The 144,179-nt window shown below is 40.5% G+C and overlaps 1 protein-coding gene, 1 long non-coding RNA gene and 1 pseudogene across 2 annotated transcripts; 2 read left to right on the plus strand and 1 right to left on the minus strand.

Annotated features, from left to right (window-relative positions):
* Positions 1-20,053: 20,053 nt before the first annotated feature.
* Positions 20,054-30,946, minus strand: LOC101904646 (uncharacterized). Its single transcript, XR_009495814.1, has 4 exons — positions 30,608-30,946; positions 29,971-30,512; positions 23,126-23,225; positions 20,054-20,288 (listed from the first exon to the last, which is right to left on the minus strand). It is a non-coding gene; the product is annotated as an uncharacterized lncRNA (long non-coding RNA).
* On the plus strand, positions 25,882-29,288 carry LOC781964 (AP-2 complex subunit beta-like; annotated as a pseudogene).
* A 5,199-nt stretch (positions 30,947-36,145) lies between the features above and the next one.
* On the plus strand, positions 36,146-73,576 carry MCHR2 (melanin concentrating hormone receptor 2). Its single transcript, XM_024997175.1, is given in 9 exon segments — positions 36,146-36,282; positions 39,169-39,352; positions 40,942-41,019; positions 49,856-50,027; positions 61,917-62,127; positions 67,123-67,317; positions 70,294-70,413; positions 73,233-73,350; positions 73,352-73,576. Coding segments are annotated over 9 exon segments (1,440 nt in total).
* Positions 73,577-144,179: the final 70,603 nt, after the last annotated feature.

A 144,179-nucleotide genomic window follows, 5' to 3' on the forward strand; every position in this document is an offset into this window, starting at 1 on the left:
TATTTAATTTTAATTGAAGCTACCTTAACAACATGCCACATTTACCTCACCACAGTTACTAGATCAAATCTACCAATGAGTTCACCATGCCTGAGCTAGCAGAAAAACACGTTTATGTTTATCAGATATCAAGGTCACTGCAGAATCAGTGCCAGAATTCTCAACTTGTTAATCTCGTTCAATAGCCAAATATATTCAAGGTAAAATAAAGCCAACAAAATTCTAATGTCTCCCTCCTGTGACATGAGAAAACTCCAATGCAAACCTTATGACTATTTTATAATTAAGACATTTCTCCACTTGCTACCATCATTCATTTTTTACTCTTTTCCTGAACTCTTTCCAAAGACAAAGTCTCAAATTTTGCCTTCTTTCCAATCTGAACCCAAATTGTTTTGAACTAGAGGAAGGATACTGTGCCAAAACTGAATTAAGGGATTAGCCTTTAAGGAAACTAAAACATCACTGGAATAAACTTAAAAGATGGTTATCACCTCATTTATTGGGGGTGGCCAAAAAGTTCATTTGGGTTTTTCTGTAAGATATTATGGAAAAGCCCAAACCAACTTTTTGGCCAACCCAGTAGTTAGTTTCTTCATACACATACTTCAAGAAACAGCAAACTGTAAATTGATTTCTTTCCTGCTATAAGTATGGTGGCGATGGCACCTTGAGTTTGGGAAGGAAGGCAGTGGCACTAAACTACTTTTGTTGAAATTGGGCAAGTCATTGGCTACGAGCTATGGTGTTAATGCTGAGACTCTCAGTACTCAGCCTGATATTGGCTGAAGTCAATAGCTGCAGTTATTTGAAATTCTAAAGCCAAATCACACATATAATATTAAGATATTTACTGGTAATTTATTATAATTTATCATGTAAACTAACTTTTAGTCTTTACCACCCTTCCTTAGAAGTTTTTAAAAAAACCTCAATAAACTAGAGCTAAAAAAACATAGAAAAATGTTTTACATAATGAAAGCCAGAGAAAATGAGTTTTAGACATCAATGGAATTTGAAAACAAATCCCTAAATAAGGTCATGAAACACATTATGTTAGAGTTCATCAGGAAAGAGACAGCACACCTAATCTTATAGAATTTGATAGAAGGAATATCTAGAAATTTGTGAACAGGGACTAAGGAAGCCAAAAAGAGATGGTGCCATTCAGTGAGCCCTCACCACTCCCAGACCTGCAAGGGCAATGGAGAAAGAGTGGTTTCCAGAACCCATTGGAAACAAGAAGTCAATTTGCAGAGAGGGACCTAGAGGAATACATACACCAGTCTTTCCTCCTGGCCTCCCGTCACCCAATTGTCTGCATCTAATTGAAAGCAAGAGGACAAGTGTGTCCACAAATGCAGCCCTAGAGCCTCCTGTAGCAAAGAAAAAGGTGAAGAGTGGTGAGTGGTCAGTCGCTCTGTCATATCTGACTCTTTGAGATCCCATGAACTGCAGCATGCCAGGCTTCCCTGTCCTTCATCATGTCCCCCAGAGTTTGCTCAAACTCATGTCCATTGAGTCAATGATGCCATCCAACCATCTCATCCTCTGTCACCCCCTTCTCCTCCTGCCCTTCATCTTTCCCAGCATCAGGGTCTTTTCCAATGAGTTGGCTCTTCATATCAGGTAGCCAAAGTATTGGAGCTTCAACTTCAGCACCAGTCCTTCCAATGAATATTCACAGTTGATTTCCTTTAGGATTGACTGGTTTGATATCCTTGCTGTCTGGGGGACTCTCAAGAGTTTTCCCCAGCATCACAGTTCAAAAACATCAATTTTTCAGCACTCAGCCTTCTTTATGGTCCAGCTCTCACATCCATACATGACTACTGGAAAAACCATAGCTTTGATATGCAGACCTTTGTCACCAAAGTGATGTCTCTGCTTTTCAATACGCTGTCATTGCTTTCCTTCTAAGGAAAAAGTGAGTGGATGTGGAGGGGCAAACTCAGAAAAGCCAGCAGACTGTGTGATTAACAGTATCCAGCTAGGGGTAATAGAAATATGGAGAAGAAAGACTATTCTAAATATATATTTTAAAGTATGTATTTAAAAAGTACATTTTATATTCAGTGACTATACTAAATCTTGAATTTTCAACATAAAGATTTATAACTTTTATTAATTGAAAATCCATTTTTCCTCCCAACAGTAAACCAATATGAAGCCAATAGTAAGATAATTAGTGAGAAGCGGTGCCAGCTATCATTCTGAAACAGAGGAGGGCCCTATAGTCCTTCCCCTCCATGTACCCCATCTGCCTTTTGTCTGTAGAAAAACTGTAGCCCAAAGAATAAATTTAATCAGAGAAGAGAGAAAATGCAGAAGCAAAGGAAAGCAGTCAAAAGGACCAACGATAATCATTTAGTCATTAAGCTAAGTCAAGGACCTGCAGTTTCTCCTCAAAGGCACTCGATAATGTCCTGAGCCACATCCTTTGAACTGTTTTGAGGATACTGAAACCTTCACCAGGTGGAAGAAGTTAACTACATGATGACCAGAACATAGCCATGACATAAGGTACCACAATTCTGAGAAATGGCCTCAAAGAAATGGGAACAAACCACCCCTGGGACTGAAGATTAACTGTATTGAAGACAATCAAGATGAGTGATCAGACCATTGCATGATCAATTTCAGAGCAAACTCTGCTGTTTCTGCATGTAGCCCCCTCCTCCCACTTATACACCCCTGAAACTCTCCTTTACCTGAAACTAAAACTCCAGGTGATGGTGAAGGACAGGGAAGACTGGTGTGCTGCAGTCTATGGGGTCACAGAGTCGGACATGACTCAGCGACTGAACAAGAACAACAAGACATTGTAAATCAACTATACTCCAATAAAAATATTAATATAAATAAATAAAATAAGAGCTCTTTTCCACTGATTGTCAGCTGTGGGGAGTTGGCCTTTGGGCACGTCTTCCCTCTCCCCTGGTTGCATACACAGGTATGCAGGATTAGACAATATACAGAAATTTATCAGAAATAACAATATGTAAAAATGTGTAATATGAGTAATGTGCTTGCTTTTTTGGATACTAGAAAACACAGCCTTAAAATTTAAGGAAAGGGAGTGGGTAACCTTGAGAACATAATTTCTATTAGGGTGATGTTTAAATTCAAGATAGTGTCTAAAAAATATATGAACAGGTAAGTTTATCAGTATGGAGCTTTATACCAGGTGCTTCTCTGAAACTGTGACTCAGTTTCAGTGTCACACTATTCTGTGTGTGAAAAAAGCACTATTCTGTGAATACAAAATTTTATGCTCTTAGCACACATGAAGTGTTTTCAAAGGTACTCAACTCTACTCAAAGGCTTTATACGCTATTTTTCACACACATCTAGCTCTGCCTAAATGATTTTATGTTAAATGCTTTAAATTAAATGTTTCAGATCTCAAAAAGTCATTAGTAAAAATAACTTGTTGACACTGTGATTGATATTAATAGTCTCTACCATAAATAATTAATTTATGTTATTAGAGTTAAAACCATAGATTTGACTTTTAAGGGTTATAATGGTAAAACTGCCCATACCACCTAGAGAGGACTAGAGGGACCTATAATTTCAGCAAAGCCCAATCAGACTGCAGGCAGGCAGTAAGACCAGCAGAGTGGCTGGGGGCCATGGGGACACCCCTGTGATCTCCATAGTTGACATCTGAAGCTTCTTTCTCCTCCTCTGGGTTCTATCCTTCTGCTGGAGTTCTCCTCTGACTTCTGTCCAGTCCCTTAGCTTCTCTATTCCCATGGCATCTCTTTCTTAGTCAGTCCAGTCCTTGACACTACCAGGATGCCTTTCCTAAGTGTATGGCATTTTGGAGTAAACTTGCATGTTTCAGATATAAATAGGTTTCAGGAAACACTTAGGCTTCCCTGGTGGCTTAGCACTGAAGAATCCATCTGCAATGCAGGAGACAATGAAGTTCCAGGTTGGATCCCCTGGAGGAGGAGGGCATGGCAACCCATCCAGTATTCTTGCCTAGAGAATCCCATGGACAGAAAAGCCTGATGGGCTACAGTCCACAGGGTTGCAAAGCATCAGACACGACTGAAGCAACTGAGCATGCACAAGAAACACGGAATAGAATTAACTCAGGTTATCTAGAACAGTGATGCTCTTCTGAGGACACTGTCTTCCCAGTTTGTCTTATTTCATTTCAGTAAAAGAGAGCCCCACCCTGCATCCCAGTAGAACCTTCTTTTTCTTTCTTCATTCATCTCCCTGACTCCCTCACCCTGGATCTCTCCTGTTCTTCCTCCTTCCTTGCTTGTCCTATGTTTTCCCAGAGAAATCATTATCCATTGTCCCCTAGACCTGAGTTAGGACATCATCAATGGGAAATTTCCAACCAAAGAATTTCTTTGCCATCATATAAAACAATGTGACCATTTCTTGATCTTTTTACACAGGGCTGAATGCCATCTAGGGTTTCTACTCTTTACTCAAGCACGCCTTCTAAGAGAATAATATGTAAAGAGACCTTTGGGAGTCCATGAGGATATTCCCAGTTCTTAGCAGGAGAGCCATAGGAACTCTTTTCTTGACAGGAAAGCAACTGTAGATCCTTAAAATTTCTTCTAAATTTCAGAATCCTCATTAAAAGGGTGAATATTTCATAAATTCTCCTGGTTGAATATTCTTCTATTGTTAAAATAAGTTCCAGGATATTTGAATCATCTTTTCAATAATATATTATTAACTTTTCCACCCACATCGAAGTAAGGTGAGAGTCTACTCTTCCTAGAAACTAATTAAAATATTAAAATGATGTTATCATCATAAGAAGAATCCCAGTGAGAAGCCCTTAGACATCGCCATGTCATTTTATGGCAAGTAGGTCCAATTTAAATATATCTGTATAACATGAGTCCGAGGCAAGATTGAACTGGAACCAGATATTTATAAACAGATTAAAGTCTCAAAAGTCATTCCTAAGCCATTTTGTTAAAAATATTTTTACAAGCATCCACTCATCCCACCTGTTGGGCAGAACTGACACACTTCTGCTCTGGTAGCAAATTTCCTCATATCTGTAGAAACTCATAAATGAGAAGTTCATAGGTCTGGGAGATTCCTTACTGAAGAGAAGGAATTGTAACCAAACCATCATCAAACCCTACAATCAAATACAATCAACAGCACTCTGTGGAATCATCTGACTTTTAAAACATGAATAGTGGCTTAGCCTGTACTCCAAAAAAGACCAAGTTTCAGACAAAATGTCCATATGGTAGAATTGATACTACCACCCTGTTTCTGAACTCACTCCCAAATAGAGCCCCAAATAAAGTTAGGACCATAGAGATGGTTGAAAGTGTTTCCAGCCATCTGTTTGTTTCAGAGATGTGTGAACTTAGGATCAGAGAAACACAGCCCTGGGCCCAGGTAGCCCAGGAAGTGGGAGATGAGAGTCCCAGCCCACTAAAAGGGGTGATACTCTTTCCCACTCATGTAAGAGTCACAAGGAGAGTCAGGAGATTTAAGATCACAGTGCTTTTAGCTTGCTTGTTACCAAGTCTTTGTTCAATCTAACTTGTGATACTAAAGTCTTGTTTGTAGAGGACTTCAGTTATTTCAGAAATCAAAATAAATTGTAGGAATATTTAAAAGGAAGATCCAGACTTAAAGACATTTCTTAAGTTCCATGATCCAAGGAAAGACCTGAGTGTTTGAAATTGTATATTCCCCTTCTTTTTCACAGTGTCACTCCTTTCTCTAAATGACATTTCATCTGACAGTTATAAGCCCCCTTCTCGCCAGTTTCTCCCTTACATGTTACATTCTAAATCCTCTGTGGTAGAACAGACAAGACATTCTGAGCTGAGGGCTTCTCCACCACATCTGCTCCCATTAATCTCTGGTCTGCCTCACATCCATGTGTGAGTGACGACAAAAACAAAGGCAGGCCTGCGGCTGGAAGGGGAGTACAGCTGAGGACTTGGGTTACTTGTCTCTCTTTGATGTCCGTGGTTAACAGAAATGTAACTGTCCTACCTCTTGGATTTGCCTCTGTTCACAACTGAAGTGTTCCTTCGCTCCATAATCGACTTTCCTCTGCTGCCTGGTTCTTTACCCTGCTGTCCTCTTTGACAACAACACATCCCAGAGGAAAATGGCCAAGAACTCCCCAGAGTGGACGTGGGATCAGCTCCTCCACAACAGGATGGAAGGAGGGGGAGCCCACTGGGTATGTGGGCTGAATGGGCGGCACATTCTGACTTTTTCTAGGCAGATGACAGAGTCCAAGGGGAGCCCATCTATCTAGTGGGTTGAGCAAAGTGACATGGCAGCAGCTGTACTGAGACCCCCTGAGGCTGTAGCTGTGCTCAGGACAAGCTGGTGGCAACCACATGGCTCATGATGGTCCAGTGATTGGCAGCTTGGGTCCATAGTCCAGCCAGTAGCTGGAATAAAGAGGACATTTCCAGCCCAAGGAAGATAGGAGGCAGGATGGGACTTGGGTCTGGGCCTTGAAAAACTTCCAGGGGCATCATTTAAATTTCATTCTTTGCAACCAGCCAAACCAGGGTAGAACCTAATGAAAAAGAAAAGACTGAGGGACTGGACAAGCACAGTAGGCCATAATACAGTCTGATTTAAGTTTGAAGGGATCATTCTGCCTCTGTGGAATGCAGCCATCAGGAATCTTTGTAAGAGACCCAAAAAAGACCTGAAGAGAATTGATTAGTTAACTTTACTGAAAAGTTCAGGGGAAGAAAGGGCTTTAGGCAGAGTTTGATAGAGTATGTTACTCCATTTCTCTGAGATTCTGACAGCTCTGCCTTCCAGTGTGGTGGCTTCATCCTAGGCTGACTAGTTAGGATGACTGCCAGTCCACACACCCCCATGTTACCTCCTTCCTACAGGGGGAGAGAGCAGGATGGCTTCTACCAACCTTAGGACAAATGCTCTGAGCTTTAAGCTTACTGGACCATCTTGAACCAGTCCCTTGGCCAGATAGGTGTGGGGGCTGACTAGATCAGTCCTGGGTTGTCCAAACCAATTATTGTCATAACACGTCTTGCATTTTCCTGGTAGGCTTTAAATCATCAGGACTTGCGCTGGGGGTGGGGGTAGGGTGAGTCCCACACAAACCACACAGCTGTCACAGTAGAGAGAGGTGATTGGGATTGGTCAAGACAACCACCTTATCCACTACACGGAGGAAGAGAGAAGAGAGCAGAACTAGACAGAATACTTTTGACATCATTGTGGAGTTAAGAGAGGAGAGGGAGTTGGCCTGAGATGTGGCAGGTGGCGCTAGTGGTAAAGAACCTGCCTGCCGATATAGGAGAAGCAGGAGTGCAACCCTTTGGGTCAAGAACAGCCATGATACATGTTGTAGCACTTTCATACCCATTCATTCTGCAATTCTGGGAAATGAACACAGGGGATATTTTTATTCCCTCTCTGCTTAGGTGAAGAGACTGATCCAACACTATTTGGTGCCAGAAGGGATACATTTTATCTAACTATGTAAATGTATGCAACTGGGTGAGACTTCCAAGTAAACAAAGAAATTGGGTAATTTTAATTTTCTTCACTCTCTAACAACAGCATAAGGGGTGAGGTAGTTACTTTGTGATGATGCTGTAGAGAAGGATGAGCATCTAAGTGGCATCCTAATTATCATAAAATCCCTCTAAGGATCCCCAGGTTTCCATCTGCAGAGGACACTGGAGGAGGCAGCACTCGGAGGTGGATGGCTCTGAATGCTAATGGAGCTATTGTTCTCTCCCGTATATGTCCAGGGATTCGTCTGCCCGAAGGGAGGTGCCAGGGAGCCACACACTCCTGCTGTCTTTCAAGGTCAGCTCTAAGGTCATGTTATTCTCCTCCAGGCTGGCACAGCTTCTCTTCTCACCCTGCAGGGCCCCATGCTGTCATCTGTCAAGAGCTCCCTCTAAATTTCAATGCAGATGAAATGCACCCAGACCATGTGTGACAGCAGTTTGAAAACAGTTATACGCGCGAAAGAAATTTCAGCTCATTTGGGCAAAAGGCATTTCTTCAGCACCTAACATCTTCTGCACAAAATGTTAAAAGACAGTTGATTTAAGGCCATGGATATGAAGCATTTAAAACAAAATGTTATATTCCCAAAAGGTAATGCCTCTGTGTATATATACATATGCACACACACATATATATAGCAAAAACCAATGGAAAGTGGAAAACCATATATCAATGTGTTTCCCTTATTTATACCATTAGAAAATAATATCTCCCAAAGCAAGAACCACACCAGCTATGTTATCTTTATCTTTGCTTGGCACCTAGTGTAGTAAAACCAGACAAATGCTATTCACTGATTCAATACAAGTCAGTGTGTTTAAATGAAAGTAGAATTGATTTAGATTGATGCCTATGCCTGCTTTATTCTCTGCCCCCCCCCCCAAAAAAACCTGCAATTATCTGCCAAGAGTGACCAAAACAAATGATATTGTGTAGGAAGATTGACTAAAATTTAAAAAACCTCTTTATCACCATATTGGGCTATTAATTAGCATAAATCCTAATTAGCATGTGCAACAGGTCATGTTATTCCAAATGTGCACAGGAGTAATGTTTGTTGAAAACAAAGTAAGAATGATGTACTTTAAGTGTATGAAATATTTCTTTTCAAATCTAGTTCCTGTGCTTCAAAAATTACTTAGTGGGAATTTTATCTAACATTTTTTTGAAAAGAAGTTATCAACAGATTCTGAATGATTACTTCTTCATTAAAATATCTGATTGTTTTTTTCCTTTACTGTATGGAAAAGAGCCCCTCTGTTGTATATGTTGAATGAAACCTTTCCACATCATGACTAGCATTTATGCCTAAAAGTCCTGTTCTCTAAGACATCCTGGTCAAATAAAAGGGACCTAGGCCACATGTTCTTAATTCACTTTATAACATTTTAAAAACTGAAGAGTAGACAATTCTAGAATGTAGAACATTCTGTTCTACAGACTCTTCAAAAAAGTCAATAATGTAAAAAATGAACTAAAGAAGCCAATGAACTGTTCTAGATTAAAAGATGTAAAAGCAACACAGACACATGCTGTGCATGAAGTTTCATTAGATGCAGGAATTTTTAAAAGGCTACGCAATAAATTGTTTGGGGGACTGCCGGGGTCCAGCCCCGGCTGATCCAGGGTATTCGAAGGAGAGACGGCGTAGGCGAAGATCAGGAAACAATTGCTTAATTAAACGTTAATTAAGGATATAAAGAGTAATAGAATAAGGATAGCTCAGTAGGAAAGTTCAGTGGAGAAAAGAGGCTGAATTAAGGATAGCTCAGTGAGGAAATTCAGTGGAGAAAAGAGGCTGAATAATTCAGCCAGAAGGTAAGAGAAAGAACGACGAGGTGAGACCAAGTTTTGTTGAACAAGGCCCGCACTTTATTTTCCAAAGTAGTTTTTAAACCTTAACTTATGCATAGAGGATAATGGGGAAAGGGGTAGAGTCATTCAGCAAGCCAGGCTTTCTTCCTGCAAACTTATCATATGCAAAAGCTTAGGTGATTTGCATCATCTTCTGGCCTGGAGGCCTGTTAACATTTTAAGACCCTTTCTTCAGAAAACTTATTTTTCTCTAAAGGTGATTGGTCAGGAGCCACCCTCCAAAAGCATTAGATAAAGTTGCATTCCTACAGAGCAAAGGTGTGGTGGGCTATAACAAGAAAAAGAATTAACTCAAGGGTCCCAGGTTACAAACATTAAAGCTACTACTTACACCAATTATATTAATCAATACACTGCCAGGGACACAGCAGGTAAGGGATATGGAAACTTAGCAGCAAACATTGGCCCAACAAGTGAAAATCCCTTCACCAATACAATTTCTAATCAATCTTTTAACTACTCAAAAGAATCTGTGTTTAGACAGTTGAGAACATCTCCTGCCTCTCACAGTTGGGAGGCTCTGAACAATCACATGTGGCCAGAAAAACCTATTCAGGCAGGCTAGAGGATTTCCAAAGGAGTTTGTAGGTTAAACACTGTCACACCCAGGAATTATTAACTGGAACTGTAAGCTAACTCTTTTTTTCAGAGAGAGGTAGTGGGAGACAGCCCCCCGTAAAGTCAGAGGTGTAGGTGAAAGCACAAAGCAGAAAGTAGGCAGACTCTGGTTTTGGGGGTAGATGCTCGAGAATTTCCAGGGGGACTCCTGAGGCTCGATCCCGCCTTTGCGTATGCCGAGCCTCCTTCCTCATGACCTTTGCCATGGGCGGAGTTCCTCACGCTGGCTCCCGGCAGTGATAGAATTCCAGTTGAGCTATTCCAGATCCTGAAAGATGATGTTGTGGAAAGTGCTGCACTCAATATGCAATATGCACTCAATATGCAATATGCCGGCTCCCGGCAGGGGACAGTTGGGAAACTGTGACTACATTTTCCACTAGGGAATTATTATTCATTTTTTGGTGAAAGAAATACGAGTATTTATTATATTGTTCTTTCAACTTTATTGTAGGTTTAAAAACTTCAAAACAAAAAAGAAAAACTTCAAAAAAGAACCTTTCAAAACTTCAAAAAACTTCCCTGGCAGTCCAGTGGTTAAAATTCTCTGCTCCCAATGCAGGGGGCACAGCTTTGATCCCTGGTCAGTGAACTAGGATCCTGCATGCCATGCCGCTGCTGCTAAGTCGCTTCAGTCGTGTCCGACTCTGTGCAACCCCATAGACAGCAGCCCACCAGGCTCCCCCGTCCATGGGATTTTCCAGGCAAGAGTACTTGAGTGGGATGCCATTGCCTTCTCCACATGCCATGAGGTGCAGCCAAAAATTCAGTTCAGTTCAGTTACTCAGTCGTGTCCAACTCTTTGTGACCCCAAGAACTGCAGGACGCCAGGCTTCCCTGTCCATCACCGACTCTTGCTGCTTACTCAAACTGATGTCCATCAAGTCGGTGATGCCATCCAACCATCTCATCCTCTGTTGACTCCTTCTCCTCCCATCTTCAATCTTTTCAGCATCAGGGTCTTTTCCAAGGAGTCAGTTCTTCGCATCAGGTGGCCAAAGTATTGGAGTTTCAGCTTGAACATCAGTCCTTCCAATGAATATTCAGGACTGATTTCCTTTAGGATGGACTGGTTGGATCTCCTTGCAGTCCAAGGGACTCTCAAGAGTCTTATCCAAGTACAGTTTAAAAGCATCAATTCTTCTGCACTCAGCTTTCTTTATAGTGCAACTGTCACATCCATACGTGACTATTGGAAAAACCATAGTCTTGACTAGACAGACCTTTGTTGGCAAAGCAATGTCTCTGCTTTTTAATATGCTGTCTAGGTTGGTCATAGCTTTTCTTCCAAGGAGGAAGCATCTTTTAATTTCATGGCTGCAGTCACCATCTGCAGTGATTTTGGAGCCCAAAAAATAGTCTGTCACTGTTTCCATTGTTTCCCCATCTACTTGCCATGAAGTGATGAGACCAGATGCCATGATCCTAGTTTTCTGAATGTTGAGTTTTAAGCCAAATTTTTCACTCTCCTCTTTCATTTTCATCAGAAAACTCTTCAGTTCTTCTTTGCTTTCTGCCATAAGGGTGGTGTCATCTGCATATCTGAGGTTATTGATATCTCTCCCGGCAATCTTGATTGCAACTTGTGCTTCATCCAGCCCAGCATTTCACATGATGTACTCTGCATATAAGTTAAATGAGCATGGTAACAATATACAGCCTTGACATACTCCTTTCCTGATTTGGAACCAGTTTGTTGTTCCTTGTCCAATTCTAATTATTGCTTCTTGACCTGCATACAGATTTTTCAGGATAGGTCAGGTGGTCTGGTATTTCAATCTCTTGAAGCCAAAAATTAAAAAATAAAATTACAACTTAGAAATAAAAATTTGAGGAGATAGGAACCCAAGGAGGAGGGAGTGAGTGTTCCTCAAGAAATTAAAAATAGAACTACCATGTGTGTGTGCTCAGTCTCTCAGTTGTCTCCAATGCTTTGTGACCCTATAGACTGTAGCCCACCAGGCTCCTCTGTCCATGGGATTCTCCAGGCAAGAATACTGGAGTGGATTGCATGCCCTCCTGCAGGCCATCTGCCCAACCCAGTGACAGAACCCACATCTCTTATGTCTCCTGCATTGGCAGGTGGGTTCTTTAGCAGTAGCACCACCTGGGACACCCCCACAAATGCTGAGGTACCCAATAGACACAGAGTCAATTATAGCAAATATTCTCAATTTCAATGTTTTTTATTTGAAATATGTAAATATTGTCACAGGCACTGTTTCTTGCTCCCATTCAGAGTACAGCTCTTTGACAAATGATTTTTTAAGGAAAAAGAAAAACTTGTGTAAAGTAGCCTCTATTTATTATTCTTCTGAACATTTGCCAAATATCTAAATACTGTGAAATCTAAGTTTTCTCAATATCTGCAGTTACAGTTGACAATATAAATTTATCCAATATATCTAAAATCTATCCAAAAAATAGGAGCTCCATGAAAATATTCTTTCTGCAAGTCAAGTTATTTAAAATCTCAACTATAAATTTCAGAAATAATACCTGCACATACTATTTGAGTTCTTCATAGTGTCTTCAATTTCTCTTTGGTTTTATAGGAATGAATTTCAGTGTCTTCCATGTTACAGGATCTTTAAAATAAACTTTCTCTTTTAGAGTAATTTTAGATATACCAGAAATCGCAAGGGTAGTCCACAGAGTTCCTGTATACTCTTTGCCTTGTTTCCCCTACTGTTAACATCTCACATAACTGTGGTATATTAATAACTGCATTACCATCTTCATTCAGGCTGCTGTAACAAATGACCATTGACTGGGGACTTTAACATCAAACATTATGTCTCATATTTCTGAAAGCTGAAATCAGAGATCAGGGACCAGCATGGTTGCATTCTGGTAAGAACCCTCTTCTGGGTTGCAGAGGGCTGACTTCTTATATCCTCATGGGGTGGAAAGAAAGCTAGCTAGCTCTCTGATCTCCTCTAATAAGGGCACTAATCCCATTCATGAGGGCTCCATCCTCCTGACCTAATCACCTCCCAAAGCCCCCACCACAAATACCATCACATTGGGATTAATATTTCAACATATGAATCAGAGGGGGGAGACATAAGCATTTAATCATAACAATTACTAAATGCCATCCTTTATTGAGATTTCATTCATTTTCCCTAATGTCCTTTTTCTGCTCCAGGGTATTACTAGAATTACATTAAATTACGACATTACATTTAGTTGTCATGTCTCCCAGCCACCTCTAGTCTATGAATTTCTCAGTCTGTGTTTTTAATGACCTTGACAGTCTTGAAGTCCTGGTAATATATTTTATAAAATAGCCCTCAATTTTCATTTGCTTGATGTTTTTCTTATGAGAACCCTGGGATTATGGGTTCGAAGGAAGAATGTCACAGATGTGAAGTGCCTCTCCCATCACACAGTAGCAGAGGGCACATGACATCAGCATGACATCACTAATTAGGTTAATTCTGATCACTTTCTTAAGGTAGTGTTAGCCAGATTTCTCTACTATAAAGTTATTTTTTTTGTTTGTTTTTACATTTTATTCTTTGGAAGCAAGTCACTAAGTTCAGTCTATACTCAAGAAGGAAAGAATTAAGCTCCAATTCTTAGGGAAGCAGCCTGTTATTTACATACAATATTTGGTCCTCTGTAAGGAAGATTGTGTCCCTTTCCCCAATCTGTCTATTCTTTAAAAATATGTGGGTCACCCCGATGGCTCAGCAGTAAAGAATCTGCCTGCAAAGACAGGAGATGCAAGTTCAATCCCTGATGCAGGAAGATCCCCTAGAAAAGGAAATGGCAAACCACTCCAGTATTTTTGCCTGGGAAATCCCATGGACGTTGGAGCTTGGTGGGCTATAGTCCATGAGGTCACAAAGAGTTAGATATGACTGAACATTCACACACAAAAAAATCTGTGTGTGGTGGGGGGGATGCAAAATCAACTGTAAACCCATAATCAATCTATTTGTCCATGTAGTAACAAAAACATCAGTTGTGAAAGCATGTATTGAGTTGCAATTATTCAAAAGAAAGACTGCACCCAGCTCCCAGATTTTGGTTTCTAAGTAACATTCTCCAAACTATCAATATATTTATAAATATAGAAATATATATATAAATATAGTGTAGACAAGACTTTTAAGGAGCATTACTATGAAAGAAAGAAGATAGGTATTAGCTTGATGTGATCAAAGCAAAGGTTTGAATTGCTGTTTTAAAATAGGAAATGGAAAATAAGCACACATAAATTTCAATTAGAAAGAATAAACAGAGAAGGAGCATTTGATGGTGCCAGGAAGACAAAGGAAACTGATGGATTCAAGCCTCCATTGAGACAGAAGGGCATGAGGCCCAGGGTATGTGGAAGAATGAGGCTCAGAGAACAGAAGGGAAGCAATGCCATTAGGACAAGAGTTTCAAATGTCAGGATGGCTGCAAGAAGTCGAAAGAGTCAATTCCTGATCTTTTCTATTTTCTCTGTGAACTAGGAGATGCTTCCAGGAAAGAATTGAAAGAATTGAAAAAGCTACCAGGGAGAATATGCTGCTGCTGCTGCTGCTGCTAAGTTGCTTCAGTCGTGTCCGAGTCATAGAGACCCCATGGACTGCAGCCCACCAGGCTCCTCCATCCATGGGATTTTCCAGGCAAGAGTACTCGAGTGGGGTGCCATTGCCTTCTCCGACTAGAATATAAGTTGACTAGAATATGAGTCAACTAATAATTGAAAAAAGACCACTGGGCAGTGTGAGGGCCCATTTGCTGGGTAAAGCCTCTGTTCGTACTTAGTGAAGACAGTCAGGGTAGGCTGCTCATCCCAGGGATGCGCTCAGACTCTAAACATGGGGAAAGTAGAGAGTTGGATTGATCTCAGCATGGGGTTTCTTTAAGTGGGTCCTGTATTGTTCAAGGTAAAGATTAAGCAGCTATGACAAAAAGACCCCAACACACAATGGCTTACATACAATACAAATTTATTTCTTTTGCAGCTGTCTTCTGAAAAAAATGCACAATATGAGAGTTGTGAGTCAAGTTTTATTGGGGGCAAAATGAGAACTATAGCCCGGGAGGCAGCATTTCAGATAGCTTTGAGAAACTGCACCAAAGAAGTAGGGGGGGGAAGGTCAGTATATATGAGATTGTGGTGAAGGGGGAGTACACACAATCAAGAGCACATTCTTTCAGAAGATAATTGCTAGTCTCATGAAGGTTGCCGCTAGTCACCAAGAGCAAACATCACATGAAAGATTTTAGTGCTTTTCTAGATAAGAGGAGATGCAAAAAATGGACTCATAAAATCTTCCCCGGAAAATATCTAACAGTCTGAAGGCCTGTTCTGCCAGTTTTTCCCAGAACACAGACTACCTCACTCCTGATCTCCACTCTGAATTCTTTTCAGGATGTGTTCAAGGTCAGCAATGGCAGCAGCTTATGACTTACTTCTTCTAGAGGTAGGTGGCAAATGTCAACCTTTAGTGTGACATACCTCATAATCACAGGTCCAGGAGGCTCTGGCCCATGAGTTTAGGTTGAGCATAGGTTCCCCCCTTCCTGTCCTCATCTGTGCAGTCTAAGTCAGTTACCTGGCTCATCAGTATTCTGCTGCTGCTGCTAAGTCACTTCAGTCGTGTTCGACTCTGTGGGACCCCATAGACGGCAGCCCACCAGGCTCCCCCGTCCCTGGGATTCTCCAGGCAAGAACACTGGAGTGGGTTGCCATTTCCTTCTCCAATGCATGAAAGTGAAAAGTGAAAGTGAAGTCGCTCAGTCGTGTCCGACTCCTAGCGACCCCATGGACTGCAGCCTACCAGGCTCCTCCGTCCATGGGATTTTCCAGGCAAGAGTACTGGGGTGGGGTGCCATTGCCTTCTCCAATCAGTATTCTAGCTCATCAGAAAGGAAGGAGAAGAAGTCTAGAGCAAGGAATTTTCTTTTTAAAAAGGTGACATCCGCAGACATCCCTTTCACTCACTGGTGAGAACTTAGTCCTCTGGCCTCCTTTGCCATGAGATGCTAGAGAATATAGAGGAGGAGAGGGATTGGGGAGGGGGGCGGCCTGCATTTTCACAAGGGGATCAAAGAAGGACAAAGAAGGTTACTGTAGTAAGGGGTTGCAGGATGGACCCTGGAGCCTGGGCTGAATCAAGGCGTAAAGAGAAGAACTCAAGAGTCTGTGGTCTGGGGGAAGGCGCCAAGATGGCGGAGGAGTAGGACGGGGAAAACACTTTCTCCCCCACAAATTCATCAAAAGAGCATTTAAACGTCGAGTAAATTCCACAAAACAACTTCTGAATGCCGGCAGAGGACATCAGGCACCCAGAAAAGCAATCCAACTCCTTGAAAGGAGGTAGGAAAAAATATTAAAGACAATAAAAGAGACAAAAGAGGGAGGGACGGAGTTCCGTCCCAGGAAGGGAGTATTAAAAAGAGAGAAGTTTCCAAACACCAGGAAACCTTCTCACTGCCGAATCCGTGCCGAGCTTTGGAAGCACAGAGGGCAACATAACAGGGAGAAAAAATAAATAAACAATTAAAACTCGCAGATTGCGAGTCCTACGGTAACTCCCCCAGCGGAGAAGCAGCGCAGACGCCTGCATCCGCCATTAGCAAGCGGGGGCTGGGCAGGGAGGCGCGGCGCGGGCTGCATCGCTGAGAGTAAGAAGCTGGCCTGAATACCCTGAGCACTATCTGAGCGAAATAATTTGGGCTAGCAAACCAGACTGTGGGATATCTACCATGCGAAAAGCCAGCCCTAACCTAAGACACCGCCAGCCCGCGCACGGAACAAAGGACTAAACAGAGATAGCCGGCTGCAGACATTCCCCCTCCGGTGACAGGCAGCCAGAGCCGGAAGGGGGCAATCGCAGCCCCAGAGAGACATTATCTATAAAACTGGCTTCTTTGCTAACTAAAACTTATTGGGGGTCTGGATCTGCCTGAGAAGGTGCGCCGGTTTTACACCCAGATAACCGAGTGGCGGGGAGGCGATAAGTCGCAGCATTGGCGCTCGCCAAACACCTCATCACCTGAGCTGCTCGGACCTGGGAAGAGCACAAAACGCAGGCCCAACTGAGTCTCCGCCTCTGAGGACTACCTGAGTGCGTGAACCTGAGCGGCTTGGACCTGGGAGGTGCATGCAACCCAGGGCCAGCCTCGGATTGTTCCCGGCGGAACAACCTAGAGCCTGAGCAGTGTGGGCAGGGAGGCTACACGCGCCGTGAGCGGGGGCAGACCCAGTGTGGCTGAGGCACTGCGAGCGCACACCAGTGTCATTTGTTTGCAGCATCCCTCCCTCCCTCCCCACAGCGCGACTGAACAAAGAGAAGAAATACAGCTCCACCCACCAGAACACCGACACAAGCTTCCCTAACCAGGAAACCTTGACAAGCCACCTCTACATACCCACACACAGCGAGGAAATGTCACAATAAAGAGAACTCCACAAACTGCCAGAATACAGAAAGGACTCCCAAACTCAGCAATTTAAACAAGATGAAGAGACAGAGGAATACCCAGCAGATAAAGGAACAGGATAAATGCCCACCAAACCAAACAAAAGAAGAAGAGATAGGGAATCTACCTGATAAAGAATTCCAAATAATGATAGTGAAATTGATCCAAAATCTTGAAATTAAAATGGAATCACAGATAAATAGCCTGGAGACAAGGATTGAGAAGATGCAAGAAAGGTTTAACAAGGACCTAGAAGAAATAAAAAAGAGTCAATATATAATGAATAATGCAATAAATGAAATTAAAAACACTCTGGAGGCAACAAATAGTAGAATAACAGAGGCAGAAGATAGGATTAGTGAATTAGAAGATAGAATGGTAGAAATAAATGAAACAGAGAGGATAAAAGAAAAACGAATTAAAAGAAATGAGGACAATCTCAGAGACCTCCAGGACAATATTAAACGCTACAACATTCGAATCATAGGGGTTCCAGAAGAAGAAGACAAAAAGAAAGACCATGAGAAAATACTTGAGGAGATAATAGTTGAAAACTTCCCTAAAATGGGGAAGGAAATAATCACCCAAGTCCAAGAAACCCAGAGAGTCCCAAACAGGATAAACCCAAGGAGAAACACCCCAAGACACATATTAATCAAATTAACAAAGATCAAACACAAAGAACAAATATTAAAAGCAGCAAGGGAAAAACAACAAATAACACACAAAGGAATTCCCATAAGGATAACAGCTGATCTTTCAATAGAAACTCTTCAAGCCAGGAGGGAATGGCAAGACATACTTAAAATGATGAAAGAAAATAACCTACAGCCCAGATTATTGTACCCAGCAAGGATCTCATTCAAGTATGAAGGAGAAATCAAAAGCTTTTCAGACAAGCAAAAGCTGAGAGAATTCTGCACCACCAAACCAGCTCTCCAACAAATACTAAAGGATATTCTCTAGACAGGAAACACAAAAATGGTGTATAAACTCGAACCCAAAACAATAAAGTAAATGGCAACGGGATCATACTTATCAGTAATTACCTTAAACGTAAATGGGTTGAATGCCCCAACCAAAAGACAAAGACTGGCTGAATGGATACAAAAACAAGACCCCTACATATGTTGTCTACAAGAGACCCACCTCAAAACAGGGGACACATACAGACTGAAAGTGAAGGGCTGGAAAAAGATTTTCCATGCAAATAGGGACCAAAAGAAAGCAGGAGTCACAATACTCGTATCAGATAAATTAGACTTTAAAACAAAGGCTGTGAAAAGAGACAAAGAAGGTCACTACATAATGATCAAAGGATCAATCCAAGAAGAAGATATAACAATTATAAATATATATGCACCCAACATGGGAGCACCGCAGTATGTAAGACAAATGCTAACAAGTATGAAAGGAGAAATTAACAATAACACAATAATAGTGGGAGACTTTAATACCCCACTCACACCTATGGATAGATCAACTAAACAGAAAATTAACAAGGAAAAAAAAAAAAAAAACATGTATCTATAAAGTTCACTAAAGCAAAGCACAGTAAAATTAAAAAAAAATAAATAAACATGATAATTATTTAAAAAAAAAAAAGAGTCTGTGGTCTTGGAGAGAATACAGCCTTTGCACAAACAATGAAAAGTGAATAATAGCAAGTTTCAGATTTCAGAAGTGCAGACTTCAGGGTGATAGCTAGTTCTGGAATAAGGCCCAGAAAGTGTGTGACCAATGTGGAGTGAAGGTAAAGCGTATTAAAGGGCACTGTGGAAATATTCATTACTGACCTTTCCAGGTGTCATCTAACTATAGGCCTATATCAATGTCATAAAATAGAGTTAGAAATTTAAAATTTTACTATAGCCTCTTTTTCAATTAGCAATGTTTCTTCTAACCCTTGGGGTTGACCTCTTGCAGGTCCTAAAGTTTGCATGCATAGAGATTTAGGGATCCCACATTTCTGTGTACCCTGACTTCTTCAGTTGGCACTTAGTTGCCACTGCCACCAAGTGGCCAGTGCTGAGAACTGCCTCTGGTTCTAGACTCGAGTGTCAGCAAGGCATTTGCCTTTCCAAGACACAACCTTGTATCTGGGGAGGTCCATCAACTCTCTAAGGTAAAACTTGTGTGACAGCTTTCCAGTGAAATGTGAATACATCAGTCCATCAAGTGAGAAATTATATAAAAGGGGCAGCCTGATAGGTGATCTTTTCAAGCACATTCACATTTTTCTCTTGGACAATTTAAAATGGAAAAGGTAGTTTTCAGAATACTGGTATACCCATGAAAAAACAAACTCCAAAACACTGAAAAACAGAAAAAGAATATTGGATTATACCATCTTCAAGTGCTCAAATCCTTGCAAACTTCTCACTATGGACATTGAAACATGGCAGATGGCATGGATATATAGGAGCATAGTCTGCTCACATAACTTTCTCCTTTTTCCTATACAATGAAGCTATTTTTACTCCATACATAAGGATATTGTGTACCTTCGAAATACCCATTTGGAAGACAGGTGAAATTAGAATTGAAAAGCATACAGTAACGCACTGGGTCCTCTCCAACATCTTAACTTTATTGTGTCTTTTCAAATAAAACTAGCTAAAAAGTAAACACTGGAAGCCAAATAGCTTCCTTCATTTATTCAACAACTTCAAAAATTATTTATTAATCCCTCACTATGGGCCAGGTAAGTACTTACCATTTTATGAGTGATGGAGATTCAGTAATGAACAAAAGAGGCTCAAATCCCTTCCCTCATAGAGATTACATTCCAGTGGTCTGAAGTAGATATTATTACCCGTGGATCATAGGTAAAGGACCTGAAACCCAGAAATATAACAAGTAATTGACATCACGTGTTTTAGGCACAAATCCGTCCTACAACAAAACTTACTCTTGTTATTTTTACACTACAAGCAAGGAGTTGTAATTTCTGTCCCAACTGTAAGTCCTGAAAAATCTGCCATAATGATTGTTACAGGGGTTTTCTGACACATGTCATATCCTTCGCACTTAAAGTACCTGTTTAAACGTACCTGATGAGAGTCAGACTTAGCTCAGAGCCTCCATTTTCCTCCGTGACTGTCTCTTTACTGCAATATATTCAAACTAGTCTAGGCGTGTGTCTGTCCCCTTCACTGGGTTGTGAGCTCTTTATGGCAGGAGCAATGTCTTACTTATTCTGTGTCCAACAACTCCAGCCACTGGTAACAGCAAGAACCAGTGGTGTAGAATTGACAAAGACCAGCATTTTTGAAGCGTCCATTGACTAGAAGCCCTGGCCACCTCACCTTCATAGCTATATTTCAACAGATTCTTGATAAATTCTTATTGACCTGAACTTATTTGGCTTTAGTCTGCAAAGAGGGAGTGAAGTTGTTAAAGGAAAGAGAGACAGACTAAGAAGCTCAGCCTTGAAATTAGATGTATTTTATTTCTTCCAGGAGTATAATGCCTCCAAATAGACTGAAGGAAGTGAAGTATTTCCACTTGATAAAACACTTTCTTATATTTAATCATATTTGTTTACCTTGTAAAGTGGGTAGGGCAAGTTTTATCATCCCCATTTTATCCACAATGAGGTTGAGACTCAGAAACATTAAATGCACACAAAGCACACAACTTGTAAAAAACATCCTTAGATTTGATTCCAATTCATACCTAGATTCATGTTTAGAACTGTCTTCCTTCTCACGCTGCTCCTATAATTTTTTTTGAAGATTATATTTATTAAGACTGGTTTTAGATGCTCCTCTAAACTTTAATATCAATTCTTCTATAAACATGTTTTGTAATCTGGAAATTGTCAAGTACCTTATGACATTTTTACTGTACAGTAAAGTTATTTTTGCTCAGTACACAAGGATACAGTGTACCTTTGAAATAAGAAGAGATGAAATCTTCCAGGATTGAGAAGATAGTAAACCAGTGAGTTTTGTTCAGTCTCTCCTTTGGCTTTCACGTGACTCTTTACTGAAAGTGGAATAAATTAAACCACTTTTTGAGTATCTGTATCATGGGGTCGCAATGAGTAGGACACGACTTAGCAACTACACAACAAAAACATTCCAAATTGAAGAGCATTTATAAATTACTAAAATAATAAGTTGGAAATATAAAAATGTGATCTTCAAATATTTCATAAATTCTCTTAAAAATGAACTCACTATAGCTTACTGCAATGCAATTGAGAATTCTGTTCTTCCTAAGAACAGATTCATGAAAAACCTGAGATTGGAGAGGCGCTACTCAGTGGAGTACATGCAAAATGATAGCTCCAGTTGTCTCCCAAAGTCTGGAGGGAGAGAGTTCTTCCTGCTGCTGATGGACTTATTGGGCTGGATCCCTTTGCAAGAATTCTTTTGGGTATGCAGACTGCTAACTACCATTGAGCGCATGTCTGCTAGTATATTTTTATTTGACTAGCTGTAAGTTTGCACATTTATGATTCATAGCAGTAACATTTACATTGTGACTTGTGTTAAGAAGACACACCCAAATGATTGCCTTGCATACATGAGATAGTTTTTCCCTACCCTCTTCTCCACTCACCCTCCAAATCCACTAACCACCACTGCCAAGTCTAATTAGAGTCCTTCCTTAAGGTTTGCCATGCTTTCTTCTGTGGTGTCAAAGAATGTGTGTGTGCGTGTGTGTGTGTGTGTGTGTGTGTGTGTGTGTGTGTGTGTTCGTGAAGCTCATTTGAGGGGGAAATGAAATGATAAATGATAAAACCTTAGAATTCTGAGCTACTGCTCCCAAGGTAGGCAGTAATGGTGCTCCATAGGAAGTATCATGTACCCACATGTCTGCTTTATTTCCAGTTTATACCTAATTTTGAAGACAAAGGGAATCAACCATAACACTCCCATTCCTTCCCCGAAGTATAAGTAGAACACATGGGTGGCTGCCCCAGGGGCTCACAAAGCTGGCATTAAACACTATTAATCATACTGAGACAAAGTCATCAATGAAACTGTCCCAGGCAAACTAAGATATATAGTTACCTGAGTTGTAAGCACCATGTACTTCTCAGAGCATTTTAGAAGGCTTTTATCCCTACAAACACTGAATTCAGTAAAACTTCAGCAAGTGAGTTAGCTGAAACTGAAAATAAGGTCCTAGCATTTCTATCTCAGGGGCACTGGAGACATATCAGAGGGTTACTGAACCTGAGGAAACAGGAGAAATATCAACTGGATTAAACCAGTCAATTTACTTAAATTTGCTACATCAAAGTTTTTCACAAGTTCTTGAGGATAGAGTTGGATATTAACATCTATCTTCTTCTAACTTATACATGGATTATTATGTACAATTATGCTCAGGATAACTGGTTAGTACACAGTATGTAGTTCTCATTCCAAAAATTAAAGGTGGTGGTCCACAGTGAGTCATTGTGGTTGTCATTCTTAAAATCCAAACAAAAGCACCTTTTGGTTTTTCAAAGAATGAAAGTTAGGCTGAGTGTTCTCTGCCTTACTAACCTGTCAAAATCCTGGTCCTTCAAAGGAACATACCCATTGAAGTAGACTTCCTTCAAGAATACTGAACTTACATGTTTTATTTATATCTGGAAATACATTTATTGTACCTCCATTTCATGCTATATTGCAATTATTTATTTATTTTCTCCACAATATTGCAAATATCTCACCTCATTGACAGAATGACATCTTGTCCATCTTTGTTCCCCCAATGCCTGGAATAATTACTGGTGTGTAGCAGGTGGGTTCACTTTTTGGTTGGTTGACTGGCTGCTTGGTTAATTTTCAGGTTAGTTGTTTAGCCAGTTTGGTTTCCCAAGAAAAGAAAATTAATTACCTCATTACAACCCTCTTTAAGCACAAAACTATAACTTATTCAAGGTGAAAAATTACAATTTTACCATATGCTATCTTCAAGAGTATTTGTCAAGGCTTGGCAACTGCACTCAAAACATGATTGAGAGATTATTGAGCAGAATATTGTCAATACTGTCAAGTTCGTCACCTGTCTTTCTACCCTCATTACTTTCTTCAAGTCTCTGAGCACTTTGTCAAATATAAATGGATGTCTTTAAACATGCTCCTAAAAATACCATTTAAATGCCACTGGAAAAAAGCTTTACTAACACTTTAACAGATAAAAATTTATTATGGAAATACAAAAAACCTCGAATAGCCAAAGCAATCTTGAGAAAGAAAAATGGAACTGGAGGAATCAACCTGCCTGACTTCAGGCTCTACTACAAAGCCACAGTCATCAAGACAGTATGGTACTGGCACAAAGACAGAAATATAGATCAATGGAACAAAATAGAAAGCCCAGAGATAAATCCACACACATATGGACATCTTATCTTTGACAAAGGAGGCAAGAATATACAATGGATTAAAGACAATCTCTTTAACAAGTGGTGCTGGGAAAACTGGTCAACCACTTGTAAAAGAATGAAACTAGACCACTTTCTAACACCATGCACAAAAATAAACTCACAATGGATTAAAGATCTAAACGTAAGACCAGAAACTATAAAACTCCTAGAGGAGAACATAGGCAAAACACTCTCCAACATACATCACAGCAGGATCCTCTATGACCCACCTCCCAGAATATTGGAAATAAAAGCAAAAATAAACAAATGGGACCTAATTAAACTTAAAAGCTTCTGCACAACAAAGGAAACTATAAGCAAGGTGAAAAGACAGCCTTCAGAATGGGAGAAAATAATAGCAAATGAAGCAACTGACAAACAACTAATCTCAAAAATATACAAGCAACTCCTACAGCTCAATTCCAGAAAAATAAATGACCCAATCAAAAAATGGGCCAAAGAACTAAATAGACATTTCTCCAAAGAAGACATACAGATGGCTAACAAACACATGAAAAGATGCTCAACATCACTCATTATCAGAGAAATGCAAATCAAAACCACTATGAGGTACCATTTCACGCCAGTCAGAATAGCTGCAATCCAAAAGTCTATAAGCAATAAACGTTGGAGAGGGTGTGGAGAAAAGGGAACCCTCTTACACTGTTGGTGGGAATGCAAACTAGTACAGCCACTATGGAGAACAGTGTGGAGATTCCTTAAAAAACTGGAAATAGAATTGCCTTATGATCCAGCAATCCCACTGCTGGGCATACACACTGAGGAAACCAGAAAGGAAAGAGACACGTGTACCCAATGTTCATTGCAGCACTGTTTATAATAGCCAGGACATGGAAGCAACCTAGATGTCCATCAGCAGATGAATGGATAAGAAAGCAGTGGTACATATACACAATGGAATATTACTCAGCCATTAAAAAGAATACATTTGAATCAGTTCTAATGAGGTGGATGAAACTGGAGCCTATTATACAGAGTGAAGTAAGCCAGAAAGACAAACACCAATACAGTATACTAACGCATATATATGGAATTTAGAAAGATGGTAACAATAACCCTGTATATGAGACAGCAAAAGAGACACTGATGTATAGAACAGTCTTTTGGACTCTGTGGGAGAGGGAGAGGGTGGGATGATTTGGGAGAATGGCATTGAAACATATATAATATCATATATGAAATGAGTCGCCAGTCCAGGTTCGAAGCACGATACTGGATTCTTGGGGCTGGTGCACTGGGATGACCCAGAGGGATGGTATGTGGAGGGAGGAGGGAGGAGGCTTCAGGATGGGTAACACATGTATACCTGTGGTGGATTCATTTTGATATATGGCAAAACCAATAAATATTGTAAATTAAAAAAATAAAATAAAAAACTTATAGACTAACCAGCTATGTGCAAATGTAATGTAAGGAACTTCACCTAAGGAAAGGAAAATCAACTGATTTTTCATGTTAAAACATTCTAGAGCATAATGATTCACAGTTGCTAAGACAGCATACATGATAATCTATGATTATTCTTCAAAAACTTGGAGGAAAAAATATAAATTGTTGCACTGACCTCATTGCTAATGGTTAGTTTTTTACATAAGCACCTGTGAGTGTTTGAAATGAATGTATATGCCAAGGCCCCTTAAAGAATATAAAAGATATCAACAACTCATAGTCACCCAAAATAAAGGGAGTTGTTTCCTGGAACCACTGTATCTTCTTTGGTGCTTGGCATTGTGACGAAGCTTGGGAAACAGCTCTACTGTGTGTGTTCCATCCACCTTTCTCAAAACTGAGGAGAAAGTAATGAGTATTTCTGGTTGTTCATTTTTGGTTTTGGCACCAACACAGTTTCTGAATGAACTTAATAGTAATTTTAATACCAAATATTAGATATCTAATGTTTGGGGGGGAACCCATGAAAGTAATTAAAATTGATCAATTTAATTCATTGGTCATTTATTTTAAAATAAATGTTCTTATACTGATTGTAAAATCATTCTGAAATAGGGCTGGCATCAGCAGTGGAGAATAATTTTTAATCATTTAGAAATTGGGAGCCATATAATACAAGTCACTGAGGTGAAATTCAGCAGCCATGAGAAGGCAAATGGGGACTGATTAATAAGCAAAGTTTAGGGGCTTAGACCTGGAGGAGTCATGACGTGCAGGAAACCATTATAACACCGCTCGGGCTGTGCTCTCTGGCCACTGCTGCCACGCCCGCCCTTGCCTACGGTACACATCAAAGATCCAAAACCATGACTGACTCCAAGTACTTCACAACCAATAAAAAGGGAGAAATCTTTGAATTAAAAGCTGAACTCAACAATGAAAAGAAAGAAAAGAGGAAGGGGGCTGTGAAGAAACTGATTGCTGCTATGACTGTGGGGAAAGATGTTAGCACTCTCTTTCCAGATATAGTGAACTATATGCAGACAGACAACCTGGAACTGAAGAAGCTTGTGTATCTCTACTTGATGAACTATGCCAAGAGTCAGCCAGACATGGCCATCATGGCTGTCAACAGCTTTGTGAAGGACTGTAAAGATCCCAATCCTCTGACTCAAGCCTTGGCAGTCAGAACCATGCAGTGCATCCGGATGAACAAGATTACAGAATATCTCTGTGAGCCCCTCTGCAAGTGCTTAAAGGATGATGATCCCTACGTCCAGAAGACAGCAGCAGTCTGTGTGGCAAAACTCCATAACATCAACGCCCAGATGATGGAAGATCAGGAATTTCTGGATTCTCTGTGGGATCACATAGCAGATTCAAATCCAATGATGGTAGCTAATGCTGTAGCAGCATTATCTGAAATCAGTGAATCTCACCCGAACATCAACTTACTCGATCTATATCCACAGAATATTAATAAGCTACTGACAGCCCTGAATGAGTGCACTGAATGGGGCCAGATTTTCACCCTGGACTGCCTGTTTAATTACAATCCTAAAGATGACCGGGAGGCTCAGAACATCTGTGAGCGGATAACTCCCTGGTTATCTCATGCCAACTCAGCAGTGGTGCTTTAGCAGTAAAAATCCTAATGAAATTTCTAGAGTTTCTACCCAAGGACTCTGACTACTACAATATGCTGCTGAAGAAGTTGGCCCCTCCACTTGTCACTTGGCTGTCTGGGGAGCCAGAGGTGCAATACGCCTGAGGAACATCAACCTAATTGTCCAGAAAAGGCCTGAAATCTTGAAGCAGGAAATAAAAGTTTTCTTTGTGAAGTACAATGATCCCATCTATGTGAAACTAGAGAAATTGGACATCATGATTCGTTTGGCATCCCAAGCCAACATTACTCAGGTTCTGGCTGAACTGATAGAATATGCCACAGAGGTGGATGTTGATTTTGTGTGCAAAGCTGTGCGAGCCGTTGGGTGGTGTGCCATTAAGGTGGAGCAATCTGCAGAGCGCTGTGTGAGCACGTTGCTTGATCTCATCCAAACCAAAGTAGATTATGTGGTCCAAGAGGCAACTGTCGTCATCAGGGACATCTTCTGCAAATACTCCAACAAATATGAAAGTATCATTGCCACACTGTGTGAGAACTTAAGAGTCACTGGATGAGCCAGATGCTTGAGAAGCTATGATTTGGATTGTGGGAGAATGTGCTGAAAGAATTGACAATGCAGATGAGTTACTAGAGAGCTTCCTGGAGGGTTTTCATGATGAAAGCACCCAAGTGCAGCTCAGTCTGCTCACTGCCATAGTGAAGCTGTTTCTCAAGAAACCATCAGAAACACAGGAGCTGGTAAGCAGGTCTTGAATTTGGCAACACAGGATTCTGATAATCCTGACCTTCGAGACCAGGACTATATTTATTGGAGCCTTCTCTCAACTGATCCTGTCACAGCTAAAGAAGTAGTCTTGTCTGAAAAGTCACTGATTTCTGAGGAGACAGATCTTATTGAGCCAATTCTATTGGATGAGCTAATCTGCCACATTGGTTCTTTGGCCTCAGTGTACCATAAGCCACCCAATGCTCTTGTGGAAGGAAGTCACGGAATCCATCTCAAACACGGCAATGCATCACGAGAGCACTGATGCAGGTGACAGCCCCGTTGGCACCACTGCCACCAACCCAGGACAGCCTCAGGTTATCCCCTCCCAGGGTGACCCTCTGGGGGATCTTTTAAACCTTGACCTTGGTCCCCCAGTCAATGTGCCACAGGTATCTTCCATGCAGATGGGAGCAGTGGATCTCTTGGGGGGAAGACTAGATAGTCTGGTGGGACAGTCCTTCATCCCATCATCAGTGCCTGCAACCTTTGCTCCTTTCCCTATTCCTGCTGTGGTCAGCAGTGGTCTGAATGACCTATTTGAACTTTCCACAAGGATAGGCATGGCACTTGGTGGATACGTGGCTTCTAAGGCCGTGTGGCTGCCTGCGGTAAAGGCTAAAGGCCTGGAGATTTCAGGAACATTTACTCACTCCCAAGGGCACATTTATAAGGAAATGAACTTCACCAACAAAGCTCTGCAGCACATGACAGACTCTGCAATTCAGTTTAACTGAAACAGAATAGCTTTGGTGTCATCCCCAGCATTCCTCTGGCCATCCATACACCACTGACACCAAACCAGAGCATTGATGTCTCCCTGCCTCTCAACACCTTGGGCCCAGTCATGAAGATGGAGCCTTTGAACAACCGGCAGGTGGCTGTGAAAAACAAGACTGATGTCATCTACTTCAGCTGCCTCATCCCACTCAACGTGCTTTTTGCACAAGATGGCAAAATGGAGCTCCAGGTCTTCCTTGCAACATGGAAGGATATTCCCATTGAAAATAAACTTCAGTTTCAGATTAAGGAATGTCATTTAAATATTGACACTGTTCCCAGCAAGTTGCGAAACAACGTTTATACTATTGCCAAGAGGAATGTAGAAGGGCAGGACATGTTGTACCAATCCCTGAAGCTCACTAATGGCATTTGGATTTTGGCCGAGCTACGTATCCAGCCAGGAAACCCCAATTACACAGTGTTGCTGAAGTGGAGACCTCCCGAGGTCTCCCAGTACATCTATCAGGTCTACAACAGCATTTTGAAAAACTAATAGACTGGTCCGGTGCCCTCCGGCTACCCTATGATCGGTGCAGGCCAAGAACTCTTAACTGAAATAAATTGTTATTGCCACGTAGAATCTGAACCTGAACACACTGAGGCCACCCGCCAAGGTAGTGACTAGTTTAACCTGTGCTAACGTTAGAGCACTGCCTGTTGGATAGTTTTAGCTTCCTGTGAACGTCTGTAACCACTGCTTCAATCATTTCCCACCTCGTGCCACCTGCTGCTATCTGTCCTTACTTGTGGGCTTCTCCATGCTGCGCTTACAGTGGCTGGCAGTTTTGAGTGTACTTTGATATTCTGTAATCAAGAGTTCATTTCAAAAGCAGAAAAAGACAAAAAAAAAAAATACTAAAGCAAGGAAAAGTGTCACTGAAATGTAAACTGCACTTTATTGTTTTATATTTTTGTACATATGAGAAATTGAGGGAATAGTGTGTGATTGAGAGAAGTGTTAAAGCAACCATGCAGTCTGGAGGGAAGAGATGCAGTTTCTTGCCACCCTGTAGCAGCCTTGTTCCTGATCACTTTTTTCCTCTCTAAACTCCTTTTCCTGTGATTCCTCCTGCCCTGTATTCTCATCTCCTTTGATGCTCTGCAGCTAGGAATAGTGGTCTTCCTTGAATGGTGCTGGAGGGTGTGGGGAATGGGCCTTGACAGTCCGGAGGCTTCGAGGAATGAGAACTTAACTACATTCCTTTCCACAGATCGAATCCGTGAGTAACACTGATGAAAGAATTTCAGTAGAGACGGGAAACAGGAATCAAAACGCCCTCCCTACATCTCCCACTCTGGATTTAGTTTAATCTCAGGTCCAATTCACATCTAAAATCTTGGTTTTAGAGTTGAAACTGACTTACTTCACATAATAACTCATCCAACCTTGTTTTTCTGAAAAAAGAAAAAGATAAAAGACAAACAGGATGTTACTGCCTGAGGACTGTTGACTATTAGGTAGCAGAGGTGGGGGGCTGGGTCTCCAAATCCCAGTCAATGTTGTTCTCACCGCAGGACCCTCTCATTGACTTTCTTTCCTCAATGCCTTTCTCTTACCTTTCCGGTCCTACTCCCTTATGGCTCTCTTCACATTCCAAGCAGATTCTGGCGCTCCATTCACTGGCATCCGGTGGCAGCAGAGCCTCTGTCCAGGGACTTGAAGGTAAACCCTGATGCCAGAATGAAGGAGTAGCAAAGTGCTACTCCTCAGTGCTGGAGGGCAGCAGGGTGGATGCGGGGATGAAGTGAGCTTCCGGTGCCACACAGTCATCCTTCAGCTCTCTGGTCCGCTAGATACTTGTGTTGCTTAGGCTCCCAGGCAGGTGAGATCACTTCAGAGGGCCAAGCCATCCTTTTCATCTCTCAAAAGATCGGGAAATGTGAGAACCCCTTCCCCGACTAGGCACATTGGGTGTGGTCTGTGGAAGAGCGCTTCGTGCCCGGAACACCAGTCTGTTCAGCAGTGTTCGCAGTTTCACCTGTGGTTAACTGCTGCTTCCCGACACTGGGGACTCAGGGTCCATGACCGAGACTGCTTCTCAGACGCCCCTGCTCTCATCAGAGGCGGCCAGGTCCAAGGCCTCATGCAGGATTCAGACCTGAAAGTGAGTCCAAGAGGAGGAATCTTAGAAAACAGCAGAAACTACCCCACAACCGTGTTGCAAGTGAAATAACCCTGCCTCATACCACTTACAAAGCTACGGGGAGCAGGTCCCCCAGACTCCACGAGAATTCCTGGGGTGCAGGACAGGAACCCCTCAGGCACGTGGAGAACACGAAGTGGCAAGGGATGGTGGGTGGGAGGTGGGTAGGTTGGTGACAGGCAGGGTAGAAAAGCAGGTGGGTGAAGCTCCGTGGTTGGGAGATTGCTCGTGGAGTCAGTGGGATACAGCAGTGAAGAAGGTCCCCACTACAAACGCGGTGTTCTCGCCTCAAAGCAAACCGCAGTTCCAGGCAGCAGAGCTCGTGGCAGGGTAAGCAGACAGTGTGGTACCAAGAAGTGTCCCTCCGCCTCTGAAACCCGGCGTCTCTCAGCCTCCCCGGCAGTCATGGGCAACAGCTGGACTATTCAGCTGACCTGACAGAGCTGGTCTGCCAGCCCTTCGCTCCTTGGAGAGGCTCCCTCCCGGTTTGCCTCTGAGCAGCTGGGGAGGGATTCTGCTCCACCGAAAGAACCTCTCTCCTGAAGAGACAGAGCCTGTTGCCTGCACCGCAGTGTCCCTGGGGGCCCATTTCAAGCTTGGCCGAACTGGGGGATGAGTAGAGGTTGCCCTGAAGTCCTCTATTCGCCACCGCAGCCTGTCTCTGTAACGTCAGCCGGTGTCTCACAAAGGGCACGGGAAACGCACACACCCACCCAGAACTCTTGCTGGTAGAGATTCGCTGAGTGTCTGTCCTCGCCCGAGCTTTTTCGTGTGTCTGCGTTGCGAACCTTGGGACTGGAGAGGAGGAGGGGGCTAAGTGTTGCCCTAAAAATACTTACCATTCTTTTGTTGTTAGGATCTGTTCTGGGGGAGGGTCGGGGGAGGGGAAGCTTGGCTTTGTCTTTGTCAGTAAACTCTCATTTACACACACACACAAATAATACATAAAAATAAATAAGTAAGCAAAGTTTGAGAGAGTCCAATTGGTTGGTAAGGGCTTAAAAGTCATTGCCAACTGTTCTAAGAGTTCATTTCAGGTTTATAGCAAGTCTAGGATTTACACAAACTGCCCTGAATAACTTAAAAGAATTCCAAAGTGTACGTACTATAGCAGGGATCCCCAACCTCCAGGATCTAATGCCTGATGATCTGAGGTGGAGCTGATGTAATTATAACAGAAATAAAGTGCACAATAAATGTAATGCACTTGAATCATCCCGAAACCATTCCCCTGCCCTCGCCCATGGAAAACTTGTTTTCCACAAAACCAGCCCTTGGTGCCAAAAAGGTTGGGGACAACTGTTGTATAGGATATTAATTAGGATTCTCCTTTGTGCTCAGTCATGTCCAACTCTGCAACCCCATGACTGTAGCCCAACAAGCTGCTCTATCTGTGGAATTTCCCAGGCAAGAATCCTGGAGTGGGTTGCCATGCCATCCTCCATGGGATCGTCCCAATCCAGGCACCAAACCCACATCCTTTGTGTCTTCTGCACTGGCAGGTGAATTTTTTACCACTGCACCCCCTGGGAAGCCATTTTATTTATTTATACAAAAATAAAATGAGTTTGGGAAGACATGGGTTAATGCAGTCCTTCTCAGAGCCTTTAATCTATCACTGTGGATTATGACTCTGAAAGAAGGAGTGAGGGAATTACATAACATACAATGTGCCTCAAACTCTTTTGACCAGTATAACAGTTATCTATTTCCACAATAATTCTGGATGAGCCATTCTAAACTCAGTGACTTTAAACAACCATTGTTTGTGCTCACAGACCAGCAGTTTGACTGAAACAGCTCTGATTCAAGTTGCAGGTTTATGGAGCTGGTATTCCATGCTCCTCTTGCTCTCCTCAGCCCAGCAGCCTTCTCCTCAGGCAATAGCAGAGGTTCACATGACATAGTGAAAAAGTATCTCTTAAGTCCCAGTCTGAGGATCATCACAGTATCTCTCTAATCTACACTCAACGGGACAAAGCAAGTTCACACAACCAAGCCCAAAATCAAGAGGTGATAAAATATGCTCTGTCCATGATGACATCATTGCAAGGAAGTGGTTCTAAAGAGAAGTAAAAGATCTGAAACCAACCAACCAACCTCTCATAATCATAGAATCCTTTGTTTATAGATCATCTCATGGCAGTAGAGTTCTACAGAACACACTTTCAGAAACACTGCGATATCTCATTGGTGTTTTTGCAATGTTCCTGTTAGTGGGAACAAAAACAGCAACATCCTGAGATGCAGCCATCTGAGAAATGTTTTTAAATCTCACAGTCTAAATGGGCATCTGTTAGATTCCTAACAGGAAAGAATTCTTCCATCTAATGGGACTTTAAAATCCCTCCTACCGTCACAACTCACTAGGAACTCAACCCCAAGAGTGAATACGAACACAGTACGTTCAGTTGGGAGACAGCACTCCTCGATAGCACCATCCAGAACACTGTCAAGGCTTTGGAGGGAGGCAGATCCTTTTATAGGAGTGGATGATTACGACTCACTTCTCAGAAGCTGTGCTCAAGTAAGTGTAAAGTCAAAGACCAAGTTAACAGCAGGTGGATCTAGGAGAGAAGAGACATCCCAGCCCAGGCCAGGGTCCTCAGAAGAAAGCCACACTAGGTCTATGAATAGTCCCTTATGTGGAGGAAGAGACCCCAGGACCCTTTGTGTGCCCTTGCAATTCATGCATACACGTGTGGAGTAAAGTGAACCTCATTTGCATCAGCATGTATGGTCTATCATCTTATTCATTTCTTTTATTTTTTTTTACAAGACCAGAATCAATAGACCACACCAAAAATTTCTGAACCAGATGATAAGCACAGTCAGAAGTCTGTGTCCTTCTGGGACAAAAAACAGTAGCACAAAATCAGGTCAGCAGCAGCTCCTACACTAACCACCAGTTCAGTTTCCAGCTTAGAAAAAAAGGCAATAATATCCAGGGGCCAGGTTTTAACTCTGAATCCCAGCTCCCCTCCTGCTCTTTAAAGGAAGTAATACCATCAAAAGAACTCACACTTAGGGTAACAACCACATGGGATTCTATTCTACTTCACTGCTTATTGTCTATTTAACTTTAAGCTCACTTTCTTTATCAGCAAAATGGGTAACACTTATTCTGTGCACCTTCCAGCATTGTTACAAAAATAAATAATATATGTAATGACACTTTTCAAAGTATATATAAAAGTGCCACCATAATGTTAGATAAGGTCACATATCCACCATCAACATCTATGGAACTGTCAAACATAAACAAAGGTGTGATTTAATATCATATGGTGATGTTTTCCTGAATAGTGGTCTCTCACACAGGCCTTTTAGCTACCAATGCCAAGTAAAACACAATGCAACATATTGGGCTATTTTTTTAAAATGGTTTCTTCACTTTTACAATATGGCAACAACAAAAAGATTTATTCATCCCTCATTTAGAGTACACAATCAGATAGAATTTGATTGTCATCATCATTATCAATCACTGGTAACAAGAATTGGAATGGCAAATATTATTGCAGAGGCCCCTGTTTTTTTTAAGAGAGATGCTTCCAGGTAAGAACTATAAGACAAGCTACCCTTGAGTTGACATGGAAAAGACTCAAAATCTTGTCAGGAATAGAAAAGTTGAACAGAGAAATAAACTTCAAGAATTTAACTTGGAGAAAATGTAAGGTTTACAAACTCATAGTGGACTACATTTTTATATTATCAGAGAAATAGAATATGCTTGTCAACAAGGGTATTGCCATAGACATTTTGATAACAGGTAAGAACCAACCTAAGAGATAGATCAGGTGGTTGGTTTCTTTTCTTTCTTCTCAAAGATGTTGTGATGAAATCTTGTTTATCATACTTACTAACAATCCTCACATCCTTCTAAAATCTTGGCCATTATGTCTCCCACTTTAAATTCTCTTAAAGTTCTCTTTAAATTCTTTTTCTCATTTTCATTCCTTTGGTTTTCTGTGAGAGATTTTAAGGCATGTACTCATTTAAAGGCAAAACTTTTTTTTTTTTTTTTTGCATACAGCACTAACTCTAAGGTCACTTCCAGTTCTAAAATAATAGAACTGGAATATAATCAGTGACACCACACGTGTTTTTTAAAAGTCTGATCTGTTGAATTTCTGAGTTTCTTTAATCTTTCAAGTTTTTCTGATTTTTCTAATTTAATGTGTAGACACATGACATTTCATCACATCATTCAGACCACTCAGATTACAGAAGGAGGAAAGATTGTAAAAGGTGCTGCAACTCCCATCATATCACTTGTGGAGTACTTACCACAAGCCAGGTCTGGTTTAAATGCTTTTGCACATGTCATCCCCATGAAGCCTTCCAGCATCCAGCGGAGGGAACTATTATTGACAGAACCCTCATTTTAAGGAAGGAGCAGTTGAGGATTAAAGACATTAAGGAACCTGCCCAAGGATATATGCCTAATAGTAAATGACAACACTGGAATGGATTTGGGGCTGCCTGTCTTCAGAACCCCATGAGGCTCTCTTGGGCAAAAAGTGGTCCAGCCTCAGCTTTATAAAAGCCAGCTTCTTTTCTAAGTAGCCACTAGAGGTCAGTAGATTTGTTCAAAGAGAAAACATGAAGCTCAAGCAGTTTTTCTGAGTTGAGTTACTAGCGGTTCGGTTTTGTTTGCTTTGTTGTTGGTTTTTGTTTTTGTTGGTGGTGGTGGTGGTTTGGTGTTTTTGTTTGGCTCTTTTTTGGAGATTTAAACTGGTTAAGCCAAAGTTCCTAAAAAGGGACTAACTCCTTGGAGACATTGTAAATTTCTTCTTTCCTCCTCCCCTCCCTCCTTCCTTCTCTTTAATCCCTTGGGACATCAGCAAACATTTGTAGAAATAAAAACAATCTCGGATTTCTGTTCCTTCACACTTCAGCTGAAAACATCCAGAAATGTTCACAGGAACTTGTGTGACTATCAGAGTGACTGATAACAACACAAGCTCCGCGAGAGCAGAGATATTTTAATATTTTATTCGCTACAGCCTCCCAAGCTCCTAGACGGGCGCCAAGCACACAGCAGGCGCTCAATAAAGATGCTCTGATTGGATGAAGCCAACTTTAAGTGGCAAGTGTGAGCCGGTCCTCTGGGACTCCAGCCCGCTTCTTGATCCTGACACTCCCTTTAGAAATGGAGACGGGGTGGGCTCCCTACCTGTTTTAGACCATGCTCTGGGTTCCAGAACCTCCCTCTCCTCCCCACCTCTCCGCAGCTGGAAGCAGCTGCGCGCGGTCTGGCCACCAGAGCTTGTCTGGTAGGACTCCAGTCTCCCAGAGGAAGGGCGTTCCAGGGGAGGACAGAGAGCACTCAGGTTTCCGCAGGGCCGGAGCTCCACGGCCGGGGCGGCAGCACTGGGCCGGCCGGGGGCCTCGGAGCCCGCCCGGGGGACCGAAAGGCCGGCCTCCACCCGCCGCTCCTCCCAGGGGCGGGTTGACCGACAGGTTTCGCATTGCACTGAGCATTTTCTCTCCACCCTCAAGGTAGAGTGGGCTTCTGCGGAGGCGCCGGCGAGACGGAGCGGAGAAGGGCGGGTGGCCAGTGGGTTTCATACACAACAAAGGAAATGGATACACAGATGGGAAAAGAAAGGCAGAATGGCTTTCAGAGAAGCAGCAGCCGCAGCTCAGAAAGCTGGAGCGCGCGGAGCTCACGCATCCGGCGTATTTCCGAGAGGAAAAATGCTGAATCAGAACCGCGAAGGCAAGGCATGCATCGCTGGGTTATGCTTCCCTAATCAGGGGTGCAGGATGCCTTTTTTAAACTAAAAAAGCCAGAGTTCCTCACCCAAGTTGATGCCCTCGGCCCCTCAGCCCACACCGTGTTTGCGCCTCTGGTCTCTTGGTTAACCTTGCATTACTCATCTGTCACATGGCGCGTGCAAGGTTGTCAGAACTCTGCCCATGCCCTTAGGAAGTTAGTAGCTGTCAGGGAACCGCAGAGAGCGGGGAGAAGGGAATGTGGGCTTTTGCACATCAGCCCAGAGCTTCTCAGAGTCCTTGAGAAATTCTAAAAGTTCTTTCTTTAGCAATGAGAGAGAAACGCACTCTCTTAAACTTCTTAGCAAGGTTTTGCCCCAAAGTTTTATATCTTTATTTGTAGTGGAATCTTATTAAAAGGCCCCTGAAGCTACTACTAAAACAGGCATAAACGTGCAATTGTCTTTATTTCCTGTATGCACAGAAATTTCACAGAACTTAGCTCAGTGCAAATGTGGGGGCCAGGTGTTTTCAATGAATGTTTTCTAATTTTTCTAATGTTGCATTTTCTATTTAACCTGTTTCCTAATATAATTTGTGGGTAGAGATGTGGAAAGAGGGTACAACCTAACTGGCATGACAGGATGGGGAGCCCACTATTTGTTTTTCATTTGGATCATGACATCTGTTTTTTTTTTTTAATTTATTTTAATTAGAGGCTAATTACTTTACAATATTGTATTGGTTTTGCCATACATCAACATGAATCCACCACGGGTGTACACATGTTCCCAATCCTGAATTCCCCTCCCACCTCCCTCCCCATACCATCCCTCTGGGTCATCCCAGTGCACCAGCCCCAAGCATCCTGTATCCTGCATCAAACCTGGACTGGCGATTCATTTCTTACATGATAGTATACATGTTACAATGCCATTCTCCCAAATCATCCCCCTCCTCCCTTTCCCACAGAGTCCAAAAGACTGTTCTATACATCTGTGTCTCTTTTGCTGTCTCGCATACAGGGTTATCATTACCATCTTTCTAAATTCCATATATATGTGTTAGTATACTGTATTGGTGTTTTTCTTTCTGGCTTACTTCACTCTGTATAATCAGCTCCAGTTTCAACCACCTCTGTTTTATGTCACCTTTGAATCGGCCTTTTGCAGAGCAGACATGCCCTCTTCTATTGCCTCGTGGCTATGACAAGATAGTTACAAGGTCAGGATTGCTTGACTCCTAGCCTAGCACAGCTTGTTAAACTGCACAGAGTAATATATTCCAATAAAAGAGTTTGGGGAATAAAGAAGCATCAGTGTGCAGCCCACCCACCAGAAATATTAATGTTGATTGCTAAACAGAAATTGAGATTGAGTAGGAAAACCATCAGGCACTTTAAAGAGGAACCTGGTACAGTCCTATGAGTCCAAGATGCTACGAGGGAACAAATTCCATGTTTAGTGTCAGCCTGCTTTCCTCAAACCCCCCAGAAGTGGATTTGGGGAGAGGATTACTGCAATCTAGTGATAAGTCTAGCATCTCATTAGAGTTGAGCCTGTACCTCTTAACACAAGTGATGGGCTAAATGTGTAAGGTGCAGCAATTGTTCCACCAGACATCAAATTTCCCAGTTAACTAGATTGGCCCCAGAGTATAATATGGGGGTTCCCTCTACAGAACCTTTGAAAGCCCACTAGATCCAGTGGTCAGGGCAGTGTCTGGTCAGAGGCCCTAGGTGCCCTGGGAAGGAGAGTCGCAGCTCCCAATCCACAAAGGACAAACAATGGGACATGCCCTGAAGACACTGGGACTCTTCTACCTGTTACCATGACCCCTCCTGCATGCCACCTGGAAGGAAGCAAGGCTTTCACTTACCTCGCGTCCCACACTCACCCACCCCCAATCTCCTCTGCATTTATTTTTAACATTCTGATCCTCAGAAGTGAAATGAAATAAATACAGGTAGGGGAAATTGGAGAGAGCAGGAAATGGGGAAAGAGGGAGGAAGACTTGTTCATGCCTCAGGCCTAAGGAAAAGAAAGAACTTTTGACAAGAGCCTACTCTGCTTTAAGCAATGTTTGGGTGCTTCATTGTATTAAACCCCCATGAGTGCGATGATAGAGAGTATCATTCTCCCACTTCACCAATGGGGAAACCACGGGTGGGAAAAATGAGGCTCAGAGAGGTTGGTGACTACTTGAAGTCACACAGTTAGAAAGTGACAGGGTTCAGATTAGGCCCTAAACTGTCAGATTCCTCCAGGAAGGTAGCATGCTTGACCTGTGAGGGTGGAGGAGGAAAGCCCGCGTGCCTCTGTCCTCTCTGTATGTCTAGCTCCTGGCTACCCTGAAGAGGGGTAACTTGGAATAAAATGATCAAAAGCTGTGCCCCAGGGATATAAAGAGATACCTGGGTCTCTTACAGAAGTGCTGGGCCTCACAGATGGTCTGCTCCCCTTCTCTCCCTGTCCTCTGTCTCCATGTCTACACTCTCTCATTCCTCTGACCCCAAACTAGGGGTCAAATGCTAGGGAACCCCAAATGCTAGGGTTCCAGAACCACTGACAGGTATCCTTTCTCTCCCTGGGTACCACCTTTTCACACCGTACCTGGGTTTCTTCTTTCTATCCCATGCTAACAGAATCGGGGATGTTATAAAGATCCCTTGACCAGTCCTGGTGTCTGAGTGATTTCCTGGGTCCAGCAAAGGGACCAAGTTTCCAGAGCCTTGAAGACAAGGGCTAACACCCCAAAATATGGACTCATTTTTCCACTCTACCTTCATTGGCTGAGCAGCTGCCAAGAACAAAGGCCACATCTCCCGATACCTGGCAAACAAATGCAGTATTGTCTCATGAATCGATTGCTTCTCTGAGGTGCCCACCAGTGTTTTGGGGGAGAAGCTTCGAGAACAAGTTGAGGCGCAGCTGTCCTTCCATGAGACTGGAGAGATTCCCCGAAAGAATCTGGATGTCATGAAGGAGGCAATGGTTCAGGCAGAGGAAGCGGCTGCTGAGATTACTAGGAAGCTTGAGAAACAGGAGAAGAAACGCCTGAAGAAGTTTGAAAAGGCTGGCTGCAATTGCCCTGGCTTCTTCAGAAAATAGTAGTGCCCCAGAGGAGAGTGAGGAGACAAGTGAAAGACTCAAAAAGAAGAAAAAGTAAAAGCCCCAAGAGGCTCCTCAGGAGAATGGAATGAAAGACCCATCTGTCTCTTTTTCCAAACCCAAGAAAAAGAAATCTTTTTCCAAGGAAGAGCTAGTTAGTAGTGATCTTGAAGAGACAGCTTGCACTGGAAGTCTTCCCAAGAGGAAGAAATCTTTTCCCAAAGAAGAACCAGTTAATGACCCTAATGAGTCAGAAAACAAAAGGTCCCCAAGGAAAAGCAGAAAGTGTCTTCCAAGGAGGAGCCACTCAACAGTGGACCTGAAGAGGCTACTTCCCCCAAGAGCAGCAGCTCCAAGAAAAAGAAAAAGCTCTGAAAGTTATCCCAGGAAAGTTAGAATGGACATCTTCCTAGTGGGGCATAACTTACGGAGGTATTCCCTATCCCATCCCCTAAAGCCCAGTAAAAATTAAAAAAAAAAAAAAAAGATCCCTTGAAATATAGCAGCAGATGCACATCTAAGGCCCAAACTAAGCATGTCTTCAAGGTCTGCAGAGTGTAGGGATTCCCCTGCCTAGGGTGGGAAGCCTGAGAGGGTAGATGACTGGAGACGCTTAGGCAGACTCGGGGGTCTCTCTCTTTGGAAAGGGCAGAAGGAAATGGAAAGGGAGGAGATGGAGAGGGAGAGAGAGAATGATTCTGATGCAGGGAAGACTTTATAGAGAAGTTTTTAAAAATTGGATTCAATTGTGTAAAAATTAATGTTGACACAGTGACAGTCTTTTACAAATTTCCTGTGACTTAGAGCTAATTACCATGCATCACAGTAACAGCTGTATTTCATTAAATTTCAGAATAACTTGGGTACATCTTATTTAATTAATAAAACTCTTAACTCTTTCTGTATATTCAAGTGAAATAGCTGGATCACAGATCCAAGTATTTGGCATGATTACTGATTGCAATAAACACACACACAAACATACATACAAATATACCCACGCACTTCCCTACAAAAGCAACCTGTTTCAGTGTGCCCTGCCCAGCCCTGACAATCAGATGTTCCCAGGTAAGGTGACCTCTCCTTAGCATGAGAACGGTTCAGATTTAGTAGAGGATGATGGAGTATATTGACCTTCCTTTGGTCCATCTCACTCACCCGTGTGGGAGAGTTTGTGGTACTGAGGAAACTCAGACACCTGGAAACTAGTATTTAACAAAGCTCCACAGTTGATTGAATAAAGCTTGCCAGTGTGCTTTTAGAATGCTTACTTTCTCATTAATTTATAGACAAACAATAAAACATAATAATCAGTATATAAATTGAAATTATCAAATTAATCAAAATATGTACGAAACATAGCCACTATATTCATATGAGACTATTTAACACTAGCAGATTTTCAGCAACAGACTCTCTTCTTAAAATAAAAAGCTTATAGATTAGGTAGGCAAAGAGTCAAGTGATTAAAAAATATATTTTTTTTAATTTAACTGTTTTTGCCAAGAAGGAATATAAATTTTTCAGAAATTTTCTTCTTTAATCTTATTTAGGATTATACCCCATATAATCCTTTAAAAGCATATGAAATAAGAGATAAACTGAGGCAAGCTAAAAAGGATATGAGATGGGTTAGAATTATACTAATGAAATTTTAAATTAATAGCAATATAAATAATTATTGTGTGTTATCAAGGACATTTTCTCTAATCAGCATTCTAAGGCAGCTCTGTCCAACAGAAAAATGAGCAACCAAGGCAAACCACATATGTAATTATAAATTTTCTAGGAGCCACATTTAGAAAGCCAAAAGGAACAGGTAAGATTAATTTTAATAATATATTTTATTTAATCACTATATAAAAATGATCATTTCCATATGTAATCAACATAAACTTGTAATTAAGGCACTGATTTATTTTTTTATATTTAGTCAAATTCAAAATGTTGTGTATAGTCTATATTTACAGTGCATCTCAATTCAGACAAGCCATTTTTCATGTGTTCAATAAGCCACATGTAGCTAGTGGCTGCTGAGGTGCTAGGGAAAGGTCAATTTCACATGCATACTGTGCTACTATATTAGGTGATAGGGAAAAAATGATGAAGAAAACATGACTCCTGTCCTCAGTGAAGGCAATGTGTAGGAAGTCTTTTGAGCTAGGAATCTTCCTAGGGGGTCCAGGACTATTAGCCTATATGTACCTTTCTCCAAATTAGAGATTCTCTCCTTCCCCAAGTCACTTCACTCCCATCTGTCAGAAAATGAATATAATATGCTGGTTCTATTAAAATAAGATACTCTACTACCACCGGTCAAAAAATGTTTTTATAAATATATAAATCTATGATGACTACAAAGTAAATGAAACACCTTCCCCTCGAAGTAGGGCTTCCCTGGTAGCTCAGAGAGTATAGAATCACCAGCTGTGCCTGAGACCTGGGTTTAATCACTGGATTGGGAAGATCCCCTGGAGGAGGAAATGGCAATCCACTCCAGTATTCTTGCCTGGAGAATTCCATGAACAGAGGAGCCTGGTGGGCTACACTCCATGGGGTCGCAAAGAGTCAGACATGGCTGAGAAACACTACAACACTACAACAAAACATGACTCCTGTCCTCAATGAAGGCAATATATAGGAAGTCTTTTGAGCTAGGAACCTTCCAAGGGGGTCCAGGACTATTAGCCTACATGTACCTTTCTCCAAATTAGAGACTCTCTCCTTCCCCAAGTCACTTCACTCCCATCTGTCAAAAAATTATCTAAGTCTCAGTTTCCCCCATACTTTGAGATAGGTACTGTTCTTATTACTCTTTACTGAGACTTAGATTCCTCAACTGAAGTTACACATTGCAAGTGGCAGAATGCAGTACAATTTATATAACCATAAACCCTTAAATATTGGGATGCAACTCCAGGAAGTAGAAATCTTATTGGTTTTGTTCTTTGCTATAAACACTGTAATGTAATGAGTGAATGGATGACTTAAAGTTGAGCATACCTAATCATTAAAATAGAGATTGCCCAAACACAGGTTCAGTAGAATTGGAGGAGATGAGTGAATGAGGTGAAAAATAATGAGATCTCCCAGTTAGTTGGGCCACAACTTAGAGAGAAAATCTACACCCTGGACCTCATAGGTATGTGTGCATGTGTATATGGATGGGGTGGAGGCAGGTATATACAATTGTTTTATTTTGTGCTTTGTGGCTATTGAAGCATTCTTAATGATTTTATGACTTGTTAGCAGCAGATTTTTTTCCCCAGCTGATTTTTTTCTGATATTTAACTTGAAAATAGTAACAGGTAGCCATAAACTTGGTTCATTAGATTCATGACTATGGTTACTGAAAAATAGTTGAGGATTATTATTTCAGGATTTATTTCTAAAAATAATCAAAATTGTGTGAAACTGTCATTCAGATGTAAATAAACTCATCATCTGTTCTTTTGATTTATTCTCCACATCATGCTCCTCTTTGCCATGTACATATTCTTATCACTTTTCAGACTTCTTAACACTTTCTTTTTTCTTTAAAAAAGTCTAATTTCCTTGAAACTCATTCCTCCTTTTGCTTGTCCTAGTCATCATGAATAAATTGTGTATGTATGAAGGTGTCAGTGTATATAGATGAACGATGTGTATCAGAATACATTAAACTGACACTGTCAGTCTTCTTTTAACACCAACCTCACAAGCATAAATTTCCTTTTTTTTTTTTAAGAAAAAAAAAATCTTCTTACAAAATGACATTCTCAACTACTTAAGACCAGTTTTCTGGGGTTATATTCCAAGTCAGTATTAAAACTTGCAATTTAATAAATGAGAAAGTTTTCTACCCAGAAAAGTTTCAAGGGAAAGTATTGATTACCTGGGTGGATGGAGTCACTCCAGAGGTACCACGTGAAGAAAGACAAGGATAGTGCAGGGTGTTTCCTGCAAAACAGTTTTTATTAAGTTAGTCTTATTTAAGCATTGGCTTTTTTTTTTTTTTTTTTAGTTGCACCATGTAGCATGCAGGATCTTAGTTCCCTGACAGGGGATAGGACCCAAGTCCCTTGCGGTGGAAACATGGAGTCTTAGCCACTGGACTGCCAGGGAATTCCTTAAGCATTGGCTTTTGTTGTAATATCAGAGGGAGCTGACCTGGATAAAAATGGCCCTTAGATATAATGAAATCATATTTAACAATTGAGACACTGTTTATATAAAAAGTTCTTTAAAATAACCTCTTGAGTAAATATTAATAATATTTAAAATATGAACAATTTAAAAATAATGCTTAAAAGTTTTCAACAGCTAATATTTACCAGCCATCAGTGAATTCATATTTTCTTCCTATATATTTAACTAATGAGTAGTGTCTATTAAGGACAGGAATATAAGTATATGTTACTTTGTGAACCTTGTGAAACACTAAATATTACTGGACACTAGCTTTTCATGTTTGGCTGTCATATAACTGGGGGGCAAGCAGGCCACCACCTGCAATAGCTAACAAGACAAGATGAAGAACAAGGGGATTATTTTCCTTGACATGAATTTATTATTCAACTGATGCATTTCTGAAGTTTGAAATTAAGTGAATTGATCAAGTAACAAATTTCTTAAAAATATGACGCATTCACAAAATTTTACTTAGAATTTTCACAAATGCATCAATTTGCCTTTACTTAGAATTCTAACATTTACAGCAGATGCTAAGTATTGGGTTTTGATTGACAACAGGAAAACAGTCACAGCCAAGATACCAGGGCTTTTACTCTGTCAGATTTTTACTGATACGAGTGAAAATTTTAGATGAAAGGTTGAAGTTTACTTTCAGAGCTCTTTCTACACATAGTATTATTTCATAGATAACTTCCTTCCCCACTCTCTGAAGTCCCCATCTTCCTCAGAAAAGCTGAGAGCTGGGAGATAAAATAAAGCAAGAGGTACAGAGAGATAGAAGGGTGAAGATGAAGAGATTTGCGTTGAGATTTAAATAGCCCAGGAGTTGTCACTAACATTTTTAACATTTGTTAAATGTTTTAAAAAATTAATGTATAGCCATATACATTACACTCCCAAATTTTAGATGTGAGACTGTTAGTCTTGGAAACACACAGTGTGAATGTTGGCTAAAACTTGGGGAGTTACATTCCTGTAGATTCTATTTGGAGGAGAGATATTGAAATACATAAATGATTTGGGAGATGATGGATATGCTATACATAATTCATTGGAAAAAGTTTGCATATGTCTTAAACTTAAATCACTGTTCCCAAAAGTACATATGTTTGCCAAGCCTATTAATTTCAATATATAATCCATATTTTCTTTTTTAACTTTGTGAAAATGCTAAAAAGAAGTTGTCATAAAAGTTAAATTTTCACCTCTTATCTTGAATGCTAGATTTCTGTGTATCTCCTCAAATCACTCTTAAACATCATATTTTTTCATGACCTAATAACAGAATGAAAACTGAAATAAACTAATCATCTAGACTTTTTCAAATAGCCACGTTTGTTGTTTTAAAGACAACATGAGGTCACTGAGTGTGATTGTTTTTCTGCATGATATTTTTCAGAGTTCAGTCAGTCATATATAACTGTTTTGCCTGAAAATACTTCTTTTGCTAAGTTTTTGCATATATTTAGGCATCAAATTTCAGCATAACAAAAGCATAAAGTTAACATTTATATTAGCTGATTTTTAAAGTTTGAAGTAACTGAATAGAAAAGTGGGAAAATTAAGATGAAAATAGGTACTAACATTAAAAAAGAAGAATGAACATAAATTTAGGTTATTGCCTTGAAACTACATGGTCGATGTCAGACTGCTTTGTAAAAACTATTTTTTACTATCAATATTACCTGCAGAGCCATATATAAAACCCTCTCTTTAGCGGTGATCATCAATCTGACTTTTCCAGTTATCGCTTCTTTGCTTTTCTTTATATTTTTACTGTTATTATATGTATCTGTGGAAAATTATTAAAGAGATGGGAATACCAGACCACCTGACCTGCCTCCTAAGAAACGTGTATGCAAGTCAAGAAGCAACAGTTAGAACTGGACATGGAACAACAGACTGGTTCCAAATCAGGAAAGGAGTACATCAAGGCTATATGTGGTCATCCTGCTTATTTAACTTATATGCAGAGTACATCATGAGAAACACTGGGCTGAAAGAAGCACAAGCTGGAATCAAGACTGCTGGGAGAAATATCAATAATCTCAGATATGCAGATGACACCACCCTTATGGCAGAAAGCAAAGAGGAATTGAAAAGCCTCTTGACAAAGGTGAAAGAAGAGAGTGTAAAAGCTGGCTTAAAACTTGACATTCAGAAAACTAAGATCATGGCATTCTGTTGCATCACTTCATGGCGAATAGATGGGGAAACAGTGACAGACTTTATTTTCTTGGGCTCCAAAATCACAGCAGATGGCAATTATAGCCACGAAATTAAAAGTCGCCTGCTCCTTGGAAGGAAATCTATGACCAACCTAGACAGCATATTAAAAAGCAGAGACAACACTTTGCCAACAAAAGTCCATATAGTCAAAGCTACAGTTTTTCCAGTAGTCATGTAAGGATGTGAAAGTTGGGTCATAAAAAAGGCTAAGCACCAAAGAATTGATGCTTTTAAACTGTGGTGTTGGAGAAGACTCTTGACTGCAAGGAGATCCAACCAGTCTATCCTAAAGGAAATCAGTCCTGAATTTTCATTGGAAGGAGTGATGCTTAAGCTGAAGCTCCAATAGTTTGGCCACCTGATATGAAGAGCCAACTCATTGAAAAAGACTCTGATGTTGGGAAAGATTGAAGGCAGGAGGAGAAGGGGACAACAGAGGACAAGATGGTTGGATGGCATCACCAACTCTCTGGATATGGGTTTGAGCAAGCTTCCGGAGATGGCAAAGGACAGGGAGGCCTGGCGTGCTGCAGTCTATGGGGTCACAAAGAGCTGGACATGACTGAGCAACTGAACAACAACAAATATGTATCCCTAATAATACTATAAAGAAAGCTGAGCGCTGAAGAATTGATGCTTTTGAACTGTGGTGTTGGAGAAGACTCTTGAGAGTCCCTTGGACTGCAAGGAGACCCAACCAGTCCATCCTGAAGGAGATCAGTCCTGGGTGTTCTTTGGAGGGACTGATGTTGAAGCTGAAACTCCAATACTTTGGCCACCTGATGCAAAAAGCTGACTCATTTGAAAAGACCCTGATGCTGGGAAAGATTGAGGGCAGGAGGAGAAGGGGGACGACAGAGGATGAGATGGTTGGATGGCATCACCGACTCAATGGACATGGATTTGGGTGAACTCCAGGAGTTGGTGATGGACAGGGAGGCCTGGTGTGCTGCGGTTCATGGGGTCACAAAGAGTTGAACATGACTGAGCGACTGAATGGAACTGAACAATATAGATTAGTTTTGCCTGTGTTTTAAAATTCTACCTAAATGGAATCATACTATATGAACTTTTGCTTTTTACCCAATCTTAAATTGTTAGATTCATTCATGTTATTGTGTCTGTATATATTGTATCTGTTATATATTGTATCAGTTCCCTTCTAGTGCTGTACAATATTTCATTATGTCAATTTATCACTTCTGGTAACCATCATTTTACTCTCTGTTTCTATAAGATCAGCATTTTTAGATTCCACTTGTAGATGAGAACATACAGTGTTTGTCCTTCCCATCTTATTTCACTTAGCACAATGCCCTTGAGGCTCATCCATGTTATCACAAAAGACAAGATTTCACTCTTTTTTATGGCTCAATATTATTCCTGTGTGTTTGTGTATCACATTTTCTTTTTCCCATCAGTGCACACTGAGACTATCTCTATGTCTTGGCAAATGTAAATAATGCTACAATGAACATAGGAGTACACGTATCTTATGATACTGATGTATTCAGACCCTGATGCTGGGAGGGATTGGGGGCAGGAGGAGAAGGGGACCACAGAGGATGAGATGGCTGGATGGCATCGCTGACTCAATGGACATGAGTGTGGGTAAACTCCGGGAGTTGGTTATGGACAGGGAGGCCTGGCGTGCTGCGATTCACGGGGTCGCAAAGAGTCGGACACCACTGAGCAACTGAACTGACTGACTGAACTGATTCATTTCTTTCAGATGTATCCCAGGAGTGGTACATTAAAACTAGTAGTTCTAGTTTTTAATTTTTTGAGGAAAGTCCATTCTGATTTCCATAGTAGTTGCACTAATTTACATTCCTACAAATAGTGCAAAATGATTCACTTTTTTCCACATCTTTGACCCTTGTTCTTTTCTTTTTTTATAATGGCCATCCAAACAGATATGAGAAAATAACTCATTGTAGTTTGATTTGCATTTTCCTGACAGTTTTGTTGACATCTTGTCATATACCTGTTGGCCATTTGTCTGTCTCCTTCGGAAAAAAATGTCTATTCAACTCCTTTGTGCTTAGTCGCTCAGTCGAGTCTGACTCTTTGCAACCCCATGGACTGTAGTGCATCAGGCTCCTCTGTCCATGGGGATTCTCCACGCAAGAATACTGGAGTAGTTTGCCATGCCCTCCTCCAGGGGATCTTCCCAACCCAGGGATCAAACCCAGGTCTCCCACATTGGAGGCAGATTCTTTACCATCCGAGCCAACTAGATTGCTTGTATTTTGCTAGTGAGTTGTATAAGTTCCTTATGTATTTTGGATATAAATCACTTATCAGATGGCTGGTTTGAAAATATTTTCTCCCATTCAGTAGGTTATCTTTTGATTTTGCTGATTATTTCTTTTGTTGTACAGACTCTTTTTACTTTGATATAGCCCCATTTGTTTATTTTTGCATTTGTTCCTTCATTTTGATGTCATGTCCAAAAAATCATAGCCCAGACAAGTGTCAATGGACATTTTCCCTGTGTTTTCTTCTTTTAGTTTTATAGTATGGTCTTACATTTAAGTCTTGAATGCATTTAAATCAGCATATAAGCAATGTGTCTTTGCATGCTTGCTGGTCATTGCCCTCAAAAATATTTTGAGGATTTTCTGATACCTTAGGATACCTGTTTTTCCCTTTAAAAAGGATTTGCATTTCTATCTACCCGGTATCTAGGGGGCTTTGCAGACCTGGACCACCTCATATTAAGTTCAAGCCTTGAGAGTCCATGGCCTGCCCACTCATGGTCTAAATCTGCAAGGATTCTTCTAGAGCTTCCCAGTGAAAATCTGCTTTTCTTTTCCTTCTCTCTCTCCTCTCCATTCCAAAGTCACCAAGGCAGCTCTCAGAGTTCCCAATGGTTGTGGAGGTAAGAAAGAAAAATGTAAATCAGGTTCATTCATAGCTAAGGACATTGCCCCTGGGGCTCCAGCTCAGAAGAAGGGTTCTTCTGCAAACTTCTCTACCTTCAATAGGCTGAGAGCCTTGACGTCCCTCTGGACAAAATACAGACATTCAACCAGAGCTCAAATTGTTGTGGCATTAAGCACCTTCTGGAGAAAGATAGCCTTGATGATTCAATATTCCTCTTACCTTGCAGTTACTGGATCTCATCTAAAAACTAGCCAAGGAGGGGCCACTAATTTTTCAGATCTTGAATATTTTTAAATTGCTGTGTACACACACACACACACACACACACCCATATATACATTTTGCTCATAATATTTTATTTCTTTCAGTGAGAGAGTTAATCTGAGTTACTCAGTTTACTATTACCAGAAATAACACTTAGATGGCATTTTTTTAATGTCTTTTATCAAGATGGTTGACCAACCAAATAATTTCATGGCTCCATTGGTTTTGTTTGTTTACTTTTTATTTTCAGGTTGGTAGCTGGACATTTTTTCCGTGCCATAATTCTTCTTTGAACATGGTCCCCTGAATTACTACAACACTTCCCTTCCCACACTGTCCTTTACTGATCTAACTCTTCCTCATCCCTCAAGACAGGCCAGGAATCATCTTGGGAAGTCTTATCCCACTGCTTTTCTAAGCAATCAGAGTTGGAGTCTCCCATTCATTTTTATCAGAGATAAGAGAAGATATACTTAACAACCTAGGCACTGTGGGGGTTCTAGCCAATACGACTGACGTGCAAGTCAATAAGAACAGATGCCAGCTGTAAACAACCAGCACCAGTGTGTCCTGAGTAAATATTAGCTGTGATTGAAGCACGTACTACAATCAGGTGGAGAACACGTACACACTATCCTGGTATACTGTTCAATAATTTACTGTTTCCATATCTCCTCTGGTAATTCATCACATCATATGGACAGGAAGCAATCATACTCACCCTGGAATCTTATGTTGCATGAGTTCTTGGTGCAAAGAAAGCCCCAATAAATATTTGTGGAATTAACAAAAACTTATATGGAAGGAATTACCTCAAAATTTCATTAAATAAATCACATCCTATTCCTTCACAGCTTTAACTACTGGGGGTTCATGGACAATGAATTTATTTCACTCATCCTATTGTAACAGGATGTTACATCCTGTTGTAACACCTTTGCTGAACTTTTGAACAAATCATGGAATGGAGAGTTCGCTTATCAAACCCTCAGCATGGTGGATACTGTCATCCTACCTTCCATGGTTGGGATTCTCTGTTCAACAGGGATGGTTGGCAACATCCTCATTGTATTCACTATAATAAGCTAAGGGCTTCTTTTTCGTTTCCATAATTAACTTCGTTCTATACTTCCTAAATGAATCCTTTCTCCCTTGTAGAATTTTTCCTAATGAAATCAGATTTTGGAAACATTTGTTTAAGATACTTAAAGAGGATCTATAGATATTTTCATCATGTAAATATTTTCATCAAGTAAATGCTGAGTCACAAATATCAAAATGAAGAAACCTAGGCCAATGCTGACTGCTGAGTCAGTCAATTTTTAGAGCAGCAATTCTTATTCTTAGCCACACATTAGAACCATGATGGAGCTTTTAAAAATCCTAACACACAGTTTTTCCCCCAGACAAATTAACTCTGAATCTCAGGCAGCAGAGCCCAGGCAAGGATTGAAACTGTTTCAAGGCAACTATTTTATTTTCTGGCAATAAGAGTTGCCAGCCTAAGAGGCTGATCTGGTTTGGCTGGTAAGAGAGACTCTTCTGCACTCATTTGGGCAAGAGAGAGACTCTCCCAATCACCCAAACATTCAAGCAGTCATGCATGGTGGGCTATTCCCTACAATACAGACCACCCGTGTGGGCCAAGCTGAGAGGCATCTGCCCCCTATCACCTCCTGCCTTTCTGTCACAATCCCCACCTAATTCAGCTAATTTCCTGCTTCCTCTCAAACTAACAGCATAAGGTTTAACTTGGAGCATGAAGAACAAGTTACAGTTGGCCCCCGATATCCATGGGCTCAGTATCTGCAGGTCCCACACCTGCAGATTCAAGCAATTTCAAAACTATCTTGAAAAAAATTCCAGAAAGTTCAAAAAAAGCAAAACTTGAATTGACCGTGCTCTGGCAGCTATTTCCATAGCATTTACATTGTATTTAATACTGTTTACATAGTATTTTCACAGCATTAGGTACTATAAGTAATCTAGAGATGATTCAATGTATTAGGGAGAATGTGTGTTGGTTATAAAGAACACGGCACCATTTTATGTGAGGGACTTGAGCATCTTCGGATGTTGGTATGGGGGGTCGGGGCGGTGGCTGTCCTAGAAATGATCCCTTGTGGATATAGAGGGACCACTGTACTTGTTCTCTACCAGCTTCAGAAAATGGATTTAGAGTTCATATACACATGCCACATTATTACATGATCATCTTTGCTCTACTGATTATTTTCACATTTAAGTTTTACTTGTTTTAATACATACAACATGTTAAAACTTTTTTGACCTGGTCTATGATCATGCTTAAAGCCACCATTTTAAAAGATTTTTGTCCTCAGTTCAGTTCAGTCACTCAGTCATGTCCGACTCTTTGTGACCCCATGCACTGCAGCACGCCAGGCCTCCCTGTCCATCACCAGCTCCCGGAGTTTACTCACGATCATGTCCATTGAGTCGGTGATGGCATCCAACCATCTCATCCTCTGTCGTCCCCTTCTCCTCCCGCCTTCAATTTTTTGTCCTTATTTATATATTATAAAACAATTTTAGGGCTTCCCTTGTGCCTCAGTGGTAAAAAATCCACCTGCCAATGCAGGAGACATGGGTTCCAACCCTGGTTCGGGAAGATCACACACTCTGTGGAGCAACTAAGCCCATGTGTCACAACTATCGAGCCTGTGCTCTAGAGCCAGGGAACCGCAAGGACTGAGCCCTTGTCCTGTGACTACAAACTGGAGAAGGAAATGGCAACCCCACTCCAGTATTCTTGCCTGAAGAATCCCGTGAACAAAGGAGCCTGGACAGTTACAGTCTATAGGGTCGCAAAGAGTCAGGCACAAGTGAAGGGACATAGTACACAGGCAGTGCACATGAAACAAATCATCAAAACTCTCATTAAAACTACAAAGATGGTTGGATTTCCCATGTGCATGGAAGAATCCTCACAGGACCAACTGAAAACAAGAGCAGCCCTGGGGATGGTAATACGAATGACACTATCCCTAAGAAAGCCCATCACTAGTCACTTTCCCCATTTGGCTTCTTATCAGCCAGGCCACTTTCAAATTTTATTCTCATTATCTCTGTAGTTAAATATTGTATATCAATGGTATTTTTATACCATCCATAATTGAAGGTTTATTTGGTATACTGGAATTCTACTTCTAGTAAATTCAGGCATTCCTTATTGTGTCCTGTAAAACCATTTGTGAATATCAAGCATTTAAAATTATTTCTTAAGTTCTGGAAGCAGTTCAACTCAATATGTATCACTAAATACCTGCTGCACGCCCAGCACTTTTATAAGTGTTATGTAAATACCAAAGAAATATGGCAGCATCTGTCTCTAAAAGTTCACGATTTAGTGGAGGAGATAAGATGCAAATACATGAAGCCATTTGAAAAAGAATACAAGGTATTAAGAACAATCAAATGGGAGGGGGAAAGATGGTTCAAATAATAAGTTCCAGGAAGGGAAAAGAAAGTCATCAAATAGTCTCAGAAAACCTTAAGGAGGCAATAGCATGGAGTAGAAAGTTAATAGTCAGAGGACTTTGCTGGTGGTACAGTGGATAAGAATCTGCCTGCCAATGCAGGGGACACGGGTTTGATCCCTGGTCCAGGAAGATTCCACCTGCCTCGAGGCAACTAAGCCCATGTACCACAACTACTGAACCACACTCTAGAGCCCACAAGCTCCAACCACCAAGCCGGTGCACCACAACTACTGAAGCTCAGGAGCCCTAGAGCCCACGCTCTGCAACAAGAGAAGCCACTTTGAGTAGCCTGAGCACTACAATGAACCGCAGCCCCAACTCCCTGCAACTAGAGAAAATCTGGGCAAAGCAACAAAGACCCAGCACAGCCAAAAATAAGTAAATAAATAAAATTTTTTAAATGAAAGAAAGTTAATAGAGACCTGGGGTGGGGGGTGCGGTTTCCAGCTCACTCTGTTTGCCAGTTGTACCTGACCACTTCTCCTTCCATCTTTCCTCATGCCCCTCAGAATTTCTGCCATCCTGTCCTAAAGATCTCCTGGTAGCTCAGCTGGTAAAGAATCCACCTGCAATGAGGGAGACCCCAGTTCGATTCCTGGGTTGGGAAGATCCATTGGAAAAGGGATAGGATACCCACTCCAGTATTCTTAGGCTTCCCTAGTTGCTCTGCTGGTAAAGAATTCACCTGCAATGAGGGAGACCTAGGTTCAATCCCTGAGTTTGGGAAGATCCCTTGGAGAAGGGAAAGGCTACCTACTCCACTATTCTGGTCTGGAGAATTCTATGGACTGAATAGTCCATGGGTATCACAGAGTCAGACATGACTGAGCAACTTTCACTCACTCCTAAGCATACAAATTCTGTGCCTCATGCCTCTGGAGCCTTGGTCCCACAGTTGAGAAACCAAATTCTTATAAGGTGTTAGTCCTCCAGAAATGGTTGCATTTTTACAGATAACTTTTATTTGCAAAGACTCGAGTGAAATTCAGGCCCCATGACAAGCAATTCAAGAAATATTTGGAGCCAGAGAAATTTCTTAGTCCCTCTCAAATTACACTAATAGACAATGGACCTGATTCCATCCACTCACATGGAGACCAACCTGGCAAAAAGAAGAAATTTGGAATGTGAACTCTTCTTAAAGTCAGTATTGAGCTGTAATTCCTAGAAACAGATTCTCAGTAAGTAAACTGCCATTAAACTGAAAAAAAAAAAAAAACAAAGGAAAGAAGGAAAACCTGAGCTGTCATCCTTACAAACTATTTGCAATGATTGTGAAAAATCTATTACTTCTTCATATCATCATTTTATAGATAACATGTGAGAAGACGTATATTAATAGAGCTTTTAAGATAAATCTTTTACTTGTTCAAAAATCATTTGAAGGCAACTTAGTTTTTATTTTTATTGCTAAATTGTTAATATTTTTCTTTGTAAACTTTTCTCCAAAAATTTATTAATCAGTCCAAAGTCATTTGAAAGTAGATTAGTTTTAATATTTTTGGCTTAAAATTTAACAGTTTTTGTTAATTAATCTCCAAAATTGTTAAGGCAATTTGCATTAATGTTTTTAATCCTGCTTTGCCATGATGTTTTACTTGTTACCTTCTTAACAGAAGATAGTTCAATTAAAGACCACACTAAATATTAGTAGTACTATGCTAAAAATACGGATAAATGGATACACTTAAAGAAGATTTAGGACTTTCTCAATTATGATAAACATTGTATCAGAAGAGATTGAATAGAATAGCCAGATCATTAGTGACACTAGGAAGCAAGAAATAACCTAACTTCTGATTTTGCCAATGGAAGACTACAAACGTGTATGAAAATAATAGATTTAAAGAAGATGGAGCTTCTGGAATAAGATATCTAATGTGGCTTTCTTAAAAACTAATTGATTTGTGCTTTAGGTGTGTAAGTATAAAGTAATAAGGCCAGATCATTATTGGTCTGTCATATTTTAAATGCATAGCAGGTCAAAAGGGAGCCAGATTAAAAAATGTAGGAGGAAAATTGGGCCAATTATAACATAAGACTTTCCCCTTTTATTCTTGGGAGAGGGACTTATGAACTCAGCCGCATTACTCAACTATTCTCCATAGCCACAGTGGGTCCTGGGGAACTACTTCAATAAAGGAGATGCCATTTTTCTCTATGGTCCTCCCCCACCTCCCTCAATGTCCTGAACACATCCTTCTCCTGTCTACTGACAGACTGTTACCCAGTGGGCAGAGACTCTCTCAAGAATGCTTTGTCTCCCTATAAATAAAATGTTCCCATTCTGTCATCCCCTGCCCTCGACTGGCTGTCAAGTCAACTAATTTACACTTAATCATGAATTACTGAAACATCTTACTTTTTAACCACCTCCCCGCAGTGATGTCTACATTTTACACAGAGGTTACAAGAAGGATAGTGAGTGTTCCTGAAGGAATACTAATGGCCCAGTGATGGAATTCCAGTTGTTAAGACAAAGATGGGAAATGCTTAAAACAAGCCTCCTCCTTTTCCCCACTCAGCTGAAATAATAACTAAAGCCCCTCTGACCCAGCCCTCTACTGCTCTCCGAGTATCAGCCATGTGTAAGCTGTTGTTGGGGTTGACCCCCACCCATGCTGCACACATAATGATAGGTTTAGATGCTATGAACCTCACAGCCACATCTGTTTAAATGAACTGTAAAGATGGTTGGAGACCCTCGTTGCTATGGTCCAACGCATCAAGACAACTCTGGAACTTAAAGGGGTTAAATGTCTTCCCCCAAGGACATAATAAATGGCACAGAAATGAAACTAGAATTTCCAATTAGGTTCTCTTTATGCAGAGTTAGCAAATATGTCACTGTGCTCTAAATTCTCCCATCCTTGGCAGTCATCTCTAATCACACAGGTCTGTCCTTTCCTAGTGCCTGTGTGATGACTCAAAATTCTTTTCCAACTCAGCTCTTTATGAAATCACTGCTAATCCATTGGAGTTGGCTCATGCTGACCTCAAAACAAATGGACGGCCAGTTATTCCTCCAGCAAAAGTGGAGTTTACTCAGGCTCATCAAAGTACAGCAATTTGGGATCTGCAGCTATGGCAAGCCGTGGGCAAGACCCATCTAACAGGGGAAGAACAGTCTCTCATTAGCTAAGCTTTTGCTAGGCAAGAAGAGGAAGTCTTTCTTCTCTTCAAGCTCTGCTACTGCAGAGCATGATAGCATCCCCTTCTGGCCCTCTGACTCAATTTTACACTAACAGTAGGAATTTAATTCAATGAGAGTTAAATGCCAAACAGGGACTGGTGAGGCAACTCAGAGATAAACAAAATTAGAAAGCTACCCCAAGGCCACCACCCCTTTCTGGCCCTAGGCTGGATGGAGGGGAAAAAAAGTGGCTTTACAAATCCTGGAAATGTGGGCTGCCTGGTGGGGGGCTGCAACCACAGTGGGATTTGGGCCCAAGGAACAGAGCCTGCAGGGGAGGAGGTGGAGCCATGGGAGGGAGGCAGCCACTGCCACAGATGCCAACAACACAAAGGGGAAGGAAATACCCTGCCTATCCTCTCTTCTCACCCTCCAATTTCCCTCCAACAGTGCTTACTATTGGCCAAATAAACCAAATGCCAGTTAGCAAGGACACCTAGCAGAAGCAGAAGATATTAAGAAGAGGTGGCAAGAATACACAGAAGAACTGTACAAAAAAGATCTTCACGACCCAGATAATCATAATGGTGTGATCACTGACCTAGAGCCAGACATCCTAGAATGTGAAGTCAAGTGGGCCTTACAAAGCATCACTACGAACAAAGCTAGTGGAGGTGATGGAATTCCAGTTGAGTGATTTCAAATCCTGAAAGATGATGCTGTGAAAGTGCTGCACTCAATATGCCAGCAAATTTGGAAAACTCAGCAGTGGCCACAGGACTGGAAAAGGTCAGTTTTCATACCAATCTCAAAGAAAGGCAATGCCAAAGAATGCTCAAACTACCACACAATTGTACTCATCTCACAAGCTAGTAAAGTAATGCTCAAAATTCTCCAAGTCAGGCTTCAACAGTACATGAACCGTGAACTTCCAGATGTTCAAGTTTAGAAAAGGCAGAGGAACCAGAAATCAAATTGCCATTATCCACTGGATCATTGAAAAAGCAAGAGAGTTCCAGAAAAACATCTATTTCTGCTTTATTGACTATGCAAAAGCCTTTGACTCTGTACATCACAACAAATTGTGGAAAATTCTTCAAGAGATGGGAATACCAGACCACCTTACCTCCTGAGAAATCTGTATGCAGGTCAAGAACCAACAGTTAGAACTAGACTTTGAACAACAGACTGGTTCCAAATCGGGAAACGAGTACATCAAGGCTGTATGTGATCATCCGGCTTATTTAACTTATATGCAGAGTACATCATGAGAAATGCTGGACTGGATGAAGCACAAGCTGGAATCAGGATTTCTGGGAGAAATATCAATAACCTCAGAAATGCAGATGACACCACTCTTATGGCAGAAAGCAAAGAGGAAGTAAAGAACCTCTTGATGAAAGTGAAAGAGGAGAGTGAAAAATTTGGCTTAAGACTCAACATTCAGAAAACTAAGATCATGGCATCTGGTCCCATAACTTCATGGCAAATAGATGGGAAAACAGTGGAAACAGTGACAGACTTTATTTTGGGGGGCTCCAAAATCACTGCCGATGGTGACTGTAGCCATGAAATTAAAAGACACTTGCTCCTTCTAAGAAAAGTTATGACCAAACTAGACAGCATATTAAAAAGCAGAGACATTACTTTGCCAACAAAGGTCCGTCTAGTCAAAGCTATGGTTTTTCTAGTAGTCATGTATGGATGTGAGAGTTGGACTATAAAGAAAGCTGAGTGCTAGAGCACTGATTCTTTTGAACCATGGTGTTGACGAAGACTCTTGAGAGTCCCTTGGACAGCAAGGAGATCCAACCAGTATCAGTCCTGAATATTCATTGGAAGGACTGATGCTGAAGCTGGAACTCCAATACTTTGGCCACCTGATGCAAAGAACTAACTCATTTGAAAAGACCCTGATGCTGGGAAAGATTGAGGGCAGGAGGAGAAGGGGATGGCAGAGGATGAGATGGTTGGATGGCATCACCGACTCAATGGACATGAATTTGAGTAAACTCTGGGAGTTGGTGATGGACAGGGAGGCCTGGCATGCTGTAGTCCATGGTGTCACAAAGAGTCGGACATGACTGAGCAACTGAACTGAACTGATATATGGTTATTTCTGGCTGCAAAAAGAAAACATGTCTTTAATAGAATTTCTCTTATACATTAAACATATAAATAAGTCAAAAATCAATCATATAACTACTACCAAACAGATAATAACTGTGATTACTCAGACATACTATTTCAGTGTACTTTTAAACTAATATTTAAATAAGTTTGGGGTCATAACTAGTTACATAGTTGATGTTTTTTTTTACTCAATAAGTATTTTCCCATTTGGGCTTCCCTGTGGCTCAGACAGTAAAGAATCTGCCTGCAGTGCAGGAGACCCAGGTTAGATCTCTGAGTTGGGAAGATCCGTGGAGGAGGGAATGCCAATCCACTCCAATCCTGCCTGGGAAGTCCCAAGGACAGCAGAGCTTAGCAAGCTATAGTCCATTGGGTCGCAAACAGTCAGACATGTCTGAACAACTAACATTTTCACTTTCATTTTCCCATTTGATTAAATATTCTTCCAAAGTATGATTTGTAACAACTATATCATGACTGCAGTCATGAAATTAAAAGATATGTGCTCCTTGGAAGAAAAGCTATGATAAACCTAGACAGTGTATTAAAAAGCAGAGATATTACTTTGCCAACAAAGGTCCATATAGTCAAAGGTATGGTTTTTCCAGTAATCATGTATGGATGTGAGAGCTGGACAATAAAGAAGGTTGAGCACCAAAGAATTGATTCTTTCAAATTGTGGTACTGGAGAAGACTTTTGAGAGTCCCTTGGACTGCAAGGAGATCAAACCAGTCAATCTTAAAGGAAATCAACCCTGAATATTCATTGAAAGGACTGATGCTGAAGCTGAAGCTCCAATCCTTTGGCCAACTGATTTGAAGAACTGACTCACTGGAAATGACCCTGATGCTGGAAAAGACTAAAGGCAGGAGAAGAGGGTGACAGAGGATGAGATGGTTGGATGGCACCCATGACTCATTGGACGTGAGTTTGAGCAAACTCTGGGAGACAGTGAAGGACAGGGAAGCCTGACGTGCTGCAGGCCAGGGGGTGGCAAGAGTCAGGCATGACTGAGCAACTGAACAACAACAACAATATCATTTATTGCGTGGTATTGTGGTATACCTTTGTTTATCATCATATTTAGACACAGTCATATTAACCATATGGAAAATGTGTTAGCTGAAATGATCATTGGTTTACATCTTTTTATTTTTAATGTTTGGTTCGTAAGAAACAGAAATCTAATGAAGTCTGGCAACAGGAAATCTGAAAATTAATTAGACCTAAAAAGAAAATAGAAGTTAAATCCTTAGAAAATTTACCATTCCTATTTAATTACTTTTAATTTGTATGTTATTACTTTCAGTAAAAAACAAAAAGCAATAATAGAATCTGTTATACTTGTTGCCCTAGTATCTATGACCAGATAAATATATTACTTGCTTCAGAATTCTCTTTTGCTATAGACAGTGTCATCTAGAAACAGTTTAATTCTTTTGAATTGCCAGGTAATGACCTGCACCATCCTCAACAAGGGAATTACCATAACTCCTAATCAGTCAATGTTGGGCACCTGTCTGAAGGAGAGCAAGGGTAACAAGTCTAATTGCTGCAATTCAGACCTATGCAACCACTTATGGGTTATATCCCAATTCAAATAACATCTATTTAACAGACTAAGATTTATTGGATTTTATATTATTGTGTTTCTGGTTTTTTTTTTCCAACTGACCTCTAGTGTCGGTTCCTCCCGACTGACTCTTCTTCTGGAGGAAGACCTGGAGAGGACAAAGGAGCAGAGACCAAGAACAGCCACTTAGCAGCTCTTTTGGTTGACATGATCTTTTCCTCAACACTCTTCTTCTTGGTTTTTCTGATATGAGTCACTCAACAATGTCCAGAGTGTGTTGCTGAGTAAGGATTTGATGGCAGAAACTTCTTCACATGGTGTGTGGGGCCAGGGCCTGCCCTGACTGATGCCTCACATGAAGCTTTGATGGCTTAGACATAAAGTTCACAGGCTGTGGAATTTGCAGTCCCTGAATAACAAAGATACCCACTAGCTTTCAAACAACAGAGCAATAGCACCAGATCCAGAGTGAACTAGTAATTGTGGTATAATCTTAAGGCCAATTCTTCGTGCTATTTAAATCTTTATATGTTCTCAGTACATATGCCACTCCTTCCAAGAAATATGCCTTGACCAACCCCAGAGGAGAGAGGAGAGACTATTTTTAGGTGCTCCTTCATAACATTGTAAAGTCATCATTTATTTACCTATGTCTAGACTATAAGCTTCTTGATATTAGGGTTTATAGGTTATTTAGCTTTGCAGCCCAAAGCACAATATTATGCCTGAAAAATAACTGGTGTTCAATAAAATATTTGTTGAATTAATGAATAATATCTCCCAGATAAAGATGATATATTTTTATTACTGAATGTCCCAACTCTGATGATAGGGATCAAGTGAATTTTACATTAAAATTTCTGCTCTCAGAAAATTCTTTTGCCTTCATTTCCCCAAACAGGAGAGAGGAGATCTCTCTCAGCGCCCTCCACCAGTTCAGTCATTTCATATGTCTTCTCTACACTGTCTGCATTTCAAGGTCTTAATTAATAGGCTTTTCTCTGAGTTAGATTTTATTGGAATATTTCTAAGTCATGGTTGAAATTTTTTTAACAATGGCTTCAGTTCAGATTTGAACTTAACAGCTTCAGTGGAGGGGAAGAAAATCACATTGCACAGTGGAAACATTTATTTTTCCTGTTTAGCTGTATTTGATGCTAGGGATAGGTAAAGACAGTCTATTGCATGAGTGAGTTTAGAGTTGGTATAATTTGATGCTGTGTAGAAATTACTTCAAAACTTAGTGGCTTACTATAGAGAACAGTATGAAGACTCCTTAAGAAGCTAGGAATAAAACTACCATATGACAACAATCCCACTATGGGGCATATACTCTGAAGAAACCATAACTGAAAAAGACACATGTACTCCAATGTTCATTGTAGCACTATTTACAATAGCTAAGACATGGAAGCAATCTAGATGTCCATTGACAGATTAATGAATAAAGAGGTTGTGGTGTGTATATATATATACATACATACACACAATGGAACATCACAGCCATAAAAAGGAATACATTTGAGTCAGTTCTAATGAGCTAGATGAACTTAGAGCATATTATACAGAGTGAAGTAAATCAGAAAGAGAAAGATAAATATTGTATATGGAATTTAGGAAGACGGTACTGACGAACCTATCTTCGAGGCAGCAGTGGAGATGTAGACATGGAGAATGGGCTAATGGATACAGCGGGGGAAGGAGAGGGTGGGAAGAACTGAGAGAGGAGCACTGAAACATATGTATTACCATGGACAGGGAGGCCTGGAGTGCTGCAATTCATGGGGTCGCAAAGAGTCGGACACGACTGAGCGACTGAACTGAACTGAACTGAACGTTATTAGGTTGGTGCAAAAATAATTTCAATTTTGCATTGTTGAACTTTGTCATTTGATACTGGAATGCATTCTTAAATAAACGTGGTATTAAAAAAAAAAAAAACGTAGTGGCTTAAAACAATCAACATTTGTTATCTCACACAGTTTTGAGGGTCAAGAACAGCCTAGCTGGGTGACTGGCTCAGGGTCTCTCTTGCTGTTGCAGTCGAGCTGTGCATCTTTAGATGACTATCCAAAGGCTTGGCTGGGACTGGAGCATCCATTCCCAGGTAGCTCCCTTACAGATCTGGCAAGCTGGTGCTGGTTGTTGGCAGGAGGCCTCAGTTCCTTTCCACGTGGACCTCTTTATAGTGATACTTGAATTATCTCACAAGATGGCAGCTGGCTTCCCCCAGAGAAAGCAATCCAAGAGATAGCAAGGAGAATACCCCTCCATGCCTTTATGTCCAAATTTTGAATGCCATTACTGTCCATTCCACCACATCCTATTCACTAAAAGTGAGTTATTAAGTTCAACCCACACTCAAAGGGAGGGAATTAGGCCATGCCCTCCTGAAAGCAATATCAAAGAATTTGATTTGTAGACATATTTTTAAACCACGGCAGGCAGTTATCAAACAAATAGTTTAAAACGTTTGAATATACACAAGACAAGGCATTCATATGTGCATATGTGGTGGTTTCCTTTTAACTTTTAAACTTAAGTTTAGCAGTTGAAAAATCTGTTAACAGATGGCATAAACTGAAGGCGTGCCCTCTCAATGTCAATCCTCAGCTTTCCCTCCATGTCTTTTGGGTCCAGGAAAAAAACGATTCCTGACATTTTTTTCTGCAGCCTGGCTGTGGCTGGTCTGGTCCATATCATTGGAATGCCATTTCTTATTCACCAGTGGGCCCAAGGAGGACAGTGGGTGTTTGGGGGGCCTCTCTGCAGGACCATCACATCCCTGGATAGCTGTAACCAGTTTGCCTGTACTGCCATCATGACTGTAATGAGTGTGGACAGGTAAGTGAAGAGATTCTGAAATATCTCAACCTAATTTAGAGGTTCCTGTACTTCTTCGAGGTCATCCCGATTTCAGCAACATCAGTGCTGGTTTGTAATAGCAAAGCTCCTCTCCATTCATTTGTTTCATTGTAGGACAAACCAGTTAATATTTTCCACCTTGCACAGAGGTCCATTTTTAATGGAAAACTTAAAACACTGAACATTTCCTCTTCCCCAATCATTCTTTCCAACTCAGTTTTATTTACAATTGACTGCAAGAAAAAAGCCCACAAAATCATGAAATACCAGAAACCAGAATGAATTCACTCCCCCAGCCCCTGCCCATCATTATTGCAAAAAGGAAGCCAAAAAAGGAAGCCAAAGTCCTCAGAAGTAAAGGAAAAGGCTAAAGACACACAGAGTCAGTGGCAGAGCTGAGAACTGAAGTGGCTCTCCTCACTCCCTTCAGGGTTCTTTCTGGTAAGTTTCACATCTCACATACCCTTGTTATCACCTAGCAGCTTTAGAGAATACATGAAGTAGAGGGCTCCTTTACAGCTATGAAGAGAAGTCAGAGTTACAAGAAGACCATCCTTTGCACTCACTGTTAGGATCAATTGATGCAAATGCTGCCATTTTACATCACCAGACATATCCCGGAACATTGATTGAAGGCAAAAGGAGAAGGGAACAACAGAGGATGAGATGATTAGATTGTATTGCCAGCTCAATGGATATGAATTTGAACAAACTTGGGGAGATAGTGAAGGACAGGGAAGCCTGGACTGCTGCAGCCCATGGGGTTGACAAGAGTTGGACCTGATTTAGCAACTGAACAACAATCCCAGAACATGTCATAGCCATGTTTACCAAGCTCGTAAGCTAATGTTACTCAAGGAGATGATGGTGATGGTGAGATGTTTGTGGAGCCAGTGAGTGCTGAAGCCCAGTTCAGAGCCAGGCTGTCCAACTCTAGAGATGGCAGGTAGCTGGCAACTACCTCACCATCTGGCTTCTTTTAGGAAGCCTGTGAGCTAGGAGGTTAGGATGTTCCCTGTGGCATCTAGATGGTATGGATTTTCACACCAGGTCTTAGCAGCATGCCCCAAACAGAAACAAATCCTGAAGACAACAGTAAAAAGCACAACAGTAATATGCCCACTCAGAGAAAAACCCATGTAAAATCTCCATCCGCCTTCTTTCCACCCCAGTCCCAACCCAGCACACTTAGTCCCTCTTGCTCTGATCTACTTTTTCTTTCTCTCTTGCTTTAAACATATTAGACTTTAATGTCTTTGGTATACAGAGATAAGTGTGTGTTGTTTATTGTCTAGCTTCCCCCATACATCAAATGTGAATTACACAAAAGCAGGATCTTTGATCACTAGTACATTCCGAGTGTCTATGTAACAGTGCCTGGCATATGGGCACTCAAACACTATTATGAATGAATGAATGCTAGTCTTAAATTCCTCTGAGTCCATGGAGGACTCTTTCTTGAGCTCTGCCTCTTTTACCCTTCCAACAGGGCCTTTAGGGTTGGGAAGTGGTGAGCAGTTCATCAGACGGCTGAACAAAGGAATAACAGCGTTCATATAAATCAAATTTGCTGGGTCGTTATTATTCAAGCGTGAATAATGATGGTAATGTTTAATGCATTTTTTTAATCCTGCTGCTTTTCTACAAAAGAATTCTCAGAATATGTAGAGTATACTTCTCAACTTATAATTAACATCACATTTTTTAATCTACATGCTAGGTAGGTATATCTGGTTAGTTCAGCTGATACCACCAAAGCTCACAGTGTGTGGAATAAAGCCTGGTAAGTTTAGGGTTCCAACACCAGGGCCAGGGCCCTGTGCAGGGCTGGAACCCACTTCAGAGAAGCAACTTAAAATACGAGCCTCACTGTTGTGATCCCGTTCTCAGCAGAATAAAAGCTTCTTCATACCACGTACGTACCATGAAGGCAGAAGAGTATTGGCTTTTTCTTTTAAGAGGGGGAAACCGAACCTTTTCTGTAAACCTCTTACTGCAAATAAATTGAAATCACATTGTCTGCCTTAGAACAGACCACAGAACATTTCCTAATCATCACAGGGTTTTTCTGAGTGTGTATATGTGTGCATGTGTATCTTACACAATTGAATAGCATGTATTTTTTTTTAACCTTATGGGCACAAAATGCTAAAATTTTACTTTCAAATAAAGACACTCAGGCCTTTATCTTTCTCCCAGAGAATCACATAGCCAGAGACAAATGAAGATTTTGTAATACTGAAATTTTTTCCCAGCCTCTGGAATTTCTCGTAGTTCTAACTCTACTAAATTCACAAAAATTCAAGAAAATGTGTAATTTTGTAAAACAGGAATGAAGTTTTATCTGTAATTCCAAAACTGTCAGTGCATCAGTATGTGATATTATTTATATATTTATTTTAATGTTCGATTTGTTCAGTCCCTAAGTCCATGTCCGACTCTTTGTGACCCTATGGAGTGCAGCATTCCAGGCTTGCCTGTCCTTAACCACCTCCTGGAGTTTGCCTAAACTCATATCCATTGAGTCAGTGATGCTATCCAACCATCTGGTCCTCTCTACTCTTCTCCTCCTGCCCTCAATTTTTCCCAAGCACCAGTGTCTTTTCCAGTGAGTCAGCTCTTTGCATCAGGTGGCCAAAGTGTTGGAGCTTCAGCTTCAGCATCAGTCCTTCCCATGGATATTCACAGTTGACTTCCTTTAGGGTTGACTGGTTTGATCTCCGATTTAGTAGACCATAAATACCAAGTGTTTCCCCAAACTCTTTCATTTTCCTTTCTCTGATTAGTTAATAATTGCAAGTATATGAAATATTTTAATAGTAGGTTCCTACCTTTAAAGCCATATGAAAAAAATTTTAGACACCCAAAATATTAAAAATATTTGCTTCCAGGTGAAAGCTACCTAGACTTTTGTTAGTGGTTACTTTTTTTAATTAAATTTTCTGGAACAACAACCAAGTCAGTAAACAGAAGCCAAAATTCCCTATTCATTCATTTAACAAATATTTATTGAGCATGGACCATATGCTAGGAACCATGCAAGACACATGAGATACAGCAGCATTAAACTAATAGCCAAGGCTGCTGCCTTCATGGTGCTTCCATTCCACAGATGTAGACAGACATTCTGTGAAAAGTCACATGGGTAAATGTGTATTATTATCTCCACATAATGATACATCCTAGGAAGGAAAAGTAGAGTCCCCTAATATCCAAATTTATAGTCATGGGCCCTCGTATAGAGTGAGTGGTCAGAGGAAGCTTCTCCAAGAGGGAGACCTAGTGGGGATCAGAGGGAAGGAGGAACTAGAGGTAGGTCCTGCCAGATGGGCTGAATAGCAGGTACCTGGCACTGAAAGACACAGAACTTGAGGGAAGGCCAGAGACGGGCACAAACTTCAGCCTGAGTGACAGGAAGGCCAGGTGGAAAAAGACCTCAAGGGTCATGGGGAGAATTCTGAATTTTATCTGAAAGGCAAAGAAAAGTCACTGAAGGGTTTTCAGCTGGGAAGGTCATCAGAGACGATTCCCTAACCCATCGATGCCGTGACTCCATTGTCTTTAATCCCAGACAGAAAGATGGTGGGGCTGCTGTACAATCACTACCTATTCCCTTCCTCAGCAGGGAGGGAAGGGGACTTTGTCTCCTTAGCGACAGGTGACTGGTAACGCAGATGCAGGGCAGAGAAGGAGGGGTGGCTGAGGTACCCGGGGCCACAAGCCTGTCCCTGCATGCCAAGGGCTCCCTTAACTGAGTGCAAAATTGAAAAGCGAGGAGACAGAGACTTTTCCATTTTCATAAATCTTCATTAAGAAGCTCTACAAAATTCTGGAGAAAATTAATAGACCATAGACCATATTTCACATTTATTGAACGTCCACTAATCCTGCTTTCCTACAGCCCCCAGCCCCCTCAAAACCGTGCTTCCTCAAATCCCCTCCTCTGGATCTGAGCTCTCTTTTTCATGCTTTAGCTTGTCTCTGAAAAATTATTCTTGGATTTACTGGAGGACCAAACATGCTTGCTGTATCAGGATTTTCAAGTCTAATTAACGATTATCTTTCTTCTGGATCAAAATGGGGGAAAAAAAGAAAAATAGAACCCTTTCCCCATGAAATTAGTCCATTTCTGCACCCCTATCAGCCTTAAGCCTCAGTTCTCTGAGGAATCTGCATTGTCTGTACTAGTCATGTTTGATTACTCTGTTTGATTACTCTGATTACTCAGGTCACTTCTGTGACCTGAACCTCTAAGAGCCTTTGGCCCTGACTCTAACGCCATCTAAGCAGGATGTCTGTCCTGGGTGCCCGAACCTCATGCTGCTGGGGATCCTCCCACCAGCCTCCTTCCTGTCCTATATCCGTACACCCTCCTGGGAAGCAGGCCATTCCCATCTGGAGGGAATCTCCCTACCCTCATTCAGATACAGTTTTCCAGAGCCTCCTGCACAAGGGAAGCACCTTTGTAAATAAAAAGGTTGTGGGACTTCCCTGGTGGTCCAAGTGGCTGAGACTCCGTGCTCCCAACACAGGGGGTGCAGGGTTCGATCCCTAGTCAGGGAACTAGACCCCACATGCTGCATTTTGGATGCTGCAACGAAAGATCTTGCATGCCACATGCCATGTGTCACAACTAAGACCACAACTAAAACCCAGCACAGCCAAATAAATAAATAACTATAAAAGGGTCAGCAAACCTAAAAAAGTTTGCATAGCAATGTACCATTTTCAGGGTCTTTATGGAAGTGACTGCTGTGTATCAGTGAGTGGTTTATTCAGACTTACAGGGTCAAGAATTGTTTTCTCTACAAGTACCAGCCAGCTCTTTAAAAATATAACTTTCTTTCACCCTGATAGAGGTGTGCTTCAGGAAGGATCATAATACTAATAATTTACTCTTGTCATGAACCTTTCATCCTTGGAGCTCAGTGCTTTTATTGATTGTTCCCAAACCCTTCTCCACTGGCTTTGCAGGTTCTTGGCTCTCGTCCAGCCATTTCAACTGACAAGCTGGAGAACCGGGTACAAGACAACCTGCATCAATCTGGGCCTCTGGGCAGCTTCCTTCATTCTGGTGTTGCCTGTCTGGGTCTACTCGAAGGTCATCAAATTTAAAGACAGCGCTGAGAGTTGTGCTTTTGATTTAACATCCCCTCATGATGTACTCTGGTAGGTTGTTAAAACTTAAGAAAAATAGAGTTGAATTAAGTTGTGAAGTGCTTCATCCTCCTTGTGAACATGTGAGCAGCCACACGGAGTGTCCTTAGGGAGCCTCTCCGGGCCCGTCTCTCCACTTAAGTTCTCTGCTTCCCACCATCAAGTCGATAGTTTGATTTTTAAGGATAGGGTAACCTTTAGAAAAAAATTTTGCACTTAATCATGTAACCTCAATGGGTGCAACTATATTTAAATATGCATCTTAAAGATCCATGGAGGCCAGTTTCAGTGGGAACATAGCAATCAAGGGACAGGTGGACATCACAAAATGGTCTAGAGTTCTGAGACTCAATCCTTGTCAACATGCAGCTGGAGTTTGGCTGGGTCCCTGGAAAAGATCTATCTGAGTCCTAATTCTCAGCACTTGTGGATATGATCTTACATAGAAATGGGGTCTTTGCAGATATGATCAATTTGAGATGACATCTTACTGGATTAGGGTGGGCTCTAAATACAATGACCGAGGCCTGATAAGGAGAGGACGATTTACAGAGACACACAGAGAGCATGCAGGTGAAGACAGAGGCAGGGATTGGAATGATGTCTGTAAGCCAGGGTCTGTAAGCCAGGAACACCAGGCATGACCATAAAACTCCAGGGAGGCTGGGAGATCACATGCTCAACACCTCAAAAAGGAACAACTCTGCAAACACCTTGCTTTAAGACTTCCAGCTTCTAGAACTGAGAGACAGATTTCTGTCCTTTTAAGCCATCCGGTGTGTGGTAATTTGTTACAGGAAGTTCTAGGAAACCAATACAGCAACCAACACAGGCACTTCTTATGTTTTCATTTTTTATTGATTCATGTATTTATTTTTGGCTGTGCTCGGTCTTCATTGCTGCACATGGGCTTTCTTCAGTTGCAGAGTGGGGCTACTCTCCAGGTGCGGTGCACAGGCACCGCATGTTCTCATGGCAGTGGCTTCTCACTGAGGAGCATGGGCTCTAGACGCACAAGGGCTCAGTAGTTGAGGCTAGCGGGCTTAGTTGCTTCAAAGTATGTGGGATTTCCCTGGACCAGGGATCGAACCCAGGTCAAAATTTTTCTAGTTGAAACTTTCAACAGAGCATTTGTAATCCCTAATTAAATGTTTCGATCTCCTGCTAAGGGCCAGGTATTGTGCTGGTGCTTTTTACATACATTATGGCAAGTCGGTCTGGCAGATTCCTTTTTCCCATACCACCACTTGTCAAATAGAGAAGTCATTTCTGCATCACATAGACACAGCCCAAGAGGGATGGAGCCAGAGGCCTGACAAGGCCAAGAATCCAGCAGCAAGAAATTTCCAGAGGAATGCAACAGTAAAATTAATACCATGATTATTTATTTGCTATTTCTCACACCAGCACTGGCTCCACTCACAGACAGAAACCATCAGCCCATCTCAAGGTAAAGTGATGTTTAATCACAGTGGGCTGATAGATTAACCTGGGCCCCACCTGTCTAAAAGGAGGGCAGGACCTGAAGCTCACCATACAACTACAAGACTTCGGCCTGTGTCAAATAAACAAAGACTAACTATTTTGCACCTACAGCTGTTTCTGCTTCTTAATGTTGGTTATGGTAAGGGACATTCTGAGGTTTCAGATTCTATTGTTTCTCTCAGAATTAAGTCCTCAAGATGAACAAAAGGCTGGGACTACTGTGCTATGTTCAGAAAATCTGTGGTCCCAGAGCTCTTTTTCTGCCACCCTGTCCACACCCACCCAATCCGAGTTGCCTTCTTCCAGAGCCTTCCTGGTAGCTCAGCTGGTAAAGAATCCGCCTGCAATGCAGGAGGATTCAATTCCTGGGTCGGGAAGATCCCCTGGAGAAGGAATAGGTTATCCACTCCCAGTGTTCTTGGGCTTCCCTGGTGGCTCAGACGGTAAAGAATCTGCCTGTAATGTGGGAGACCTGAGTTTGATCCCTGGGTTGGGAAGATCCCCTGGAGGAGGGCATGGCAACCCACTCCAGTATTCTTGCCTGGAGTATGGACAGAGGAGCCTGGAGGGCTACAATCCATGGGGTCACAAAGAGCTGGACGTGAATGAGCAACCAAGCACAGCATACAGCACAGGACACCAGAGTTCTGCCAGGAAGGACACCTGGTGTCTCTGCAGAAACGGAGTGGCGCACGCGAGAGCTCTCCCTGGTGGAGAATAGGGAAATAATAGCTGATTTGACAACAGGTCCTCCTGGGGCTTCCCTGGTGGCTCAGAAGATAAAGAATCTGCAGGAGACCTGGGTTCAATCCTTGGGTACAGAAGATTCCCCTGGAGAAGGGAATGGTACCCCACTCCAGTAATCTTGACTGGATAATCCCGTAGACAGAGGAGCCTGGCAGGCTACAGTGCATACTGTCACGAGAGTAAGAAAGACTGAGCAAGTAAGCATGCACACCCACCTCCTGAGTGCCCATTGAGAGGCCATCTGGAGCCTCAGTTACCACTGGGTTCAAATCTCACCTCTGCCACTTACTGTGTGAGTAACCTTAGGCAAGCCACCTAATTTACTCAGCTAGTAACCTGTGTCTTAGTTTCCTCTTCTGCAACATGAAGATGTTACTGGCATTGTATTCATGGGGATGCACAGATTCAGTGGGTTAAAATAAGTAAAGCACCCAGCACAGCGCCTGCTACAGAACAAATGCCACTTATGGCCTCTTGTTGCTAATAACACTAAATATAATAACAATAATAAGCACGCTCACTTGTTCTGTACTCAGTAGCGTTGGCTGCTGAGAAGGGCTGGCGAGGGAAGAGTCGTTGTCTGTGAATAACGAAAAGCGTGACTTCACACCTCTGGACGTGAAAGGACCCAGGGATCCTTAACGTTTGCTCCAAGCACTGTTATTCTGGGCCCTGAAAAATCAGAGAATCATAAACCATGAAAATCAGTTCTAGCATTGTGAATGTAACAGTCATGTCCTCTCTCTCATTTTATAGGTATACTCTGTATTTGATGATAACAAGTTCCTTTTTCCCTTCGCCCTTGATTTTGATGTGCTATATTTTAATTTTATGCTATATTTGGGACATATATCAACAGAATAAGGATGCCAGATGGTAAGTGTACGTCTTATTTGTTAAAAGAACAATTCAGAAATCTAAGATATCTACAAAAGGAACTTAAGCAACAGTCACTTGAAACATGCCAAGCTCAGACATATGGGCATTAATGTCTATGTAAGGCATTTTCAGAAAATAAGCCATGTTCTGAAGCAGAAAATAAGTCATATTCTGAAGACTTATTTTCAGTTATGAAAATAAGTCATGTTCTGAGATTTGAGGATCTCTTAATGATAAATATTGAAATTAATGATGTAATGGTTTCATAAAAATGTATGTTTGTCATCACCACTGTTATTTAAATGTTTTATTTGTACATTTTACAGAGTTGTGTACATATGTAAAGATCCTAGATACTGTGTATAATTTATAGCCTTTTCATTTTTGTGACATTTTTAGTGTAGAGAAGCAGGATTTCATTAATATTTGAATACTTAGAATAAAGTCAATTAGGACTAAATAAAGCCAAAAACTTACCTAAAGACAATAACTTAGGAAGGATCTTTAAATATTTGTTGTTGTTTGTCATTTAGCAACTAAGTTGTGTCTGGCTCTTTTGTGACCCCATGGACTATAGCCCACCAGGCTCCTTCTGTCCATGAAATTTTCCAGGCAAGAATACTGGAGTAGGTTGTCATTTCCTTCTCCAGGAGATCGTCCCAACCCAGGAATCAAACCCACATCTCCTGAATTGGCAGGTGGATTCTTTACCACTAAGCCACTAGGGAAGTCCATCTCTAAAGCTACATGAATAAATCTAAATTATTTTCCACTGAAATTGTATATATCAAGTTGTTCAAATGAGTCAGTGATTATATGTTAGGTTAAAGATCATTATTAAAATTTGTCTTTAGAATATATCATTGTATTTCTTTTGAAAAGACAAGTTGCTGGGTTTCCCCATACATGATACATAACACGGTAAAGATTTAAAAAAAAAAAAAAAAGAATATGTGAAAAGAAAAAAAAAAGAATATGTGAACAATTTTACCACCATTAGTCAAAATTTGTGGCAGAACCTGGTACCAGAGGTTTAGGTGGTCTATTCGCCCATGACATTTTTATTGACTTCTTTAAATTCTTTGGATATATTATATTATTTTAAAAGTAGACTATTTAGAATGGGAACAGGAAGCAGCCACAGTTACAGGGGAAAAAAATAGTTTCTAAATGTATCATGGGGAGCGGAGTTGGTGAAAAGGTTGAAATGGAAGCATATGGAATATTATGACATTGACAGCTGGAGAGGATACTCAAGCTTTTTTAAAACAGTTCTCCAAATCAGATCACTTTGCTCCTAACACTTTTCTCAGAAATGTTAAGAGCATCTTATGAAACAAAGTTCATACTGCCCAGTTATCCTTCAGATGCAATAAGTTAGAGGAATAATGGTGCCTACTCTGATGAGCTGCAGAAGAATCACTATCTTAGAATGACTTCTAGCCACCATACTTTTCCTTTATAATATTCTCCAGGCTTATTCATCTGTTTCAGTCATGTCCCAGAGAAATCTCTATGAAATGTCTAAATATGACAGAACAGGACAAAATTTGGAAATTTTAAGTATTTTTAAATTTTAGAATAAAGTTAAATTTACAGAAAAGTTGCAAAAATAGTACAGAGAGTTTCCATATATTCCTCACCCAGTTTCCCCTTTAACATCTTGCCATGATTCATTTGTCAAAACAAAGGAAATGGCATTGGTATGTTGCTGATGCTGCTAAGTCACTTCAGTTGTGTCCGACTCTGTGCGACCCCATAGACAGCAGCCCACCAGGCTCCCCCGTCCCTGGGATTCTCCAGGCAAGAATACTGGAGTGGGTTGCCATTTCCTTCTCCAATGCATGAAAGTGAAAAGTGAAAGTGAAGTCGCTCAGTCATGCCCAACTCTTAGTGACCTCATGGACTGCAGCCTACCAGGCTCCTCTGTCCATGGGATTTTCCAGGCAAGAGTACTAGAGTGGGTTGCCATTGCCTTCTCCCATTGGTATGTTACTATTAACCAAACTCTACTCTGTATTGAACTGCACCAGTTTTACCATTAAAGTCCTCTTTCTGCTCCAAGACTCAATCCAGGAGATCACACTGCATTCAGTTGTCTCCTCTGGTCTTTCCTTGTTTTTCATAACCTTGATAATATTAAGTAAGCACTTGAGTAGGTATCCTGTAGAATGTCCCCCAATCTGGGTTTGACTGATAGTGTATCACGATTAGACTTTGGTTAGGTATTTTAGGAGAAGTCTCATCACAACATGTTGGGGGGTATGTGATAACTACACGACAGCTCTGTTGATGTTAATCTTGATCACCTGGTTAAGGTAGTATTTGCCAGGCTTCTCTGATACAAAATTAGTATTTATCTCTTCCTCTATTCTATTATTTGAAAATGAGTCATTAAGTATAGTCTACCTTCAAAGGGAAAAGAAGGAGGGTGAGAATTAACATTGAACTCCTGGAAAGGGGAGTATCTATATATATTATTTGGAATTTTTCTGTAAAGAAGATTTGTCTCTTCTCCCACATATTATTCAATTATTTATATGAACGTAGATTCATACATCTTTATTTGATATTTTGGATTATAATTAAGTCCTATGTTATTTATTTTGTTTCTCAAAATTCTCCAGCTTTGGAAAATCAGGGAAAATTTTAGTGGGATGAAAAAGGGTATTTTTACAGCACTCTGAATAAGTAGGAAGAAAAATGAGCTTTACATTTCACTGCAGAGATATTATGGACTGGCCAAAGAGTTCTGGGAAACCATTGCCCATAATTTCTATGGTCATGTTCTGTCTTTCCAAACTTTTCCTCTACAGCTACAATCCCAGTGTTCCAAGGCAGAGAGTGATGAAGCTGACCACGATGGTGCTGGCGCTGGTGCCGATCTTTATCCTGAGTGCTGCCCCCTATCACGTGATGCAACTGGTGAACTTAACAGGTGGAGCAGCCCTCACTGGCTTTCTGTCTGAGATATTACCTCTCCATTTGTCTCAGCTATGCCAGCAGTAGCATCAACCCTTTTCTCTACATCCTGCTGAGTGGAAATTTCCGGAAACGCCTGTCTCAAGTGCAAAGGAGAGTGACTGAGAAGGAAATCAACAATATGGAAAACATCTTGAAACAGAGCTTTGAGGAGAGGACATGGATCATAAAAGTCTAGACAGTACCATTTTTTTAGATTCTGTATATATGTGTTAATATACAAAACTTGTTTTTATCTTTCTTACTTCACTCTGTATAACAGATTCCAGCTTCATCCACCTCACTAGAACTGACTCAAATGCATCATTTTTATGACTGAGTAATATTCCATTGTATCTGTGTACCACAACTTCTTTATCCATTCATCTGCTGATGAACATCTCGCTTGCTTCTATGTCCTCAGATCAGATCAGATAAGTCTCTTAGTCATGTCCGACTCTTTGCGACGCCATGAATCGCAGCACGCCAGGCCTCCCTGTCCATCACCAACTCCTGGAGTTCACTCAGACTCAAGACCATCAAGTCAGTGATGCCATCCAGCCATCTCATCCTCTGGCGTCCCCTTCTCCTCCTGCCCCCAATCCCTCCCAGCATCAGAGTCTTTTCCAATGAGTCAACTCTTCGCATGAGGTGGCCAAAGTACTGGAGTTTCAGCTTTAGTATCATTACTTCCAAAGAAATCCCAGGGCTGATCTCCTTTAGAATGGACTGGTTGGATCTCCTTGCAGTCCAAGGGATGCTCAAGAGTCTTCTCCAACACCACAGTTCAAAAGCATCAATTCTTCGGCGCTCAGCCTTCTTCACAGTCCAACTCTCACATCCATACATGACCCCTGGAAAAACCATAGCCTTGACTAGACGGACCTTTATGAACACTGGCATACATGTGTCTTTTTCAGTTATGGTTTTCTTAGGGTATATGCCCAGTAGTGAGATTGCTGGGTCATATGGTAGTTTTATTCCTAGTTTTTTTTAAGGTACTGTTGAACCTATTTGCACAGCAGGAGTAGAGACACAGATGTAAAGAACAGACTTTGGATACAGCCAGGGGAGAGGGTAGGACGACTTGAGAGAGTAGCACTGACATATGTATACTACTGTGTGTAAAATAGATAGCTAGTGGAAAGCTGCTGTATGGGCACGGAGAAGGCAATGGCACCCCACTCCAGTACTCTTGCCTGGAAAATCCCATGGGCAGAGGACCCTGGTGGGCTGCAATCTGTGGGGTTGCAAAGAGTTGGACATGACTGAGTGACTTCACTTTCACTTTTCACTTTCATGCATTGGAGAAGGAAATGGCAACCCACTCCAGCGTTCTTGCCTGGAGAATCCCAGGGACAGGGGAGCCTGGTGGGCTGCCGTCTATGGGGTCGCTCAGAGTCAGACACGACTGAAGTGACTTAGCAGCAGCAGCTGTATGGGCACAGGGAGCTCAACCTGGTGCTCTGTGACAACCTAGAGGGATGGGATGGGGATGCGGGTGGAAGGAGAGGTTCAGGAGGGAAGGGACATATGTGTACTTGTGGCTGATTCATGTTGTTGTATGGCAGAAGCCAACACAATATTGTAAAGCAATTATTCTCCAATTAAAATTTTTTTTAAATAGAAAAAAAAAGTCTAGACAAGCTTGCCTATGTTATTGGTATTATTAGAAACAGCAGGTTAAACAGTGTGCTTGTGGTCCATGATTCTTGTGTCCCTACAACTTAGAAACAGTGCTGTAACCACTCAAATGCAGTGAGTTTAATATACTAACCTTAGTGACACATAAAATAATTGTCTGTGTAGACATTAGGAAGTGTGATAGTCAAAGAGACCAGAGTTCCATGCCTGTTGATGTTATTTCCAGTATCTTATAAACTTGTCACTGATGGATATGGCCATCCCTGATCATCAGGTGAAAACTCACCAAGGAAATTGACCGTGCCATGTACACTATGGCCTCACTGTAACAGTGCCCTTGAGCTTCCTAAGGGGGGAGCACCTTGCAATGAGACCTGAAATTTGGCCATTTTTTAAATCTATAAAAATGCCAATTTCATGTGGTCTAATCTAATGCCTTCAGTAATTAGCCCTATCTGTTAGCATGACCATAAGCATGTAATGAACACATATAACAAGTAATATTACATCTGTGCTAAGTCACTTCAATTGTATCCAACTCTTTGTGACCCTGTGAACTATAGCCTGCCAAGCTCCTCTGTCCATGGGATCCTCCAGGCAAGAATACTGGGGCAGGTTGCAGCCCCTTCCTCTAGGGAATCTTCCCAACCCAGAGATCAAGCCCACATCTCTTGTATCTTCTGCATCGACAGGAAGGGTGTTTACCACTAGTGCCACCTGGGAAACCCTAACGTGTAAGATTACATATGACACACCCGGGAGGTTAAGTATCACCTCAGTTTACTCAGACTCAGAAAGGTTAAGCAGTGGCTGTAACACTGCACAGCACATGAGAGCTAGACTGACATCCAGGTCTACCTGTTTCTTCTTACTGCACCCCTTGGCAACCTGTACCCATCATCGTGAAGAGAGCCAATAATTGGGTTTTATTGTTGTTGGGTTTTTTGCTTTCTCCTACACCCCTACAGAAAAAGAACTAAGTCTGAAAGAAATGAGTTCATATTCTTAAAGAAATAAGTTTATGCATATTATTTTGCATTTAGCTTTGTTCTCTTATCTACAAGTGATAGAAACCAGCATCTGCATTATATTTGGGCTTCCCTAGTGTCTCAGACGGAGAAGGCAATGGAACCCCACTCCAGTACTCTTGCCTGGAAAATCCCATGGACAGAGGAGCCTGGTAGGCTGCAGTCCATGGGGTCGAGAAGAGTCAGGCACGACTGAGGACTTCACTTTCACTTTTCACTTTCATGCATTGGAGAAGGAAATGGCAACCCACTCCAGTATTCTTGTCTGGAGAATCCCGGGGATGGAGGAGCCTAGTGGGCTGCCGTCTATGGGGTCGCACAGAGTCGGACATGACTGAAGTGACTTAGCAGCAGCAGCAGCAGCAGCAGCAGTGGCTCAGACAGTAAAGAATCTTCCTGCAATGCAGGAGACCCCAGTTTAATTCCTAGGTCAGGAAAATCCCCTGGAGAAAGGAACGGCAGCCCACTCCAGTATTTTTGCCTGGAAAATTCCATGGAGACAGGAGCCTGGCAGGCTACAGTCCATGGGATTGCAAAGAGTCGGTCACAACTGAGTGACTTTCACTTTCACTTTCACTTTTCAGGATATTAAGCCCACTCAGGCACATTCTCTTTAGGTTAGAGTGTATATTTGGTCAAGACTGCAGAAAGTAATGAGCTTTTAATCTCATAGATGTTCATTATGTCTGTATTTTCCTTTTCTGATTTGTATAAAATATGCCCTTTGATATAGTAAGAAAAAATGCTTTTAAAGCCAACACTCTCAACAAAGGTAAATATTTTATTTTATTTGAACTGAATCTGTATTCAGATTTGGACTGAATTTGTAAGCCCACCTCCTTTGTCTAAATACTTAAAACTGCTTGCTCTATGGCCATTTAAAACTGATGCTGATTTTTAATAATAATCAGACCTTTATATAAAAGAGTCATGGAAACCAGATTTTTAATAACCTGATCTCCACTTTTATATCTTACTTATCAAGACAGATGACTTTGTACTTGGTTCTAGATCTTTTAGAGACCATTTTGGAACAAGATAATATCCAAATGCATAGCTGGATGAAAGGTTGTATAAACAGCATGAGAACTACAAATGAGACAGGTCATATCTGAGATATTTCAGTTCTGTAACTGAGATCCAGAGAGCCACACACAGAGGCTGGGTGTCCTTTTATAGTTCCCATCAAAAGCTGTGCTGTGGCTACAATTCCTGGAACCTTCATTCTCGATTCTCTAAGCGATCAGGGTTCAGTGAATAACCCGGACATGTGAAGACCCAACACAATGGGTCTTATAAATAAACAGGGTCTGTCACCATAAACAGAAGTTATTATTTGATAATTGAAAAGCAATGGAAGAGTTTACCTCCATTGTCTTTTTAATATGGAAAATATATGATTCTAACACTGTAAATGGCTTTAAACCAACAGACATTTTTCTAATAACATTTCCAATATGCCTCACATAAGTCCAGTATATAAAGTGGTCAGTGAATTATTTTAATTTAATATATTAAGAGTTATATTAAAAAGTTAGCACTTAATCAAAGTATAAAAGAGAAAGCATGAAAACTAAATTTATTTTTCTGCCTTTATATAGTTTTTCTATGCATAAACATATACATGCAGATTGGCAGAGTTGGTCTGACAGAGATTTTTTTGTGTATTTTGTATTTGTGTTCATGATATGTATACATGTTTACTTGTAAGAGAAATCAATGATCGGTTTCATTTATCTAATTAATATTTAGGTATTTGTCATTATGTAAACTCATAACTGTGTCCCTCCTCCATACTTATTCAATTTTAGGTGACTCATTTAAATTTTGATTAATACAAATCAATGAATAAAAACTGCTTACATATTAATTTATTTGTAGTTTGTCACTTCTATTCTTAATATTTTCTTATGTAAAAATATTTCTTATTTCCTTAACATAGTTTCTCCTGAACAATGACGAATTACTAAAGATTTACTAATTAGTAAAATATGTTATCAGTTCAGCTCAGTTTAGTCGCTCAGTCATGTCCAACTCTTTGGGACCCCATGAATTGCAGCACGCCAGGCCTCCCTGTCCATCACCAACTCCCAGAGTTCACTCAAACTCATGTCCATCAAGTCAGTGATGCCATCATCCAACCATCTCATCTTCTGTCGACCCCTTTTCCTCCTGCCCCCAATCCCTCCCTGCATCAGGGTTTTTTTCCAATGAGTCAACTCTTCGTATCAGATGGCCAAAGTATTGGAGTTTCAGCTTTAGCATCAGTCCTTCCAATGAACACCCAGGACTGATCTCCTTTAGGATGGACTGGTTGGACCTCCTCACAGTCCAAGGGACTCTCAAGAGTCTTCTCCAACACCACACTTCAAAAGCATCAATTCTTCAGCACTCAGCTTTCTTCACAGGCCAACTTTCATATCTATACATGACCACTGGAAAAACCATAGCCTTCACTAGATGGACCTTTGTTGGCAAAGTAATGTCTCTGCTTTTCAATATGCTATCTAGGTTGGTCATAACTTTTCTTCCAAGAAGTAAGCATCTTTTAATTTCATGGCTGCAATCACCATCTGCAGTGATTTTGGAGGCCAAAAAAATAAAGTCTAACACAGTTTCCACTGTTTCGCCATCTATTTCCCATGAAGTGATGGGACCAGATGCTATGATCTTCGTTTTCTGAATGTTGAGCTTTAAGCCAATTTTTTCACTCTCCTCTTTCACTTTCATCAAGAGGCTTTTGTGTTCCTCTTCACTTTCTGCCATAAGGGTGGTGTCATCTTCATATCTGAGGTTATTGATATTTCTCCCTGCAGTCTTGATTCCAGCTTGTGCTTCTTCCAGTCCAGCGTTTCTCATGATATACTCTGCATATAAGTTAAATAAGCAGGGTGGCAACATACAGCCTTGACGTACTCCTTTTCCTATTTGGAACCAGTCTGTTGTTCCATGTCCAGTTCTAACTGTTGCTTCCTGACCTGCATATAGATTTCTCAAGAGACAAGTCAGGTGGTCTGGTATGCCCTTCTCTTTCAGAATCTTCCACAGTTTATTGTGATCCACACAGTCAAAGGCTTTGGCATAGTCAATAAAGCAGAAATAGATGTTTTTCTGGAACTCTCTTGCTTTTTCAATGATCCAGCGGATGTTGGCAATTTGATCTCTGGTTCCTCTGCCTTTTCTAAAACCAGCTTGAACATCTGGAAGTTCATGGTTCACCTATTGCTGAAGCCTCGCTGGAGAATTTTGAGCATTACTTTACTAGCGTGTGAGATGAGTACAATTGTGCAGTAGTTTGAGCATTCTTTGGCATTGCCTTTCTTTGGGATTGGAATGAAAACTTAACTTTTCCAGTCCCGTGGCCACTGCTGAGTTTTCCAAATTTGCTGGCATATTGAGTACAGCACTTTCACACCCTCATCTTTCAGGATTTGAAATAGCTCAACTGGAATTCTATCACCTCCACTAGCTATGTTCACAGTGATGCTTTCTAAGGCCCACTTGACTTCACATTCCAGGATGTCTGGCTCTAGGTCAGTGATCACACCATCGTGATTATCTTGGTCATGAAGATCTTTTTTGTACAGTTCTCCTGTGTATTCTTGCCACCTCTTTTTAATATCTTCTGCTTCTGTTAGGTCCATACCATTTCTGTCCTTTATCGAGCCCATCTTTGCATGAAATGTTCCCTTGGTATCTCTAATTTTATTGAGATCTCTAGTCTTTCCCATTCTGTTGTTTTCCTCTATTTGTTTGCATTGATCACTGAGGAAGACTTTATTTCTCCTTGCTATTCTTTGGAACTCTGCATTCAGATGCTTATATCTTTCCTTTTCTCCTTTGCTTTTCGCTTCTCTTCTTTTCACAGCTATTTGTAAGGCCTCCTCAGACAGCCATTTTGCTTTTTTGTATTTCTTTTCCATGGGGATGGTCTTGATCCCTGTCTTCTGTACAATGTCACGAACCTCCATCCATAGTTCATCAGGCACTCTGTCAATCAGATCTAGTCCCTTAAATCTATTTCTCACTTCCACTGTATAATCATAAGGGATATGATTTAGGTCATACCTGAATAGTCTAGTGGTTTTCCCTACTTTCTTCAATTTAAGTCTGAATTGGCAATAAGGAGTTCATGATCTGAGCCACAGTCAGCTCCAGGTCTTGTTTTTGCTCACTGTATAGAATATGGCTAATTGTCTGAAGGCACTCATCACACCAGATTCTCAGAAATCTAGGCACTTGCATTACATTTGCCGTCCCAGGAATTACTGTACAGTAATTCTACCTTTTAAAAGGTATGATGTCACTGTGATCATGGAACCTTGGACCTGAAAGATACTTTAGAGACTATCAAATGAACCTCAGTTAGATCAAATAATTTTTAACATAGTCCAATGCACTCCAGTACTCTCGCCTGGGAAATCACACAGACGGAGGTGCCTGGAAGGCTGCAGTCCATGGGGTCGCTAAGAGTCGGACATGACTGTGAGACTTCACTTTTACTTTTCCTTTCAAGCATTGGAGAAGGAAATGGCAACCCGCTCCAGTGTTCTTGCCTGGAGAATCCCAGGGACGGGAGAGCCTGGTGGGCTGCCGTCTATGGGGTTGCACAGAGTCGGACATGACTGAAGTGGCTTAGCAGCAGCAGCAGCAGTGTGTGCCCAGGGACCTGTACCTAATGTGAGCAGAGAGAAACCAGCCCTGTGATTTTCTTAGAACTAGTAAGAAAAAATCCACACCAAATGCCTTAACAAATTGCTGAGGCTTCAGTGAGTAAATTAAGACTGGATTGAATTATGTTTTAGAAGTTGTACACTTTTTAAAAAATATCCCAGTCTTCCTGATTGCTTTGGACTTCTTGTCAGGAAGGCAAATATTAATTTTCCATTTACTTCAAAGAGCTCAATGGAATGAGCCCAGAGCAAAATATAAAATTTAACAATCAATATCTTTTTTTAATATCCCATTTTTTGTTGACACCTCTCTGTGCCAAGAATTTGGTTCCTTCCATAGGTAGCCTCCTCTCTCACCTAAGGGTAAGCCTACAGCTATAACTCCTTTCTGACTTCACCCAAAAGGGATAGCAGCAAATTGTTTCATTTGCCCTTTCAGCTATTAGCTCAGACACAGCCATAGTCCATGTAAAACAGTAGGCTAAATTGGTATTTTGATTTCTGGTGTTTGCAAATTTATCACTCAATATGCATTTACAGGGGGGCTTCCCTAGCAGCTCAGTGGTAAAGAATCCTCCTGCCAACGCAGGAGAGGCAGGTTCAATCCCTGGGTCAGGAAGATCCCTGAAGAAGGAAATGGCAACCCACTCCAGTATTCTTGCCTGGGAAATCTCACGTATAAAGGAACTTGGTTGGTTACAGTCCATGGGGTCGCAATAGACTTAACAACTAAACAACAACAACATTTACAGAACAATTTACCCCTATGCTGGGCTCCAATGAAATAAAAAAATTTGGAATTGCCTAAGACATCATCCAGTCTCAAGGACTGGATATCCAGTGTCTCCTGTTTCCTGCAGATCAACTCTACCTTCTTGGGTGAACCAGAAAACAATCTACAGCAATTTCTCAACTCTAAATTACATGGAAGGGCATGCCTGGTGGCTCAGTGGTGAGCAGTCCATCTGCCAATACAGGAGACGCTGGCTCTATTCCTAGTTCGGGACAATCCCACAGGTGGTGGAGCAACTAAGCCTGTATGCTACAACTCTTGAACCTGTGCTCCAGAGACTGGGAACCGCAACTACTGAACCCACACACCACAACTACTGAAACCCATGTGCACCACAACCAGAGAGTAACCTCCACTCGCTGCAGCTAGAGAAAAGCCCACACAGCAGTGAAGTCCCAGCACAGCCAAGAGTAAATAAATAAGCAAACAAAGTTAAGATAAAATTCAATGGATTTGTAAAATGTGCCATTGATGTGCCTCTGGGAAACCAAAATACAACAATAAATGTTCACATAACTAGTATACTGCACTCCATCAGAAACACTAACATGGGAAAATGCACATCACAAAGTTGAGGGAAAAAAACAAGATTGACAATCAACATTTGATGCATTTTCTTCTAAGATTACATGTGCTCATCTCTATTACTCAATGAAAGAATTCGCCACCAAGTGATTTCCTCGCTGCTAATAAATACTCAATCCAAACACATAAATAAATCATATAAAATGATCAAAATTGATTTAAACACCTCATAAAATGTTTTACTTTTTTCAGGCACAAGTTTGAGGGAACAAATGTAAATAATTTTGAAATAAATTATATTTCTATAGCAACAAACCCACAAGCACTTGCTACCTTAACAACTGAAAATCTTAACACTACATCCTGAAAATAAAGCTTTGAGTTTCTTGAGGATGAAAAGCTATCCTGGATTTCATCACACTATTATTAGGAATGCAATTCTGGGATACAGCTTTAAAGGTATTCTCTTCTATCAAAATCCTATTTAAAAGTATAAAGTCACCCCCTAATCAAAAGCAAAAATATTTTCTAAAATACTGCCTGATTTCTACTGAGAATACATTTGCTTCTGTAGCATCTTAAATAAAGTGGGGTGCTTTTCTTAACTTATAAAACTGTGTACATTTGCTACCTCCCTGAAAAACTTCAAAGCAAGTATCTATCTTTTGCTAATAAATTTAATTAATACTGAGCACTTCGTTTTTTTCAGTTATGTACTCAGAAGTGGGACTGATGGATCATGTGGCAGTTCTGTTATTTCTTTATAACAATTTTATTTTTTATATTTCTTTTTAAAATTTTGTTTACTTTTTAACTGGTGGAAAATTGCTTTACAATTTTGTGTTGGTTTTTGCCATACAACATACAATTATGAATCAGCCATAATTATATACAAATATCCCTTCCCACCCGAGCCTCCCTCCTATCCCCATCCCACCCCTCTAGGTCATCACAGAGAGACAGGTTGGCTCCTTGTGTAATTTAGCAACTTCCCACTATCTGTTTTACACATGATCATATATATATGCTAAGGCTACTTTTTCAATTCATTCCGCCCTCACCTTCCCCCACAGTGCCCACAAGTCCATTCTCTACTACATTCAGTTCAGTTCAGTCACTCAGTCGCGTCCGACTCTTTGTGACCCCATGAATCGCAGCACGCCAGGCCTTCCTGTCCATCACCAACTCCCGGAGTTCACTCAGACTCACATCCATCGAGTCAGTGATGCCATCCAGCCATCTCATCCTCTGTCGTCCCCTTCTCCTCCTGCCCCCAATCCCTCCCAGCATCAGAATCTTTTCCAATGAGTCAACTCTTCACATGAGGTGGCCAAAGTACTGGAGTTTCAGCTTCAGCATCATTCCCTCCAAAGAAATCCCAGGGCTGATTTCCTTCAGAATGAACTGGTTGGATCTCCTTGCAGTCCAAGGGACTCTCAAGAGTCTTCTCCAACACCACACTTCAAAAGCATCAATTTTTTGGTGCTCAGCTTTCTTTATAGTCCAACTCTCACATCCATACATGACCACTGGAAAAACTATAGCCTTGACTAGACGGACCTTTGTTGGCAAAGTAATATCTCTGCTTTTCAATATGCTATCTAGGTTGGCCATAACTTTTCTTCCAAGGAGTAAGCGTCTTTCTACTACATTAATTAGTACCATTTTTCTAGATTCCATATATATGTGTTAATACATGATACTTGTTTTTCTTTTTCTGACTTCTTTCACTCTGTATTAAGAGGCACTAGGTTCATCCATCTTACTTTGAGAACTTACCATACCGCTATCCATAATGGCTGGACCAATTTACATTTCCACCAACAGTGTATAAGGGTTCCCTTTTCTCCACATTCTTGCCAACATTTATCATTTATCTTTTTGGTAATAGCCATTTTAACAGGTTTGAAGTGATATCTCATTGTCATTTTGATTTGGATTTCCCTGGTGACTAATGATGTTGAGCAATATATCCTCTGTTAATTATTTGTATGTCTTCTTTGGAGAAATGTCTATTCAGGTCCATTGTTCATTTTTTAATCAGGTTGTTTTGAGTTATTTGAATTCCTTATATATTTTGGACATTAACCCTCCCATTAGATACATGGTTTGAAAATATTCTCTCTCATTTAATAGGTTGTTTCTTCACTCTATTGATAGGTTTTTTTGGGGGGTTTTTTGTTTGTTTTTATTTGTTTTGCAGAAGCACCTTTATTTGATCAAACATCAATTGCCTGTGCTTTTGATGTCATATCCATGAAACCAATGCCAAGACTAATGTCAAGATAATTTTCCCATATGTTTTCTTCTTCTAGTTTTACAGCTTCAGGTCTTAAATTTAAATATATAATCCATTTTGAGTTGAGACTTGTATATGGTGTGAGATAAGAGCCCAGTTTCATTTTTCTGCATGTAGGTATCCAGCTTTTCCAATACTATTTATTGAAGAGGTCCTCCTTTCCCCACGTGTATTCTTGGCACCTTGTCAAAGATCAGTTGACAATAAATGCATAGATTTATTTCTGGGTTCTCTATTCTGTTTCATTGGTACAAGTACCATATTGTTTTGAATATTATAGCCTTTAATATATTTTGAAATCAGTAGTTGCCACCAGCTTTGCTCTTATTTAAGAGTGCCTTAGCTATTGGGGATCTTGGCTATTTCCATATGAATTTCAGTGTTGTTTTTTCCATTTCTGTAAAGAATGTCATTGGGATTTTGGTAGGAATTGCACTGAATGTATAGATCACTTTGGGTGATATGGATATTTTAACAATATTACTGTTTCCAATTCATGAACCCAGGATATGTTTCTATTGGTGTTTCATTTAATATCTTTCATCAATGTTTTTAATTTACAGTATACAAGCCTTTCACCTCTTTGGTTAAGTTTATTCCTATTTTTTTCTTTCAGTTGGTATTATAAATGGGATTGTTTTCTTAATTTCTTTAGATAGTTTATTGTTAGCGCATTGAAATTTCACTCATCTTTGTGTGTTGATTTTGTATGTTCCTGAGACTTTACTGAATTCATTTATTAGTTCTAATAGTTTTTTGTTGAGTCTAGGATTTTCTACATATATAATCATGTCATCTGCAAAGAGAAAAAAGTTTACTTCTTCCTTTCCAATTTGGTGTCTTTTATTCCTTTTTCTTGCCTAATTAGACTTTTAGTACTAAGTTGAACAGAAGTGGCCAGAGTGGGCATCCTTGTACTGAATCTTAGAGGAAAAGTTTTCCAAAGTCTAGGCCTCGAGAGGCCTTGAAGCTTCCACATTTGCCTTCTTGGAATCCTGCATTAACTAAGACACTGTGTAGGAGAGCCAGTCTAGCCTAGTGGAGGATGAGAGGCTACCCGGAGCAGAACTGCGGAAACCCAGCTGGTAGCTAACACCAACTGCCACACACAACTGAACCATCTTGGATCTGACAGCCCAGCTGACTGTCCAGCATTTACAGTAAGTGACCCAGAAGAGGGCAACAGAGGAACCACCCAGCCAAGCCACAGAATAGTGAAAAATAACAAAATTGTTTACATTTTAAACCATTAGCTTTGGGGCAATTTGTTCTGAAGCAATAGGTAACCGAAACAGCATCCATGAAAGTAAAAATTAATAAAATGGTTAAGTTCAGTTCAGTTCAATCGCTCAGTCATGTCCGACTCTTTGCGGCCCCATGAATCGCAGCACGCCAGGCCTCTCTGTCCATCACCAACTCCCAGAGTTCACTCAGACTCACATCCATCGATTCAGTGATGCCATCCAGCCATCTCATCCTCTGTCGTCCCCTTCTCCTCCTGCCCCCAATCCCTCCCAGCATCAGAGTCTTTTCCAATGAGTCAACTCTTCTCATGAGGTGGCCAAAGTACTGGAGTTTAAAATGCTACTTGGTGATAAAAACAAGTATGAGTCTCTGAAGTGTTAGACTTATTATAAATCTTGAGTCCTTCCTTTCTTCCTTCATTCTATAAATATTTTTTGAGCACCTATCATATTTCAGGTAATATATCGTTTCAGACATAGACTGACAAACAAAATATTTTCCTGCCTTTGCAATGTTTATGAGCCAGCTAGCATTAAAAATGCTAACACATAAATACATACTTAACTATAAAGTGTGATAGGTGCCTAGAGAAGAGAATCACAGAAACAGACCTTAGCTGTATTGGGAAGTTTTTCATTAGTGCTTAGACACAGAGCAGCTGTGAAATAATTTCTCTCCCCTTGATTTTATTCTAAAAGAAATGGTTATTGCATAGAACTCAAAAGGTTTAAAGTATGAGGAAACTGTTGTTCCATCTCTTTTCTATTTAAAAAAGTAGATATAAATAAATTGTCTACAGATATGAAGAAAACAGATGGATTTGAAAATTCAAGCTCACACTGAATATAATTAACTTGGAAACAGAAGACAAGGATGGCTGAGATCATAGGTGCCCAGGAGACAGGCAAAGGGCTAACTTATTTTTAACACGATAGTAGTTTCAGCAGTAAGGAAAATTCAAACTCCATTAAAGTCTCTGAAAAGGTGAAAGAGCAAGTGAGAAAAGAAAAAAAAAAAATGTGACTACTGGGGAGTAATTAACATTTTGATCCAGTTGCCAGCCTGAGGAGGTATTTCTTGCTGATTAGCAAAGTTGGGTTTCCTAGGTCATTGCAAATGAGGTCTTGTGAAGCACTCTGGGTGTTGTTTACTATTAGATTCTGAAAGAAGTACACCTGAAGAGACAAAGGGGCTTAACTAAGCAAAGCACTGCTTCAGCAAGAATGGAGGTGTGCTTAATGCACAGAGGGGCCTTATTTGCATACCCAAACAGACCACCCTGGAATAACTGATCAGGCAGATAACAAAGTGATCCTTGGCCTTGAAGGGCTTGATAATGGTCCTGTGCCAGGCCACAGGTGATTGAGACTTAAATGGAGCCTGGAGTATGAGGCCCTTCACCTTTGAACCCCAGCAGCCATTACCCACTTAATTCATTTGGTCAGTCTTACCTATGTTGTTGTTCAGTCGCTCAGTTATTTTCTGCTCTTTACAACCCCATGGACTGCAGCACTCTAGGCTTCCCTGTCCTTCACCATCTCCCAGAGCTTGCTCAAACTCATGTCCATTGAGTCGGTGATGCCATCCAACCATCTCATCCTCTGTCGTCCCCTTCTCCTCCCACCTTCAGTCTTTCCCAGACTCAGGGTCTTTTCTAGTGAGTCAGCTCTTTGCATCAAGTGGCCAAAGTATTGGAGCTTCAGCTTCAGCATCACTCCTTGCAATGAATATTCAGGATTCATTTCCTTTAGGATTGACTGGTTTGATCTCCTTGCTGTCCAAAGGACTCTCAAGAGTCTTCTCCAACACCACAGTTCAAAAGCATCAGTTCTTTGGCACTCAGCTTTCTTCACAGTCCAACTCTCACATCCATACATGACCACTGGAAAAACCATAGCTTTGACTACACAGACATTTGTTGGCAAAGTAATGTCTCTGTTTTTTAATATGCTGTCTAGGTTTGTCATAGCTTTTCTTCCTAGGAGCAAGTGTCTTTCAATTTCATGGCTGCAGTCACCATCCACAGTGATTTTGGAATCCAAGAAAATAAACTCTGTTGTTGTTTCCATTGTTTCCCCATCTATTTGCCAGGATGTGATGGGACTGGATGCCATGATCTTCATTTTTTGAATGTTGAGTTTTAAGCCAGTTTTTTCACTCTCCTCTTTCACCTTCATCAAGAGACTCTTTAATTCCTCTTCTCTTTGTGCCATAAGGGGAAATGCCTACACATTCAGTTCAATTCAGTTCAGTTCAGCCACTCAGTCGTGTCCGACTCTTTGTGACCCCATGAATTGGAGCACGCCAGGCCTCCCTATCCATCACCAACTCCCAGAGTTCACTCAAACTCATGTCCATCGAGTCGGTGATGCCATCCAGCCATCTCATCCTCTGGCGTCCCCTTCTCCTCCTGCCCCCAATCCCTCCCAGCATCAGAGTCTTTTCCAAAGAGTCAACTCTTTGCATCAGATGGCCAAAGTATTGGAGTTTCAGCTTTAGTATTAGTCCTTCCAAAGAACACCCAGGACTGATCTCCTTTAGAATGGACTGGTTGGATCTTCTTGCAGTCCAAGGAAGGGACTCTCAAGAGTCTTCCCTAGCACCACAGTTCAAAAGCATCAATTCTTCGGTGCTCAGCTTTCTTCACAGTCCAACTCTCACATCCATACATGCCCACTGGAAAAACCATAGCCTTGACTAGACGGATAGGGTAGACATTCACAAACCCAAGGTTTATAACGTGAATAATTCCTGCTACCTAGAATATCCTATTCTCTTCTACCTCACAACCTCCCACTCTTTAGACCCAGTTTAAGTTTTATTTCTTTATACACTCACCCCAAGGAAGCCAAATTAATCATCCCCTTGTTAGTACTTACTACTCTGTGGCTCCCTTTACTATAGCATAACCAGCAATAATACTTATGATTTTTGTCTTACTCACTATTTTGTAAAGTCTTCAGACACTGTGGGGATTCCCTGGTGGCTCAGCTGGTAAAAACATTCTCCTGCAATTCAGGAGACCTGGGTCTGATCCCTGAGTTGGGAAGATCCCCTGGAGAAGGGAATTCTTCTCCTTGAATTCTTCTTTCTTGAATACATAGGTATTCAAGAAACATTCAACTGATGGAATAAATAAACGAAGTAACAGATGAGAAAGGAAAATACTTGAAGGAATGCTGGGTATGTGTCTCTGTGTGCATGCGTGCATGTGTTATGTGTGTATATTTGTATCTATATCCATGGCCATAGTATGGAAAGAAATATATCTAGTTGTTAACAAATAGGAAGATTTTTCAAACTATATGATGACTTTTGTGGTTGAGATGGCTCTTTAAACCTCTTCATTTCTTTTTTTATTATTATAGTTTTATTACAATGATAGGATCCAAATTAGAACCAAAAGAAGAGATACATACAGCAGAATCTAGAACTGAGGGGGTTCCAAATGCAAAGTCTTGTGTACTCAAGCATGTGATTCCCCCGCCCCTGGCATCCATGTGTTGTAATATGCAAAGTAGTGTCAACCCCAAGAAGTTCATCCACATGCTGTGTATAGTCAAGAAACAGCAAGAATACAATTTTTTATTTGAAAGTAGTAATGCTAGTAAAGTAATTCTCAAAATTCTCCAAGCCAGGAGATACGTGAACTGTGAACTTCCAGATGTTCAGGCTGGTTTTAGAAAAGGCAGAGGAACCAGAGATCAAATTGCCAACATCCGCTGGATCATTGAAAAAGGAAGAGTTCCAGAAAAACATCTATTTCTGCTTTATTGACTATGCCAAAGCCTTTGACTGTGTGGATCACAATAAACTGTGGAAAATTCTGAAAGAGATGGGCATACCAGACCACATGACCTGCCTCTTGAGAAACCTGTATGCAGGTCAGGAAGCAACAGTTAGAACTGGACATGGAACAACAGACTGGTTCCAAATAGGAAAAGGAGTACGTCAAGGCTGTATATTGTCACCGTGTTTATTTAACTTATATGCAGAGTACATCATGAGAAATGCTGGACTGGAAGAAGCACAAGCTGGAATCAAGATTGCTGGGAGAAATATCAATAACCTTAGATATGCAGATGACACCACCCTTATGGCAGAAAGTGAAGAGGAACTAAAAAGCCTCTTGATGAAAGTGAAAGAGGAGAGTGAAAAAGTTGGCTTAAAACTCAACATTCAGAAAACGAAGATCATGGCATCCTGTCCCATCACTTCACGGGAAATAGATGGGGAAACAGTGGAAACAGTGTCAGACTTTATTTTTTTGGCCTCCAAAATCACTGCAGATGGTGATTGCAGTCATGAAATTAAAAGATGCTTACTCCTTGGAAGGAAGGTTATGACCAATCTAGAGAGAATATTCAAAAGCAGAGACATTACTTTGCCAACAAAGGTCTGTCTAGTCAAGGCTATGATTTTTCCTGTGGTCATGTATGGATGTGACAGTTGGACTGTGAAGAAAGCTGAGCGCCGAAGAACTGATGCTTTTGAACTGTGGTGTTGGAGAAGACTCTTGAGAGTCCCTTGGACTGCAAGAAGATCCAACCAGTCCATTCTAAAAGAGATCAGTCCTGGGTCGTTCTTTGGAAGGACTGATGCTAAAGCTGAAACTCCAATACTTTGGCCACCTGATGCAAAGAGTTGACTCATTGGAAAAGACTCTGATGCTGGGAGGGATTGGGGGCAGGAGAATAAGGAGACAACAGAGGATGAGATGGCTGGATGGCATCACTGACTTGATGGACATGAGTTTGAGTGAACTCCGGGAGTTGGTGATGGACAGGGAGGTCTGGCGTGCTGCAGTTCACAGGGTTGCAAAGAGTCGGACACGACTGAGTGACTGAACTGAACTGAACTGAGTAATAAAACACTGCCATATCACTTGTGAGTTAAAATACTTGCATACATTTTATCTTTAGTTGGATCTTAGCAGGGGTTTTCTAAAAAGCAACTAATTTGTACCCCTCAAGATTAAATGTGAAAAACATTTTTTAAAAACAAGATTAAAAGATTTAATGTGGTTTTAAATGGCTTACTGAAAATCTATGAGAGTAATATTTAATAAATATATGTGCTTAACTTAAAGCTTGCACCCTGTAAACCAATTTCTAAACTTCAAAAATGCCTACTACATTTTAAGATCAAATGACCTTTTCAAAATTATACAATTACATCAGGTATCAAGTGGAAAATACTCATTTCTGTCTTTTTCTTTTTAAATCAAAATCCCATAAATGTAATCAAGCAAATAACCACAATTTCTACAGACAGCTAGGTCTACTTGGTATTTTCTCTATGTAAGTTCTTTCCTGCTTCCATAGAATTCTTATAATTTGACGGGTATTTGAAATAAATAATTTTCTTTAAAAGAAAATAAAAATCATCCCAAATTCAGCAGTCTAATTATTGCTAATATTTTATCATAATAATATTTCATTAGAAAAATAATATACATAAAAAATTTTGAAATACAAAAGCAAAAAATAAAATATAGGATAATTTTTCTACATTACTTTGTAAGTATGTATGTTATTTTAACACCATTTGTACCATAGTATATATTTTTAAACAGAATTTAGATCAGTCCTAGTTTTTTGAGATAATAATTAATACTGCAGTGGACTTGTATGTATCTGAGTTTTCAACTACTGTTTTGGAACAGATATAGAAGAGAAATAAATAGATCAAAAAAAGCACTTACTTTTGAAGACTCTTAACACGTGTTGCAAAAATACTTTCCAAAAACTTGCCACCATGGACTGTCCTACTACAACAGAAAAAGCATCTGTTTCCCATCTCCTCAATAATATTCAGTAATATTATTTTTCATCTCTCTTAATATGAGAGGCCAAAGTTGTTTCTGAACAGTTTTGTGATTTCTTTTATTATGAAGTGAAGTTGGGCGTTTTTTCACATGTTAATTGACCATTTGCTCTTCATTTATTGTCAATCAAGCTCCTTGAGGAGAAGGCATTGGCACCCCACTCCAGTACTCTTGCCTGGAAAATCCCATGGATGGAGGAGCCTGGTAGGCTGCAGTCCATGGGGTCACGAAGAGTCAGACACGACTGAGTGACTTCACTTTCACTTTTCACTTTCATGCATTGGAGGAGGAAATGGCAACCCATTCCAGTGTTCTTGCCTGAAGAATCCCAGGGATTTTGGAGCTTGGTGGGCTGCCGTCCTGGGGTCGCACAGAGTCGGAAACGACTGAAGCAACTTAGCAGCAGCAAGCTCCTTCAAAACAAGAGTGTTTGTCTGTCCCAAGGGCCCCCTTGTCTGTCACATCATAATTACTCAATAACTGCTATAAAAATAATATTTTTATATACTTTGAGCATTTGTTACAATGGTTTTTAATGTTTTTATTGCTGACTTTTCAAACCCTTTTTCATCCTAAATGTTTATTGCAATTATTTTCCCCCAATTTCTCATTTTCCTTTTAATGTTGTTTATGGTATTTCACTTTCATGCATTGGAGAAGGAAATGGCAACCCACTCCAGTGTTCTTGCCTGGAGAATCCCAGGGATGGGGAGCCTGATGGGCTGCTGTCTATGGGGTTGCACAGAGTCGGACATGACTGAAGCGACTTAGCAGCAGCATGGTATTTTTTTGTGAATAGTCTTTCATTTTTATGTAATTGCCCATTGGCCTTCTTACTTTCTTTTATTCTATTTCTATTTACAGTTCTGAGAGTTGCTTTTATGTTTTATTAAAGTGAAGTCGCTCAGCCGTGTCCAACTCTTTGCGACCCCCTGGACTGTAGCCTACCAGGCTTCTCCGTCCATGGGATTGTCCAGGCAAGAAAACTAGAGTGAGTTACCATTTCCTTTTCCAGGGGATCTTCCTGACCCAGGGATCTAACCCAGGTCTCCCGCATTGTAGGCAGACGCTTTAACCTCTGAGCCACCAATTCTGAGATGATTTTCTCGTGTAAACATAATTCACCTTTATTGTTGGGGGGTGGTATTTATTACTTGCTGGTAATGTGGGGTTTTTTAAGTGATGGAGGTTTTTTAAAAAAAAATTTATTGAAATATATTTGATTTACAATATTGTGTTAGTTTCTCAAGTGTACAGCAAAGTAGTCAGTTATACATATATAGATACCTACTCTTTTTTAGATTTTTTTTCCCATACAGGCCATTCACAAACTATTAAGTAGAGTTTCCTGTGCTGTACAGTAGGTCCTTGTTATGTGTTTTATGTCTGTTAATGTGTTTAACTTACACAAAGAGATTCAGTGCCAAGTGAGAATAACTTAAAGATCAATTGGTGTGTTCTGCCAGCTCCTAAGAAGTAAGAATGTGAGACTTTGAAGAGGATACATTTTTCCTTAGAAGGATTCCTAATTTGTGGTGAATTTCCTCTGAGCCTATACTATTTAATATTCCACTTTCCTGGGTAGGATCTGAGAGGATTCTGTACTTCCAAAATTCTTAAGAATCATTAGAAGTTTATCAAAGAACATTCATGTCTGAGACTATCTGGATTCCCCAGTCTTTAAACTTGAATGACTTGCCTTCAAATCCAGAGCTTGACAGTGCATGAAAAGAAAGAATAAGCTAAAGAAAAGTGACTGAAGATTTCAAGCTAAAGAATAAATTCAGCACAAGCTTTTCTGAAGTTGCTGTCATGATGAACCCAAACTTTACCAGTGATAACTTAGAACACCAGATGCCAGCCTTACATGGATGCCAGCCTGTGTATATGTCATTAAAAATTCAATAAATCCTATGTCAGCCTTTTTACATAATCTAGACTTCGAAAATTTCTCAATTGGTTAAGAACTTACAAGCCTATAAGCCTTTTAGTCTTACATCAGAATCCTCTCCAAAAAATCTCTCCAACAGCCATCACCAAGTCTATGATTAAACATTTTTAGGGAGAGGGAACTCTTTACTTCCTGAGACAATTCATTGCAGAGTTTCTCCCTCCAGCCCTTCTTTCATGAAGATCTAAATTTTCCATTTATCTTACTGAAACAGTGGAGTCCAGGTAATCGGATCCACCTGCAGGAAATCTGCTGAAACAACTTTTCAGCCTCCTTAAATGGATGAGCTGAGACATAATCAAAACAGCATGTTGCTGCTCTTAACAGATTCTTGCTGAAAGGTTTATGAAACCATGAGATTCTGAATACAGGGTACTCCTTAAAAATCATGGCAGAATTTAAGTTACAAAAAGCATGTACGTATGTATGTATGTATGTATGAGCTGTACTAGTGTTCAGACCCCCTAACTTGGGGAAACAAAGCTAGTAGCTAATTTCTGTGTAGGTGATCATTAAGACATAAGATCTTGCTATTTTTACAAATCTGTCCCGTCATTTTAATAAAGCTAAACACATGGGTAGAGAGATTCTCTTTTTTGACTTGGAGAAATGTCCCATTGCCAACACAAGCAAATGTCTAAATACTCCCAAGATTGTGACTGAGAAAATGGACTGTCGGCTAGATTCCTATCAAGCAATGAGGGTGAGGCCTGCAGGGCTGAATGTGCAGCTATCTTCAAGTACAAATACGCATATGGATGCAAAACATGTGAAATAACTTCTATCTCTTTAAATACTTATTTTAAAATCATGTCCTTGTGGTTTGTCCAAAAATAACATAGAGACTAGATATGGGAATTAGCCTGTTAATTTCTACATCACTCACAATGATCAAGAGAGGAAATTTCAATCAGAATTCCATAGAGCAGTGCTGAATTAGGGTGAACTTACTACCATCTCTGGGTCCCTAACGTAAAAAATTTTGCTCTAGTTAAACACTTTTCTGAGTCTTGTGCTCTGCTTTAAAGTATTTTTATAAAAGGTTTTGAGGAACAGATTTTTTAATGCTTATCTGTGTATTCAGGTATGAACTAACAGTGTTTTTTTAAGCTACAGGTTATACATAATCAGAGATTCATGAAACCAGGTTAGTAGCTCTCAAGGAGTTGTTTTTCTATTTTTCCCTTGGTTTCTAGAAAATACCACAGTTGTGCATATATACGTGTGTGTGGTATGCACACACGCATACACCAGTATGTGATATAAAATGCATTTCTTATTCTAAGCCAAAAGCAAATATGTTTGAAAGACATTTTTTATAGATTAGAGACTAGATAGATGATAGACAATGATAGATTCTCATTTAAGAATAGATTTTGTTCCTATATACAACATTGATATAACTGATAAAACCACAACCCAGAAATGATTATATTTTTCTTAAAAGGTTTTCTACCATACGCTATCAAAGAAATGTTTTTAACAATTTCATTAATCTTCACAACTCTCCTGTATGGAAGAATACGATTTGTATTAAATGGCACTGTCAACTTCACCTCAGTTCAGTTCAGTCGCTCAGTCGTGTCCAACTCATTGCAACCCCATGGACTGCAGCACACCAGGCCTCCCTGTCCATCACCAACTCCTGGAGTTCACCCAAACTCATGTCCATTGAGTTGGTGATGTCATCCAACCATCTCATCCTCTGTCATCCCCTTCTCCTCCTGCCCTCAATCTTTCTCAGCATCAGGGTCTTTTCCAATGAGTCAGCCCTTCACATCAGGTGGCCAAAGTATTGGAGTTTCAGCTTCAACATCAGTCCTTCCCATGAACATCCAGGACTGATCTCCTTTAGGATGGACTGGTTGGATCTCCTTGCAGTCCAAGGGGCTCTCAAGAGTCTTCTCCAACACCATACTTCACCTCAAGGGAATGGATTTCTACAAGAGCTTGCTGCCAATTTTTATTTGCCAAATCAAAGATGTTTCAAGAACATAGAGTAAGACTTCAGAGTTGGGACTAAAAATGAAATGTCAGCAGTAATTTATTTCCAATGATAACACTTTAGCCCAGGTCAAGGCACAGACTCAGAAAGCATAAAATACCATCTATGTAACAGCATGTCTTCTTAACTTTTGTCTCTCAATAGCCACATCTCAGTTAGCTGGAAGTGGACTATCTTCAGTGTGAATTATTCATGTAAATTTCTCAAAAAAAAAACAACAACCAGGGATTGTACATGTATTCTCCATCACCATGCTTCTCTTGCTTCTCTGGTGTGGAAATAACTTGCTTAAACCATGCTTCTCTTGCCTCTCTGGTGTGGAAATGCTTGCTTAAACCACAGCCGAGAATCTAACTTCCTGGATCACCACCTTAGACTTGTCTGACTGAGCCTCTGATTAGACTACCCCACTTTCCATCTGACTCCATGCCTGGCCTTCCATACTAAGTAGATTTCTGCCAAGCTCTGTAGTTCTCAGTACTTTTGTCATAAACATCTTTGACACAAGAATTTTTGCCATGTAACTTGCTGGCCATAAGGCAATTTTGCTGTAAAATATAAAATAGAGAAAAATAAAAAAGGAACATTTAAAAGAACATAATAAAACATGGGAAATAAATAACAAAATTAAAAAGACTTCATTGTGAGATGCAAAAATATTTGAATACATTTTAAATGGTACGTGGTTTAAGCAGCAGGTAGGTAGTTCTCTTGTCATATAAAGTAATTGTTTCCAAACCAGTTTCCAGTAATTCACTGGTTACAATAAAAAATACTTTTCAAGTAACAAACAGGGGAAGAAAAAAATTATGTGTTGAAGTGGCCATTTTTACTGAATTTATCATTTAGTTCTGTTAAATATCTGGCCACTTTATTGAAAGGAAAAATAAACAAGTGGTTATTTGGCTCAACTAATTAGACCAGTTTAAATGCTGATTCCTTTGTTCTACATAGAGCTGCCTCTCGGCCACCTAAAATTAAGAAAGCAAGGGTTCATTTCATAGCATTTACTTCTGATGTATTAGGTCCAGTTCCACAAAGTGTGAGCAGGGATGTGGGGTGTTCACACCAATTTTTCAGGACCAATACATGGAATGAAAAAGGAATAATCCAGGAATGAGAGATTTTCATAGAAAAGGGTTCTAGAGGCAGAAGGGACCAGAAGGCAGGTTGCCCAGTCAGTTATGAGGACTTCAAAGATATGTTTGTTTGTCTCCAAGGATGTATTGGAGTTTCTTCTCTCCTGAACAGCTGCAGCAGATGAATAAGGACTAATTCATAAACCAGTAAGTTATGCTTTGAATTATATAAAGAGAGAAACTCTAAGATTAGACTTTGGATTCATGAGAAGGCTTGCATTCTGTAACTAAAGGAAATACATCAGTCCCACACTGGTGAAAGAAAACATCTTGATTACAGTAGGCAAATCGATTTCCCAAATTCTTCAGGTGGGCTACAAAATCCTTGATTCAACAATTTTGAGTAAAAATGTATTATGTCTCGGAAATAGATTTAAGGGACTAGATCTAATAGACAGAGTGCCTGATGAACTACGGATGGACGTCCATGACATTGTACAGGAGACAGGAATCAAGACCATCCCCAAGAAAAAGAAATGCAAAAAAGCAAAATAGTTGTCTGAGGAGGCCTTACAAATAGCTGTGAAAAGACGGGAAGTGAAAAGTAAAGGAGAAAAGGAAAGATATACCCATTTGAATGCAGAGTTCCAAAGAATAACAAGGAGAGATAAGAAAGCCTTCCTCAGTGATCAATGCAAAGATATAGAGGAAAACAACAGAATGGGGAAGACTAGAGATCTCTTCAAGAAAATTAGAGATAACAAGGGAACATTTCATGCAAAGATGGGCTCAATAAAGGACAGAAATGGTATGGACCTAAAAGAAGAAGAAGATTTAAGAAGAGATGGCAAGAATACACAGAAGAACTGTACAAAAAAGATCTTCACGACCAAGATAATCACGATGGTGTGATCACTCACCTAGAGCCAGACATCCTGGAATGTGAAGTCAAGTGGGCCTTAGAAAGCATCACTATGAACAAAGCTAGTAGAGGTGATGGAATTCCAGTTGAGCTATTTCAAATCCTGAAAGATGATGCTGTGAAACTGCTGCACTCAATATGCCAGCAAATTTGAAAAACTCAACAGTGGCCACAGGACTGGAAAAGTTCAGTTTTCATTCCAATCCCAAAGAAAAGCAATGCCAAAGAATGTTCAAACTACTGCACAATTGCACTCTTCTCACACTAGTAAAGTAATGCTCAAAATTCTGCAAGCCAGACTTCAGTAATAGGTGAACTGTGAACTTCCAGATGTTCAAGCTGGTTTTAGAAAAGGCAGAGGAACCAGAGGTCAAATTGCCAACACCTGCTGGATCATTGAAAAAGCAAGAGAGTTCCAGAAAAACATCTATTTCTGCTTTATTGACTATGCCAAAGCCTTTGACTGTGTGGCTCACAATAAACTGTGGAAAATTCTGAAAGAGATGGGAATACCAGACCACATGACCTGCCTCTTGAGAAACCTACATGCAGGTCAGGAAACAACATTTAGAACTGGACATGGAACAATAAACTGGTTCCAAATAGGAAAAGGAGTACGTCAAGGCTGTATATTGTCACTCTGCTTATTTAACTTATATGCAGAGTACATCATAAGAAATGCTGGGCTGGAAGAAGCACAAGCTGGAATCAAGACTGCAGGGAGAAATATCAATAACCTCAGATATGCAGATGACACCACCCTTATGGCAGAAAGTGAAGAAGAACTAAAGAGCCTCTTGATGAAAGTGAAAGAGGAGAGTAAAAAAGTTGGCTTAAAGCTCAACATTCAGAAAACAAAGATCACGGCATCCAGTCCCATCACTTCATGGCAGATAGATGGGGAAACAGTGTCAGACTTTATTTCAGGGGGTTGCAAAATCACTGCAGATGGTGATTGTGGCCATGAAATTAAAAGACGCTTACCCCTTGGAAGGAAAGTTATGACCAACCTAGACAGCATATTGAAAAGCAGAGACATTACTTTGCCAACAAAGGTCCATCTAGTCAAGGCTATGGTTTTTCCAGTGGTCATGTATGGATGTGAGAGTTGGACTGTGAAGAAGGCTGAGTGCCAAAGAATTGATGCTTTTGAAGTGTGGTGTTGGAGAAGACTCTTGAGAGTCCCTTGGACTGCAAGGAGATCCAACCAGTCCATTCTAAAAGAGATCAGTCCTGGGTGTTTATTGGAAGGACTGATCTTGAAGCTGAAATTCCAATACTTTGGCCACCTGATGCAAAGAGCTGACTCATTTGAAAAGGCCCTAATGCTGGGAAAGATTGAGGGAAGGAGAAGGGGACAACAGAGGATGAGAAGGCTGGATGGCATCATCGACTCGATGGACATGGTTTGGGTGGACTCCAGGAGTTGATGATGGACAGGGAGGCCTGGCATGCTGCAGTTCATGGGGTAGCAAAGAGTTGGACACGACTGAGTTGACTGAACTTATCTGAACTGAAATGAGTCATCATTGAGTCTACCTCCTTTAGTACTTCTCATCTATAAGAAATTCAGAGCCATCATGCCCTAGTCCATCATCAGAGCACTCATCCAACACACTCCACACATATGCCTTTTTGTGGATCTTTGGATGCCCAACTAGGACATCACATCTCTTCTTACCTCCTGGTAGTATCTCTGGAATTAACAGCAGCAGTTCAGCATCAGGGTGCCACCAGCAGCCATTGCATTAGCAGTTAACAGGGGTGGCACCTGAAGTCTGAGTAACATGCCTTTTTATTATTTGCTTGTCCATCCTTCCAACCTGTAATTGTGGCCAACTCCCTGCGTTAATTCCTCTCTATTTGAAATACCTAAGTTGGTTTCTGTTTTCCTGACTGGACCTAATTAACACAGGCAATATTTATCCTCAAAGCTCATTTTCCCTCATTTATTCCTCATATTTTATTAATTTACAAATTAAATGTTTTGTTCCCATTTATAGGATTCCTAAGAAATTTTTAAAGAATTGAGGACAGGCACATTTCCTTAAGCCTGCCCTTATTACATCATTTCCCAATCCTTCCTCCAAGAAACATTTGTCATTGGAGTACAAGTGTTAATATGTCCTACTATATGCAATAGTTCGACTGGAAGAACTTGTTGGAGACAAATTAATGAATTATTCTTCATTCTAACTTTTTTCCACAAAAAGAAAAGTATTCAACTCATTTCAAAGGAGCCACTTAGGGCACAAATAAAATCTTGAACATTTTTTTCCACATGACCTAGCATCATAGTTCTGACTACAGAAAGAGAAAAGAGAACACCCATGCTGAATGCTTAATGCTAAACATCTTCTACTCACGATGATTTAGAAGCATTCTTTTTCCAGCAGAGTAAACATTTATCTTACAAACATGTTTAAAAACATTATCCTGATTACATAGCCTAAGAAGAAACAATCATTTTCACAAGTAAAGAAACTTTAACCAAATAAATCATTCCTTCATTTTCTCACTCTCAAATAGCTATCATATTGCCCATTTATACCCAAGGAGTTTCCATTGATTGGTCTGAAAATTGACTACAGTCTGTTTTGATCTTCTGATGATAGGATAACCACTTAACAAAGTAAGACCTTTATTCTTTACCAGCCCAATATCTTCCAAAGAACCTACAAAGGGACCAGCTGGCAGAAGGAGGCAAGAGTGTTTGAAGATTAATTCTTCTGAATCAATTTAGAACGCTAACTTGGAAGTGTGGCAAAAGCTGACCGTGTAAGTGAACATTAAATGAAATATGGTATTAAATTATCTCTGAGACACATGTGGGTTCTGAAACTATTGAAACCAAGTCTAAATGTGTTTGGAGTTGAACATGAAACGTTCAGTTGGTAAATCTAATACCACAAAAAAATTTTTTTGTTTAGTTTCATAAAAATGACAATACTAAATTTCCCAAAGGCATCTTTTTTGCCCACCCCAGTTTAAAATTGAGCAACTCACAGTATTGTTGCCTGAGGAATCAGAGATTATGGTACAAGTCTGAGAGTCAATTAATGACTTTCTTTGAACTATCAGATATATTTGAAAACAATCTGTTAGAGCATAGTGACAGAATCATGGTCTCATTCTCTGTAAGCACTAGTTAGTTGCATTCAGTTTCATATCAGTGGGCTGCCCTCAAACGCAAAAAACCACCCTGAAAATATATTCTATCCATCCCAAGAAAATTAAATAATCAATGAATTATGGCATTTTAGAACATCCCTGAACTTCAGAAATCTTTTCAAGACATTACAATATTTATCCGAAGTTTTATCCAAAGATTTACCCACATTGATGAGTGAGCAGTCAGGATCAGAACTGAAAAGTTCCAACTCAGTTCACAAAATGAACTGGTTTAGTGAGTTGGTTTAGTCACTAAATCATGTCTGATTCTTGAGACCCCATGGACTGTAGCCCACCAGGCTCCTCTGTCCAAGAGATTTTCCAGGCAAGGATACTGGAGTGGGTTGCCATTTCCTTCTCTAGGGGATCTTCCCCCTGGGTTGATCTTCCCAACCCAGGAATCAAACCCAGGTTTCCTGCATTTCAGGCAGATTCTCTACTGAATGAGCTATGAGGGAAACCCTCATTTTGTCTTAAGCATGTGGATAACGATCTTGGAAACATGTTACGACATGCAGAACATTCTCAGAGTATGTTCTGCTCACAGTTAGTTGATCACACACGCTAGTCATTTACTCTTCCTAGGCCTTTGGAATCCACTCTGACTACAAATTCTGAGTTGTGATTGAAAATTAGTCTAAAAGACACTGGATTTGACCTGGGAACTCATTTTTAAAGGGGATAAATGCCTTCAGCTCTCTGCCTATTTTTAAGAAAATTATCACAGAGCTATGGTTTTTATAGTAGTCATGTACAGATGTGAGAGTTGGACCATAAAGAAGGCTGAGCACCAAAGAATTGGTGCTTTCGAACTGTGGTGCTGAAGAAGACTCTTGAGAGGCCCTTGGACAGCAGGGAAATCAAACCAGTCAATTCTAAAGGAAATCAACCCTGAATAATCATTGGAAGAGCTGATGCTGAAGGTGACACTCCAATACTTTGGCCATCTGATTCGGAGAGCCGCCTCTTTAGAAAAGACCCTAATACCAGGATAAGATTGAAGGCAGGAGGAGAAGGAGATTACAGAGGAGGAGATGGTTGGATGGCATCACTGACTCAATGACCATGAGTTTGAGCAAAGTCCAGGAGATGGTGAAGACAGGGAAGTTTGGTATGCTACAGTACATGGGTTCACAATAAGTCAGATACGACTTAGCCACTGAACAATGAATAACAGTAACGGAGTTTACCAAAGCTAGTAACACCATAATAAATTAATAAATAGCAAAAGTGATGAGTAAAGCTCAAGTGAACACAATTTTATATGACAATGTTCTAGAAATGTATTTTCTTGTAATAAACATTCTAGTCTAAAGATTATATGTCAACCATTTGGAGAACTATTTTAAAATCTTTCTTTGTTACAAGAAGGATCATTCCTTTAATTATAACAGAGGCTTAGAGAGAAATACAATTTTATAGTGATGGGATACAAATAAACATTGATCAAATTTAAACTTTTTAGTGACAGGTATGGTGAAGAATCTGCCTGCAATGCAAGAGACCCTGGTTTGATTTCTGGGTTGGGAAGCTTCCCTGGAGAAGGGATAGGATACCCACTCCAGTATTCTTGGGGTTCCCTGGTGGCTCAGATGGTAAAGAATCCACCTGCAATGCGGGAGACCTGGGTTCGATCCCTGGGTCAGGAAGATCCCCTGAAGGAGGACATAGCAACCCAGTCAGTATTCTTGCCTGGAGAACGCGCATGGGCAGAGGAGCCTGGTGGGCTACAGTCCATGGGGTCGCAAAGAGTCAGATACAACTGAGCAAATAAGCACAGCACAGCACAGCACATGCAAAAGTCACTAACACTGTTCTTATCTAACAATATGTAATGGCTTGTTCTCCCAACAAGCCCACACACAGTCTCATTTGTCTGAGGTTCTTCATTTGTGGCCATTTCTGCTATAAAATATTTTCTAGACAAGACTGGGGTAAACTGTATACGGATTAAAATTCTATGTTTCAACAATCTCTCTTTCCCTATTTTCACATTTCTAAATCATCATCACCCCATGATGTGGACATGGGAAAGAGACTGCAGGAATAAATTCCCTCAGGCATCTCCCCATTACCTTTGCCAGAAGGAAAAATCTATTCTCCCAGTGTATTCAGGTTAATCCTCAAAACCACATCACAGATCTCTGGTCTTTTCATTCGTCCAAATTCTGCCTATCTCTCCAGGATGAAATCTGTGTTTACTCTTCAGTGATAATGCCCTCCACTGACGTTTCCATCATTTACTGTCTATATGGCTTGCTACGTTAGGAGCATCATTCATATTCTCACATGCTAGTTCAAATTCTCACATGCTAGTTCAAATATTGCAGTCTTTGACGATGACTTCTCTACTCTTACACTAAAGTAGAAGTAAAACTTATCTTCTGTGGTCCAAATCACCTTGAATTTATCTCCAAGAGATAGCACTGTCTGATTAATCAGTTGATTTTTATGATCCCTTTTGATTTTGAGAGCAATAACTTATTTACCTTTGGATTCCGGTGCTTAGAACTGTCCTTGACATGAATTCAAGACTCAGGGCATGCTCGTTGGAAGTACTCAGGACATATTTTCTCCATTTTTCTGCCACTTTAGGGTAGAGAAAAGTCTGAAACAAGCAAAATCTAAGGCACTTTGCTTTTCTCTTGGAGAATTCTGGGAAAGGAGAACTTGTGACTGTCATTAGAAGCCTTTTACTCTTTTTTAAAAAAGATTTTAAATTTTTATGTATTGATTTGGCTGTGTTAGTTCTCAGTTGTAGCTTGTGAGATCCTTTGTTGTGGTGTGCGGACTTCTCTAGTTACAGCACATGGGCTGCTCTCTGCAGTGCGCGGGCCTGGTTGCTCTGTGGCACATGGGATCTTAGTTTCCTGACTAGGGATCAAGCCCACGTTCCCATGCATTGCAATGCAGATTCTTAACCACTGGACCACCAGGGAAGTCCCAGAAGCAATTCACTCATAGTTGGCAACTTTGATTAACTAAAATCTCTCATGCTATAATGGAACATTTAGTCCAATCCCAGTGCATTCCTCATGGAACTTCTTCATCTTTTCTTGATTATTCTTTTCTGAACCCTATTAAACAGCATGGTAAAGAGAAAATAAAGCAAGCGTGACCCTGTAACTCTTGTTGGAGGAATGGCTGTGTGTGACACGGGGGCTCAATCCTCTGAGCCCTGTACAGGGTGTGAGGATTACCCAGAAGTTCCACTAGAGTAGAGAACTGGAGAGTACTTTTTCCTAGAGTAAATACTCCAAATGATTGCAGAGGTGAAATGTCTCAGCAGGATGCCAATGTCCTGGCATGCCTGCTATACCATCTTCTTTGCTTGCAGAAGAAGCCAGAACCAGAGTTGAATTTTGGTAGAGCTGAAACTCAACTTGCTTTAGCCCTGAGTCAAGGAGAAATCAAAGTCCTCTAAGGCCCACACAGTCTGTTTAGGGAGTGACTGTGTGGATCACAACAAACTGTAGACAATTATTAAAAGAGATGGGAATACCAGACCGCCTTACCTGCCTCCTGAGAAACCTGTATGCAGGTCAAGAAGCAACAGTTAGAACTGAATATGGAACACGGACTGGTTCCAAATTAGGAAAGGAGTATGTCAAGGCTGTATATGGTCACCCTGCTTATTTAACTTATATGCAGAGTACATCATGTGAAATGCCGAGCTGGATGAAGCACAAGCTGGAATCAAGATTGCATGGAGAAATATCAATAACCTCAGATATGTAGATTACGACACCCTTATGGCAGAAAGCGAAGAGGAGCTTAAGAGCCTGTTGATGAAAGTGAAAAGGAAAGTGAAAAAGATGGCTTAAAACTCAATATTCAAAAAACAAAGATCATGGCATTTAGTCCCATCACTTCATGGCAAATAGATGGGGAAACAATGGACAGTGAAAGACTTTATTTTCTTGGGCTCCAAAATCATTGTTGCTGGCGAAGGACAGGGAAGCCTAGCGTAGTGCAGTCCATGAGGTCACAATGAGTTGGACATGACTTAGTGACTGAGCAACAACAACATTATAACCAAATTTTCCAAGATCAAAGAACAAGAAAGAATTTTGAAATCACCAAGAGAAGAACTCATGCACAAAAGAATCCTCATAAGACTATCAGGGGAGTTACACCAATACAGTATACTAACGCATATATATGGAATTTAGAAAGATGGTAACAATAACCCTGTGTACGAGACAGCAAAAGAGACACTGATGTATAGATCAGTCTTGTGGACTCTGTGGGAGAGGGAGAGGGTGGGGAGATTTGGGAGAATGGCATTGAAACATGTGTAATATCATGTATGAGACGAGTCGCCAGTCCAGGTTCAATGCACGATGCTGGATGCTTGGGGCTGGTGCACTGGGACGGCCCAGAGGGAGGGTAGGGGAGGGAGGAGGGAGGAGGGTTCAGGATGGGGAGCACGGATATACCTGTGGCGGATTCATTTCGATGTTGGACAAAACTAATACAATATTGTAAAGTTTAAAAATAAAATAAAAGAAAAAAAAGAAAAAATAAGTCTATCAGGGGAGTTTTCAAAAGAAACCTTTCAGGCTATAAATTTTGAAGATTTCACAGAGGGAGGGAGCTGCTAAGTCAGTTGTGGTCCCAGATTCCCATATATTCCTCCTTCCCATAGAGTTTCTCTTGTTTGTTAACATCCTGTATTAGCATGATATACTTGTCACAGTTAATGAGCCCACAGGAGTACATTATTGCAATATAAATACATTGAGCCAGATTGATACACTGTTACATTATACTGACATACTGTATACAACTAAACACTGTTACATTATAATATACACACATTGAGCAAATATTGGTATGTGGAACAATATTGATGTAGTGATATACTATCCACATTTATTCAGATTTCATTAGTTTTAACCTAATGTCCTTTTTCCTGTTCCAAGACCCCATCCAAGACCCTGGACCCAGGGCCACATTACATATACTTGTGTCTCTCTAGGCTTCTCTTGGTTGTGATGGCTACATTTTTCTTGTTTTGATGACCTTGACAATTTTGAGTATTCGTCAATATACATTGTAGGATGCCTCTCTATTGGAACCTGATGTTTTTCTCAAGATTAAACTGGGGTTATGAGATTTGGGGAGGAAGTTCACAGAGGTAAAATGCCCCTTTAATCACCTTATGTCAAGGAGACATGCTATCAACATGATTTTTGACTGTCAGTGTTGACCTAGTCTCTTCCCCCCGCCCCCATTTTTTTGACTTTTTAAAAAAAATTATTTTATATTGGAACATAGTTGAATAACAATGCTTTTGTTATAACAATAACAACTGAAAAACGTTGCCAGCCAAACCTGGTTCTGTCCACTGGAAAACCATTGCCTTCATAAAGAAAAAGTAAAAAATTGCCAACTGTGCCTTCAGATTTTATACATGCTGTTTATTTTGATGCCCAGCATTAAAATTGGCTTTTAACTTTTATTTGGATTTGTGCTCTTGTATACATGTCATTTCTCTTTAAAAAAAAAAAAAATCACAATTTGTTTTCTGAGAAAGCCAGTTGTGGAAGAGAAATTGTTTTATACGTATTTTGACATGAATCTAGGTTTTGTAAACAATCTAAGTAAAAATGTACATTACTAATCTAGCTTCCCCCTATGTTTAAACAATCATTTGTATCCTGTATTATCTGAGTGCCTGCAGCCTAATGCTGCACAGTGGTTCACTAAAACCAGACTATAACAAATTTTCATTGACTCTCAGTAAAATGTGGCTGCTTGCTCCAGGATCCTAGCCCATGCAGATGAACGTCGGTCATGGTTCCCTCTGGCTTCCCCTTGGGTTCGATCAACAGGAAACTGGATAGAGGGAGGTAAGGTCAGGGTGTTCATTCCCCGGGTTCGCTCCCCATGAAGTTATCTCAGGCCATATCATGCCTCTTAAAGAAGGTCATCACTCCTCCATCTACTCCCCTTTTTATTCTGAGTTTCAACAACCTCTCCCATCCCTGCCCCTTCAGGCCTCAGAGGTTACACATACACATGTTCCAGCCCCATCTTCCTGTACCATCCCTTGAGGTTTTCTTAGACTACATTCACACCTATATAGTGAGTTCATAAACAAACTCTCCTAGAATTATAGTAATTTGACTATGCCTTTGGTTTTCTTTTGAGACTTGAGCAGAATCAAGAGTCCCTGAATAAATAATATTTTCCCCCAGAAGGGGAGAATGTAGAAAGAAGAGAAGTACCAGCAAAAATACTGCATGGGAATCCTTTGTACTTAAGTGGGTGGGCAGTGGGGGAGCCACTGCAAAGGAAACCAACCGTGAGAGAAGACTAGAGAGAAAAGGATAGGGCAAGTGGTGTGTAGACTCAGGCCAGCACCCATCCTGGCCCATTTGTGTGATGATAACAGTCATAAGAAGGAGAGTAAAGATAAAGATGGCTACTTTGAGGCTGAATGCATCAATCTACAGCTTTCCAAATCATACCTACTCTAATTTCTCTTAGCACTAAGTGAAGACTTAGGGGTTGAGTGCACCCCACCCATTGTCAGCCACCAGCCACTCTGCCAGTCACCACCACCCACCAGGAACACCAGTCAACTACCCTCCATCCTGCCACCCTACCCTCCACTAATGACCAAGACTCTGCTGTTGGGTGGAAGGACTTATTGCCCAGCTGCTGTGAGTCCTGACAGCTGAAAGTGCTCAGCTGACAGTCCTCTGCAGAATTTTCTATGCAATCATCATTACCGAAAGATTGCTGGACCAGTGAGAGAATGCTTCAGTGTTCTGTGTGATGGTTCTATGAATTGATTTTTCAGTCTAAGTGCCTGGGATTTGGAAAACAGAAGTTGACGCCCCAAAGTTGCATTACAACACATATTTCCCAGTTGTTTGCTAAGCCATACGACTGGAATCTGGGCTTTCGTTACTGCAAGTTGTTCAACTAGAAATGTAAAATGATTCATTTATGGAATATTTGACGTCAATCTATGTCTTCATAAAACAAGCATTTCTGCTTCTAATCCAGATAATTTCTGCACCTGCCAAAGACCAAATACCCCTAAAACTCTCCCTGATTTCTCAAAGTAAATATGATCCAATGATAACACATGAAAATTTTGGCTTCTATGACATGATATGGATATGTCACTGAATGACACAAGACAAAAAGTAATCAAAAAAATTTTTAATTATTTATTTATCCTTAAATAATTCATGCAGGAGTTACCCTGAAATTCATACCACTTATTAAGTATACACTCTGAACCAGGGAGCATCTAGGCATCTTAAATTACTCATTCATTCAAAAATAGTTATAATGTGTTAATCCTCAGAAAAACACTTCAAGGTGAATAATTTTCCATTGTTCATTTATTTGTGCTTTCAGTAAATATTTATTGATTACCTACTATACATAAGACTGTTCTAGGAAGTGGGATACCCAAGGTGAACAAGAACACATGCAATTCCTGTATACATGGAGCTTATGGCTTAGTGAAAGCAATCAGCACTATTAAATATCACACAATTAACTGCAGAGCTGTGATAAGTGATATGAAGGAAAAGTATATCTTGCTGAGAGATGAAGAAAATCGGGGTCTGAGAGATTAAGCAATGTCTGGCATCCTGCCTCCTTTAGTGCATGACCTGTTTCACAGCATTATGGTGGTTTCTTTGGTCTTCCCAAGCTGCCCCACTCCCACCAGCAGCAGCCTGTGGTCCCTTCCATGGGAGGACAGCCACCCAGAGTTGCTCTGCACACACTGGGGCCCAAGCTACCAGCTCATCAGCCTTGCTTCTGAGACATGATTAAGTTGGAGGGAGTGTCATCTATCTCTCAGGGCACAAAATCTGGTCCCAGGACAATAATCTAAATAACACTGGCTTGGAGCTCATTTTGAATCAACTCTGCCACCCTGAGAATCACCGAAGCACATTATGTTAACCCTTTCAAAGCAGTCATCACTTTATGGCTTAACATTACAGCAGTCTGTATCCATGTCAACCTATTCATCTTTATAGCCTCACCAAGAAACAGCAGCAAAATAAGTCTCTGTTGGTAGAAAGGAAAAGTGAGAGAAAAGAAAGTGGGAGAGAGGGAAAGAGGAAAAGGAGGCAGAGAGAGGAAGGGAGGGAAGCAAGGAAGGAGGAAAGAAGATGGAAGGAAGGAAGGAAGATGGGAGGAAAGGAAACAAGAAAGAAGGAAATCAACCTCTGCCAATATTCCCACAGCTATACACCAACAAGGAAAAAAATGTAGTATAACAACAGGGAGGATAATTTTCAGGAAAAAAACAAATCAGCAAAATTAAATACTATTTCTACTCTGACATAAAGTTGTAAACCTAATTAAAATATAATTCATGAATAATAAGTGATATGAGTCCTAGCTATTTATACACAGATATAGTCTTCCATTGGACATCAACATCTTGCAACTGGTATGTGTGAAAGATGTAATAATCAGATTTATTTTGTAAATATTCCAACACTCCTCAAAAATAAAACTTATCTTTTCAACTTTACCAGGTAAGCTGTATATCTTATTTAATCCAAATTATTAGGCTATATACTCTCTTTCTGTGGCAAGGTGCCTAGCTTGATTGTGACACTTGATTGTGACACAGACATGTTATCAGGGCTGAATTTTTCACTGTGCAAAGCATGTGTGCTGTTTTCAGCACCTGTTACAAAGTATCCTGCCACATCTCAGACCTGGCAAATTGGGAATCAGGCAAACCATGAGGCTAGGAACATGGTCATGTACTGTGTATATCACCAGAATATTAGAATGCAGGAATGTTACACTTGTTCTCAGTATATAAAATATTAAATTATGATGCATTCCACAAAAATATAGGAAAATAATGATCAGCAATTTCTCTGAGTAGCCCAAGCTCCTGATTTGTTCGTGGGAACATGTCTCAATGCATAAACTTGGGAATAGGGCTTCCCTGGGGGCTCATTGGTAAAGAATCTGCCTGCCAATGCAGGAGATGAGGGTTTGATCCCTGGGTTGGGAAGATCCCCTGGAGAAGGAAATGGCACCCTACTCCAGTATTCTTGCCTGGAGAATCCCATGGACAGAGGAGCCTAATGGGGTCACAGTCCATGGGGTCACAAAGAGCAGGACATGATTTAACAACTAAATAACAACAACTTGGGAATAATAACTACAAGCTTTCTTTGCATGACCTTTGTTGTTCATTTGCTCAGTCGTGTCTGACTCTTTGCAACCCCATGGACTGCAGCACACCAGGCTTCCCTGTCCTTCACCACCTCCAGGAGTTTGCTCAAACTCATGTCCATTGAGTTAGTGATACAATCCAACCATCTCATCCTCTGTCAACCCCTTCTCTTCCTGCCTTCAATCTTTTCCAGCATCAGGGTCTTTTCCAATGAGTCGGCTCTTTGCATCAGGTGGCCAAACTATTGGAGATTCAGCTTCAGCATCAGTCCTTCCAATGAATATTCAGAGTTGATTTCGTTTAGGATTGACTGGTTTGATCTCCTTGCAGTCCAAGAGACTCTAAAGAGTCTTCTCTAACACCACAGTTTGAAAGCATCAGCTCTTGGATGCTCAGACTTCTTTGTGACCTTAAAGATTCAAAAAATGAAGACTCTAGACAACTAGCAAAAGGTTCTGTCACTTTCTGGTTTTATAAAATTTCTTGGTGGTTGCCCCCTGAGAAATAGAGGAATCATTATTGAATTATTTTGACTCACATTCATCTGAAACTACAGGTTATAAATTGGTGTCAGGCTATGACGACTTTGCCATCTGTTCTAATCACTCATCAAAGAATACGAAAGGCAATTATAAGGTTGTTACCTTAATGAATAGATCAATAGGAAAGAAAAACATAATTTGTCTTAGGAAAGTTTCTTCTACCAAATTATGATTTGCAACATAATACCAACTTTGTAACTTTTGTAATTTTCTTACATTTGTTTGAGCCTTTATTTGTAAGTCAGATTTTTATTTATCAGGCAGTAGGAAAAAAAATAGACTTCAGTATATAAAAATCCAAAACAACAACTATGACAAAAAAAATTCCCGTAATATAATATAAGCTCTTCTTAAGCTGCTTCGACTACTTATCTAATCAAGGATGCAACACAGGAACCAACCTGAGAAGAAGGTCCCTTGGCTGGTGCTCCATGGAAGCTGACTACAGTTCCATGAGGGGGAAGGGAATCTCTGATGAGGATACCTCTGGGTGGAAATCTCTTTCTTTCCCCAAGGGAGTCTCCTTCTTTGGCTTCTCCCTAATGAACACAGTGTTAAGAAGGACTCTGAGGCCTCATTTCAGCTTGGAGAGAGCATGTCATCATTAATTGTCACTGTCTTCCTTGCTCACAAAATGCCAACAATGTGCCAGGTATGAGTTCTGCCCATTATGTAATTTCTGATCTTTTTCCAGAGTAATTCTTCTGTCCTTTGATGACTTGATCCTCTGAGGTAACACATTCTTGTCTTAGCTGCTAAGAATCACTTGGGAAACAACTTCATCACTCCCTTGGTCTTAAAGTTTACTTTGGCAATCATAGAGATTAAAAAAAAAAAAAAAAAAAACCTTTTCCCATTAATTGCTCTAAACTTAAAAAGTGGGATCAAACCTAGTAACATCTCTTGGTTAGGCAACATGTCATAAAAGCTGAGAAATTCCAGCAGTTGTTTGAAGTAAAGAAAAAGGAGGAAATGCATAATACCCACAACTTATTTCAATTACTCTTCATAATAATTCTTCAAAGAAGTTCTTATCCTCATTTTACAGTTGAAGAAACAGTCTCAGACATACCGAATAAATTCTTTAATGTCTCAAAGCTAAACTATGACCCTAGGTCCATCCATTCCCAAATTACACATGCTTGAGTGAATCACACACAAGATTTGGGGAATATCTTTGGCAATATCAGCGACCCCTGACATTTTTGGTACCAAGTACCAGTTTTGTGAAAGACAATTTTTCCATGGACCAGGAGTGGGGGGTGGGATGGTTTGGGGATGATTCAAGCCCATTACACTTATTGTGCACTTTATTTCTATTATTATTACGTCAGCTCCACCTCAGAGCATCGGGCATTCGATCCTGGAGGCTGAGCACTCCTGCTAGTGCCTATGGAAGCTGGTTCATGCTGACGCTGGTGTCACTGTACACGTTTCAGAAGTACTCCTTCCACCTGTCCAGATGAACTAAATGCTTTCTCTTTAGGTCATTCCACATTTTTCTTTTCACTGTTTGCCTAGTTAAGTCCAACTAGCCTTTATGACACTGATCAAATTAGCCCTTCCTCCAGAAAGTCATTCCCAAGTTTCCAAAAATGCATCCCGTAGAACCCAGTAGCCATCTCCATCTCCATCTCTTTGATAATTGTCTTTTCTGTATACTTCATTGTACTATAAACTCCTTGAGAGCAGGTCTGTGTCTTTCTCACCTTTTCATTTCAATGTCTAACATGGTACCTAGCCCATAATAGGCCCTCAAAACTGGCTGAAGGTAATTAAGAAAAGAGGTAAAGTGTTTTAATCTCAGTATCTGACTGTGTAAGATTGTTTCAGCTTTTGCCAGCCTAAATAATAAAGTGGCTGATAGGACTGATGCTGAAGCTGAAACTCCAGTACTTTGGCCACCTCATGCGAAGAGTTGACTCATTGGAAAAGACCCTGATGCTGGGAGGGATTGAGGGCAGGAGGAGAAGGGGACGACAGAGGATGAGATGACTGGATGGCATCACCGACTCAATGGATATGAGTTTGGGTGGACTCCAGGAGTTGGTGATGGACAGGGAGGCCTGGCGTGCTGCGATTCATGGGGCTGCAAAGAGTCAGACACGACTGAGCGACTGAACTGAACTGAACTGACTGAATAACTTCTAAAGACTGAACTGAGGCTGTTGCTCAGTTAATAATGTAACAAGTGTCTGTAAGCCTCTTTTCAGTGTATAGGGCCTTCGGGGGTCCTGTAATTACTTAAAAAAGAAGGCCAAGCATTTGTCAAGCTCACAGAAACTTACGAGATTTAGCTCGTACCATGATACCCACAACACAACAGGAGTTAGGGATGAATATCGTCTACCTAACTCTAAAATAATCCTTTATGAAAAGGAACGAGGAAAGACTTCTTTTTTCTAGTTCTACATTTCAGTTTCCTCTAGTTCAGCTCCCTAACCACCACAGTTCCCAAACCACCTTCATATTCCAAGGGCTTGGGAGAAACAGATGCCGTCATTGTAATGGGAATGCAGATTCACTCATTACCGCGTCCACTATCTGGCAAAAACACAGCGCACGTTGTTTCTAACTTCTTACAGCCTCCCTCCTAAGCCACAATATACTGATGAATAGTCTAACCATATTTACTATATTATCCAATCTAATAAACAAAGCAACCCTTTATTAGGTATCATCTTTTAGATAATACATTCAGTCTATCTTATTCCTGCCCTTTTTCTTACTTGAACACACTACTCTGCTCTCCAAGTTGACCTCTGGGTTCACAGTAGCCACTGAATGAATGGGTGAATGAATGACCTCATACAGGCAGGATGAGGGGCCGTCACAACCTCACGACACATCTGCCGGCCCCACTGCGAATGGCTGGTCTGGCACACGCATGGGCTGTGGTTGACCAGCTATCTCTGTGGGTATTCTGCCAGTCTGCATGCTGATATCTGCAGTGGTAAATTTGTGGACTTTCTTCCTTGATGTGGTCAGGGCCTGGTGGGATATTACTGCTGACTCAGCATATTAACCACATTTCTAGCCTCTGTAAACTTGACGCTTTAACAACTGCCCTACATGCATATGCCAAAACACCTTGTCTTAGACAATTTGCTTATATGTTTGAGTCACCCCACCTTGGCCTTCTGCCTCACTTGTCACCTCTCCCCTCCTAGGGAGGGAGTCCTCCTCTTGGGGTTGTGGAGTCAGGATGTTCAGATACAAACCAACCAGCCCAGAGTCCACACCTGCAACCTTTATTGGGCTCCTTTATTAGGCTCTCACACTCCAGGCCACTGTGTTGTTATTTACTCACTAAGTCATGTCTGACTCTTAGCAAAGACGTGGACTATTGCCCTCCAGGCTCCTCTGTCCGTGGGATTTCCCAGGCAAGAATACTGGAGTGGGTTGCCATTTCCTTTTCTAGGGGGTCTTCCTGACCCAGGGATCAAACCCATGCCTCCTGCATTGGCCAGTGGGTTCTATACCACTGAGCCACCTGGGAAGCCCTAAGCCACTATACATCTGTCCTAATCACCCCAAGACCAGGTACTAAATAACTAGAGACAGCCTCTGTGATGAGAAACTGCTGAAATCATTCAAACTAGCCAATTCTAAGCTTTTTATCCTGTTCCTTTTAACAGAAATCACACACACACAAATTCTTACCCACAGTTCCTCTCTGCTCCTCTCCCCTCCCCAACTCCTCAACCATACCCCCCAGCCCGCCTCCTGACCTGCGTCATTGCTTCCCACGTGGCTGCCAATGCCATAGCATGCCCAAACTGTCTTGTCAATGGCCATGGTCTCCTGATCTGCTGAACTTACTATATCTCAAATCTTCTATTAACACACTACATTTTTAAACACTCAGCTTCCTTCCTCTTGACTCTCAACGGCCCCATTCTAAGTCTCTGGTGCATTTTCCATGTGGTCCCCCAGACCTGGATATTCCCACCTCAGCTTCTACTGTGAGATCACCTTGACCTTGCACAGGTGTATGGTGGCTCAAGGAAGGCTTTCTAATTCTCAACTCAATGTCTATGCCACACCGGGATTGAAGGAAATTCAATAGTTAAACCAGACTTGCTATCAGGCCACACTCTCCTGTCGAGCTGCTACACACTGGTCATGGGCACTCATCACGGGGTCCCAAACAAGAAGTGAGTATGTCATTCCTAACTTTGAACTGCCTCAAATTTTAAAAAACATCATCTGTGCTCTGGCTGAAAGCCTGGGGCAAAGAGCTGTCTTCCTTCTCTTTTCTTCTTTCTACATTTATTTCTGTTTCTTACCATTCCTGGGCCCAAGAGAGATGGCCTTTCCTTCTTTCTCTTCCTGTTTACACTTATACTGTTCTAAAACTCTATGTTCAAGGCCATCGAGCCTGCCTCTTGATATGTTAAAGAGGGAGATCAAAATAAAGAAAATTAAGCATATCTTCATCTTCTTTCCCTTCCCTCTCTCTCCCCTCCCTTCTTCCCTCCTCCCCTCCCTCCCTCTTCCCCACCCTCTCTCTTTCTCCATCTCTCTCTTAATCAAAGATCTAACTTTCTTGTGTATTATACTATTCTCTCCTACACAGAAAGGTAAGCTTCAAGGCTAGATTAAAAATGGAAGAGATCAGAAAGTGATAATTTAAGTAGGAATTTTAATCATTTTATATTTGCAACAATGTTATATTAGCTTGTGATTACAATCTTCAATCTTAACTGTAGGTATGTCTTAAGACCTCCAAGCAGTGAGCATCACTACCCAGAAATAAAATCCCTCTCCCATGTCTAGTATAAAAGGTCAAGAAGACAAATGCCCCGAATTACAAAGAATATATATTAGTATACATTAATTACAGAATAGATAATTAGTACATACTAACTAAGTAAAGGTGAAAACTATTCTATAAAACAGGAGTGTAGGTCAGTAGAAAGTGGTTCTATTCATAATATAAAGAAATGCTGGATGTGTGGCTATAACATTACATAATCCCAGAGCAAATTCAACTCAGGCCTCAATTTTTAGATAGAGTCTAGAAATCTCACCTAAGTCTGACTTACACTGTCCTCAGATATAACATTAGTATTCCGCCCCCCCACTTTATAGCTGAGCCATTGTAATGGTTTTGGGAGAGACTTCCAAAAGCTGGCACATGGAAGTCATTATTTAAAATACATCTCTTCATTTTCTGACAACCTAAGATACTCTTACCCCTCCCAAATATATTCAGATCTGTGCTGAGAGCTTTTCACACATTACAATCCAGCTATCACTTTCACATTTTTTTTTCTGCTCAGAGTTGCCTAGAAAATAGACTAGCCAGACACTAGGTGTGAAAACGTAAGAAATGTGAGAAAAGTGAGATTTAACATTAAAGTTAAGCAGTGAATTTTTTCCCTTCCATTCTGTGAGTGTGTGTGTGTGTGCACGTGCACATGTGTGTGAGAGCTGGTGCCGCCGAGCTTCTCTGCATACATAGGAGTCCCTATGTATGTACTATGTGTGGGTTCTTATTCTTACTTGAGATTTGAGGGAAAATAACAGGTTTTCCAGTTTTTAAAAAAGGGCCTACAATAAAAAGCTAATTTGGATATGCACAGCAAGAAAGGCTGCAGTGAAATGCCATAAGATGTTAACAAAGGTCATGAAGGGAGTTAGTACAGATTGCGTTTCTATGGCCTCTACTTCCAAATTTACCACCATGTTACGCTAAAACATCTTTAAAACACTATTTTAAGAAATTCCAGAATAAGAGCTCTCACTGAAGTTATCAAATGCTGATTTAGGTTATCTATTAGGACAGTACAAGTAGAGTGCACACATTTAGGACTGTGCCTGTAGGATGAGTTTCTAAATGAAAGGTATGGAATTGTATTCATGTCAGATTAAAGCATGGAAGTTGGCGAAGTATAATGTGTTTTTTATGGGCTCAAGAGTGGAATTCCCAGTTTTACAGATCTTGGCTGCCTGCTCAATCGCTAAGGTGTGTTCTCTCTTTGTGACCCCATGGACTGTAGCCCATCAGGCTCTTCTCTCCATGGGATTTTCCAGGCAAGAATACTGCAGTGGGTTGCCATTTCCTTCTCCAGGGGATCTTCTCCATCCAGGGATCAAACATGCGTCTCCTTTGTCTGCTGCATTGGCAGGCAGATTCTTACCACTAGATGACCAGGGAAGCCTTTAAAATATCTCAAAATCATGTTTTTCAAACTTCAGGTAATGACTCATTGCTGCTGCTGCTGCTAAGTCGCTTCAGTCGTGTCTGACTCTGTGCGACCCCATAGACGGCAGCCCACCAGGCTCCCCCGTCCCTGGGATTCTCCAGGCAAGAACACTGGAGTGGGTTGCCATTTCCTTCTCCAATGCATGAAAGTGAAAAGTGAAAGTGAAGTCGCTCAGTTGTGTCCGACTCTTAGCGACCCCATGGACTGCAGCCCACCAGGCTCCTCCGTCCATGGGATTTTCCAGGCAAGAGTACTGGAGTGGGGTGCCATTGCCTTCTCCATTATGGGTCATGAAATCAAGTTAGAGGGTCAGGACTAGTGCTTTTTTAAATAATAAAATAGAATGGGAAATATTAGAATATAGCCATTCCAATAAAGACATTGCTTTTGTAAAATATATGCATATATGTATTTATGTATGCATAGTAAATATTTGCACACCTATATTCATAGATATGTATATATAAAGACATTTTATAGATTGTAAAGTAAAATATGTTCCTTCTGTAGTTTATAAAATATTTTCCAAAAGTTTAGAAAATGATATTTTAAAATATGCATCACAGGGCTTTAAACATAGCGAGTATAGCCCAGTGGGTGCATGCACACACACACACACACACACACACACACACACACACACAAACACTTGCTCAGTTAACTGCAACTATTTCTATGGGAGATGGTGTTTTATTTAACAAAGCACCTCACTGCACCATTTGCTTCCAAAAAGATGAGCTTTTGGAAAGTTGGAAACAAGGAGAATGCCAATTGCTTTACATAATGAAAAGCATTTTGGGGTTCCAGGTCGCAATGCAGAGATGGAAGAAGGGGTTCTGAAGAAAAGAAGAGAGAGATGGGGGGAGAACACTACAGTGGCTGGTAAAGGGGTGTCTGGAGAAAGGATACCAAGGAGAAAGGAGTGAGCAGAGGACACTGAACTTCGTGTTCAATTTCAGAATTAACTCCTTTGTGGCCATGAGCTCTGATGCTATTCTGTGGTATAACTGACTCCAAAACCACCAATGAATTCAGCTGCAGACACAGCCCTCAGTAGGTGATATCTTCAGGTTTAAAGAACTGACACAGGCATGTATGTGAGATATTCTTTTCCCAGTGTGCTAGAAGGAGCTGATTCTTGGATTTCAGAGTTACTCAGATATTTGTCGAGTAGAAGAGATAAGAGGGCAAGAAGTAACTTCCCTAACATTCTGGGTCTGGCACCCCAGCTGGGTGGTCAAGATCTACGACTTCACCAGCAGGAAAAACCACAAAAGTCATGAGGTTGCCTTTCCTGCTCTCTGAGTGCTACTTAGTGGGTACCTTTTCAAGAGAACTTGCTGTACAGGTTCAAAACAGAAACCACAGTCTAATACCACACAGACTTCTTCTAACCAACTGCCTCCTTTTCCACGCACCTTCCGACCATTCTGAGCAGGACAGATCACCCCAGTCACCCACTAAGATGCTGAGTCCTCCATGATGCAAGTTCTCAATCTGGGATATGGCTCAGAGGTTGGCCTCTTCTTTCAATGAAGAATGACAATGAAAGCATGACACTTTTTGTTCTGTATTTACAGGTAGATACGCCCTGATGTATTGCTGCTGCTGCTGCTGCTGCTAAGTCGCTTCAGTCGTGTCCAACTCTGTGCAACCCCATAGACGGCAGCCCACCAGGCTCCCCCACCCCTGGGATTCTCCAGGCAAGAACACTGGAGTGGGTTGCCATTTCCTTCTCCAATGCATGAAAGTGAAAAGTGAAAGTGAAGTCGCTCAGTTGTGTCCAACTCTTAGCGACCCCATGGATTGCAGCCTACCAGGCTCCTCCATCCATGGGATTTTCCAGGCAAGAGTATTGGAGTGGGGTGCCATCGCCTTCTCTGGATGTATTGCTATAATGTGAAATAAAAGAAGCACAAAATGATAACCCCATTTTTTTTTAATTTTATTTTATTTTTAAACTTTACAATATTGTATTAGTTTTGCCAAATATCAAAATGAATCCGCCACAGGTATACCTGTGTTCCCCATCCTGAACCCTCCTCCCTCCTCCCTCCCCATACCCTCCCTCTGGGTCGTCCCAGTGCACCAGCCCCAAGCATCCAGTATCGTGCATCGAACCTGGACTGGCAACTCGTTTCATACATGATATTATACATATTTCAATGCCATTCTCCGAAATCTCCCCACCCTCTCCCTCTCCCACAGAGTCCATAAGACTGATCTATACATCAGTGTCTCTTTTGCTGTCTCGTACACAGGGTTATTGTTACCATCTTTCTAAATTCCATATATATGCATTAGTATACTGTATTGGTATTTTTCTTTCTGGCTTACTTCACTCTGTATAATAGGTTCCAGTTTCATCCATCTCATTAGAACTGATTCAAATGTATTCTTTTTAATGGCTGAATAATACTCCATTGTGTATATGTACCACAGCTTTCTTATCCGTTCATCTGCTGATGGGCATCTAGGTTGCTTCCATGTCCTGGATAACCCCATTTTTAAAAATCATCATTTACTTAGCCAACATGAAAAAAACTTAACTAATAAACCCCAAACTATTCAGAAACTTCATTTTTACCAGCTGCCAACTCTTTCTCCAACCTCTGCCTCAACCCTACAAGCTCTACTGGTTACAAGCAGCAAAACAGAAGTCAATGGGTTTCATCTCCTTTTATTCCTAAATTCAACACAAAAATTGAAATGAAAGAAAGAAAATGGATGAAAGCTCCAAAATGGATAAAAGTCAAACAGTGAAAATTAGGAAGAAAAATAGTCAAGGACATGAATAATCAAACGGAGATCAGTCCTAAGTAACCAGGAGTTTAAACTGGCACTCACAGGTAGAAAAGCAGGTAAAAAAAATAAATGTATGTGTGTGTGTGTGTGTGTGCTCAGTCATCCAAGTCTTTGCAACCCCGTGAACTTAGCCTGCCAGGGTTCTCTGTCCATGGGATTTCCCAGGCAAGACGACTGGAGTGGGTTGCCATTTTCTTCTCCATTTATCTTCCTGACACAGGGATCGAACCCGCATGTCTCACATCTCCTGTGTCTCCTGCACTGGCACCTAGATTCTTTAGTGCTGCCTGAGTAGAGTAAATCCAAACATTCATGTTTTTATGCCTGAAAGTAAAAGCACTCCCATATGCAAAGACTGTGCTAAATGAGGCAATAAATAAACCAGACAGAATGTCCATCCCTGAGGTATACACAGAGTAGCTGATGGCACGAAACATGAATGTTAAAAAATAATAAAAAATATTTTTAAATAATTACCAAAGGTTTAGAAAAAAATAATAAACATTGTAGAAGTTGAGAATACAGGATCTGTTTTGATCAGTGAAACATTTTTCCAATTTCCAGTATACAAGTTTTCCAACTTTTCAAGATACCTCCTAGCTTGCTCCTAGGTATCAGCTACCAGCATATTCAGGGATGTCCCACAAGAATCCGTCCACTTGGTTCTAAACGTCCTCTAAATCCCCCTTAACTAGCACACGCTAATTTGTTCTGGCGTTCCATCTCAACAATGGTACAAAGGAGAGAAGAAGAAAGAGTAAGTTACCCGGAGAAGAAAATTTCAACAGAAGGAGCTGAGAGCTAAATCTGAGGTATTCTGCCAACAACAGGAATAGATGCTGGATGAGGGGTTGTTACCACAGTTGAAACTTGGTGGCAGGTGGGGCAGAAGGCAGTCAAGTTGTTGGTGGTCAGAAGCAATCTGTCCCCAAGTCCTCAATTCACTTTATATAATATGCAATCCCTGGAGGTGGGGGAGGGGGCCTTAGTGCTATGGGAAAAAGCCACTGGCCTTAGAGATAGAAACGGCCTTGAATCTCTCCTCAGCCATCCACCAAATAAAGCCACACCTGGCTCTGCATTTGCTTAAATGGGCTTGCACCACTTCTCGCTTCCATTGTTCCCTCCCCTCCCTTGCTCTCAATTGTTCCCTCTTCCCGTTATCAGGTCATCTGTTTCACTACTCACTTGCTTTTTCAAAGACACTTCTGTGGTGCCTTTATGTCACTTCCCCAGGGAGGGCTGCAAACTGGAAGCAGAACCATAGAATCACAGGATGTGAGTGAAGGAATGAATCTCAATGATCATCCGGCCCAAGAACCTTAGTCTAAGATAGGGACCCGGGGTTTCCAAGAGCAGAAGCAACTGACAAACGTCTCCCAAGTCCACAACTGCCCACTCTCAGCCCAGGGTTCTTCCCACTGTAACACACTCATGTCCAGTGTCCAGTGAAGCCTGTACAGAATTAGATCCCCAAATCGGAGGCACAGCTGAAGAAAATAAAGTCTAAATCCGAAAGACAGTTGGGTCATTTCTACAGGCAAATGCCAATTATGAAAACGTCAGGTGTTAATTGTGATACTGTAGGTTGCTCAGGATTTGCATCAACTCTTGGGAAGCAGATGGCCTCGGAAACATCCCTTTACCACGTAAAATGGGCGCAGAGCGCCATCTGCTGGATGCCTGGGCTTCAAGGCACCTGCCAGAGTAGGACTAGGAAAGGCTTTAATTAAGTAGTTTATTTCTTGTTGGTCACTGCCAAACACACACAATAAAACCTAGCTCCATATTGCTCCATATTTATTCCTTTTTCAAATTTACAGTGCTTTATTTTTGCCCTTTAATATCCTATGGCTATCTCTCCTTATTAGTAACATAAATTGAGCTAATTTCTTTTTTAAACTTCTTTTTAAAATTGTATTATGAAATGTCCACGTATACACAAAAGAGAATGGCACGATAAACTCCCATATATTTTTCCCCCAAATTTAAAAACTGTCAAAACTTTGCCATACATGCTTCTCTATCTCCCTTTATTCTTTGCTAAAGAAGTTAAGGCAAATCCTAAGTATCATATATGACTTCAAACTTCAGTATGAATCTGTTTTAAAAATGAGATTTTTTTCATAAGCACAATATCATTATCAGAGTTAATAAAATTATTAACAATTCTTTGTTACTATCTAATGCCCAGTCCACAATCAGATTTGTCTGGTAGTCTAAAAACAATTTGTACCACTGGTTGGTCAATTCAGAATCACAAGGATTCGATCTAACAAAGCATATTTAAAATCCATGAGTTCATATACATCTAAAGGAAAATGAGAAAGTTTGCCACCAGAAAGAAGGAAGGAGGGAGGGAGGTATCGGGGTTCAGGGCAAGCCATCCCAAAATACGCCTTACCTGTATATTGATAATTTTGAATTAAAGTTACTTAAGATATGGGAAATAGATTGGGAAACAGCAGAAACAGTATCAGACTTTATTTTTGGGGGCTCCAAAATCACTACAGATGGTGACTGCAGCCATGAAATTAAAAGACGCTTACTCCTTGGAAGAAAAGTTATGACCAACCTAGATAGCATATTCAAAAGCAGAGACATTACTTTGCCAACAAAGGTCTGTCCAGTCAATGCTATGGTTTTTCCAGTGGTCATGTATGGATGCGAGAATTGGACTGTGAAGAAAGCTGAGCACCGAAGAATTGATGCTTTTGAACTGTGGTGTTGGAGAAGACTCTTGAGAGTCCCCTGGACTGCAAGGAGATCCAACCAGTCCATTCTGAAGGAGATCAGCCCTGGGTGTTCTTTGGAAGGAATGATGCTAAAGCTGAAACTCCAGTACTTTGGCCACCTCATGCGAAGAGTTGACTCATTGGAAAAGATTCTGATGCTGGGAGGGATTGGGGGCAGGAGGAGAAGGAGACGACAGAGGATGAGATGGCTGGATGGCATCACTGACTCGATGGACGTGAATCTGAGTGAACTCCAGGAGTTGGTGATGGACAGGGAGGCCTGGCGTGCTGCGATTCACGGGGTTGCAAAGAGTCGGACACAATTGAGCGACTGATCTGATCTGATCTGAAGATATGGCCAATGCAAGAGGGACACTCTGACCCTCTTGTCTGTCTCCCTGAAAACAGGAAATCAGTCTCCCATGTGGAAGGTACACTTTATACCTCTGGAGGTAAAAGGACACCCTTAGATAGCCAGATGTAGGGGACTCAGGGCTGAAAAGTCGATATTTACAAACATTGTTATGTCTTTTATTGACTATTCCAAGCCCAAACTGTTTGAGATTCTTCACTCATTGAACACGCAAAACCTGTGTTTCTTTGTCCTGTCATTTTCTCACAAATTTACTGTTTTTTGTTTTTGTTTTGTCTAAAGAAAAAGCTCCCTGCTTTGGCCACTTCTTGGGTACCACTTCTATAGGACCTGCCTGCGCACAAATTAAAATTTGTATTTTTCTTCTGCTTATCTGTCTTGTGTCAATTTTACTACTAGTCCAGCCACAAGAACTTAAGAGGGATAGAGGGGAAATTTCTCCCTCTAGCAGAGGGAACAAAACAAACCTTTCTCATCAATTAATGCAAGTAGGTCACAAACTCCTTACACTGAAAATTGGCAACTCAAGAAAAGAATTAAGGAAAAAAATACATACCCTTCCTTTCATGAATGAACTCTACTTCCATGTCAAAGTAGCTCTACTTAGTGAAGGACAATCTGCTTTACAGAGAATCTCATATAATAAAAGTGGAAGGAATGATAAAGTTATAAAATCTGCATTTTGCAATTCCCGCTGAACTGGTTGATGCTCATCAGTGGATGAAACCATGGGATAAAAGTAAATGAAATGTTGATGGGGAAGTAAATGAAAGAATTTTTCAATGGTGCTTCATATATAAATGCAGCATATAAAATGCTGTGTGCAGACAAGTAAAATTTCTTTTTCTGAGCAATAAAATGTGATAACACCATCTCATCATCTTTAACTTGAAATCAAAACTACAGATTTTATTTTATTTATTTTTTATAATTTAAGGAAGGTGAAGTTAGGGAACTAGAAGACTTCTAAATTGGCCTCTACAGATCCAATAATTTAAATGCAACCAGTTTTTGTTCAGACTTTATAAAATTATACTTGTGTTTATAACAGTTAGGGGCTTCCCCAAAGGCACAGAGGGTAAAGAATCCACCTGCAATGCAGAAGACACAGGAGACACATGTTTGATTCCTGGGGTGGGGAGATCCTCTGGAGAAGAAAATGATAACGCACTCTAGTATTCTTGCCTGAAAAATCCCGTGGACAGAGGAGCCTGGTGGGCTACTGTCCATGGGGTCACAAAGAGTCAGACATGACTGAGTGGCTAAGCATGATATAACTGTTACCTACTCTGTAAATTGCAATACATGTATTTGCAACTATTAAATGTTACTTGATATTTTGATTCAAAAAAAAGTTGATGGGGAACCTGCAGAGGAGCTCAGGCTGTCATCACTACTCCCACAGTAAACGAACACCACTAAAAGTTAATCTCCCTGGTTTCCTTCATAAGTTGTTTACAGTCTGGTTATAGTCTGCTTTCAGCTCTTTTGGAATGTTTTCAGCTTAATTTTCTCAGTTTAATACTTACATCTCGAAAAATGAGAGCGCAGTGAGCCGGCCCAGCCTCTCTCCCAGCCGTCCCCGACGCCCACCATGAACCACTTGGAGGGGGCAGCAGAGGTGGAGGTGACGGCCGAGGCGGCAGGCGGGGGGAAAAAAAAAAAAACTTACATCTCTATTTCTTATTTTACAACGTTACGCAGTATATATACATTATCAATTATTCCTCTTCTCCCTTTTTCTCCCTAAATGAGCTTATTTATAAAAGAGAAATATACCTACATACATAGAAAGCAAACTTACCATTACCAAAAGGGATGGGTGGAGGATAAATTAGTTTAGGATGAACAGATATATACTACGATACATAAAATAGGTAAACAACAAGGACCTATTATATAGCACAGGGAACTATACTCAACATCTTGTAATAACCTGTAATGGAAAATAATCTGAAAGTATATATGTATATTACTGAATCACTTTGCTATAACCTGAAACTAACACATTATGAATTAGCTATGATTCAATTAAAACACACACACACACACAATACCATTTAACCTAATCTGTAAGCCCTACATACTCAGGCCCCAGTGCCTCTCTAGCTTCAGTCCATACCAAGGTCAGCCCGCCTTGATCTCTCCGTTTCATCCATGAACGGGTCCCACGTTGGCTCTGTCAACCTCAGATGACAGACACTGCACAGAGGCCGGAAACCCTCTTAGCTCTTCTCTTTGCCTAGTTAACCCTTAAGCTTCCTTGAAACTTCAACAGAAAGTTGCTTCCTTAAAGAAGACTTCCTTGACATTCTCATCACAATTTTGAGTAAAATTTGAGTGGTTAATTATCTGTCTCCTACATTAAACTCTAAGTTCTAGGGTTTAAATTGGGCTTTGCTCACATCACAACCCCTGTATGTAACACTGTCACCTGGCACCAAGTAGACAATTGATAAACGTTGAGTGAGTAAGTTAACGAGTTGCTAGAGGAAAGCAATGTCCAGGTTGAAATCCGAAGGACCACAGGATTTAGAATAGCACCGAGGGGGACTGGGCACTCCTTCACTGTTGCTCTGACTTCTTCTTCTCTTTTTTTTTTTTTTTTTTTGCTGAATTTCTCACTTTGAGCAGCACTTAAAATGGTAGCTTTCTTCCACCCAAACTGACAGAAGCCATCTGGAGCAAAACGTTAGAAGTTTTACTGTCAGGACCTGACCAAGACATGATAACGAACAGCTGCAAAGCTGGGGAGAAAAGAGAGAGCTATTTCTGCTGTTGGTTGCTGCATCTCCCATTGTGCCCGTAGCAAGTCAGAACCCATCAAATAATTCCAATCATGCTCCGTTGGCATTTTGTAAAGTAAAACCCTATCAGCTGCTTCTTCAAGTTTTTACCTCCAGTCTCACTGGGATCATCATTTGGGTGCACACTGCATCAGTGATGAACTTTGTGTGGCACATCTTGAAATGGTAGTTTGTGAAAAAAGTATTATTAAGGCTCAGAAAAAAACAACTATATAATTTCTCTTTCCAAGCGTAGGGAAGGGGACACTGTTTCCCTGTAAAGAAGGATCTTCCAAGCACTGAGCCAACTCCCTGCAATTACATTGTCTCCCCAAAACAAATAAAAAGGATTGCCCATCCAATCACACAATTGTGAGAAGAAATGAATTGCTGTTTCAAGCCACTAAATTAAAGGGTGGCTGATTATGCAACAATAGGTGGCTGATATTTTTTCAGTTTTTTAAATCTTATTAGATGGGTTATAACCTCCAGGACAATGTAAAGGGTGATAGCAAACAACTGCCCATGGCTATCAAATTTTGAAATTTGCATCCAATCTTGGATATATATCTGGAAAAAATAAAAACTCTAAATAGCAGCACTTTTACAATAGCCAAGATAATAAAAGCAACCCAAGTGCCCATCAACAGATTATTGGCTTAGGAAGCTGTGCAACTCATATTTATATCTATATAATATAAATGTATATACATATGAATATTACTCACCCAAAATGGAATATTATTCAGTCATAAAAAATAATGAAATATTACCATTTGCAATAATATGGATAATATGTATAGAGAATATAATGCTTAGTTGAATAAGTCAGACAGAGAAAGATGAATACTATATAATTTATATGTGGAATATAAAAAATAATCTAGGTGAATCTATACACAAAAAAGAAACAGACTCAAATAGAAAACAAACTATACTATACTTACCAAAGGGGAGAGGAAAAGTAGGAAAGGACTAAAGAATATGGGATTAACAGATACCAAGTACTATACATAAAACAGATAAATAACAAGGGTATACTGCATACCACAGGGAATTATACCCACTATCTTGCAATAATCTATAATGGACTACAATCTGCAAAAAAAAAAAAAAAAAGAATCACTATTCTGTACACCTGAAAGTAACACAATTTAGTAAATCAATTATAGGTAAGGTGAAATTGCTCAGTCGTGTCCAACTCTTTGCAACCCCATGGACTGTAGCTTACCAGGCTCCTCCGTTCATGGGATTTTCCAGGCAAGAGTACTGGAGTGGGTTGCCATTTCCTTCTCCAGAGGATCTTCCCAACACAGGGATCAAACCCAGGTCTCCTGCATTGTAGGCAGATGCTTTACCATCTGAGTCACAAAAATCTTATTATTTATTTCCAAAACTTTGAAATACATATTGAATTCCATGCTCCAATATTCCATCCATCCTATTTTCAGGTCATCTGCAAACTTAATCATCATGATTACACAGTCAATAAAGTATTTTTAAAATGCTAAATTACCAAGAGGTAATACAAGAGCACATTAAAAATTGAAAGTTTCACTCTCATTTTTTATAACCACTTTTAACATTGTATTTTCTCTGTTAGACAATATAAATATCCCTTCCCTTTTTGTCCCAGATTCTCAGTGCTCTTACAAGTCCTTACCAACATATTTTCAATTGGTTTTGAGAGCATCCTTCCATTCCATGTACAGTTGGGCTCTCTTCCCATCTTCCCCTCGCCCAAATACATATTCTCTTGTTCTCCTAATTTAAATATATTTACATTTTACTGTCTAGTTTTCATTTTTTGAGCATTGCATTTTCTTCCCGAGATACCTTCCTAATTCACTCATTTATTTATGCAATAAAACTCTATTCAGCAATCAGTATATGTTTGGCAATGTTGTAAGCAATGAGACCTCAAAGATTAAAAGACACATTCTTCAAAAGGCACAGTCTAGTGGGAAAACAGGCACATAAACAACTAAAACACAATGAGCTGAGTTCAATAAAAAAAGAATATGCAAAGGGTTATGGAAGTAGAAGTATGCAAAGGAACGATTACATTGATGGTCTCCAAATTTAACCCAGGTAAGGAAGGCAGCAAGGTCTAGAGGGCCTAGGGAGAAGACAGAGTCTGAAAAGGTAATAGGGTCCTGACAGTAATGTGCCAGAACTAGCTAATATCAACTCAAGAGAGTCACACCTCTTCCCAATCCTGTTTTCAGAGACTTCAAGTTGGTAGTTGAAACTGCCCATGGAGGAAGTACTTACATGACAGAACTTGGCAAATGCTATGGACCTAGGCACTTTGATGGGAGAGCCAGTTGTTAAATATTTTACAGCACACCACAAAATCAATGGATTAGAGGAGCTGTTATAATTTTTTTTTTAATTATTAGAGTCAAAGTTCTAGAGGAATGAGCTGGAAAGATAGGAAAAGGGAGTCAGGGAATGGATCACGGATGCTGCTTTCAGCAACTGGTCTAGGATTCCTCTTTTCCCTCTCCATGCCCTTCCCACAACCACCCTCGCTTTGCCACATTTCTCTGGATGGACCTGAGTTACTCCTCTTCATGTTCATTTCCTCCTAGGAATATTTCTTCTCACCTGCCCAAGAAATCAAGTCTGAGCTAATAATCGTCATCATTTTTGATACACTAAAATTACTGTCTACATTTGGACAGAATTTCCCTGGCCACTTCTGCATAGAAATCTGAGAAAACTCATTTGTAAAAAGGACTTTCTTCAGAATCCTCTATTCAACCACTAATGGCTTAGTTGGTATGAACACTACAGAGGGAAACGAGAGGGAAAGTGGACAGGGTGGCCTGAGTGATTATACCGTGACCAGTAAAAATTGATCCGGAGAGTGAACCCACAATCAAAACTGACATCTCACCTCTGCTGTACCCTAAGGGAGCCCAGGACCTTCGGAGCATATCATCGATTAAAAATTACTGGGCAGTTACAAAATATACCGTGTCTATAAGAATGAAAATGACAAATAGAATGCCTGGCATTCCCTTTTGTCCTGGTATCTGATATTGCACTAATTTTCTCTGATGTTCATTCGTGCCCCTGGGCATTCAGAAATATTTTCTTTCTGTTTATAAATATGTCAAGTATTCCCTTCTGTTGCTTTGATCATGCACAGCTGTTAAGTTAGGGCTGGTTTCAGAAAATGGCACTACAGGGTGAAAAGGACTGCCTTCAGACTTTATCAACCATCTGGAATGGTGAGCCATTTTGATGTCCTAATATCTCTCTGATTTGATTTCTACAAAGTAGGAAAATTTCTAGCAAAAAGTACATCAACATAGATGTAACTGAGCAATGCTCATACCTCTAGAAACTTGTGCTTTCAGTTTTTGCTGCTGCCATATTTACAGAATTATCAAGTGAGCCCCTTTACCCTGTTCAAGAAGGATGTACAGGAAATGTTTCAAAGACTTAACAGTAGGTCGCGCTGCCATTGACAGAATCTTCTTTACATTATCCATTCTTTTTATTTCATATCAGCTTGGAAACTTCTGTGAGAGGGTCCAGGAAACTTGGATTTTATATATTGGAATGAAACCTATGGTGTGGTAGTACTTTTAAGTCAAGTAAAGACACCCGCACCACCTCTTGCCAATTCTTGAGAGTACTTCATCAGAAAAATAAAACATGAAGGATAATGAATGGCTTCAGTCCTTGTGAATGAGTTCATTCCTTTTCCTTCATGATTGAAACTGTAGCCACAGTAATTACCTCCTCTATTAACAACTGCAATTAGGGCTTCCCTGGTGGAAGCTGTCAGGGATTCTTTTCAGTGGAAAAGAATCCGCCTGCCAGTGCAGGAGACACAGGGTTCGATCCCTGATTCAGGAAGACTCCCACATGCCGTGGAGTAACTAAGCCCATGCACCTCAACTATTGAGCCTGTGCTCTAGAGCCCGTGCTCTGCAACAAGAGAAGTCACCACCATGAGAAGCCCATGCTCAAAACTAGAAAGTAGCCCCCAATCACCCGCAATAAATAAGATCGTTTAAAGACAGAACTGCAATTAATTTCATGCATGTCTATGTCATTAACTCAAAATGAAATTAAAAATAACTTCATAAATGCAATTTTAAAGAAGTAAAGATGTCAAGTGGTATGCCTTGGTTTCCCCAGGTCCTGATGCTTCTCAGTTTTATCTCACTTGTAAGACGTCTACATATATTCTGAGCACTGTACATTGATGGTACAGATCTTTACAAACATAATAAATATGCAGTTACCTAGAATAATGTACCATTTCAAATGTTTTCAAAATCACATAATAGAAATCCCAACTTAACTGGCTTCCATGAATACGAAAACCAGCTATCCCACTTGACAAGTCCTGAGGCTGGACAGCTCTAGAACTGGCTGTTGCCAGGGATGCCATCGAACACCCAAGTCTTATTATCTTTCTGATCTGCCTTCTGTACTGGAGTGTTACCATCGTCATCCTTGGGGTCTAGCAGAATTTTAATTCCAACGCAGCCACACCATCCCACAGGTACTCAAGTTCAGTTGGCTTCCAGCTGTTGTTTTGCAGCTGAATATTTTATTCTAAATGTTAAAAGGACAGAAACTGCTTCCAGAACTCTATTGAGTTCAGTGTCTCACTAGACACAGAACAATGTATGTTGGTTATAAGTTTGTTTATTCTCCCCCCACCTTCTAAATGCTCTTTGAGGTCTTGTGTTCTGTCCTAGATCTTTGAGGTCTTGTGTTCTGATCCTAGATCTTTGAGGTCTTGTGTTCTGATCCTAGAACCCCCAACCACCCAATATAATGTTTTCCACTTTGAGAGAATTCACTAAATATTGCTGTTATCTGATGACTGGTAATTGTAAAATCTGGATAACATTTAAGGTAATTGTAAATCACATTTGTTTAGTACTTTAGTTTACTAAGCACTTTCTCATGAGTATCAGGAGAAAGGAGAATATGCACTCCAGCATTTCAGGCAAAGTCTGATAGATAACAATGCAATGCTATATACATTTGGGTTTACTCCTTCTAAGATTAATAGCTCTTCATTTGAGAAAAAAGGTAAAAATAACAAATAAATTCCAAGAGTTTTAAAAAGAGGAAAAGGGAATTTCTCCTCTGTACAATCAGATCAGATCAGTCGCTCAGTCGTGTCTGACTCTTTGCGACCCCATGAATCGCAGCACGCCAGGCCTCCCTGTCCATCACCAACTCCTGGAGTTCACTCAGACTCACGTCCATTGAGTCACTGATGCCATCCAGCCATCTCATCCTCTGGCGTCCCCTTCTCCTCCTGCCCCCAATCCCTCCCAGCATCAGAGTCTTTTCCAATGAGTCAACTCTTCGCATGAGGTGGCCAAAGTACTGGAGTTTCAGCTTTAGCATCATTCCTTCCAAAGAAATCCCAGGGCTGATCTCCTTCAGAATGGACTGGATGGATCTTCTTGCAGTCCAAGGGACTCTCAAGAGTCTTCTCCAACACCACAGTTCAAAAGCATCAATTCTTCGGCACTCAGCCTTCTTCACAGTCCAACTCTCACATCCATACATGACCCCTGGAAAAACCATAGCCTTGACTAGACGAAACTTTGTTGGCAAAGTAATGTCTCTGCTTTTGAATATGCCATCTAGGTTGGTCATAACTTTCCTTCCAAGGAGTAAGCGTCTTTTAATTTCATAGCTGCAGTCACCATCTGTAGTGATTTTGGAGCCCAGAAAAATAAAGTCTGACACTGTTTCCACTGTTTCCCCATCTATTTCCCATGAAGTGATGGGACAGGATGCCATGATGTTCGTTTTCTGAATGTTGAGCTTTAAGCCAACTTTTTCACTCTCCACTTTCACTTTCATCAAGAGGCTTTTGAGTTCCTCTTCACTTTCTGCCATAAGGGTGGTGTCATCTGCATATCTGAGGTGATTGATATTTCTCCGGGCAATCTTGATTCCAGCTTGTATTTCTTCCAGTCCAGCGTTTCTCATGATGTACTCTGCATATAAGTTAAATAAACAGGGTGACAATATACAGCCTTGACGAACTCCTTTGCCTCTTTGGAACCAGTCTGTTGTTCCATGTCCAGTTCTAACTGTTGCTTCCTGACCTGCATACAAATTTCTCAATGCCTCTATACAACAAGGCATTCAATTACAAAAGATCTTGAAAATTACATCTTTATGCTTCCCTAGCACAAAATAAAGTTTAGAAGTCCTACACAGTAATAACATAAAATAAACTTCATTCTGCCCAAACCTAAATTCATTATACCATGAACTAAAGTCCTTAATCTCCCCCATCAACCTCTGCTCAGCTTTTCTACCCCATTTATGGCACCTCCACCTGGTCACCCAAGCTAGGACCTATGGAACAACAATTAGAGGTATGACTGACATTTCAGTCAATACTTTCAAAATGCTGAAACATATGCAAAATATTCATTTGATTAAGGCAGTTGACAAATCTATGAATTGAGAGCTATTAAAGACAATAGATTGGATTAAACCGAATTGAAATAAAACCTCTGTATTCTGTTACAATCTTTGTCATTCTTTCCCTGTTAATTATTTGGTGAAATGTCTTTTGATAAACTAATTTTTGAAAAATTAATTTCAGAGGATTTGTTTCTTTCAGCTAATTAACCTAGAGGTGTAGACCCATTCTGAATACCTGGACCTGAAAATCCACCTAATTCAGATTCTTTAATAAATTTTAAAATGGTATTTTAATTTGACACTTTATAAAGACAATAGGGTCTCTGAAAATATGTATACTATGGAAGAATGCAATACAGTAAAAGCTAACTTTAGCACAATTATCACATACAGTAAACCATACAACAAGGATTTACAAAACTCAGCCAGACAACTGAGGAAAACATTTCTGCTCTAGTCTTGTCCAGATCTTCATTACCTTTGCCATTCTAGTTCTCATTTTCCACTTTCCTTGTTCTATGTTTGAAGATGCTCCACAGTCTACTCTGTTTGCAATATAATGATCACTTGTTTATACATGGATATTTCAGTGATTATTGTGAGTGAAAATTTGTATAAGAATTATCATCTCATGTAAGAATTCACATATAAAAACATTAATTTCCACCTGATTTTGTTCAAATTTCATATTCTAAATTCAGTGTCATTCTATAGTTTCATGTTTTCTATTGCAGGGACCTACAGAATGTCTGTGCTTCTCTGGTGGCTCAGTGGAAAAGAATTTGCCTGCAATGCAGAAGACTTAGGTTCAATTACTGGGACAGGAAGATCCCCTAAAGAATGAAATGGCAAACCACTCCAGTATTCTTGCCTGGGAAATCCCATGGACAGAGGAGCCTGGCGGGCTACAGTCCATGGATCACAAAGAATTGGACACAACGACTAAACAACAACAGAATATCTGCTCACATTCCAGCCCTCCAGGATGCTGCCTCTGAGTGCGCTGTGCTGGACTCAGTGCACATATTTTGGGAGTCCCCTGGTCTTCTTTGTGTTTCAGTGGAAGTGCCATAAAATCCTGGGTTTAAAAAGGAAAGGGTAGTTTCTCGGCTGGGTTCTCTCCAGACTGGGAAACTTCTGTGTGGCTCTAGTAAATGTCACGTCTGGTTAGAGCACCCCCAGGTATCATGGAGACCCTATTATAGTCTGTCATGCAACTGAGGCTTTTATACAACAATGTGAATCTTTGCAGGTTCTCTTCAAATAGAATTTAGCACTTCCCACCAAGACATACAACGTATGTGGTGTTGGGTAGTAGCACCAAAGAGTACAACTGTATATGAGGAAAAAAGAAAAGAAAATTCAGAAGAATTTTGCCTGGTATCTCACTCAAAAAGCAGGATAACTGCAAACCTGATCTCTGGCAGTAGTGTCTGGAACTCTGTAAGTCCAAATGGCATTAGATTGAGAATGTACTTGGAACTGCCCACTAGAAAGGTACTGCATAAAAATCAGAGCTCATCTGAAAGTGACTTATTATAAGTCAGGCATTTTATTATAAGAATGCCTGAGAAAATACAAATAACAATTTCCTTCAAGTAACCTGTAGACAGTATCAGCACCTCAGCCAAAAGGAAAACTCCCAATAGCCAGGCATTTGGAGAGTTTCCAACATTCCCACAGTCAGCTCTGGGTTGTGCTCTCAATATCCAAATGTAGAAGTTTTCATGCCAATCCACCTCCTTGATGTAGCCCCACCCTCCATTTACAACGGAGCATTGTGGAAACCCTACTTATTACAAGGCACTGTTCTCATGATGACCACTTGGAAATTATGTTTTTTTTAATACCAATAAAAAAGAAAATCAGGTTTTTCAGAGGTGAGTGCATAACACCATGAACCATGCAGACCTTTGGTAGAAGCTAATCTCAAACACCCTGGAAGATTAATCCATTTTTAATGAAGCTGAAAGCAAGGATGCTGATCCGGTTGTATGAGCTCCACATGTGCACATTAATCCTAAATACACTTTGGCTTTGTTTGGGAAGCAATTTCCACTTTCAAACTTTGGAAAATGGATCAGAACCAAAGGAGATATTTGCATTTAAATTATAGTACATGCTTTTCATATCAATTACTCTGGGGGGAAAAAAGGCAGTCCTGATGAGATGACCAAAATAAAATTTACACAATATTACTTACACAGCTTGTTTTCAACATCCATGGAGCAAAAGAAAATAAAAGGCTGCCAAGAACAGAACATTTACTATAGTCACATAAAGAAAATGTGATGTGGAAACAGGATATACTTTCAATGCATTTCCAGAACTTCATTACCAGTTAACAAAAGATTCCTATGGAATGAGTCAGCAATGTTGACTTGTTGTTCAATCCAAAAGTCGTGTCCAACTTTCTGCAACCCCATGGACTGTAGCCCACCAGGCTCCTCTGTCCAGGGTATTTTTCAGGCAAGAGTTCTGGAGTGGGTTGCCATTTCCTCCTCCAAGTGATCTTCCTGACCCAGGGATCCAACCCATGTCTCCTGCATCACTTGCATTGCAGGCAAACTCTTTACCACTGAGCCATCAGGGAAGCCCCATCTAGCACCTGTGCTGTGCTGTGCTGTGCTTAGTCGCTCAGTCGTGTCCAACTCTTTGAGACCCCATGGATGGCAGCCCGCCTGGCTCCTCTGTCCATGGGGATTCTCCAAGCGAGAATACTGGAGTGGGTTGCCATGCCCTCCTCCAGGGAAGCCCCATCTAGTGCTTGCTTCCCTATAAATACCTTCTCTCTCCCATCTTTAAAAGTATAAAGTATACTTTTTGAAAGTATTAAATTTATACTTTAAAAATAAAATTACCAGTTCCCTGAGCCCCATATACTATCCTATTTTTTCCTTCCCTTCATAGCTAAGCTCTCTTAGTAACAGCCTCCACTCACTTTAATACTATTAACACTTTTTTCTTACACTTGTATTGAGTAATGTGATTATAAAAGTAGTAAGTGCTAACTATGACAATTTAGTATGTATCTTCCCCAAAATATTCATTTTGTTTATACAAATATATAGAGGGCTTTTTAAAGGAATGCTGCTGCTGCTGCTAAGTCGCTTCAGTCGTTTTCGAATCTGTGCGGCCCCATAGACGGAAGCCTACCAAGCTCCTCCATCCCTGGGATTCTCCAGGCAAGAATACTGGAGTGGGTTGCCATTTCCTTCTCCAATGCATGAAAGTAAAAAGTGAAAGTGAAGTCGCTTAGTCGTGCCCGACTCTTAGCGACCCCATGGACTGCAGCCTGCCAGGGTCCTGTGTCCATGGGATTTTCCAGGCAAGAATACTGGAGTGGGTTGCCATTGCACACTATGCTTATTATACTACAACTTTTTCTTTTTTATTTAATAAAATGTTGAAGATATCTTCTGAGACCAAATATACAGATTTACTCCTTTCTTTTTAATAGTTGCATAATATTTCATGGTATGGATGTACTATATTTTATTCAACCCTCTTGATAGACATTCAGATTGTTTCCAGATTTCCACTACTATAACCATACTGCAATAAACTCATTCATACATATGCCTTCACATAATCACACTTTTATTTATGTTGCATAAACTCCCTGTTCAGCCTTAAACTTGCTACAATTAATCTTTTGCCCATTATCCCAGCTCCAGTCACACTGCAACAGCAGATGTCACCCAGAACCCTACCACTAACTCCTTCCTCCCCTGGAGTTCTACAGGAAAAGCACACAAGTAGGAGCAATAGCCAAATGGGAACCAGAATTTGATTATTTCGATAGTTAGATAAGCACTCAGTACCTATCTAAGTGCTTGCAGATTGGGTAAAACTCCTGAGTTTTATCTAACCCACTCAAGTCAAGTTAGTGAATTCAGCTAAAGCCAGGAGGCCTAAGGAGGCCATTGAGAACTGTGAAAGCTCGCTAGGGACTTCCCTGGTGGTCCAGTGGTTAAGAATCCATCTACCAAAGCAGGCAACAGGGGTTCAATCCCTGATCTGGGAAGATTCCACACGTGGCAGAGCAGCTAAGTCCATGTGTCATAACTAGTGAAACCCACGTGCCCTAGAGCCCACGTGCTGCAACTAGAGTAGCCCCTGCTCACAACGACTAGAGAAGGCCCACAGGCAGCAGCGAAGACCCAGCACAGTCAGAAATAATAACATAAATTTAAAACTGTGAACGCTCAGGAGTTTTACCCAATCCGCAAGCTAATATGTTAGCCTGCTGCGGTGTCATGGATGCTAGCAGAACATGCAAGACTCTTATGTCAGAGACTAAAGATATATCACTTCACTGCAGAGCAAACAGCCTGAGCTTCATGGTCATGTCAGTTACTTGTCCCTGGATCCCACAGGACACCACAAAGTCACCCAGAAAGATGCTGCTCACATAGGGGGTTGCATCACAGCTGAGAAAACTCAACTTAGGGGACCCATATCTTTTATAATGGGCTGCAAATAAATCTGCCTGAACTTTGCCCAAAGGAAGACTATCTTTATTGTACTGGAGAATAAAAACCTTCCCTTTCCTCCAGAGGAAGACACTGTCTTTATGTTCCAAGGCTTTTTCACTATAGAAATAGCCTTTAAAATATATTCAGTGCCTCTTCTTTCAAGAGGTGTAGAGATGCAAGAGACCCATGTAGAACTGTCTCCAGTAGCAGCTCCCTCCCTCCCTCCAATTTTAAGAAGGCCAATTTGACGGTACAAAAGTTGACCTCAATGAAGAGTCAAGAAAAAAGAAAGAAACAAAAAGAGTGGAGGATAGCTCAATTTAGCACAGGGAAGCAGACCCTGACCAGACGTGCTTACCACACTAGGGAAAGCAGTAACAAGAAAGAGCCTGTCACACATAGGCTCAGGAAACACAAACCTTCCTCATGCCCAAAGTAGGTTAAATGGTGCCCTCCTCCAAATCTATCCATTCCCTAATTCCTAGAAACTGTGAATGTTACTTTGGGGGGAAAAAAAAAAGGTCTTTTGAAATGTGATTAAGCTAACTTCTGGCCTCCAGAACTGTGAGAAATAAATTGCTGGTTTTTAACTCGTCATGCTCAGTTGTGTCTGACTCTTTGCAACCACAATGGACTGTAGCCCACCAGGCTCCTCTGTTCATGGAATTTTCCAGGCAAGAATACTGGGGCAGGTTGCCATTTCCTACTCCAGGGGACCTTCCAGACCCAAGGATCAAACCTGCATCTCCTGCGTCTCCTGCATTGGCAGGCGGATCCTTTCCCACTGTGCCACCTGGGAAGCCTCTGAGTTTTAAAGCCACCCAATTTAGGGTAATGTTATGGTAGCCACACAAAACAATATATTTCTGACCAACACTGTATTTGTTATTTCCTCCCTAGCTTGGGTTTCTAAAACCCAATAAAGTCCAGGAGGCCTTCCTACCATTTTTGAATATTCAGAGCCCAGACTAAGTCATACTCTTTCAATGGCTACACTTTAAATACCTTTTGCCACATTTTCCCTATACTGTCCCTTTTTCCTCTGTTGTTCTCAAGAGTCCTTCCAGAAACAGCTAACTGAATTTTAAAATAAGCCGTTGGGGGATTTTTCTTGATTTATATAGTTCTATTGTCGGTTGGATCAGAATGCCTCTCTTCTTTCTTTCCCTGGGACCTTTGCTTTCTGACCTAGAAAATTTTTTTTCCTAACATCTATCTACAGATTCCACCTTTGTTGACTTCTTACAGAAAATAATACAAGATGAATAGGTTTCACATCTGCCAAAACAAATCCTGTCCAGTTTCCCTTCCCCAGAAAGGGTAATTCTCATATCCAGGTTCACCATCCATCAGTCCCATCCCTAATCCATGCCTGAGCACATTGTATTGGAATGCTATCTGACTCCCATTTAATACATCTCACGCTCTCTCTTTCTGAGAGTCCTATCACCATAAATCTCCCAAACAGGCTCCCTCGGGGCAAAGAGCCAAATCTGCCTCTCTACATGTACTGACCACAACACCTTAGGACTCCCTTATTAATAACTGACGGATTCTCTGCTGATATTCCCAGCTTTCCGATATCAAATTTTCTAAATCTTATATAACCTCTAGTGGCTGTCCTAGTCACCAAGGGTATGTTCCCCAGTTTTTCTTTTTGTTGACTCCTTGCCTTCAGCTTTCAAGAGCACTTTTCAATAGTTTTGTGTGTTCAGGTCAGAGAAAGAAGTCTTCCCAGTTCATTCTCCAAAATCTTGAATTTTCTTCCCTAGTTCTATCTTTAAGCACATTTTGATAGGCATACATTTTCTTCTCCCTTTCATCTGTGACTACCCTGGACTCAAAATTCAGTCCTTTTCATGAGAAAGTGTCTCTTTTTTCATTATTTCTCAATCAACTCATTTTCTCTGTCATCTTCCACTTTTTCTTGAAGCAAGACCTAAAGCTCTAGTGTTTTGATAAGTGTGTCATTATTCTCATTGTCTCTGAACAAACCTGACTCTTGCAGACAATGTTTCATAAATGGGCCTTTTAAATTTCCTCTTAACCCCTGGGTTTTGTAAAATTCTTTATAAGACTTTTGTCTATCATGGACCCAAGAACATAACATCTTCACTATATAATCCCCTTTCCTCTTTATCTCTTTATTAAAAGATACTCCCATCCCTCTGTGATTAAATCCACAGTCTGAGCTCCTAAAGTCCTCAACCCAGGTAATATCACCATTCAGAGTCAACATGAGAACATGTGGGATGGGGGGATAAGGCAGCTCCAGAAGCCTTTGGATAGATCAGAGCCCAAGTCCCTCATTGGCCTGGAATTTGGTTAAACTAAAATAAGGAAGGGCAACTTGGGAAAGCAGTCTAATGTAGCTACCTACGCCTCACTATGGCCACCTCTGCCTATGCCTAAAGGTGATGTTTGCTCAAACACAAAGAATCTAGTTTTTATACTTTAAGGGACTTATTTTTCCATCTTAACGCAGGAAAAAAAGATAAGGAGAAAATAAACTTTGGTATCAACATTTATTCTATTCCCAAATGGCTTCTAAAAAAGAGGAAAAAAGAAAAGGCTTATATTGCTTACATACTCTCTCTTCCCAATAATCTAAGTATCAGCAGCCTCTAGGGTGCCACGTGCCTCAGCTGTACCAAGAACACCAACCTCTTTAACTCTTTGATCCCTCAAAGGCTCTTTCTTATGTATATGCCTATTTCACCCTAACCACGTTGGACACCCAATATCATTTGGATAAATTGACAAACATTTTCCCATTTTACCTCTAAAACCCAATAGTAAGATTTTTATCTAATAAACAAGCAAAAACATATACACAAATTGAAAAAAATGCTATGAGAGCCGTGAATAGAGAGTTGTGGTACAATAAAGGAAGAGACCTACTACGTATGACCCGGCAATTCCACCCCTGGGTATATATCCAACAGAAGAACAAAAACACTAATTTGAAAAGATGTGTGTACCCTCAGTGTTCATAGTAGCATTGTTTACAACAGCCAAGATACTGAATAAATCCAGGTGTCCATCAACAGATGAATGGATAAAGACGTACCTATATACGATGGAATATTACTCTGCCAGAAAAAAGGAGATTTTGCTATTTGCTGCAATACGTACGGACTTGGAGGGCATTATGCTATGTGAAATAAGTCAGAGAAAGGCAAACACTGTACGATATAATTTATATGTGGAATTTTAAAAATACAACAAATTAGTGAATATAATGAAAAAAGAAGCACTTACAGATACAGAAAGCAAACTAGTGGTTACCACTAGAAAGGGTGTGGAGGGGAGGCATGGGTTTGGGGAGTGGGAGGTATAAATTACCAGGTGTAAGATAGCCTTGAGAATGTATTGTATCAAACGTCATATTCTGCGACACATCAACTGTTCTTCAAAATAGTTTCAGAGCTACTTCTTGATAAGGAAGTTACTTATACTCACCAACAACTCCAGTGGACCCTGTTTTGCAGAGATGGATTCATCCAGAATGAAGATTTCCCAGTGAAGTGCACTCTCGCTATCTGATCATTTGGTCTACAAAATATATGGGTCTTTTTCAGAGCACTTTAGAACACTAGTTCTTCATTATTACCTGAGAAAGAAGAAATTATAATGTTTAGTATACCTGGACCTGTTCACAGCCAGCAATGTCTGAGGAAAAGAACATAAAAAACTATCCATCCATTTCTATAGAACGATCCTCCTACCAGATATTAACAGATTACTATCAAGCTGTACACATGAAAGTCTCTACGATTGCTCCATACAAAAAACATCTTTAACAAATTACATTTTAAAACTGTGCTCTCAGTTTTTGTTTGAATAATACAAGAAGTGGTAATATGAAAGAAGCTTCTGAATTTTCTCTAACACCATTAAAAAAGTTTTACATGTATATAGTTTAAAATATATATAAATACTGTAATATACATAAAAATTATGTGTGTTTATACATATATGCATATACATGAAAATATTTATAAAAAAGGCAAAATTTTGCTAAATGGACTGATTCCTAAATTGATAAGAATTTATATATTCAATTCTTCTATAAGTTTTGGTGAGGAACCATTTTATGTGTACCCATACAAACAAACCATCATTGTAGCTAAAAATATAGAAATGGTCTTATTATACAAATAACACATCAGATCCACTAAAATAGGATCCAACTTGTAAGCCACTTCTATTTTCTGTAAAAGAAATATAATACTGAAATAAACAATATCAAGAATAACAAGATGAAAAATAATTGAAAATTTGAAATAAGATTGTCAGATGGAAAAAAAGCTGCATGTTCAAATAATCTTGAGTCTGCTGCTAAAATGAATGTATTATATGACAATTTGGAACATGTTTCTAACCAAATGAAGCTCTATTTATAGGTAGTCAAGTTCATGTGCATGCATGTATTTTAATATTTTAGAATAATACTGTCCTTTCTGGGAACATGAGAGATAAAAATACTGAAATTATTCCATGAAACAGATGCCTTCCCTTAGAACTTGCCTATGTTAGAAGCCACTAATTCATGAGCTGACACCTTCAATTTACTTTGAAAGAGGATAACAATAATATTTACTACTTATTAAACATCTAACTTGTCCCAAGCACTTTACAAACTTTTTAATAATAGCTCTATTAGATGGGCAATATCACCTACATTTTACAGATGAGGAGACAGAGGTTCAGAGAAGTAAATAGTCAGCATCTCTGATGGGAACTGAGATTGAAACCAGTCTGTGTCAGTACATTCATGAGATGACCTGGCTCCACCCCCGTCATCTGTAACACTGTCTCATGAAGTCACAGTGATTCTCCCGAGTTGCCTCAGAGGAAAGGACGACAAAATTTCTGATGAGGCAATGCCCCAGGTGCCCCACCCTGACATCAATTCAAACAGCTTTCAAAAAATATTGAGCCCCATTGGTCTATATATCCCATTCTGACCTGAACATTCCCAAACCCCAAACCTGCAGTCAGAGGTTGCTATGGCTCCTCCACCAGCACCCACTTCATCCATTCATTCATTCCTTGAACAAATATCCATGTGAACTCATGTGTGTGCTTAGCAGGAAAATTAAAACTAAGTAAGACATACGGTTGAGATTTTTTTTCTTGTTTCCTGAGCTAAGTTTGTATTGTTACAAACTTCTCTCCTAGAACTGCTTTTGCAGCATTTCATAGGTTTTGAATTATTGTGTTTTCCTTCAAAAAGAACACAAGAAATGGTGAGGATGTGGAGAAAAGGAAACCCTAGTACACTGTTGGGAAACAGTATGGAGGTCCCTCAAAAAATTAAACATAGAACTACCATATGATCCAGAAATTCTACTCCTGGACACATATTTGGACAATATGAAAACTAATTCAAAAAGATATATGCATTCCAATGTTTACAGCAGTATTATTTACAATCTCTAAGATATGGAAGCAACTAGCAAATATTGAATATATTAATTATAAAAAACAGAGACAGACTCACAGATACAGAGAACACACTAGTGGTTACCGGCAGGGAGAGGGAAGAAGGGAGGGGCCCTATGGAGTAAGGCAATGTAGGGTAGGAGATTCAGGGATATAAATCATTATGCATAAAACAAACTACAAGGATATACTGTACAACATAGAGAATATAACCAATATTCTATAATAACTATAATTGGAGTATAACCTTTAAAAATTGTGAATCACTATGTAGAACAACTGTAACATATAATATTGTACATTAACTATACTTTAATTTTAAAAAAAATAACTAAGACATAGACAAGCCCTTCAAACATTTATACGCACTCAGACCAGGAATCTGAAATTCAAGTCCCTTTGGTCCATGTAGATAATAAAAATGATTGAAGCCAGCCAGATGTAAGTAGAAGGCAGTGCTGAAACATGAGGTGAGGCATCCCAGAAATTAAATACTACAGCAAGATGCTACCACCCATCTGACTAGGAGCAAAGGGAGAAGGTGTCATTTAGAGCCCCCGAGCCTAGACCTGGGGGTGGGAGCTGGACCTGCAGGGGGGACACCAGCAGGGCCAGGAACTACAAAGGAGACACAACCAGTGGTTTTCCTCGCCCAACTCCCTCAACATCCTCCCATTGGCCAAGCCTACTCCGAAGCCAGTAAGTAAGGAAGTCTGAGTGGGCGGGCCTTGGGACACAGACCGGAGCTGGGGAAGGGCATGGTATGGCTCTGACAGCACACAGGCAAGGGACCCATGCAATCTAGATTCACTATAGCATTCCTGATTCCCAGACCTCCAAGGGTCCCATCTTCTTCCGTGTAATCAATCTCCCTGCCTTGTTCTGCCTTTGTTTGCTGCAGATGTCAAATCGTAATGACTGCTTGCTCCATAAAGCCATTCTCAGCTTGACCCGCATCGCCCTGCAAAACACACGGCTCCGAAGCCCAGTTCCACTTTGCCATCGACTCCCAGGAGGCCCTCCTCCTCAGTAACCCATGACGATGAGTTTTTCAATCAGGTTTTAAATTGTTGGACCTGGAGACTGTCACAGCTCCATGCTAGTTCTCAGCATGCTGCCAGCGGGCATTGCTCAAAGGCTAACATTTGGTAATATTCATAAGTAACTAAAATAAAAATTAATTCTTCCTCTCCCTCACCAGGGCATAGTAGGAAAAAAAAGTGGCATAATATAACCATTTGCATTTAATGAATAATTTATTTACTTCTGAAACTAGATTAGAATCTGGACTGTGATAAATCTACTAATTACACATGAAAATAAGGCTCATTCGTTTCTTCAAAATTGGTCCAAACTGCTTAGCACAATTTTCATATGAACTTTGACCTTTAATATTACATTGAATAGCACTGATGGATCCTTCAAGCAAGAAATGTCACATTAATTATTTTACATTAATAAATGCAAAACCAAACCAGAGAATGTAGACATTAACTTTTTTCAAAGTCTATTGAATCATAAATCAAAAAGCTTATTAGCAAGTATTTTCAAATTTCACATGCGAAAATGATGTCATCCAATATCTTTTTATAAGAGAAAATGTGTCTTTTTCTCACCTTAAAGAATATTGAAATCAATTCTTTCTAATTGTCCCTCTCATAGGATGTTCAATTCCTAACAACAGCACTCCAAGCACAGACCACTTCTTCAAATTCCAGTTTTATAGCTTTCCAATTTTTAATTACTTTTGGGTTTATTGAAATAAAAAGTCCTTCACAGGTGCACTGGAATTGTGCCTAGTAGAAAAAGAACATGGACAGGAATTATCAGACTGCATATATCATCAACAAAATTCTAGAAGGGCAGCTCACTGATAAGTGAGAAACACTGAAATGGAGGCAGTCATCTACAAATTTAAGAAATTAGTATTAAGTGACTTCCTGCATTATCAGATCTTTGCTGATATTTTTGGAAGCTTACTTTTAGAAGAGAATTATTCAATGGTATTTAGATTCCTTAATAAAGTCATGATCATGGTGTTTGGGACTCCAATGGTATAACTACAAATTAAATATAAGTTCCATTGGTATCTGGTATGGGGGATTCCCAGGTGGTGGTAGTAAAGAATTCGCTTGCCAGTGTAGGAGATGCAAGAGACACGAGCTTGATCCCTGGGTCCGGAAGATCCCCTGGATAAGGATATGGCAACCTGCTCCAGTATTCTTGCCTGGAAAATTCCATGGACAGAGGAGCCTGGTCCGTGGGGCTATAAGCGTCGGACATGACTAAGCAGCAAGCATGGCATGGCCCTTGGCATCAGACATATTTTCATATATAATAGTTCAGTGAGATAATGTAATAAGAACGCTTTATTTGATTTCAGTGAAGGCAAATCCATCGAGTGCACTGATTTTTCTCCTTGAGTTATTCATCCTTGTAACACTTATGCAGCCCCTCTGAGGAACACAGGTTTTCTCAGTGAGATACTTCCTGGATCTCATCGTGTGCCCTACTTGTGAGGGAGACATTCACCCCACTCTTTTAATCATCCAGGAGGAGCATTCCATAGAACCCTGGTGTCTCAGGATGTTAACAGTTATTTTACACACCTTCAAACACACACACATAAAGCAGTGCAGTCAAAACAT

This window comes from Bos taurus, chromosome 9 (genome assembly GCF_002263795.3).
Source record: "Bos taurus isolate L1 Dominette 01449 registration number 42190680 breed Hereford chromosome 9, ARS-UCD2.0, whole genome shotgun sequence".
NCBI classification, from domain to species: domain Eukaryota; kingdom Metazoa; phylum Chordata; class Mammalia; order Artiodactyla; family Bovidae; genus Bos; species Bos taurus.